Genomic DNA, 133,532 nt, shown 5'->3' with positions numbered 1-133,532 from the left:
TACGATTGAAACAAACCAATTTTTTTATGAAACCTTTGCATTTGTTGCGACCTTGTCGTTTGTAATGCTAGTACAATACGTTTAAACGGTGTACTGAATAAAACGTCGATAATGACGTTGAAAAGAATAACATTGATCCGTGAACTTAGCCCTCTCAAACCACTCGAATGGTCAACATTACAACTTGGATGCGTTTTACGTATGAAGGGCACAGGTGAAAAACGGTTGTAGTCACCTTATGAAAATTTTAGAGTATAGCAAAAACAAAGCTCGTGAATTTCACTCTCTCTTACATATGTACAAATAAAATCACATTAAATACTTTTTTAATAAAAAAATGTATTTATTTAAACAATCTTTTGACATAAATAATAAAAAATTAATGGCATAAATTGAAAAAAACTATTTGAAAAAAAAATTTCATAATGTCACTACTACCGTTCTTCCCCTGTGCCCTTCATATATTAATAGTATAAAAATAGAATTATAAAAAATGTGCAATATTTTACTTGAAAGAGTGAAATCAACTTATAATTACCATAGATTTACCTTCTTTTATTTTGCTGCCCATATCATCTTAATAACAGTCCACTGTCTAAGCAAACAAATAACAAACGTTTTGAAAAAAAAATTATGCGTTTGGATAATAGACCTATCTAAATTTAGGGTTTTCAAAGTGTGTGTGTGTAATATAATTTTCTTAGCTGACAAATGTTGGTATTAATTTTGCAAAAATTACAACTTGTCTTTGCGACACCTACTTGCTTGTAAAAATTACCAAGAATATAGAAAATCGAAATTTAACTGTTCTTGAAATACACAACTTAAAACTCTAGCCTTGATTCTTATTAGTTTTATTGTAACATATAATTATAAACTTGATAATCAAAGGGAGACTTGTGTTATGACTCACTTTTAACATTTAATTACCAACTCACTGTCATTAATTAAATAATTAACTTGCAGAGGATGGTAGGGAAATGTTAATACATTTCCTATTTTCATGATATAATACATACCCATTTAAATAGTAAGTAAAACATAGCTGGGGTTGTTAAAAAATATCCACGGTGATAAGCTATAACGTATGTAAATTAATTGCATCGGATAATTAGTGAATTTGATATTGATGATGTAATGCAATTTCCCAGAGATAATTTTTACACTATACTGCAAAGTAGTAATTACAATGATCAAAATATAGCATTATTCTTACACAGAAAATATACTAATTAAAGGGCGAGTACCTACTTAATAGTGGTTATCTGAGTAAACTACAATAATAGTGTGTTTGAAAACTAAGTTGCATACGGTATACCGTGTAATGTAATAAACCGGTATAATGAAAAATTGTAATTAAAAATGTATGGTCGATTAAAATTCAACTATAATAAAGTGCTGTTAAAGTAAAAATTAAAAGAAAAACAAATTATTCCTATAATTCAATGATAATCACCGATGGTCGCCTTCAACTGTTGGTCTCTATTACTCGGGTAACTGAACTTTATATATTTTATATAAAAACAATATTTAAAGTAAACTTAAAAGATAATTAGTAAGCTTTTGTTGCTCTCCGTAATAAGAGACAAGTAAATAATGTGTTTATCATAATTATTGTTGTTAATACCTTGCGGGTATTTCAAATATTAAAACCAGACAAAGAAACTATTTAATTATTTTTCTTTGTTTCTTAAAATACATTCACAAGCATGTTTTTAACAATATAATTCCGTCATTATTAGTGCAGTCCAAGAACTGTATGGAGAATTGTACGCCAAGTTATGAGCTAAGCTTATGGATTATATAATGCAAGTTGAATGAAGCAAATCCTAAATAACGCAAACAAATTTTAACTAAGTAGAAACTACACGTATTTTTTGAGTACCCATTAATTTAAATATTAACCATAAGTCAATCGAATCATGGTTGAAAAATCATGATTACAATAATCATTCAAGTTATTCCTTAACCAGTTTTTAATGACGTCTGTTATTTTGCTCTGACAAACAAAAACAAACATTTAATTGTGATTAAACGAATAATCGAATAATTGAATAATAATTATTATTAGCTTCGCGCACTCAGGAGTGTACACAGTTTTACACTGAGTTTTTTTTTAGTTTTTAGATATTTTGACCCAAGATATCTCGCAAACCGCTAAGCCGATTATAATACATATATAGCTAGTCTATACATCAAAAATTATTGGCCATCAGGCCTTTGGTGGGATTTTTTTTTTTAAATATTGGTACTTAATTTTGAATAATGTTAAATCAAATACAAATGCAAATCGTAGGTTGGAGCTTTTTATAAAAAAAATAAGGTGATTTTATTATTTAAAACGCCTATAACGCAATAAAAATATTGTTTTTTAACGCTTTAAAGTATTATTTATGTTGTTTGCTAAAAAACAATTTTGCTTACTCTCAAATAATAGCTATGTGTTGTTTCACATTTGGTATTGGTATTATACAGTATGACTCAGTAAAACATAGTCTTAAAATGTTTAAGACGTAAATGAATCTAAATTAATATGTATTATTTCATCGATATTAGCAGAAAATTTATTCTCTCCGCTTTGTTCTCTAAACAGACATTTAGAATTCAATCTAAAGTTTTTCTGGTATATAGTCTTGTGTTTTATTGGGTCATTTAACGCGTTTTGCACATATTTACCACAAACAATTTTATTATTTGTATTAGACATGTTTTCTTCCATATAAAACAAATACCTTCCACTACTATACATTTATGCAGACTTTAAGTATTGCAATGTAGTAACTTAAAACAATAAAACTCCTTTATATATGATAATATTTATTATTTTGTTTACGGATTTTTTTTTTAAACAAATTTTACCACAACGAGTTGTTTGAAATCTCGACGTTTTTTTTAAAGGATTTTAACATAACACGTGTACTATTAATTCCTCGACTGGTTTCCAACAGTAAAAAACCACAGATTGAGATGAACAGCTATTATCTATACCACAGTCCGTCGCGGTCGTTGTTGCAATGTTGAAAGTATGGTTGCTTCTTTTGTTTGTGCTCGGGACTTGCAATGGCGAGCACGAGGTCAGTTCTGAGGACAAGACAACGTTGATAAACAAGATCCATTCAATTTACGCGATCGAAAACGGGTATGAAAAATCCGGCGTCGAGTTTGTCGACTTCGAAGTGAAACACCGGAAACGCAAACTGTTGCGAATGATCTCGGAACTAAAGACCAATGTCGTCTGTGGCCTAACGTACATAGCCCTGTCTTACATGCGCATTTCCAAGCATCTACTCCTGTGGTACGGCGAAGATCTACTGGACAGTGCGGTGGGTCAAATCGAATCGTTCAACGAGCACGCGTTAAACATGATCACTGTGCTGTACAACCTTGGCTACGAGAATCCCATGATAGGCATGTGGTATTTCTATATATATTCCAGTAAGATCGGTTCGTTCCGAGCTCGCATTGACAAAGACAAACAAAACGACGCTAAACTGACGACGTTTGAATTGGCCAGCATCCACGACAATGTAATCGTAAAACTGTCGATGAACGTGCAAACGTGCGACCGCAACAAACACAACATCGCCTCGATGGACCATACGCTGCACGGACACTACAAGTATTTGAGTACCAGCAATGCCGGCCATAAGGAGATCATCGCGGTGATCGAGGCCTACAAGAGAACCGTCAGCGGGTTGATCAACGACAACAAGACGTTGCAGTACGGCTGTAAGAACGCGAGTAAACTTACAGTGGACCGTCTATACTTGAACGGTGTGGTTTCAAACGAGGACATCATGAACGAATTGCAAAGTCATTACGATTCGAAAATTGTTTGGGGCGACGCGGCCGATGTACTTAAGAACACCTACAGCCACCTGATCGATAATCCCAGCGTCATGTTCGACAACCTCAGAGGAATTCAACGTTTCCAAATGTTGTTTAAAAACCTTCTGTTAACGATAGTTTTACGTTTCGTGTGGTCACACTTGATCATAACGGGCCATCCCAACAGGGACGACAAGTTGCCGGAATTTTGCTTTCTAATAAGAGTCCATCACCAAAACAACGAGTTCACAAAATTATTAGAACCATTTCTACGATTTTTACAACTACACAACCATCCAGGTTTAAAAGAACTGTTGTTCTGTTTACAAGGAAGAACGTTGTCATGCGTGAAAAGTGGCGAAGGGGTCGAAATAGTAGAGAGGGAACTTACAACGATAGGAATAGGTTTTAATAATTTCAACCCGATGGACGGTTCTTTATACGATGACACAGATTTGGCTGTCAGTTATGATAAACTGGTATCGTTTGCCAAAAAGAATAGTTTGCCTACTAAATATCGCCGTAGATCTATCAGAAAATATGCAGCGTTTAAACAAAATCACACACGGCTTTCTGTATTCATCAACCGCGTACAATATCAGATTTTACAAAATGTCGACTTTGAGTTGATGCATATGCTCTTCAGCAACACAAGCTTTACAACACTAGATAAATTCAAAACTAACAAAGCTAATAAAATGAAATTCTCGGAAGGTTCAATTAAAAAATATGAAGTGGCAAACACCGAAAGCATTTTATATGTAGAAAAAATCGACGAGATAATAGAAACAGCTTCCGATATCGACGAAGAAAACAGTTGTCATATCCTATACGAAACATGTGAAACTAAAAATACACCAGAAGATCAATCACAGAGTAAACCAGACGACGATAAAACGGATGACGCTGAAGATAAAAAAAAACCTGAATATGATTCGTCATCAGGAATAGTAAGAGATGTGCCAATCGAAGATGGTGATACTAATACACAGAGCTCTGTGTGGTATAAAGGTGAAAAAATTGGGTAAGGAATTTTTGAGCCAAAAAAAATGTATCTATTTCTAAAAAAATGAGCTATGCAAAATAGATTATAATAAAAATTTGTATTCTAGGGAGGAAACCCCAGAAGATAAAAAAGAAGGTAAGTCCGATCGATCAAACATTTCTTGTTCGATTTTTACATGTCACTAAACTATTAAACGACAATGCATTTTTTTTTTGGGGGGGGGATAAAAATGTAATTTATATATATTTGCAATGTATTAAACGTTTTATGAACTAACTTAAGGCCTGCGGTCACAACGACGTTTGTGACATGTTTTGGAGGATGTCGAGCGTCGCTGTGAAATTACTGAGTAAGATTCCTTCCAGGCTGTGGATTTATATAGGATAAGGCAAAGAAGAATCTTTTTCGCACTATCTCACTTCGGGCCTAAAATGCCCAATGCCAAGTTTTACAAAAACTTTGTCGCAAATTTAGGACTTAACATATTAAGAGACAAATAATTGTGCTTACACATTTTTTTAAATACCAAAACATTATATTTTTTGCAGAATTTGTAAGTTTTAACATAAACACGCTATCATTTCGCAAAATTTAACAGATCTTGTCAATATTTTTAAGAACATAAATGTATAGTGCCCTTATTAAAATTTAAGAGTTTTTTTAAAAAAAATTGTCGTTTACATAAGTTCTTTTTGGCTTGGTAAATTAAAAACTGATATCAAATTTAAAATCAGCAAACCCAAAAACATAATATGACTTATTTCGACATTTTTTTCGCTAAAACCCAGGCTATTGTTTTAACTTCGTCGCGGGGTATTGTTTTCACAATTAATTGATTTTATAAGAACTTTCTTTACATCTACTTATTACCATTTATTTATAGTGTGCTGGCTTCTTACTTTGTTAGACATAATATATATAAACAATATACGACACAAACCACTTTCGGATAAGTAATGGTTTATATATATATATATTTATCATGTAAATTAATAAGATAATATTTTTATTGAAATATAATTACCTTATAAAAAACTTCCCTATCATAGCGGAAACTAAACAAGCTCCAGAAGAAGTCAAAGCACCAATATCAGAACAGCCACCGTTAGAAATTGAGAACCATCTAAATGCACGAGATTCGGAAGGCTGGTCAGCTCAGTTTTGGGAATCTCTGGTTAAAAAGCCGGAGTATTTATATTCTGTAAATGCCTATAATGCAAAAGTAGAAGAATCGCAAAGTGATACCGAATAAAAACTTCAACTATAATATTCCGTGTTTTAACTTTTTGTATAATATTACAATAATAAAATTACATTTATACTATTCTAGCATAAGTGACTATTGTCGAAAATCCTCATTGCTGTATTAATAATATTATAATATTGATAATTGCGAAAAATGATCTTTACTTTATTCCTCAATGGCGTTCTCTCAAGTTTTTGTTTACATTAAATACTTACCAAATATTCTAAGTCGTTTATTAAAATTTTACCAAACAAATTTACCATAAGACTATGCATAAAACTATTAGGTGTCCATTATAGAATTTAGGTAGGGAATAATAACTGTTGTTAACGTCCATTAAATGTACATACAACCATGAAATTGTTGTACAGCTTTAAAACATGTAGGTATTGCTACCTATACAAAAAAAAAAATACATGACTCGATTGGTAAGTATGCCGAAACGTTTGTAGCAGTCATTATGTTAAACAAGAACAGCTAAACACGTCATACGAGCTGCTGTTGGTTAGGTAAAACACATTTAACATAAAACAAACACAGTACACGCAAAACAACAAGATTTTGGAAAAATGACATCATTTGTATTTTTAAAAAAAATAATCACAACGCTTCAGCATTCATTTCTAGCACTTAATTTATATTAAATTATAATACACCAAGTGTTTTTAATTTATTTTGTTTTCACACATTTATATAATCGTTTTTATTTCGTTAAAAACTCAATAATCATCAAACATAATATTATTAGTAGTTACAGCGCTTAAGTATAATAATCTTGTTACAAAAAAAAAAATCGTATTAAGCGGAACACAATTCCAACGAAAAGTCTTCGAAAACAAAAAAATTTGAACGTAGTAAAATAATAAATTTGCGGAAGAAAATATTTAATATAAAAATAGTTTGTATATTATATTATATGGCACAAGAAGACGAGAAAAAAAAATTTATAAAAATAGGGAAAAGTATATAGTACAAAGGGTAACAAATACGGATGTGGTTCACTGGCGAGTAATATTAGTAACTTTATCGGCTTGTTTTTAAAATAAACTTAAAAACATCGCAGAACATAATATGGAAGTATTTCTTTAAAGATGTATATATATATATAATATAAATGTATAAATAAAGTGTTCAATCATTATAAAATTCGTAAAAAATAAAAACACAAAAATATTTTTTTTTTAAAACCTTGAATTAAAGTCAATTTCAACAGTAATCCAAAAAAAAAATATCGAAGCTAAAAAAAAAATTAGTAAGAATATATTATAATAGATATTTAATGAAAAAAATAATGTATAAAAAAAATAAAAATAATAATAATAAAATAACTACAATAATTTACTTAACCCTACAGAAGTGAACAGACTCTCTTTTGAAATAGATTTTGATTTGGACGAAATTTAAAGTCTCAGATTTTTTGTTTGTTTTGTTTTAATACTAAACGCACACACATTTGGAACACACTCGGTGCGATAATTATTAATATATTAATAATTATCATACTTATAATATGTTTACCGGGCGATATTTTTTTTTTGCCTAAATGTGTTTTTCGTCTGCACACTTGACGCTTTTCAAATGGAACGACCCTCTCCTAATGTCTTGCAACACCAAGTCCACTATGCACACGTCCTCCTCTCTGGGTTTCATGGCCGGAGCTCGGACTCGTTTCTTGCCGTTCAGGTCGTCCTTTTGCATCTGCAAAGCGAGTTTTTGATTTTTCTCCTCTTGCTTTCGCCTGTTTTCGTTTTCCTGCACAAAACAAAACCGTATAGAATATTGCGCTCAATATAAAATAAGACGGTTTTTTATTTACAAAAATTCAATCTATGATTTTCACTAATCGACAGAGAGAAATCTATGTAAAGTTGCATTTTTTATTTAAAAATTACTTTCAAATGTATGTATGTATGATTTAATGCTAATAATATTATACTTAAAAACTTGCAATTTCGTAGTTATTTCTATTTGCAGTACCATATTGTATTACTCTGAATTTATATAAATATATTAAGTTATTATTATTTATTGAAAGCGTAATACTTGTACTTGGTAAAAATAATGTTTGATTAATGTAATTATTAAACTACACAAGTCCAATCTATAACCTAAACGTGTTGTTTTTTTTAATGAGCTTTGTTCGATAAAACCAAAAGCTTAGCTAAAATAACTATCTTCACGTAGAAACTAAAAAAAAAATCTAATACTTAAGAAATTATGTATACCACCAATAATTTTTTACCTGAACGACTACTTGAATTCGGTCAAAAAAGTTGCACAGCAAAGAAAAACACTCTTCGATTTTAAACGTGGACACGTCCTCGCCAAAGTGTACTGCCACTTCTCTGACGACGTCCATCGTGCTTCGATAAAGCTCGTTCAATTTTTCCACATCTTTTACCGATTGTTTTATGAAATCTAAGCAAATTACAACATTATCAAGATAAACAAACAGGTCAACTAAAAACAAAGACAGTCAAATACATACAGGTGGATCTGAACGGTAAAATTATTTTTATAAAAAAAAGACGTTTTTCCCCATTTCTTTTATCTCTTAAAATTAGGCGTTACTCGTTAGATAACTAAAAAAATAAATCTAAGTAAAAGCTTTGAGTTATCTAAGTGACCGGACAAATTCATTTTTCGTTTTTCTATTGATGGAAAATGTTTTTCTTTTTTTGTCAATCGTGTCTTGCAGATAAGTATAGATACAATTCAGATAGATCGAAATACTTTCAAAACAAAACACATTATAAAACTATTTTGTAAAATAAATAGAACGTTTGTTATAATATTTGACGATTTGAACATTGATTGCTGTACTAAGGAAATGTACTCGGCGGTTAATTTCGACGACTATGTCGTTGAAAACGTTTTTATGAACAGCGTTAAATTTGATTCCACTACCTTTCCTGTTACATATTAAGGGGCTGGGTGTAGGCAATTTTTGTTCGCATAATCTTAGTGTATTGTTTATCAATGAACAGACTTCAATGATAGCTTATCAGACTATATCACAAGGAAAAGCGTCCATACCTGTGAATTGCGCAGATATATGTTTTTTGGCTTGTTTCGAAAGTTCCGAGTGCAGACTTTTGAATTGTTTGGTAAGTGTGTTAATCTCCTCTTCTACCGTGCAAACGGATATCCTAAGTAAACATTAAAAAGCACATTTTCAAATCCATCGACTTTCCTACAGTATGAATTCGATTTTACCTTGATAAATTTCGTAATGCCGGAGTGTATTTGGTGAAACTCAATAAGTCATTTTTGTTTGTCTGAGCCACTTCGACAACAAAGTGGAGGAAAGTCACTCGTGGTTTGTTCGCTCGGGTATCGAGCAATTTCGGCAGAGTATCCAAAGTGAAACCACATGCATTGCCAGCATAACTTCCCTAAAAGTAAAAAATAAATAAAACATTTTTTTTTTTGTATATTAATAAATAATGTTATATATAACTGTCAAATTCCATAAACCGTCTGAGCCCCAATCGGTAGGAAATAAACGGATTATAAAAAGTACAAAAAATATACGTTTATATTTTAAAAAATCTTATAAATCTGCAACTTACAGCATTTAGATAGTTGCCAATAAATAAGACCAGCGATAGAAATTGTTTGAAAGGCTGGTCTTCGATTATATTATGGCACATTTCTTCTATACTACTTAACTGAGTACAGATTTCTTTTGATAAAATAGGTAATTCTTCTTTCTAAATAAAAACGACATTTTAGATAATTGTTATTTTACGGGTGTATCGCCGACCAATAATATTTACTTGTATCATTAGTTTGATTTTTAACTGATAAAACGGAATATTGTTAAGATTTAAACAAAAAGATTCAGCTGTCCCGTACGTCGCCGGATCGCCATTATGTTTCTTCAACATTTTTATCTAAAAAACAAAACAAATGGAGTATTATTATTTATTAATTGATAATCGATATTAAATTAAACGTATACGATCTCCTGTTCTTCAACTATATACTAACTTCATCGTCTGTGGGCAAAACTCGTTGAAGACCTTTGAGTTTTTCAATAGGAATTGAAGCTCCGTCGTCGAGAGCTTTGATGATTTCACTGGGGCCCGATTTGAATTGCTTCAACATTATATTGATCGCTAAGCTCCTTTTGCTATCCAATATATTTGTAACGGTAGCTTTGGGCGTTCCGTTGTTGGACAAGACCGCAGGCGATGACTTGGCTCGAGGTTTTTGACAGAAGAGTTCCTCGATTCTTTTGAAGTTTATAGATAGATCAGGAGGATCCGCAGATGACCAAATGGATTTATCTAATATTAAAAAAAATGTATATTGTTTTAACAAATTCATTGTTTATAATTAGAAATAAGCATTTTTCTATTAATTTGTACTCGAATAATAATTTATAATAAAAAATTATTCATGATTTCTTTTTTGGCAGGGTTTTTATGAACAATTTGCATCTACATTTTTTTTGTGACGTTTTGTTGTGAAACAATTTTCCGAAAAAAACGTGTTCATGGGCCAATGACTATCCCAGTAGGAAGAGATTGTTTTATTGAACTTGACCTTTTTTATTATTAATTATTCGGGTCTTATGAACAATCGAGTGATAAATAAAATTTAAGAATTATAATGAATTTGAGCCATTTTTTAATCGAACACGAAGTTGTTGAACAATTGCCAACTCTGTTACACTTTATGCAATGTTATTTATTTTACCCAAGTTGCGGTTGTTGACTTTTGTCCAATTGATAGTCTTCATTTTCGTTTTGGGTAATGAATAGTACTTGATGTTGTTGTTGGCCCTTCTCGTGGGCATTGTTCGGTGACCGTTTGTTATATTTGGAACTGAATATGTCATTTGACTGAATTCGGTCAATCCCATCGAAGGTACGGGGGGCGGAAGAGGGGGTGATGTTACTCCTGTTGTTAAGGGAGGTGGAGGTGGAACCGATCCCGACGATGGAAATGGTGGTGGCGGTGGAGGACAGACCATTCCTGGCATAGGTGGTGGCGGCGGCGGACAGACCATTCCTGGCATAGGTGGTGGCGGCGGCGGACAGACCATTCCTGGCAAAGGAGGTGGTGGCGGCGGCGCAGGAATCATTCCGGACGGCGGTGGCGATGAAACCGTTCCGGGTAGAGGTGGTGGAGGTGGTGGTGGTGGAGGCACTCCTCCCGAACAAAAAGACGATGTTGTTGTACTAGGAATGGTATTCGTTAAAGATGGAAGTGGAGGTGGAATTGGTATAGAAGATATGGGAGTGTTTGACGAAGTGACCGGCAACGGCGGTGCAGGCGGTATTGCTGGTCTTTCAGATAACTCTAAGCTGTTTACTTGATTTGTACCGAGTCATCGTGCGAATTGGTGGATTTCGAATCGGCTTTGCAATCTACTTCGGTAAAACCGATCTCACGGCAACATAGCCGATCCGTTTGAACGGATATTGAACATTGAGTCAGTTTTTTCACCTCTTGGCCAGTGGCAGTTGTAGTTTCGATAACTTCGCTGACGCTTTTCAACGAGGGCAAAGACGGCCGTTTAGCTTTAACACGAGTCTGTTTTTCCTTGGCGCTATCCAAACTATGCCGTCTGTTGACAGGCGAAAATGGCTTTTTATACCTTCTATCTTCGGTTTGACAACTTGTAGAACGGGTTAACGATGACTTCTTGAACGCGTCCAACACCGATTGTGGATCATCGCAAAGAACTTTGTTTATTAAATCCCAAATTTCAATTCTAAAAAAAATGTATACTTTATTAAAAAAAATACACGGTAATTATCAGTTACAAGGCATTTACAGTTAAATAATAATTACAAATTATCAGGTCGAATATCAGAAATTAACATTTAGAGCGCATTATGGACATCAAACGGATGGAAAAAAAATCTAGGTCCAATTGGCATGTCTAGTCAGTAGCTGTACGGTTTACTGGGACATTCCTGTCCAAACGCACAATACAAAAATAAAGCGACGTGGTAGACAAATCATTTTCTGAATACATTCAATCGTTTTCAAGTCGAACAAGCATCTACTGATACGGTGAGAACATTTTGAACATCACACATCTTTGTGGACGATTCTCACTTACGCCAAAAATCTAAATTTTCGAGTAAAAAGATGAAATACGGGAATTCATTTTTTATGGCCTCAATATTGGACAACCTCGAGAGATAATATTCAATTGTTAAACTCCAGTTTTTAAACTCGGTCGTTGCTCTATAAATGTTGATGCATTACAATTCATTGTTCCGAGATAATAAAAATCTAAAGACTTATTTCAAATTGTTCGTGGTAACAATTTCGAATAAACATGCTGTTCTAACGGTATTGAAGACACCTGATGGTACTATGTGATGTCAAAAGCCCACTGGCAAAAATAATTTGGAATGCCGACGTGTAGTTCAAATTGTCTACCTCCCGCTAAGTAAATACAAGATCAAACAGAGTGCGGTTGACGAAAATATGACATATTTATGTCCGACGAAAACATTTAATGTAATAATATTATGACGAGTATTCAGAGAGGCGAAAATTGTCTGCAAAGTATTTCAAGAAGACTCACTGAGCCATTGCAGTTTGACAACGTTCAGGAGTTTCAATGAGAAAAAGTAAGAGTAATAGATATGATTTTTCGATAAACTTACGTGGCCATGGTGTCGGTGTAATCCATTTCTGTCATTTGCATTAGCATGTTTAGTAAATACGATCCGTAAATAGTGTTCGATATCTGTAATGCGATTATACGCTTTTATAATTTATCTAATAATGTCAAACTATAAGGAACAAGCTGCAAGCTAAACATAATATTATCGAGATAGGCGAACGTTCACTGACCTTGGACAGCAGAGCATCGAGGAGTTGATGGTGAGACTGCGGAGGCGCCATTTCTTCGTCGATCAGCCGATGTTCTTCAAAAGCTGCAATTTGTATTTGCAGGGCTTCGTCTTCGTAGCCAGACATGCTATCTATTGCCGACCTCAATCCCAGAGCTGAAAGACAACGAAACAATGGTTGAACTCCAATAAATCCTTTTTAAAAACCACCTTATCTCTCTGTTAAAACATTTTTAACCCACGACGTGATGTGCTTATAGCTGAATCACTTACCCATGAGTTCGTTTCTGACGCGCATCCTTCGCCTCAACGACTTCTCGACAAGTATCAAACAGTTGGCCAAAGCCAACAGGGTCGTCTGATAGGCAAATGTGTCAGCTTGTTGCAGCTCCAACACCACGATTTCGTAGTCGTGCCGCAAGTTTTGCTTTACCTGCGAGTCATTCGCGTAATTACCGTTTTTAAACCGTGATAATATTAGTGTTCACTCTATACCTTAATGTGCGAAAGGGTAGTTTTAACGAAATCGATGCCTTCGGTGGAGAACATGGATAAAGCGCACAACAGTTCATACACCTGTAGTTTCACCGTAGTATTACTGCACGCCAACACTGCTGAAATCACATTATCAATTTGTTATTACCATTGCCACTCATACCACTGGTTTTGTTTAGTATTTAGAAAATGTTTCTGTGGCGATACTAGCTTAATCTATTTAGTTCAGATAAACCAAATGCAATTTTTCGACGCTACAGATTAAATGAGTTTTTAATCGTCGACGGTGCTCTTCCTCGTTGAATTCAATACCGTCGGAACGTGTATAATATAATTTTTGTTTTTTGACCAAGGAGCGTGACCGAGATTTAGTTCTAAGATATGAAGAGGACATTGTAGGATTGTATTGTAGGGAAAATTACATCGTTTTACAGTAAATACAAAAAAAAAACAATTGTACTTAAGACTATTTTGGGAGGGTTGCAAGTGTTAAGCTACAATAAGGCAAATTAGAAGAGAATTTGCTCAGATTTGGTCGACAGTATTAGAATAACAAGTAACGTGTAATATTGGCTGAATGGACAAGGCTCGAAAATAAGTTCCTCCGGTCAATAGTTATTCCAAAATCAATTGCAACGTCATACACGAGTAATAATAATAGTAATTGGGTTATTTGTGACGATTCATAAGATTTAGGCCGCGAATAACAAACCTGTTGCCAAGTACGAACAGTATTCCAGATGTTCGGAAATGTGATGCAATCCGGTTTGGGACCTCACGACAGCCCTGACACAGCCGACACATTGCAGCTGAGATATGGTATCCATCAACGTTTTCCCGCTCATATTGCCCAAGTTGCTCAGCAACGTGACCAGTCCGTCTCTTTCGAGGAACTCCAGAATCCATGATCTTTAAAAGAAAAAAAACAACAACATAAATAGATTGTTTTAAATTAAGAACATGCATTGTATGTCTTAGTATGATGGGTTTATTTTGTAGTCTGCCATTTGGAAAACAAAAATATTTTACAATGTACAACACATAAGGAAACAAACGCGGTGTGTGCTGCTTTAAGTTTTTCAAATCGACAACGGCTATTCAACTCGGGGAGTAAACAATCCTAGATGGTATGTCACCGGCATACTCGCCGTAAGAACATAATATTTTGTTTAGGACTACATAATAAATTCTTATACACCGTCCACATTAGCAGAGTGGCGGCGGGAAACGTACCATCTTTATCTCTGTTATTTCCTTATTTACACAATGTAACATGCTACGTTTTGACAAAATACATATTTTGTTTATAATATAACATTATAAATAATCCGAAACGAGAAGAAGCTGCTACAAGAAGATACTAACTATAAAACACTCACGCTGTGTTTACGATATTTCATCATTTTTAGGAACTGCGCCAGTACGAACAGAAGTTTTAAAACCTTAAAAGAGCTACCATTTTAATGACGCCCATGTATAATGTTGGCCGGTCGATTACTGTACTAATAAAAAATGCACTCCGACGATGTTGTGAAACGTTTTCCTCTCGTTTGAGGCTAATAAAAAAAAAACAAACGCGTCCCATGCGACTGTCTTACTTGCAACGGTGTTTTTTTTTTGTTGACCTTGCGCATTCAAATGAACTACATAAGTACCTACCACCGGCCCACTGCTAAAACACAGTATTATAATATTCTCTTCTAGATTTCTATCTAAAATCGACCATTCATGGCATTATAATGCACGGTGTTATTTCATAATAATAATAACAATATAATATTTTAACGCCGATGATTATCTCGCAACAAAAGGTGTATTAAACGAATGAGCGGTTACCAAATAATAATAATAATATATAAACATTTTATCTCGGTATTATTTAATTTTTTTTTATGAATAATACAAGAATTGTTGTAACGACTACATGAAAACATGAAAAATCGAAGCCCGTCAGCGAATTCGGTAAAAACCGAGTAGACAAAATAATGTCCTGGAAAAAAAAATCGCAGCACATAAAACGCGTTTCTCGGGAAGACCTAATGGGCGTTGGCGGGTACAATTACTGGTTTACCGCATTTACCAAATGACCAAACGACACAATATGAACTATTTTGTTTTTTTGCAACACAACAATTATTATTATTATACTGTTGGCGATTACGTCCAACTTCCAAGGACGGTCGAGCTCGCGAATAATATTATGTCAGTCTGATTGTCATATAGCGCCGAAGAAGAGCAGCGACAGCTTTATTCTGTGCACGCAATCATAATATTGTATACATTATTATAATCGCTGACCACTCCAACACACCCCGTCGCCCTACCTAGTCGTAATAGTGTTACTATTATTGTACAAAATAATTACGGTTGCACAATGTTTATCCAGCGTGCACCAAGTGACATCGTTAACATACAGTATTCTCGGTGGCCGACCGTGAGGAATGTCTCCCGGGGGAGAGACGAGGGCTAGGGGGGAAATGGTTTTTGGAATGGACTCAAAAATCATAACACAGGAAGGCGCGAAACCGTTTAGCCCCTCAAAAACTATATTATGATAATATTTATGATTGTTGTCAACGAAGCGGAATGGTCGTCGAGGTGTAAATTCCGTCGGCCCAACTACCGGGCCAGGTCTTAAAAATGTAGAAACTAATTATTAAAGTCTCTTGTGAATTAACTGCTGCCGTCGGAGATACACACGCCCGGACGGACAAGATGATAGCATTGCCGGCCGGGCGAAGTAATGATAATAAATTTCGTCAAGTGCACGCACATATTATTATTATAATAGTTTTGTTTATTTCGGACGAGCCTCTCAAGTCGTAAACCCTATGGGTGTACACACGTGGCTAATAGGCATAGTTCCAATTACACAATAATGCACGTATAAGAAATAATAATTATTATACACGCGTGCGATTCCAAAATCTCCAGAGTGGCACTTCTCGTTTAGTCGAATCTATACGACGCCGTATAACGTCGTACACATGACATTAATTTATATAATATGTAGGAGCCGAGGAGCAGTTTGTGCGGTTCACAAAAACTACTATGCACATACCGACCGACTGCGGGGTATGGACCGATAACAGATTTACACATTCCGAGCTGGGTCTAACGTTCACGTGCGTATTACCACACCACAGGTCTTCCAACCGGCGAAAAAGTCCACACGAGTCAGTGTTATGAAAATATGATTTGTGTACAATGGTCCAAGACCCTTTTGATTGTGTTTCAATTAATTATTGTTAATTGAATTTTATCTATTTTATTGTATTGCCAACGAAAACGCGTTACGGCTGTCACTCGTCATTTACGGTCCCGCACTTTATCAATTATTTAATATTACTGTTGTTGTTAATTTGTACTTAAAACTCGAATTCCGACAGCACGACGGTCGAGATCAGCCGACCGTTTAATAGATCCGAAAAATAATGTCTTTCGTTGTCAAGACCGCAAGACGATCCCCATCGGTCTTTCTACCGCATTAATATGTGATAGGACCGATTAGGAAACTTCTAATTAACAATTGAATAATATATCAAAATTTGTTTTTTGCGACAAGAGGTCGCTTTTCCTTTTTCGCCTCACATGTATAGAAGGCTATAATATTGCTGTACTTGGTTAACTCAATTTTCTAAAAAAAAATGCACTTATCACGTCAGTGTGAGTTATATCATTGAAAAAAGTTTAAAAACGTATAGTCAATTTTTTTTATATTATACAATACTTAACCAGGTCGTGCTAGTTGTATAAGCCTTATTGATTATACTCTATGGCATAGGTCAAGCATTTCCTCTTATTCAAACACGTCATATATGCAAATTAAATTAGGTAACTTTTTCTACATTTAAGAAGCATATTATAAAATTTAATTTAATTTTCACCTGGTTAAGAAAACTTTTAAAAGATATCTTTAACACAAAGTAGTTTACCTCGATACTGGTACCGATTTTAGAGACAATTAAGTTTATCTTTTTTTAATTTTTTTTTTCAGAGCTATATATCAACTTTCAAAACTTAACATATACAAAAATTAAATTTTAAATTAAGAATGATTTGTTGAAAATTAGGACTGGTCGATTGGAGAGTTAACTATTTAGGACGGAATGAAGGCTAAAATGTAGTATTACTAGTATTTGTACCCATTACTCTACAGCACCCCACTCAATAAAAGTCAAATAACTTAAACTTGATCCCTTACTTTAAATTAAACTACATTCTTAACGAAAATAATTCGACAAATATTTAGGTATGCCTTTAAATTAAAAATGGACAAAACATTTTGGTATAATACTGTCATGCCCGCCCCTCTTTGGCAACGTGCGAATATGTGTACCCGCGTGTAGTCGTCACCCTCGTCTCGATTACCTATATACCAAAATATCATTATAACTACATATGCGAGGAGACGGGAATGGTCAAAGTGAAAATGTGAGTATAATAGAAACGTACCGAATTCCTATGTCTCGAGCCAAACGTTAAATCAAACTCGGACATGACGTTGGAGAACTTAGTAGGTGTAAAATATGTGCGCATACATATCATTACAATAATACAGTATGTACAATATGTCCTCCGGGAAACGGTCGACCCGGTGATCGGACGGTACTTAATCACATCGGACCATCGCATCGGTCATTCGAGACCAGTTTTTATTTTGTCTTTCTTTTCTCATAATAATTTATTATCATTATTGCCGACACGCGAATACGTGTGAAATGCAATGTGCAAACTACAATATCGTATGTATGTACATACAGTTATTATGGTGTGCAATGCACATAACACTGTGCATGTTATGTGCTAGTAAAAGGTGTATGTGTGTGCATGTGCGTTTATAAATATTCGCGGCGGTTCACGTGTAATGGGGGGGTTGGTTATAAATGCGCCAACAGCACTTATACTTAATAACGTCGTACGACGGCCTGCAATGAGGGACCCGGCGCGTACTCTGGCGCTGGCCGTACAGGAATTCCGGGACAAGTAGTCTTGAATGTAAAAATTATGGAACAAAATTAGAAACGTCGCCAGCAGCACGTTACCATACTATAACTGACCGAATATTTTGGCTTGTTAGGACTTATTTAAAAATAGTGCGCGCGCTCCAGTCTCCACAGGCCGCCGCCACAGCCGCCGCCGACAACACCCCATTCTTCACCTGGTAGTTGTTATTGCAGTACACCCGTAAACGCATAAATCAGAAATAACCGCGTTCGTCAACGCCTCGTGTAAAGCCAATTAATATAACACTCGGAGTAAGGGGCATGTCCTGTATAAGTATATATTTATTATATATGGTTTGCTTGAAAAGGGGTGTATCGCCCGTGAAAACAGTTATTCTTGGAATTCGTTTAGAAATTTAAACGGGGTTGGCAGCAGGCGCGGATCTATGACTTTTTTATGGTGGGTGCTAATAATTTTCCATTAAGTACTTGTAATGCAGAGCAAGAAAACATTTAATATTTTTTAATTGATAGTAGTCTTATTAAGAGTTCCTATTTAATGCTAAATGTTTTTTTCTACTTATTAAAAGTAAAAAAAACATATCTCTTTCAATCCCCTAAACGTATCTCACTACATTAAATAAAACACAATCATTTTTGTTTTTTTTTTCTATAATATCAATTGAATTTTTACCATCTACCCACTTGGTCTTAATAATACAAATATTATCATCGACTTGCCCGACCTCCCTAAGGAGAACTCGTTTCGTAACTCTACAGATACATAAAAACAATCGAACGACTAACTAAATAATAAAATAACAATTATTAATTAATAACGATAAAAAAGCGCACATATTCATAAATATTATATTGTCTATAATCTATACTATCTACTGGATCTGGTTAAATAAAAGAAAACCCATTCAATTGTTTGGCGAGTGTGATCGCGCGTTTTTCTGCCCCACAAAAGGGGTAGGCCATTGATTTTCGTTGTTTTACTTTTCACTAAGACTACTGTATTATACCTACGATTGTTATAAACTCGGGTTTCCGATTGTATACACCCATTGTATGTAAATGAAAATACATAATCTCGGTACCTATATGTATAAAATTATTATTATTATCACGCTTTTGATTTTAAAATAATATAATATACGGATAGATGTATATTTTTTTCGTCCAGGTCGTAATAGGAAATTCCAAGGCTGATAACAACAATATCATTTCAGATTCGCACAGACCTATAACCCAAGGGTATCATCGGTAGTAAATTTTATTGTTCTTGCGGGACCTGGGCCAAACGACACCTGCGTCTATCTCTATAGGGACCGCTATAGGTTCTCTGCGCCCCGCACGGAATCGTGTGTGTACCGTTATTACCTTGTCGAAGTCCTATCTGCTTTGCTCTGCTATACATAATATTGTATAATATTCTGGTACACACCGTAACGTGCAAGAGCTGGAGTATGGGAAAGAACACTTGCTGCAGACGGTATTCGCATACAACCTCCTCGGGAGACGGATCCGTTGTTTGCCCATGACTAGCAACAATAACGATTGTAATTAGTGGACCTACCGCAGAAAAAAAAGTTTTGCTCTGCTCCGGGGTGTCTGTCGGTGGTGCCAAACGCAATAATGCCGGCTTTGTTGTTGTTGTAATAATAATAAAATGTTATTTCCTCGATACACTTATTCGCGCTATTCATTTTGTACTGCAGACGAGACGGTATCCGGAGACTCGTCGTGCGCTCATTGGACCGTCTAAGGCTTGGGGTAAACAAAAATGGCAATGCCTAATATCGTTATGTAGAAAACAATAATAAAATATTACCACGGACCAAGTTATAATATTTCTAAAAACACTGTTTTATCAAACGGTTTATGTCTGAAAATCATAGAAAAAACTACCAATTTATTGAACACCTTGTTCGGATGCTGACAAAAATTATTAACTTCTTGAAAATGTTTACTGACTTTTTATCAGAGAAAAATCTCGTTCGATAAATGTATTTTTACTAATTATTTTGTGTTTATTAATATTTGATTTATTTATTTTATCTTTTACAACATTAATTTATTTAAGTATTGCGTGTAATTATTATACAAATTACTATGTATATGAATATAAATTATTATGCTGTGTAACTGGGCATTCCACAAGGTTAGGTTAGGTTAGGTGAAATCACGAGAGACAATATTGCTTCGGGGTTCGGGCAGTAATTTTTAAGAGCAACAAGTGGAATTTGACATTTTAATGTTTAGAATAAATAAAAGAGAACAAAAATGTGTGCTTTGTGAAAATACTCTAGTATGAAGGTGAAGGTCATGGTTCTTCTCACTTTTGGCGACAGCAATTTCTATCAACAATTAGTTAACTAGCTTATATCAGTAAAATGTTTAAGTGCCCCATGGTTACTTTCTTTCACCAGGCAACGCTTTACAAACCATAGTGTTGACATGTAAAAGTAAAAACAGTTTTAGCTTTATTGTACATCTATACAAAATTAAAGATCATTAAGACGTTATCTAAATTTTGACATTTTTTTTTATAGAACAATTTTAAGCAGCCATCGACTTATATTCTAAGTCAAAATTTAAATAAGGTTTCTCCGTAAATGCGTTGTAAGAGTTGGAAACAAAAATAATCTTGTATCCTATTGTCTTTGATATCCATATTATGTTCTACACGCCCTTCGAGTAGAATTTTCTAAGATCCTAACCGTTGAAATAAATTTAACGATTTTGTTTTTTTTTTCAATTCTAATAGTTTACTGTCTATTTTATTAGAAAAAGTATTGTATTTCTGTCGTTTTGTTTTCGTTATACATACTTTGATCTTTACAAACGTATTCTGGTCATACCGTTACTGTACCATACCTACATCTTTCAGACATGCATACTAATAATTCAGATAAGAGTAACATCGTTTTACCGCCTACGTTCGCTTCAGAGTTGAATAATAATAATAAACGAGAACCAAAAGGGTTCCTACAAAGACCTTTTTACAGCAGAGCAAAATAAATAATTATATTTTTCAACGTACTCTTATATACGTGGGTGATGTTCATTCGTTTACTCAACAAGTCTTTCAAAAGAAGTGTTTGTAGTGGTCGGGGGGAGGGAAAGGATTCCCGTAAAAACGCATAAGTGTGTAATATTGTTGGGAATCGAACGCAATCGCATATTATTGCGTACCTACTATGCTCTTGGCGAGGAAACAATATTTATTCTACGTTTGTCGCCGTAGCCGGTGGGATTTTAATGATGTTCCACAGGTTTTATGCACCGAATCCTTTTGGTTTATGGGTCACGGTTGGCTAATAACATAATAAATACAGTACATACAGCCCGGTATTGCCCTTGCCACTTCCGGACACTCCCGCGCAGGCATTTATTTAGTTTTTCGTCATCCGATCGGTCGGAGGCTCCTTCTAAGCTGAAACGTTTGATATTTTTACCGGCAATGCAACCGGCGTGTAGTGCACACGAGTCATAAAAAAATAATAAAGGGTCTGAACGGGTAAAACGAACCAACGTCGTGCGGGACAGGCTACAGCGTGTAGGTACATTATAATATTATAATGTTATTATTATGATGGCCGGTCGGAAGCGGCACATATAATCGCGCTTTCAGTCGTGAAATTAAAAGAAACCGCACAGGACGAAACCGATTCGGCGCGATTTGTCGAAATATAATAATTATTTATGATGATTATTATTATTATTATTCAAATTTGAATTTATTTGGATTTGTCCGAACCGTTCTAAGGCACGTGATTTTGCCGGTGGCCATTCCTTGAAAACTGGATTTCCCGAGAAATATTTCTGGAGTTCATCGACCACTTTCTATAGTATAGCCACCGTACGGTATTACTCACTGGACGATGCGACTAAACAAATATAATACTAATAATAATAACATATACATAGATGCCCGTGTGTGCATCAAGGTAACTTTGACTGATGTTTATTGATAGCTTCTTATTCTCCTACTGACCGCGGTGTCCACGACCTATTACTCATTACAATGAATAAATAAAAGTAAAACGCCGACACTACCGTCGGGCTTTTTTTTTTGCATATTTTTACTGTAATCAGGACGAAATTTAAATATTGTTCCGGAACGCGCAATTAGTATATATTGAATTTATTATAGAATAATCATCGTTAACCGAGTTTATCGCAGCAACAGATCCGCTTTTATTATAAGTCAATACAAAAGTCTACGTTCGGGTTTGTAACAATTTTCTAGTTCTTTGGCCACTGGTCAAATAGAGAAGTAACTTTAAAATTCGGTAATTTTCGTCATTGTTTTTTGTCTTTACAAAATATTTTACCCAAACTTCTAACCCGAGCACACACTTGTAAATGTACGTCTAATATTATATTATGTTAAGTAAAACATTATTGTATTATAATTATAATTAGCACCTATTTAATAAAATAAATAATAAGTTAAACCTAATAATTGATGAGTATAATAAATCAAACAAATATTTTACACATGCCAGTTGCTGAGTCACTTATTTTCTGCGGAGTAGGTACTGACTGTGAACAAAAACCAATCAAGTACTTTTTAAGACAAATAATACTTATACAATGATACATTTGTATACAATATTGAGAATCTGATAAAGCCATACTCTTGGACAAAAAGGTTCCAATCCTTCTAGGGGGTAAATAATTAGCAATATTATTATTAATTTTCAAGCATGTTATTAAGAGCAGCGACCAGTGGATAAACGTAAATGCGTGTACAATGTCAGATAATATTATGTTGGTCATTGAATATTGTTTTTGATGACTAACAAACATCAATAAGGAGATTTTAGATTTTAAACAAGGAGTAAACATTTGAAAAGAACTAACGTCTTCCTCAGCTAGGTTTTTTTTAGAAATTACACCCCCATTACAATTTTTAATAATTTCTACATATTCTTCTTTACAAAAAAAATTGTATATTGTTGCTTAAAAAATACTATACACTAATTATAATTAATCTTGGAAAGTGGAGAATTCAAACTACTCAGTCCTTAACTATAGTTTAGCCTATAGTTTTAGGATTTTTTAACTAAATCTAAACTTAAATGTTAAGCGAAACTGGCGAGAGCGCCCAATTCTTACTTACTTAACGACATATTATCGTTAAGTAATCTAATATAATATTATCATATTATATCAGATAATTAATTATAGATAGAGTAACAGTAAATTAAGGTATCGTTGATTCTTGGAATGTACTGTTTTCTTACCAACACAAAATTATATCATATCAATTATAATGATTTATATATTAGTTTTTTTTAGTTTAGTTGTTTTGTATTGAATAATAATTGTAATTTTATTAAATTCCAAAAGTAACTTGTTCAAGACTAATGATAGTTGTAATTATTACCGTTATATACATTTATGTTTAAAATTAGCCGACAAGTCTTTCTGATACATACTCGTTACGCTTATGATATTATTAGTGTGGTTTATTTTTGTATTAGGTACTGTTGTTATTGTACTATTCTGTGCCACGTACACGGCAATTTATCAATTTATTTAACTCAATTTCTACCGTCTTAAATACTCATTCGTAGGCGCGAGTGTTAATTAAAACTGATACAACATGTGGTACACGGTAATACGGAGGAGCGGCCGGTCAGGTTAATTACCCAAACGGTTTTTTTTCTCATTTGTACCGGAAAGACGAATATAATTTGCCGGTTATGATATTAATATTTAGTTCCGATGTGCCGCGCGTTTACTCATTAGTCGTCCGTACTTGTGTGTGTGTGTATATAAGTAATCTGTTTTATCTGAGACGGGCGACTCCCTCCGGTTAGGAAGTGGATACTAGTACATGGCGTGTGTTTTTCTATTAATTATAATTTGATAGCGACCACGGACCTCGACGGCAATGATAATACCAAAATCCGTTACCGCGTCGGCCTGACCGTTTGAAATCACTCGGAGACGATTAAACAGTAAAATGTTACAACCGGTAAACCCGTTAAGAATCTCACGGGATAAATAACATTAAATGAAACGCGACCGCGGATTTTAAGTAATACAAATCTATTAAAACAACGATAATTATTATTGTTATCGATACGCGACACCATTTCGAAAATAATCGATAATAATACAAATAAATCCATACCCCGGTCGGTCCGATGATTTCCCGTTGTCCATGGTGTACGTCTTCCGTTATGTTTTATAATAAAATAGAAACATTATAAACGAGAACGAAAAAACGAAAGAAAAAAAAAGCTCGAACAAGATTTTTATAAAATTTCACTGGTTTTATGTAAGTGTAAAAAAAAAAGGACAACAATAATTACAATTGGGTACAACTCATAAAAAATTTGATTTTTAAAAACACAAACACTACAAACAACAATAATAATAAAAAAAAATAATAATAATGGCGATGATCGATAGTAATATTGTAATGAACTTAACGTATGTCGAAAGCAATAAGAGACTTGTCTACGCGACGGGCACGGCGATTTTAAAACTCGTTCACACATGGTTCACGTTTTGTGTACATCAGCCAATATTGCCTTCACGCACCCCACCCTGTTCGATGGCGTGTACCTCATATTCTACTGTTCAGTATATATATATATATATATATATGTATAATACACTGCACACTTTTTTCCTTTATTATTTATATAGCTTTAGTCAACGCTACTTTATCTTGGAACGAAATATATCCAATAGTTGGTGATTACAGCGGTTTAGACTTATACTATACAGTTGTTAAAGTAAGAACAATTATTGTTGCTATTTTTTTCAACTTCCAGAAATAAATGAAATGAACGCAAAAAATTATAATTACATTTTTTTTACACCGTTCCGACCAATATCATTGTTTCGTGCTTATCATATGTTTTAACGACACCTCGCGCTATAACCGCAGACTATAATATTATTATAAAAACAGTATTTCCATATTATAGTCTGTGCTATATTAGAACTTTCCGTTTATAAATACTTTTAGTACATTACAAAATATACCTAATAACGTTGTGTGCTATTTGGTTTCTACCGATATTATAACGTCTAAACAAATATCGATAACATATTAAATTAATATCCTCGAAATCTCGAGTAGTATAATATTATAGAATAATTGTTGTTGTTAGCAGAGGAAAGTATAATATTAATGGTTTATTGAAGCTATTTATTTGTCTTTGGAAGACTTCAAATAGATGTGATAAGAATACTAAACGTTCAAGCCAAGGTAAGAATTCATACATTTCTGTTATTTATGCTCTACGAATAATCAACAAAAATGAATAATTTTGTAACTTGTTTTGTTACCATTGTCAACATAAAATAAATACCTATAATAATAATAATTCGTTAGTGCAAGTTGATCAATTTATAAGTTATAATCTGCATTTATCTCTTAACGTGTCCTTTCGTAAAATAAAAACGATCGAGTTCACAACATATACATTTTCAACGAAGCGTTCTTCTTTGATTAATATCTATATAGCCAGTAGCGTGTATTAGGGGAAAGAGAGAGAGCATTTCGAATACATTCCTCTCATGAACAAAAGAAAAATAGATTAAGTTTATCTATTATTGCAAACAATTTAATTAAACTTTTCTTTTTGTGTTGATAATTATAATATTATTTTAGCAAACCTTATATGAGAGTGGCGTAAATATAAAAATTAGACTCAGATGCGAAAAATCAAAATGGCTTCTTTCTTATTCAGTTTTAATGTAGAAGAACAAAGTATTATATTATAGAATAGTATGATATTAAATACATCTATAATATCAAAAATCATAGTATAATATATCACACAATACAGTTAAAGTTTAGAATAGAAAATAACTCGACCACGACAGCCATTTGAGCAAGATGGACAGAATAATTTGTGGAATCGGCGATCTTCAAATGTCTGTAATTATGTGCAATTAACCAGGCAAATAAAGTATTCAACTAACAAAATGTATGTTATAAAATAAAACTTGACTAGTGTAATGTGTTTACATTACACTAGTTGTGTACCTAGTTGTAACACCTTATGTGTCCGGGTGTAGGAGCTTGCAGGCGGTATCGTCAATGGCGGATTTGGTACTCCTTCACACGTGTCGAAGGGGTTGCGATACCCTCGGTGTATTCTTTCGGTTATTTCTGAGAAACCCAAAAAAACATCCTCAAGATGCCAGAAGTGGCGGTGGGGTGAGGCGTTTCTCATGTGGACCGCACGTGTGACGTCGATGAGCCCCTGTCACGCTCGTCCTACAGCGAAGATGCGCATCGATAGAAAAACAGAAAGAAGAAGATCAACGGGTAAGCCAAAGGTTATATTATCGACATGGACGGAAGTAGCGGCTGGTCCTTGCACAGACAACAGAGCTCAATTGCAGACCCACGGCTTTACTCGTGCATGGCCGTTTTCTCCCCCGCCAGTACGAAGTACATATTATTATTATCATTAATCATCAGGGACCGCGTGGGATGAAAATAATAAACATCTCATAATAATCTGCACCAAATGTAGACAGAGCGAAAGGGTAGGTCACGCCGGTGACTGCGCTCATCCCTTTTCCTCCTAGACCGCGTTTCTGTAATACTATGTTGTACCCCATAATAGTGTTTAACTATCCCGCTCTATTCTGTTCAGCCGTTCTATCCCGTTGACAACATCATGTGGGTGCGGACAAAGTAAACGACATTATATTATTATAACGTGTGTTATTTTTCATGTGGGTATGACACCGATACTCGTGTAAATCGGTCACACCGGTTGCTTTGCCAGTCGAACGGGCGGAAATGAGATTTTTACGATACTTCAAACTTGGAAACAATGCAAAACAAACACCTCTCCCGTCCCTCTTCCGCGCTTGACGTTCTACTCGTTGGCCCGTAAAAGTTAATTGTTATTATCGACACGGAAATGATTACCTATAATAGTCATTAATATCCTAATGGCAATATGTATATACCTACATACCAACGAACGCGTTGACGGCAGACAATAGCCTTTTTCAACAATTGTTGTTTTGAACAAAAAAAAAAAACAAAAATGTATAAGATATTTTAAACTTTCCACGCCAACTTAACGCGTCCAACCGTTTTGCACAGCGCATAAAATAAACAAAAAAAGAAGATAATAAAAACACATCATTGTGCAAAACCAATACCCACTCAGCTTCTCGTCGAATCTAAAACACCGCGTATGTACGCCGTGAATCATTTTCCAATAAGTTTGAATGGCTGGGCATGATAATGATGTGCGCCGACTTGGATAAATAAAATTTAATGTTACTAATTTAATTACAAATTAGAAACTAACTAAGTCGAGTAGATAAAACAGTATTAACCTACTTAACAATTTAATTCAAGCAAATTTTAAAAACAACAACTGATTTTAGACAAAGTAGGTGTCCTTTGTTTTGTTAATGCAACTTAAGTAAATTTAATGTTTTGCTAACCTAGTTTATTTGAAGGTTAATAGTTTAGGGGTTTTCAGTAAAACAAATTAAGACCACTACTTTATCTATTGTTGTAAATGTAGTTTTTTAAAAACAAAACAATCGACAACAATAGACCTTTTTTATGAAAAAGGCAATAAAATATTGCACAATTATATAAATCATACTAATTGTTAGTTTCTTTTAAAACGAAATTTCTACATATACATTTTTTTACAATTATCCCACGATCAATCTGACTCAGAATCACGTTTACGCTTTGATTTAGAGCTAAAAAAATGCATCTAAATTAGTCTTGTTTCACGATTGGTACTCTGGTCATGTGTGGGTTAACTTACTTTAAAAAAAAATCCGATCAACACCAAAAAAAAGTCCAAGTTCAACTGGTCGATAAATGAAATCGAATAAAAGCTAGTAGCTACACGAAAATACATTTTTAAGACGACATATACACTTCATCTTTCAGTAACAAAAATCTGTTATTTTATATTGTTGTTTAGTACCCAAGCAAATATTGTAACTACTAACCGTGACCTGTGGGTGGACAATACGTCGTAAGTCAAGTAATGCTTTTTTTTTAGTATCATTCGAAAGCACTAATTATGATCTAATGACTAATTATTGACATTATAGCGGTGTTTTTCGTGGGCCCGCTGGGTGCAACAAATAAAATATTGTAATATAATATTGTTATATAGAGCACATTATATTTTGCACAATAGCACAAGAGCACAATATTTCATATTAAAATGTCACTACATTTTAATATGAAAGTGACAATTAATATTTTTCGTGTTCCCCATATATTAACTAAATGTAAACTACATTTACACGATTTCGTAAATTCGCATTAACGTTTGTAACAATCTTGATCGTACAGTCTTTTAACACCTAAATTACCCACCGATCTTAAGACATGATGATTATCCAAAGTTTAAAAATGAGACTGCAGTTTAGCTAAATAATAACTTTGGTATAAAGTATATTATGCACTTAATAATTTACATTTTTAATTTTGTTTACACTTAACTTTGTATTTTAAAATCATAAATTTTGGTATGAAGTTTTTATCATTATGTCTTAATTACTTAATTACACACACCTGTTTTATAGAATCTATTCTAAATATTTGGCACATGGTCATTGTGGTCAATGACCACAATGACCATAGTTTGTACTTATACCGTGTCCATTAATTTTTATAATAAAAAATATTTAGCAAAAAACCATAATATAATCAGTTTAAGCTCATTAATTTTTTCAAATAGACATAATTATGTCAAATGTTGTTATGTCATAATTATGTCGTATATGTAGTCTACCCAATAACTTCAAACAAACTGAATTAAACTTGCTTATCATGTCCATTTCAATTTTTTTTTAATCTAAATTATCTTAATTTTATTGCATTGGAATATACTTTAAATAATTTACCGTTACCTATCGCGTTTTCTTGTCTAATTACTATTTCGTTATACCTAGCGTTGTTCACATTCATTAAGGCTAATGCAATACGAATGTCGACAAAATAAATATTATTTAACTTGGCCAAAAAATGTTAGTATAAGTCTACTAACTTGTCTAGCCTTGTTTATCGAACATAATAAACATTATGTAAGTTGAAACATTTAGGTAAACGTTAAACACATTGGTATCATAATAATTATGTTCAACAAACTCTAAGCGGTTTTGGCTCTGATATGCTAGGAATAATAATAATAATATTAAGTGTGTAGTTTATCGTTATTTAAATTTTTTTTATACGCAAAGCTTAGCAAAGATATATATATATATATATTTTTTTTTAAATTAACGACAACGGGCAAGCTGTTAGGCTGTTCGGGGTAAAAATAATAATAATAAAAATAAATAAAACATATTATTATTTAGTTGTACACGGTATATAATATGTCCATGTATATTATGTTGTGCGGTGGGCCATGGGTATTCTTTTAAATAGACGGTGAAACGGTCACAGGAATTTATTTCGGAGAAATGCATGTTCCAACGTAATCCCAAGTTTAAAAAGACATATTTCATACTTGGGCGCGAAACCCGTAAACTAGTGCGCATAACAAGGAATTACATAGCGGGCGGCAGGCCGAAATAATATAATTATATTATGGTATTTATTATAACACTAGAGGCTCTTTGACAAGACGGCGGGACTTGGGCGCCAAAAAAATCCACTTGTGTACGGCCGGCTTAAAAATAGGCCTCGAAACGTCTCTTTATTAATGGATTTTTATCTCCAATTATGAGGCTCGGCCGTATGTACTCTGCATGAAACAGAAACAGAAACGCCACGCGGTCAATTGAGTCGCTGAAGAAACGTTCGGCCGCCGCCGCCGCCGCCGAGTTGAACGCTTTTCGAGTCTTCTGGTAAACAGACCATAATTAAACATTCCACATTATTTCCTACACCGAAAAAACACGATCTCGCGTGTTATGTTGTCGTTTATTATCTAAACATCGCGGCCACAACAACAATAACATTGTGTGTTATTTAATTAACATAATAATACTGTGCATTAGAAATGCGTATTATATGCGGTATGGTTGTGGCCGTTGGAAGGCGGTAGACAAACGAAAATCGCTTTACTTTTACGGGGGTATGTTTTTTTTTATGTATGCCGAATTTGCACATTGTTTATGCACCAACAAATATGTTTAAAAGGTACTTGAAGTTGACGCGAGCGTAAAAAACACTAGGTACTCCTCGACACATTGCAATAATAAAAATTAGTGTTTTTCCACAGTGTCAATAATTGTCACTTTTGCATGCAGTAGTTAATGCGCATTAGCGTTTCAGCGTACATGTAATGCTCAATATCGGTGTAGGATTTAATTCAATTCAATGAATATAATTCAATTCATACTCCGCATTAAACTAATACACATTAAAAAAACGGATTTACGTGCATCTTAATACCGGAGTAATTAATTCTCATTAAGCCGGAGCGTATTAATGACTGCATATAAACGCGGTATACGTTTACATTAGAATAAAGCGGATAATTATAATTTTTTATTTCATCAACAATGGAATAGTATTTAAATGTTGCTTTGAAATTTAATTGTAAAATACTCAAAGTATATATTTTTTTTTAAGTTTTGATAATAAACTTTCAAAAGTAGTTTTTTAAATTATTTTTTCGGTATGAAATTTTAATCTTCTCTAGTCAATTAATAGGTAGTTTTATTGAAATTAAGAAATTTTATGACTTTCATATAATGTAATTAACAGTTTATTAAAAACTCTATAGTTTCTTGTATAGACCACAGATTACTTAAATAAAGCTAATACAATTTTACGATTTTGATGTACTCTAGAGCATTGAAAATGAGAAAATACATTTTTTTTTAAACTTTACCATTTTGTAAATATTGTGAAAAAAAAAACTGTGTGGACACCTCTTAATATAATGTTTTAACAGTAATATAATAACACGTACACCTGATGTCATACTTAATTATAAATCAATGTACCTGATAGTATATAATATAAATATAATATTTCTCATATTTATGACATTTGGAGGTCAAACTTTATGTGTAGCTCATGTTGAAAAAAAATATATTGTGTAGGGACAGGGGTGCTAATTGCTTGGTCGTTTATACCAGTGTTTACTTTAAGCGTTTTAGATAAAACAGTACTAAAGTTAGAGGCTAAACTATATACTCCATTGCCACACTGGTGAGAACGGTCATTATCAGGATCGTGAATGCAGCCGCCCCCCTCCGCCCGTGTTGGGGGCCCCAGACATATAATTTTAGACAATATGTTGAGGTTTGTTAGGGGAAAACAACTGTAAAATTGTCTAAAATATAAAAAATGTACAAATCAATTTTTTTTTTAAGGCCTTTTTGGAGATTTCAAATCTGTGGCCTACTAAATGACAGACCGACCAAGGTTTTAACACATTTCACATAGAATTTCGAATGTTAATATGTACAGCTCTAAAGCTGAGAAACCAAGTTTAAAAGATTTAACGTTTTATCAATTATATTTTTAATTTTACAATGCATTTGTATTATTTAAAATCAACGGTTTACGATAAATATTAGTTTTGTTTTCTACGGTGCACGAAGATGCTCGTAGAGAATGATTTTTGTTTTTTAATTTGATTAGTACGTGTAGACAGTAGAACTGATGGAAAACTCCCAAAACTCGGTCCGCGTGGTAAATCGTGGCAATCAGTAATAGCGTTTTACAAATGAAACGTCTAACTTTGGCCGATGATTCGATATTAATTCGTTTTTTTCCCCGTTTGTGGTGTAGAACAATGCAAAAGAATGATGTTTTCAATCATTGGCGGGCAAGTACATGACAGCTCCGTGTGAACCGCGTTCCCCAGCGGGACTTGGACGTGTACTCCGCCTCCATAAAGACCGTCGTTTGTCTTGGACGGTATTAATGACACGGACTATTTGTAGCTAACAAATGTATTATCAACACACAACATGGACGTTGCGTAAGCTGCTCTTGGCGTCGTCGGTTTGTTTCTTTTCTTGCTCAATATAGTAGATAGCTTTTATCTAGGATAAATCACCGCTAATTTGGATTCCAGAGTTGCAGCAACGCCACATGACGTTATCGGATGCGTTTACAAAGACAAACGGCTATTAGTGTACTTATTATAAGGTTTAAAACGTATAAATATGTATGAGCCGCCGACCGACCTACTGTAGACCAATTTAGCAGAGCGATCAACTATGAAGAAACGTGTAGCTTATGGTCGTTTCGACGGTTCTGTGAGAGTTCTATAAGAGGTTCTATAAGACGATTGTCATAATTATATTGTGAGGATTGCAAACGAGAGACTGTGCCGCTATACCGGACATAACGACACGGTTAATTCCATTAGCACAAACGACTAATAATTAACCAATAACTACAAAAATGACGACTGAGAGGACAAAGCCAGTACCCCATTAATGAGATCTCCAGACACCCTCACATTAATATGCTAATCCGGTGCCGGTGACTTTATTAAGCTGTTGTCTGTTTCCATTTGGCCAATCCCCAAAGACATCTTACAATTCTTCAGTATACGGCTGAACAGGGTGAACGCACTACTTTAAAATTAGACTGAACCGGTTTGTGCTAGGATACAGATCAATCTTATACGCAATGGTTTTCCGGTGTTTTCCACTTATTATTATTTGTACTTGTATATTAATACAATATAATATTATGTATGTCGTATGACAGTTTTGCTGGACGAGTGCGGCATATCGTGTGATAAGTCACATTTGACTTTCTTCGTACATAGTTTAACACTAAAAATCACTGGGCCGTTGGTAGATATGCTATAAATAATAATACAATATTATCATGTCGAATGCAGAGCAATGCTATTGGAGCTAGATACGATAATCGATTGGCGTATACAAATATAATTATTCTATTAAAATAAACTTGTTTTAACACACACACAATAATTGAAGCCCAATAACGACGTAGGTACACTAATAACACGTTGCTGACATGCGTTGAAGGTAATTTATTTTGACATAACATCTCAATTATCAGACTAAGTAAGTGCTGCAAACGGACAACGAGTTGATTCAATTTTTTACCGAAATCCACTCACGATTAGTGCAAATAACGTTTACCGAATTTTTTTTTTTTGCATGTAAGGTTTAAGTACATATTATTATATTCTACATGGAAACGCCGCATGGTTTTTATATCCTTTCTGTTATTAACTATGTTGTTAAAGGTTATTATGAGAGTAACGCCAATATCTGTAATATCTTTTTCGAAAAAAAAAAACAATTACCATAAACCGTGGGAAACGACGCTTTACGTTTATATTACTCTTGGGTAATGCAATTTTTTTTTTCTTATTATTTAATATTTTCCTTATTATTTTTTTTTAAGTAATTTTTGTTATTTGCTCGGTGACCTCGTCCACGACGACTGCACGACGTTAGAAATATATTTTAAATATAACTATATTTTATATAGTACTCATCGCGGTATACAATATTGGCAGAACGACAAGGCGGCCTATTGTTACGAGCAATATTACATGTTATGTTTCTTCGACTAGGTTCATAATATTAACATCGACGAGCACGATTTCAATAATTGGCCACCCAGACACGTACACGCGAGTATATCATCTCGGGCAACAGTTACTTTATGTTTTTATCCAACGGGTAGGTAACATAGGTTTTTTTCTATACTTTCTTGTAACAATATACTTTTTATGTGTATGCTAAACGGTATTTTACTATTCAGACAATAAATAAAGAGAAAAACAGAGTTTAGGATACTAATAGATATATAGGTGACTCTGACATACTAAAAGCTCCAATTCATCATCGGAACGAAGCCGGTATTGGTACTGTTTAAATTCTCACACTAAGTCCATGACGTTCGGTTATCCCAGCGCGTTTTATTAAAAAAACTGTCTAGTGATTTGGGAACATCCTAGAATTCGACCAAGAAAGACTGCACAATAGCCTCTGTCGAGTACGTGTGAAAATTTTGGATACCATATTTATACTTGGGTGGACAGTAGGGCAAATATGAGGGAGCAAGGCGGCTTAGCTCCTCCAAAACGGATAATTTCTATGATTTTTATGAATGAATAATTATTTTGATGATGTTGAAAATACTAGATAAAATTATTTAATCATACGATTTGTCTAATCATTATTTTAATAATATATTTTATAATAGTTTTAAAAACAATAGTCTATTCTTAAAATACGCCAAATCAGTAATAACTAATAAACCTAATAATTTTTGGAAAAAAATCAATTAATACTTTTTTTTTATATATGTAGCATTGATTTCGATAAAATATTTAGCTCGACAATTATGTATACAAAATTAACAATACAATTAAACTAGGCAGTACAATGTGGAAATAGAACACCAACATAACAATAAAACACATTAGGTAAAAATGTTAAATAGAAAGTCTGGCACTCAGCAGAAAGGATAAAAGAGAACGGATAGTACTTACAACGCAAGAACAACAAATATTCAAATCCAAAAAACTAGGTGAAATATTAAAAAAAAAAAAATTTTCCTAATTAACAAGTTAAATATTTAGACTTCCATTTTTTTGTTTCTTAATTTTTCAGTAAGTTGAAAAAACGTTACCTAATTTTTAAAAAATTCACACCTTCAAAACGTCTTTATACAAAAATTGAAAAATTACCCGTTTTTTATGGGTAATATAATATATGAACAATAATATGTATCACATATTGTGTATTTTTTTGTACCTAATACAAAATCCTCAGGGTGTTAACTTAAACAAATTTGCTTAATTTTAATATTTATTGACTACCCGGCATAACCGGACAATAACAAAAAAAAAACGGATGAGATCACGATACGACCGGCGGTATTGTCAAGTGTAATAAGTTATTAAGTACTTGTACGCGCGTGCTTTATATCCACCCCGTTACATCTACACAATGATATAATAAACCGTTTGATAGTATTATATATAATAATATTATAATATGTAATTCTCTACAGATTATAATATATAATTATAAAAATTGTTATTCACGAGTGTTAACCGGAAATTAATAAAAATACGGACAATGTGTTGCAGTTCCGAGCACGGAGCGTTTATATTACCCAAAAATTGTATACAAAAAAAAAAATATAATAAAAATGATGTCACACGACAAACAGTATAGTAATAATTGTGTGGTGTGTGCATTGCAACGCATCCGGTAGTTGTCAACTCGTGATAATGAAAAGGTAGACAGGATATTTTTTTAACGCTTTTTTCTAGGATAAACTAAACTAATATGGTCTGCGTGTGTAAAATCCGTTTTACACAGACGACCAATACAACCAAATACAAAAAGTCGTTGTACAAATATATTAGAAAAAAAATTATAATTTTCTGTTGTAAATATAATTTAAATTTAATAATTTTAACATGAATATGTTATTGGGCTAGATACAAGATATTTCATGACACCATTTTCGCGTTACACTTTCAGTTATCAAGAGATAAAAGAGTAGAGATTAGAGGTAAATGATAAGAGATAACATATTCATGGTTAAATGTTTTTCCACGGAGCAAAGAAAATAACTAGGTTTTTTGATTTTATTTTTAATCTATATTTATACAAGTTGTACAATATGTATGATAATTAGTTATGAATAATAATTTAATATGTTATAAATATATATTCCAGAAACTGAACGACACGCGCTAAAAGTAGGTATTACAGAAATTCAATGTTAACTACCGGTTCAGCTTAGGAAATTGACAGGTTACATAATTCAAATTTTTGAATAATGTGTTTATAACTATTTATAAAAATAAATATTATTTTTAACTTTACAGTGGTACAATATTTATGTAATAATAATTTGAATAATACGCCCGTCCCGGATATATAAATTCGTTAAGGAGCCCTCTTCTTGTGTGATGACCCTAAATGGACCATTACAACTAAAAAAGAATAATTTGAATAATCGACCCGTCTTGTATGATTGGCGATTGTTTAATATTGTCAATGGGACTCTGGTAGTGATTTGCCCAGTTCTGAGCTGTACTCTCGTGCTCTCTATAGCTGTTAACCTATTTATCTAGTTACATAAGTTATTTAAATAACCGGACTCGTTAAAGTTCTGGTTTCAAAATAGTGAACATTTATGTAAATCTCACGGGACGTTTCCAAACCAAACCGGTGTATTAGATCAGTCTTCAAAAATAAAATTTTGTTTCAACCGAAAGCAGATAGGTTGGTATAATAACATATAAATTGGTCATGGCGCACACAACGTTTGCTGTTAATGAAGTCATTTGTCCATTTACGATACAAAATCTACCAAGTCCATGACTATATAGCACCGATTGTTGCGGATTTACATTATTTAGGTACACGCTTTACGACTTGGGTGTATGGAAGGTTGTTTAAGTGCGACCGACATTCTTATACAGTATCATATTATGAAGTGACGATATTATTGCAAACGCGTGAATGCCGAAACGTGACTTGATATGAACACCCAACACAATATAATATTAGGTATATGATGTTAGAGTGTGTATGCTTTTCTTATATACTTTCTGCGGTAAATTTATCGGTTTTATTGAAATTACACACATAAACTTTGAAAATCAATTAGTAACATAACACGCTTGACGAACATCGTAATTGGTGTGCACTGTGTAATCGAATAAAATTAAAATTCGACCCAATAAACAGAGTTTTGAAAAATCTAGTTCCTCTCTGGGTCTTATATCAAAAAAATTGGAGCAAATGTATAAATGTTCTTCTATAATTCTGTAATTCTAATTTAAATTTTACCCCACTAATACAGGGTCAATTTCCCATAAAATAATCAAGAAAAGAAAAAAATAATATTAGATGACCCATTGAGCTAAATTGTTGTCTGGCTTTGCCACACTAATGGGTGGCATTTGGATCTAAGGGTAAATCAATTTTTTGTAAATAAGCTTTAAAGTTTTTATGTTCTATTAGGCTCCGAATTTACAAATCTCTCATAAGTTAATAAATTTTTCTCCTGGTAGAGCCATTTTTCTACACAATATAAAAGCTGTTTAAATTTACACCTTTATTGGCCTAACTTTTTATTGTTAAGCACAGTCAGAGTCAATACATACGAGAACGTTGATCAGCGATAGGCCTACGAAAGTACAGTATAACGAATGAAGGCCATTGCAAACCGCCGTACAACTTGTTGGCTAGTAAGTAAGACAAACTATATTATTATATTTAAGAAGATAATCCAAAGTTGGGCATAATTCATTTTCCTCAATGACGTCACTCGTGACATATTATTTTCTTTTTTTGTTCGACACACATTATTTTCTATGCACACGGCCATGAGTTGCATATCTATACACTGGCCACGGGACAGACCCAAGGGTGTTAAGTTGTTTTTTCGTTTTTCTAGTCTGTTCGGTCCAATTATCGAAGGAATACAAATGGTAGTTATTTAACAAGTACAGAGAGGACGACGTATGACCGTCGTCGGACCTATTTAAAAATATGTTCAGTATTATTCGTGACTACGCTGTATTTTTTTTTTTTTCATTTGTTATAACTCATAATGGAGCGCTTTATTTTGTATATTATTTCAAATTGAACAATGTCCGGGGCACGTGCTTCGTCATTATTTTCCCGCTGGTGTCCCGTGCCCGTTAAAATATACCTACGCTATGGGTAACACTATACATACATTATTAGGTATTATGTTCGTCCAATTGCGCTTTAAATTTGTAAATACGGAAACCCTATCGATACAAAAACGCTTTCGAAGAGTCCCGTTTCGACTATTACAATATTATGCATTGTGCGCAAATCCCATTCCAAATCCGATTTATACGATACCATGTTTTGACTTTACACCGGCCAAGTGCGAAACAATAACGTCGAAGCTCTGTTTTACAATGTAGGTAATCAATTTCGGACAAACTATACATGGGTGTATAATAGCATTCGAACACGTTAGTAGCGATATTTGACCTTCTTTTTTAAACAAAACACAAAATATATTATTATTATATCATATTAAAAGAATTTGTTCGCTGTATCAATAGGTTGTATTATGTTAATTGATAATATAATATGTTCATAATAATAATAACATAAAACTATATTATATTAGTTTTAAATAAAACTAAAAAAGAAACGTGGAAAATGTAAACAGTAACAAACTGACTAAATTAAAACAAAATATATAAATTAGAATACTGTCTAGAGTCTACCTATATTTTAAGAATCGATATTTCGTTATTATATTTTTCAATGATAAAGTGAAATTTAAATCTTTAAACTATAAATCGGATATTCGTTTAACGCTTATATTAATTATGAATTACATTTTCTTTTTCATAAATCCTTGAGTTTGTTTAATTTAAAAATGACGTAGGTTAATTAAATATTCGCTCTACGATTTTCCATTGCGTTTTTTTAATACATAATTCATTATATGTTTGTATTGTTATAGTTAAGCAAAAAAAAAGTAATTTAACGCTCACGATAATCCTTAGGTAATTTTTTTAAATATATTTGTTTCGCAAACAGCAGAGAATACAATCAATGATAATATTTTATTATTCATAAAATGTGAATTGCAATTGTTATGCACGTTTTACGTGTGAAATCTGTAAACAATGATTCCAAGTCAATTTTTAACAATATAAACTGTATATATTTCCCAAACACCGAAGAATTTTCGTACATGTTATTTCAATCACTTGATTGATTCATAAATCCTTTAACTATTTACCCTTTTAACCATGAATTTAAAAATGTGATTAAACAATTAACGTCAGTTTAAAAAGAACAGGTAAAAACGCCTAACGGTCTTGTGGGTATGCAACACAATATGCAATGCACAATCGCTATAAATATAATGTCGAGCTTTCATTTCACTCCTTGTCATCACAAACGATCCCTCTCATTGTCTTCATTGTTTAATTAAAGGTTTTGATATATTTAACGTTGGGGTAAATACTTTCCACTATAGGAAAAAGGCAAAAGCGACAATACGTATAATTTACAAATTTGATTAAAGTATTTCAACCATTTTCTCCATTATACATTATTATAGTTCAGTGTTTTAACTGAAACCGGTGGTTTTTAACACCTGGTGAGATTCCCGATTCCCCTGAGTTTATTTCATTCCACCTTAGGTTATTCCTACCAGAATATTTTTATTTCGATGCCATTCATTTTAAATTAAATTAAAAATCACATTTTCAGTGTTATTCATTTCAATGATTTCGTCGTATATATTAATATTAATTAATTACATTTTAATAATATGCAAGAACAATAAAATGAAAATTGAAATATTAAAACAAAAGCTACAATATATAATTTTATCACATGTCTATGTAGCAAAAACATAACATAATAATCATGAAAGGGTTTCAAAAAGTATCAGCTACAAAGGTCAAAGAGTTTTATCTCCTGTTGTCTTTGTTGGGAACGAAAATTATATTTTTTGAAAATTAGCAAACTTAATAATTAAAGGTCAGTCTGGAATCACATTTTAAACTATAACAATCATATTTCAACGATCGCGAAAAGAATGTTTTCATAAAGTTAAATGTTATTTAAAATTGGATAATTATTATTTCAAACTTTTTTAACGAATTCGAATATGTAAATTTATTTGCTGGTCAATTTTTAATTTATATTAGTTTTAGATCATTCTTTTAAACGCATAAAATGTTTTATATAAGTTAAAGCTATTTAGGTGGTAAAAATATGACTTGTTAGAAAAAACGATAATGCCTCGAAAAATAATCAGATTTTGATCATTTTTTGATAGTAAGACTTTTGCGGATTTCTCATTTTCTATAATTATTACTAAAAAATAGAAAATAAAGAGAAAAAAAAATTGTAAAACATTTAAACTTATAACGACGCAGGGAAATTTTAATTTTTTTAAATCCGAAATGTTAAGCGTCTTGGAGGAAATCTTCCTCTTTCAGTACAAAAGCTAAAATAAAAAATATCACAATCGCAAGGCGCCATTCTTTGGCTTCAGCGCTTTCAATAAATTAAAATAACATGTAACACATCTGCGCCCTGAAATTATGTGTGTATGCAACATAACGTTGGCCGAATACCACCGTAACGACGCAATTGCACTTGAACCGTTGTTTCCCGACTATTTCTTTATAACACGTTCAATGCAAGCGAGTCAAGGTCGAGGTGTACATTAGTTTTAATTGATATTTTTTAATTAATATCGCATTTTTAGACTTTTTGTTAAAAAAAATAAATACTAATGGTAATTTCGTGTAGTACACTATTGAACGTCTAATACAAGCGTGGTATTAGAGTACGTGTCATTTACTAGTAGTAGAGTAGTTTCTATTTTACGTTTTCTAATTGCAAATTTATTGAGTACAATTGTAAAAGTATGCTAATACTATATTAAAATGTCCTCTATGTACTTGAAACTAATCGTTTTTTTTTAAACCGTGAAACCGTGTTTATTGGATCCCATTAAACAATTGCTTAAAACGTATGAAAAACAAACAAGTGACTCGATGGTGTAAATGAGGGTCGGTTAGGTCAAACTTCAACTTGTTTCTTTAGTATTATGGTTTTATTTTGTGTTTATTTGTTCATAGGCTCGTCAACCAGATCAGAAATTATTCCAAAAAAAACTTAGACAAATATCTATAATGTGCTGACTTCATACTTCTTTTAAGTATTTAACGAGAAGAATGATATGGACGTTTGGAGTGAAGTGTAGTTCCTCATAGTTGGAATGAGTGTATATGTATGATGGAAATTTGGGAGTGGGACCATTAAAACAAAATAAAGGTCGAGATGGTATGGGCAGGCATGTTGGGGGCAGAAAATTGAATTAGTAAATAGGGTAAGAAAAAAATATAGATGTAGAGGTGATATAAGAGGATAAAGTGGGTAGATGTTACAAATAAAGGTGTAAAGATGTAGAATAAAACGTGGTGGATTGAGATTTGGCTGATCTGTTTCATTTTTATGGCGTATAGAAAACAAGATTTTTTAATGTCTGACATGTTTGTATTAAGATGAAGTATCCACTTTCAGGTATTTTAGCGTTTAGGTTTAAAATCTTGCGACAAATGTTGAAGAATGTATACTAAAATCATTTAAAAATAAAATCAGAAAATGATCAAATAAAAAATTACTTATACACAATATTACTATATTTTCGATTACGTTATTCGATTTGTTTCGATTGTTATTCGTTATTTAACTAAAATTTTCGTAACTCTTACAACAAGTTTCCTTTTGATCGCATTTTTCCTTGGCGTTTCTTTTAACTTTATGAGCGCAATGAACTCGTTGAATACTGTCGGACTCGAGTCATAACGTTTATGAACTTGTCGTAAAGGTAACTAAGGTTTCTTAAAATGGATATTAAAGCTGATGAATAATGTAGAATGTTTCGATGTGAACGCTAAACCATAATATACAAAGCCGGGTTTCCGCTTTTAGAGAATACCAGTTATGTAGCATCCTTTTTCCACAGTACAATTGTATCATCAGCTATCCAAACCCATTTGTTAGCATTCCATCGTATAATATCAACAAATGTCACAATTGCTATTGCATTTCGTTTTCAATAATACACATAGTATTTATAATTATAAATACTATGTGTGACTTATTAACCATAATAATTATAATCAATTAATACCAAACGTATGTTCATTTCTTACTTGTTGGCTTTTCCCAGTAGTTTCTTGATAGCTGCATAATTGTCGACACCCGGTAACCTCAGCATTTTGATACACAGCTCTGGTTCCCACTTAGTCAAGTAGTCACCGTCTTTTTTCATATCAGCCAGCAGTTTCGATCCACTCAGCTGTCTGTCTACTTTCGTGGCTTTGGTCTTGACGTGACCGGCCACTTTGGACCAGTTGTTCTTCGTGGTCATCTTGTGTTTCTATAACAACGTTAACGCAATCAGCATACACGGAAATAAGTATCAGCTTATGTATGTATTATTATATGTTAACATATAGGCCAAAAGGTTTTGAATAATAGTAATAATAATTTATAAACCTAACAGTTCACTCTCCATTTATTTTTTATACAGTTTAAACTCTAAAATCTAAAAAATATGACTTTTTTAGACTAAAGGCTGTGATTTCGGATTTATTGTTAATTTACTATCGAAATTATGATTATAATGTGCCAATATAATAATATATGATGTATGATAACTACAATAAAAATATAAAAATATAATTATCATAAAAATTCGTAAAAAAGTACCTTTAAACTGAACAACCGCTATATAGACTTCAGTATATATTGTGTTAGTAATATATTTAAAAAAATTAATATAACTATATTTTATATACAGCTAGGTGCACGCACAAATAGGACTATTTTAAACAATTCTTAGTATAATTCGATTCATCACAGTGACAAACGTTTATATAAGATATTAAAGATACATTTAACTTTTCTCTATTATCTTTATAATTATATATAATTATTTATTATTGATAAACTAATATATCCTATTATTGCTATTACTATTCTTATTGGTTATTTAAAACGTCATAATTCAATAGTAGAATAGCATAAGTTGATAGGTCAGTTTTTTACAAAAATTCTACAATTGTTTTGTTATTTCTTTAAATATTGTAAATGTTAAAATGTTTTCCTCATGATATCAGTAATTTAAACCCTAACCAAAACCGTTGAGAGAAATAAATACATATTATTGTTAAACATCAAACCAAACTATTTATTTTAATACATCAGCAAAGTGTATTTCAAAATATTAGGTTTCATATTAACTAATTAATTAATAAAGTAATCAGGACACAATAATACTTGGTCGTTTGGCAAATAACAATAGATAAATAAAACGGGCCAAGAAAATTAATTGTGTTACAATATACAATATTAAGTCTTGGTTAAGTTGAATGAATTACCTTGAAATTTGAAATATAGTTAGTTTTAACTTCAAATGATCATAAATTTAATACATTTTATAAACATTTATTTTATAGCTAATTAATGTAATTATAGTTTTTTGTTTTTTATTATTCAAATTTTAATAACTTTACTATTCCTATATTCTAATTTACTGTATTTGATCTACACAACATGTTTTACAAAATAAAATATAAAACTCATTTTCAATATTATTATTATTTTTTGTGGTAATTTGTGATGAATCATATTATCCGTTTCCTTCTTCTGAAATTGCATGTTAACTATTCTGAGTAGCAAATAGTAGCGTGACGACTGTATTTTTCTAGATTCATGGCCGTAGGGCGCAACGTATAATATTGGGATTTGGTTTAATTAGTATGCAAATAGATGGATGGATATTAAAATATTGTAGGTAAACACAACGGTAGGCGGGACTGTGAAAATACATTAATTCCAACCTCATAGTGTTGTGCAGTTCCTATAATGTATTAAAATCGGATACTGAGAGTTAATCTATACAGCCTGTAGTAGAAATATAATATCATGAAATTCGATCCATTTGTAACACTACAAAGAATACATTAACGAGCTCTGTTGGACGACAATTTTATCATTCTAATAAGCTCAACGTTTTTTCATTGCCCACAGTTGTAGTTAGCAACAGGAATAGATCAACTATATTTACACGTTAGTGTTATAACATAAATAATTGTACATTTTGCGGTTTTTATGTGGTTAATTATTGTGCCTATTTATGCATAAAGAGTAACAAAATATAATATGCAATGTCGCCGTTTAGTGCACGACATTGGTTCACAAACATTAATATTTGCACTAGTAATTATTACTATACTGTAAAAATACGTAGTTTTTTTTATTATTTATAACCTCGTCGAAGGTTACCTAAGTAGATGTCTTAAATTATGTTAATTATTCAATTAATACCGTAAAGTACATACCCAGGAATTCGTTGTATTAATAGCCGTTTGTTTATTATTGTAACAAACAAATAATGCTAATATTATATTATATACTCGTTTGCACGTTAAACTGGGCGATTTGAGTAAAAAGTAAGTTCACAATTATTAGTTGTATGGAGTGGGCGGCGCAATAAAATACCATAAATATGTCGATAGTTTCGTTTATTAGATCATTAATTAATTTTCGAATAATATTTTTGTACTTATCTACAGAAGTTAGCCTAAAATTAAACAACGAACACAGCGGTACGGAATTTATATTATGAATATGCCATTTAAAATCAACTCGAAGATTACGATTGCAAGCAGAGCAGTTTACGATAAAAAAAAAAAAAATTCAAGTGTAATTTTTTTGCAATACAAAAAATGGCATTGAATAAACACTTTAATGTCACAAACCTCTTATGATAATACAACTATGCATTTTTTTGTTCTCTTTTGTATTTGGCAATTAATTATATCGATGCACAGATTAATTATTGCGTTATCCAAAAGAACACCAGACATAGCTTAACCGACATTTGCAACCGAAAGACTCACAGCATTTTTTAAAAAGTACAAAACAGAACACAAAAATATAGATATTGATTTTTTTAATTTATGAAACAAATTTTATAGAATTAGAATTAGATAAATATTAAGCGTTCAAGGACTTAAATTTAATATTGTAAATTTTAAATACCGTATAATGGTCACGTTTGTGGTACCTACGTTTGTGTTTGAAAATAATATTTTTTTTTTACGCTTTAAAAGTCTAATTGCTTAGTTTGTTAAAAACTATAGATTTATTGCTTGTGACAATATATAAACGTTTTTTTGTAATATGTGCAATTATTTAGACATTAATAAACGATAAAAACAGGAGACGAAAGTCTAGATTCTCGAATGTTTTTTCTAGCGTTGTATGATAATAATAATTAACGACAATAAATATTAACGGTCGGTAAGTCGCCCGTGCAAGCATATGTGTAGATAATAACATAGATAGCCCGTCTACGGTAATAACAGTAATTACAACTCACCAATGATCCGACAGTAAAACAATAACAGTGGCAGATTTCGACAATCGACAATGGCGGATGTTGTAGAAATTAGACATTTACAATTTGAGATGAATAGTATAACACGGGCTGATGCTTCAGCAATATCGACTTGGAAAGTGAAGACAATGCTGACGACAATGTCGCATGGCGCGTTTGCGCTACTGTCGCGCGTTCGTCAATTAAAAAACTACTAACCGCAACGGAGTTGGCAATAAAAAACAATTTAGGAATAAAAAAAACCGACCGGTCGTTTATATGACCATAATAATATAATATATAATGATATTATATGTGCGTATTTAAGTCTGACGTGTGTGTGTGTGTGTGTGTGCTATACTAGGTGTTTATTATTCTGCGATTAGAGCTGTTAAAAGTTTCTATGGTCGCAGTAATACCGATTCGCTCACCACCACCCGACCGAGGCCGACGGTTTTACACGCGATGATGTGTATAATATAAATCTTTTCTACACAATATGCATCATAACACGGGTCGTACACATCAGATGCTGTTGGTACATTACTTTGCAGAGCCTCGTCAAGAGTGGGTAATAATACAATTGACTTACTGGAGAACGAGGCAAGACACATAATAGGGAGTGCGACGGATATAATAGACATCGATATCGATCGCGGTTTCACAACAAACTAACGCTTCCACCTTGTATACAGAGTAATTATTATTGTTATTTTACTTGAACGAGAAATGTGTACAATGCATAGTTATTTTTTTGGCAAATGTCAAGTCAAGTCAAACGGGCGGATCAAATGGAAACGTGTTTCGCAACTTTGTGAACCCACTTAGAAATAGCGTGTCGTCTATTGTTTCATTTTTCATGTTGTTAACAGATGGCATATCACGTCAAGATCGATAAAGCCGGCCAGAGGCGGACTGAGAACCGTGGTTGGTCCAGGGACATGCAAATGATATCGGCCTCTCACGTCAATCGTTTATTAAATATAGTTGGTGTATTATCAAATTAATATAATTTTAGTTACATTCGAATACAGATGGAATAAGGTGACTGTGAAATTTACTGTTTGAAAAAAATCCCTCCTCTTTATGGCAATTGTCTAGGACTCACCTAGTATAAAATGTAATCTCCCCTTAATCAGCCTTAGTAGATACAGTTTGTTCGGGGTAATTAACCACGAGGCCAGATTTACGCGTTTTAAAAATGGTTTTTCGTTGATTTTTCTAAGACAGTAATATTAACTCAGTATAAATAAGTAATTAAACCAAGACACAGTTTTTATTTTATTTTTATAATAATTTTTCGGAAGAATCTTTTTTCAAAATATCTCAGATAGAACACGTTTTATGTTAGAAGACTTAAAACCATGATTACTATGCAGAAAAATGGATTCAAAATCAAATTTGACTAGCAAATTAATATTTGTTGGTTTCTAGGGAGCTGTTATTGCATAGATATACTGTGTTTTGATTTTTAAAGATTTTTTTTTTTACAAGCTAAAAAGTTTTTAAGAAAATGTGGAGTGTAATCATATTACATCATCTTATTTTATCATGATGAGTATTTACTCACTGTATACTTCTCATGGTCTAAAGTTATTAGGTTCAACTGTATAATGGTTTCAAACAATGACTAATAGTTAATGAATCACCTATGGCTATGATATGGTATAACAGAATACCATTTTTATATAGGTATGTGTAAGAATCAAGCACGGTGACAGCGAAAAATCGCACCCAACCTTACCCAAAAAAACCAGGTAAGCATTTCTCATTTGGGAGATTAACCATCGAACGGGCAAACGACCAAATAAATAAAACGAAAAAAACCATCCAAACTATTATATTATCCAGCGTTTGAAGTGATTTAAAACATTCCACTACACGGTACACATCAAACCGGTTTATCACTGTCATAAATACCCTAAACAACTAGCTGTCACTTGTCAAGTGTATTTTTGGTAAATATAGTTGACAAAAATATGACCACAGAATAGACTATTCTATGATATGACTCTCGACAGCAGAGTGTTCATGATAGGTCCACTGTGTCAGAGTGTTCCTATTTTAGGCTGACCAGATACACTTTTTTCGAAAATATTTTGTTTAAACACAGCATAAGCGTTGAATAGTTTTCAGTGGGAGGAGAAGAATAACACTGTTTAATAACCAACGATTTTAACTAGAATTTATATCAATATAATTAATACAAAATGGAGTTGAAAAAAAGTTTTATTTTAGTCAAACTCTCTATTGAAAGTATAATAAAATAATCCAACGACCAGACCACCTCGGAGGTTTTTTTTGTAACGCCTCATCATATATAGAAATAGATGATTATTAAATAATAACGCGAGTGAACCCTTTATTATATGTTTTAGCTGACTCCCACTTTTTGCGCCCCACAATGCATAGTCTATTGAATATAACAACAATAATGACAAGATATCAACTAACTGTGCACACCATATTATAATATACGATTGCAGCTCATCTCGATTTCCAGCTGATATTATAATATAATAAAACATTTGTACTACGTTAAGAGGATGTAAGAGATCAAAAAAATACCCAAGTCATGTTGTTATGCTGACATTTTATTTAATTTATTGTTTGAAAACAGATTTAACTTTTATAAGTGAAAAATCAAGAGTCTATAGTTATTGGAAGAGTTATACCAATAACCATAAACTTGGATAAACTATTGAATCGTTACACTACAATTAGGCGCAAAATCATATTTCATATACAAATAATCTCCAGCAGTACAACTGTTATCTTTGGAAATCGCTAAGCGTTTAATTAAACATTAGCTAATAAACCGAACAATAACAGTACCTTTACAATGTAATATAAGCTGTATAGCAGAAGATGGAGTATGTAAAAATAAATAAGTTTACATTGTGTACTAAAGACCTTGAAACTCGATATATATTTTATAAATCCATCGATGATTATTGATTGCCGGTAAGTCCATACTTACATTTGTCGGGTAAAAATTAATATTATATTCTACAAACTTGAATATGTTATGAATAATAAAACGATTATAAGATATTAAACTGACATCTAAGGACTAAGGTTTCCGATTTATCATTAACCATGCGGTCACTGGAAGTTGACAGATGCATTTTGTAAATAAATCTTTAAAATCCTCGAGACCCACACTATACCTGAGCTAAACCTCATCTGTATAGAATGACTATAAAACTTATACCAAAATGGAATCCGACTGACCGCTGACACATAATTTTTGGTTAAGTCCTTGCCCCGGTTTGACGTTAAGTATTATACTAACCTTCCTTGTCAAGAAATTATCGATAATTTTTTTTGTTTTGGCGTGGGGCGAGAAATGACAATAGATGATTAATTTACATTTAGTCGTAATATTTTAATTTATTATTAGATACCTATTGTTTTCTTTTCAGTAGTTTGCAGTGTTCGGTATACCCAAATACAGTTAAGATATCAATACAAGTACATGTGCCGAAAAAATGGGGTGCAAGGGGTAATATACGCGAGAGTCTAGAGCTCTTCAATAATGTATGTATATACAATACAACACTTTATTGCTCTTAGTTTCAGCCCTAGCCCTTAGCTGAGAACAAGGGCACGTCATCAAGTAAAATATATTTAAATGTTTAAATATTTTTAATTCTATTCATTATTACTTATTAGTATCGAACATATTAACTGGAGAAACTGATTATAAAATATAATTGAACCTTATAAGAAAAGGTTGTTTTCTTGTAGTAAAACAAAATCATTTGCTCTGAAATTGTTTTCAACTTATGTCATACATACGTTCTAGATACACATAGTATTCTGGAAACTTAAGGCTTTTGTCATTTTCAATAATAGTACAGCAATAACAAACCAAATATAAATGTTAACATTTTACCATGGTCTATCGGTTATCCACAAAATCAGATTTTCAGGTACCTATCTAGTACAGTAATTAACAATAGTTGTGATCTGGCACACTGCCAAAAATATTCTTGTTTTGGATGCATACCAAGGACTTGAATAAGGAAAAAATAATTTTTAGTCTGAAAATTCTAGTATTTCAGCTAAAGGTAAAAATTGTTAAACGTGTTAATAAAATTAGTCTTATGTAAAAAGAACAGTAGGTATTGTTTAATAAATAATTACCTATTAAGTATGGTAAAAAGCGACGTTAACCGAAAGTTACAGCGACGTTTTATGGAATGAAAGCTTGAATTAAAATAATAATTTTCTTATAAAATAATTTTATTTACAACGAAGATATATTATGGAACTTGGTAACGAAAACCGGAATGCAAAATAGAAACATAATTACAACAATAATAATTACTTAACTCTTATGCTTAGTATAAATCGACAAGTATATTTAGTATAGTGTCCTAGGTCTTTTGGCATAATGAAAGTTTGAATAGAGTGCCTGTTCTTATCCCGGCATGACGGTGTCTTGGTTATCTATTTTTTTTTATAAAATGGTAACAATTAATTATTAAACTGTATTCACAATACACCATTTACTTGGCGGGAAGGAGACCTTGAGTGTTTTCGCGGCCTCTATTGCGAATATTTTTTTATGCTATGGGTAAACGTAAACCTATTTTCAATTGCCTAAACAAACATCCGCGTTCGCTTTCCGGCACTGTCAAACAAAAACCTTTTTATTCGCGATGTAATCAGTACATGATAGAGCAGAGGGCAAATAAAAAACCTGTCAATTAGCATAATAAAATTATACTGTACATTATCATTGAAACGGGCGTGGGCCTTCGCATGGAACTTTTTAGTATTTAATCTTGCGGAGACGGCAAAACTATTGTTGGACGTTATCGCGTGACGCACCGAGTCGATAGATACACAAGAATATTATATCAACCTATATAGTCGGTCTATTTTTTATTTTTTCTTACAAACCGAAAGCAAGACAATTAATAACATTGTTGTAGGCCGATTCGGATTTATCCGTGTGCGCCGTACCGTCTCGTCGAGTCATCCCCTTAGAGTCATTGCCTCCGTTTTGGCAAGATATGTAGGTATATACTGTATAATAAGCATAGAGTTGGTTTCTTATTCTACTCGACAATGACCTATAAGGTTTTGCGTGCGAAACGCGACAGGAAATCGACAGAACTGAGAACACAGAGGAGTTTCGAAAAATCACATGGCATGACCTACAGAAATCAGTTAAAAAAACCCATTTGGTCGTTGGACGGTGAAATAAAATTATACTGTAACAGGTAACTATATTATTGCGAATTGTAAAATATTATAGTATTATGTATATTAATTAGATTTCAGATGCAGTTAAAAACATGGATGTACATACATAACGAGTTGCCAATGAAAATATGTTTAACAAAATAACGGTAATCGAGGTATATATATATATATATATATATATATATACAATTGCATAAAATAGTGGCGCATTAACGAGTGCATTTAGAAATAAACATAATCTGTATTTATAAACATGAATATCTTCAAAAGGAGTTTTACAAAACTAGTACCCCACCAAAAAAAATATTTTTCAAATTTGTTTAATAGCGTATGTGGGTAAATATAAATATATACTATCCCTTAGGTCTTCAATAGTTTCACTCGCTAATTTTATTGCCTTAAAAAAATCTGTAACAGTACAGGTTTTCTTTATTTAATAATTTAATAAACTATATTGGCTACCTACCATTTTAGTTCCAAAGTTGATTATTGCTTTTGAAAATAACAATTTCTTTACTGTAGATGTACAATGTAATGCTATAATAGGTTCAATTTACTCAATACATTTTTACGGAGTGGGGTCTTAGAAATAAAAATACAAAATATGTGGTTGAGTTACTTGGTTAGGATATAAGATAATGTACTTCTTTTTTTAATTTTACTTGTTTAAAGCTCATGTTAATATATTTTTTTCATTCGCTATGTGCTCTAACTTGTAGGGTTGGCTAGAAAACATGTGTAAATCAATAGTAGACCTCATAGATAAGGTGCTTTCGAGTTTCGGGTGGTCTAAACAGAATTTTAATAAAATTTTTACGACTGTATTTATCAAAGAAAAACAACTGTCAATCCAGCTCAAAATCAGGCATCCAAGTTATAAAATGGTTTTTCATAAATATCATGACCATAATTCATAGTAAAGTTATACAATATATTGTGACACTAGTGACATTTTGAAGATTTCAAAGTATTTTTAAATAGGTAGAGGAAGTTTTAAAAATTAATCATTAGAAACTAATTGTCGATTCACGATTGTTAGAATTTAGAATTGGTTACAGTTCATAGCATTTAGGAAGGAACCAACGTAAAAATATGTAATTAATTTTTAATATTCCAAATAAAAATCTACTTTTAAGTTATAGGATTAGAGTAAGATAAATATTATAGGTACATACCAAACCCGGGAAGTGTATATATAGAAAATATTTCAACGGTCCATCCGTTAACGTCCGTCAAACGGTTGAGATTGAACAACGCGTGAATCCGACCTGGCACAACACAAATCACACAACAGTTTTGACACACTATAGTTTATATAATATAAAAACAACTATGTGCACACGACATACCGGTGTTATAACACGATTATTTTGTGGGATTTACCTATACACTGGCAACTAAAGATTTCCTGCGACAAGAAGGCCCGGTCGACTGAGGGCAAGGCATAGGTACCTATCATGTATAGTGTGGACTAGAGTACAGTGTGCGCGGTAACTCCAGGCGCGGTCGGGAAGCACCTGGTCTGCCGGTCCCAATAATGCGCTGTTCTACACAGGCGGCGTCACCGTGCCCGTGCAAATGACTGGCCTGCACCCAAGGCAACGGCGCTATTCACACCGAAATAATAAAAATATCAACAAAATATTATTATTATTACTAACGGTCAACCGACCAGAAAATAATAACATTGCCGGCTGATACTTCGCTTTTCTCGTTCATAAGTATTACCTAAATATTACTAATGTGTTATTCGAAATTCATAGGATTATACCGATCACACGGACAATACCCTGTACTCTGTAGGTACCTATAGGTATCTACCTACCATGTCTAATAGGACCATGTAATTAGAGTCGGCTGTTCAAACTCAAAAATTATAATATAATACAATAATAATTACAATACAAGAATGCGTTTTCCTGAATTATTTTTACAATAATAGACTTGAAGGGATAGGACAACCCACACCCTCTGTATTGATGGCTGATGGGTGCAGCCGAACTGACTAACTAAGGTTCATAGGTACTGAATCACCCAGGAGGCCCTGAACGTCTAGATCTTATTTTAATTGTGTATTTTTCATCTTTTTATATTCCTTAGCTACTTAATTACTACACTCTTAAAGCAGAGGTAGGCAGCGTTTCAAATTGAGTATTAAAATTACATTTTGTAGTTCAAATGAGGGATAGGAAAGTTCTTAAAAAAAGCAATCGGTTCGTCTTCACGTTTATCTTTTAAAAAAGAAAGTAAGTTAAGTTTTTGACTAGGTTTGACAAAATTAACTGGTTACTTTTTTCATTCCTACTAAAGAAGTAAGAACAAATTTCATTCCTCAATTTTATTTAAAAAAAAATTAAACGAAATAATTTGTAATTTAAGACTTAATTCCTAACCTACATCTAAAAATAACAAAATAAAAGTTAAAAAAAAGTTTCAGTTTCTTCTGAGGAAAAGCGTGCATTTTTTTCAACTTTTGACCAACAAATAGGAATTGACACAGTGGTTAAAAATGTATCCTAGGTCCAGACAAAAAAATGAAAAGTTATATAAACGTATCATTGAAAAATTCTCATTCAAAATTTAAAAAATTATTTTATTTTTTGCATTTAATATCTGAAAATATTAATTAATCTAACTTGTTGATTGCATAAAGTATAGCTATTACAAAATATAATATGAGTTATTGAAAACTCAAGATGCAAATATTAGGTCTTATTCTTTTATAAGTCATTTAAGGAACCAGAAATATTCACATTTCTCAGAGTTGTTGTAACTGCGGTTACTTAAACAAAATTAAATAGCTGTTGGTTTGAGAAAATAATTTTTTTTTATTAATCATCACATCATAAAAATTAATTAAGCTGACGCTAAACAAATATAAACATGTTAACTAATATTTACAAGGCCGAAAATAATGAATTCCACAGAATATTAGTGACTAAATACGACAAAAGAGTGACTTGAAACTTTTATAAAATAAGCATTAACGGCGTAAATAGAGAAGGTTTTGGCTTAGAACAGCTCCTAACCAAAAGTTTTACATAATATAATATTTTATAATAAGATATTTGTTTAAGAGCTCTTTCAATACAATGTTAATATTGCTAAACTTTTCAAAAAAAAAAAAAATATAATTTAATAAATACATTTTATTTATTAATATTACATTTTTTTTTACATTGCTTAAAACATTAGTATGAATACCTATTCATAATCTGTACATGACAAGTATGTACCTAAGTACCATTTAACAATTTTTAAAAATTAAGTAAAAAAATTATTTTTATAAAAAAAACAGGTATCTTACTAGATTTTACTTCATAGTAAGAACTAAGATGTTAATTTATGCATAAGTTCATACATCGATTTAAGGCTATATTTTAGGATTTTACAATAGTTAGATTTAATGGTTATATCTTTATAAAATGTAATTTCTTATACAAATAATTACCAATTAAACAATTATTTGTAGAACCATAATAAAACAAAAAAATAATTTCTCTTGACGATGTTCAATTTTATATAAGGAAATATTTTTACTACAAAATTTAACAAACATTACTGATATTGTACAATATATGTATTATTTACTTATTGAAATTTAAGTTTGAACTAGTAAAGTATAATTATATGTTTTAAAAATTTAACACATATTTTTCAGAATAATAATAAAAACATTTTACAGCCAATTTTACTATACAGAGTTTTACATAATTATATTTTGTCTTTTTTTAGTATTCATTAATAAGTAAAAAAAAACAATTTAGCGGTTAAAAATAGTCTACAATAAGACTTATACCATAATTAATGGCAATTTTTATATTTTAAAAACTATTACAACCGGGAGTAGATAAAATTGAAATTTGTGGTTTTCTGGTTTATTCAATTGACTTGTTTCCCTCTGTTAACAAATTTAAATTTTGTTAATTTTAAATTTCATATGAAGAAGGATGGTGTTAATTTTTAAAATACAAAATATCTTAACAAGCTATTACACGCTATACGAGAATGATTCCGACTACAAAGAATAATTATTACACATTACATTTTAATATTATAATTAATACTACTAAAATGACTGATCAGTATATAATAGTTAAACTAGTTAAACACATATTGCCTACTCATAGTAAACATTGACTAGATTTGATCAATCGCCTTTAAGCTCGTTTTGTTTTTCTTCCATAATCCTCTGTGATTCTATCACATACATGTCAGCCAACATAGTAATCTAGTTAAACAAAATATGCTATTATTAGTTTTAAATGACTTTATAAAAATAATACTAAGCTTTGGCACTTACCTGATCTTTTAGATTATGTACCAAATCCTCAGATAACGAATCATTATCTTTTAATAATTTTATATTTTTATTTTGAATTTCTTTAATGGAATCTTTACATTTGACGAAAAGAGCTTTTGCGCCTTTGCTCAAGTTTTCTCGGTGCTCTTTGGTAACTCTAATAAAATTATTATTCAAAATTAGTTTACTTTAATAATATTTCAACAAGACTGGAATTATACACACTATTAAGTTTACACTATTCACACTATTAAGCTCATATTTTTTTGTTAAATCATATAATAAATAATATGTATTTGATTAATAATAAAAAAATCACTTTTCTTAATACCAAAAATAATAATAATAACTCAAACTATACACATAACTCCAGTCTTTATAAATAATTGTTTCAAAATTACTTTGGTATGGGTATAAATATAGAAGTTTTTTCCTGTTGAGGATTCAAATTCATACCAGAATTTTTTAATGATTCCAGAACAGCTGGAATAGCTAATGGAAATGATGACATATTTAAAATAATAGTTTTGGGGTTTTTTCTTACAATTTGGGCCAAGTCTTGAACAACATATTCATCGCCTTCAAATATAACTGGCAAAGATTCTAAGGCACCTATTAACAGTAGAAATAAATTTTGATTAGAGCTATGTATTTCATAATACAAGGATATAATAAAATCTAGTATGATTACATATTATATGTATTATTGTACTATCATAGTTTAACGAGTTAAATTTATTCATTAAAAATATGTCCCAATTTAGTGTCATTAATAACAAATGTATTAGATGATCATATTATGATTATATTTTTAAGACTGGTAAAATACTAAAAAAAATAGTAGATTGCTAAACTACTATTGCTCTAACACTGAGCTAATCGGTATATTTCCTTTCAGTGTCAGAGCACCTTTTAAGCTAAAGTTGATAAAAAATATTACCAAAATAGTTAATAATAATTCAATATAATGAATACCTGTTGATGATCTTAAGGATAGATTTTTAATGTAGTTGTTTTTTAAATTTACAACAGCCTTTTCCATTTCGGACTTCATGTTGTTGAATTTCAAATACTGAGACAGAAGATTTTCATCAATAGAAACTTTTTTTTGACCTAAAATTACAATAATAAAAATAAAAATAATACACATTAATTACATATTTTTTAACTAAAATGAAAACATGAAATAAAAATCATCATGATAGTTCCTATCGTTAATCGTTATTATGAACCATTTCAATATTCAAAAATGAAATAGACATTATTATTACATGTTTAATTTTAAGTATGAACTATAAATTACGTTACATCCAACATTTCTTAAAACAGTTAGCTATTAAAATTAAAGGAATTCGCTAATAAACATATAGCTTATTACATTTTTAGTAATATTATTACACTTTTCTATAATTTGTATACACAGTTATAGAAGTGTACTGTAAAACAACATAACTTTTACAAATTAAAAAATTATGGATGATTCAACATCAGAAACTATTGTTCTATTCAATTTTCACCAATTTTAATAAATCTGTTCTGTTTATATATAAGTAACATCATAGTTCTATTGGGTATTTGGTGTTTATGGAACTACTAACTGACTTGAACGTATTGCATCAAAATGTTGCACGCTTTTCTACCTAATGCCTTTAAAGTCTCAAGGTACATAAAATGAGTTTTTGTAAACCAATTTGGTAGTTAACCTATTATATTGTAAAAACAACAACAGATATCTTTAATTTTAATGGGACTCGTAACACAATGAAGTGTACTCTTAACGGATACAATCATCAACCTAGAGTAAAAAGGTTAGTTTCTCTAACAGACTCATATGTACCTTTATCTTTTTTCTTGTCTTTGCCTTTGGCATAATTTCGAACAGACCCAAGTGCACAACAGTTGTGCGACACAAATTTGGCGGACAGCAAAGACGGTGAAGGACACAGTCGTCTCCCATTTAGGTTATTGTATTGACGAACAGCACAATACGTGTACCGTCGGCATGGCGGTAGTGCACAGTTCAGGTTACGACCTAATGCACTTGTAATTTTGTACATTTTCAGCTGCTGCCGTTGCAGGTGCACTTGACACTTGATACAATGACAAACGCTGTTTAGGCGTTTACGGTAGACGGTGGTGTAAGCGGCAATAATAATATTTTATTTGAATAGTGAACAAATATCGTTATCTGATAACAGCCTGGAGGTGAACCGCCGAGCAACCGCAGCGGCCGCTGATGGGTCCGGTATAAACCGCGGTGATAGCGCGCCCGTGATAAAACTGATATTAAAATTAAAAAAATCGATTTATAAAAAATGTACAAAACTGATCACGCCGTCGTTGAAACCGAACGGCGACGGTGAGTATGATTTTAAATGACAACTTTTATTCCATTTGGCACGTTTGACGAATTCTATAGCATTCGGTCCGATTGCCAATACCGCCGTCTTACCGCTTCACCGGTCAACAATCGATGTCCGCTCAAGCTCGCGTTTCGCTATTTGGCAACGTCGCGGCAGTGTTGCCAGGCTGTCGAGTTAAACAAAAAAAGTCAATGCTCTCGTCTGACGTATAGTCTCCGGTCTCTCTCCTGTTGTATGCGTGAATTTTACAAGTCCAAATCGTCATCGTTCATTACTGCTGGGCTGCTACAGCGGCTCCGACTGTGTTTTCCACGTCGTTAGACCAGTTATGTGTGACCGTCTTCGTAAAATATTGTAGTTAATATCAATTTTCTTCGTGATCATAGTTGTACAGGTTCGATTAACGTGCTGTCGGTATTCTATTCCATTATTATTGACAAATATTTTCGTGCAAACTTCATCTCGTCACACAGTACACAATCGTCTGGTTCGACTGCAGTAAACGTTGGAAGTGTCCACAGCCCATCGCAAACACGGCTAACAGCTTTGCGTCCACGTGAAATAAAACATGGCCGGTAACGTTATACATAGTTCATTTATTAAACATTATTTTTAGTGGGTCCCTATCGCCCTAAAAAGTGCATTGCCCATTTCGGTTTTTGTATATTATCTTTTATTGCAAGAAGTTTGACGTGTCGGCTTCCGTTAATCGCCAAAAATCGTTGGAATAGGCATACTTCGGTGTGTTAAATCGCCACATCTTCATAAATAAATTGTTTATTTTGTGTGTTGGTCAAATGACAAAGCATTCCAAATAGTTAGCGATTTTTTTATTATCTACAAACTTTTAGGGAGATCGGCAAAACACGATTTTTAGGTTAAGTTTCTGAGTAGGTTATAGATTGTGATTTGTGTAAAAACCAGCAGGTTGCCTAGTAGAGAAAGTAACTGAATCAAATTAGGTAATTATGTTCTACGATAGTGGAATCGTAGCATACATAAGTAATTTAAAGAGTCTTGTTTATTTTTACTTTTGTGATATTCGACACAGATAGGTAAATAATTGTAGATTTTCCTACCTATAGTATGTCAAATCATAAATTTTCCACTTGGTATGGTCATGTCGCTTCCAGGTGGAGGACATATTAATTTGGTTACTTTATTCACTGAGACAGTTTTATCTAAAGTAGAAATGAAATCATCCATGTTTTTGTCATTTTCATCCACGATTTATCACTACGGAAAAGTCTAATTAAAAATATACGTCTAATGCGTGACGCTGTAGTCATCGAGTATGCTATTCTACATTAGTATTGGTCCTCTTGATCCTCTATCTAGTCCTGACATGAATACTTCGTAGTTTTTTTTTTTTTAATTGTACATTAAGATAGAGTAGTTAATGTAGGTAGGTACTATGTTATTAAAATATAATTGTTAAAATTAAAAAATAATTCTGCTTAGAATACGGGGTTTTATCTCCTTTAAATGTTCCTTTATCGTCAAAGTCATTTGTTTTCTATAATAAAATATTATGTTGATGTAAACGGCAAAATAGGGTTTTTTTTTCCTTTCGATTAATCGGGCAAAGTTTTATCGACTATGGTATAACCTATTTATGATATGTTCCCCCTTAATTTTGTTTATAAAAAAAATGACATATGAGATAAGCACTAAAACTTGTCACTCCTGGCTGTGCATTTGTATACGAGAGTAAATGCCTTTTGGTTTCTGCCCACTACCTTATATCGATGCCCCGTACAAAAAGTAGCATGGTTCACAGATTCTTACGAAAAGTAGCACCATTCAAGTTCTTACAAAGACTAGCACTGAAAACTATTGGTGCCAACGGTGCTAGTTTTCGTAAGAAATTAGCGAATGGTGCTACTTTTTGTTAGGTCATCGCCAACGGTGCTAGTTTTCGCTAGAACTTGAACGGTGCTACTTTTCGTACGTGTCGATAAGGAGTATAGTAGATCGTTTGTAAAATTAGTAATCTTCAAATTCATTATAAATATATTACTTTAATAATAAGCATATTTACTATTATATTATTTTAATGCTATGTTAATCGTGTCATCGCTTATGACTGTATGTATATTTCCTTCTTATTGTACATAAATTGCTGTGTTAAGCACTAAGTAAATATTACTTATTTCATCATGTAGCTTAACGGGCCATGAAAGCCCAACGCTGCCATCATGAGATGGTTTCTTGACGAATTCGCTTCCAGGACGGGTCGTCAATCTGTCATCGGAGAGGGGGATGGCGGTTCCTTTTCACCGGACGATTGCCCGCCCAGCAAACGGATCACCTGTGACCGAGTGTTGAACCGGCCGCCACACTGCCGCCTTACCTACTCCTTAAATGTTACTTATTTAATATTATCAATATAATTGGTGACCCAATTATTGGAAAGTTCATCTTTTTAAATAGACAGCTATTTATATAACATATTTATTTATTTATAAATTAGGTATTTGTTAAAATTTGGTCTTGAATATTATGTTATATTACACATTTTGTTAGGTATAACAAACTACATTATAAAGTAAATTTGTTTGTAAATAAGTATATACATTGTTAGAAATATTTATTGTTCATTTGTTATTATTATTTTTGATTTGATTGATTAATTTTTTTTTCTTTCTACAGAAGATCGAGAGTCCGGTGATCGAAAACATGAGAAGTCAAAGAAGCGTGATAGGGTTAGTTATTAAAATTATTTTATAACTGTTAGTCTTTTAATTTCTTATACGATTGCATTTTTTTTTGTAATCACTAATCATGTCAGTACTAACATTATGTTTTGGGAATTGTGGAATACAACTTGCCTACTCTTTTTATTCTAATATTTTTAACGACAATAACATATCCGATCCTTTATTATCAAGTGAATTTAATGAAGAGTATAAAAATGCCAGTGAATCAATGTTTTTTGAAAAAAAACCCAATCAGTATTTTGAGCCTAGATCAATTTTAGTTGACATGACTGAGAGTAATGTTGGAGACGTGTTTAGTCGACCTAAAAATCATCATTGGGGATTTAACCCAAATTCTTTTGTGTTTAATACTGTTGAAGGACCAACTAACAACTGGTCTTATTATTATTATATAAAAGGTCCAGAAATGTACGAAGATGTTTCAAATAGGCTAAGATTAGAAATAGATAAAATAGATGTAATTATTAATTCTCTTTTGATCATATTATCTCCATCTGGTGGTTGTGCTGGCACTGCATGTTATATTATTGAAAAATTAAGAGCAGATTATCCTAAAATTTCTTTCATTATTGTTTTTGTTCGTCTGTATGAGACTAAAGACGCCATTCAAAATTATAACACTTTATTTTCAATGAGTAAACTGCACAATTTATCAGAATGTATTTTTTTATTAGAAAATTCACTTTTGTACAAAGTTTCACAAGCGGGACCTTTTGAAATCAATATCTCTGTGGACGATTTAAATCAATTAGGTAGTAAACAACTTGCTTCTATTTTTCAACCAGTAGAAAATCAACATTTTTCCTATTTCTTGTCACTTGTACTGGATGACAAATATAAATTATTGAAAATGATATCATCTCCTAATAACAGAAAAGAATTTTCTTTGTATGAATCGGCACCCAGATGGGAAGCAATTATAAATCAAACCATACGTTCCATGAGTGTCACATCGTGTATGTCTCTTGGAAATTATATTGTGTATCGTGGTAGTGCTAATGAAAATGTAACAAAATTATTTAATTTTGAAAAATTAAAAACTATATCATTTCCTAAAACAACATTGGAAGAGTCCAAATATTCTCAGTTATATCAAAATAGACATTTTTTGGGTTCTAAATATTTAAGTGTTTTATCCAACAGTTCAGCTAGTGTTAATTCGTTAAATAACGTTTTGAAATTAGCTAACCGGGCATTTCTACATAAAGCATTCATTCATCATTACAGTCAATATAATACGAGTAGTAGTGCTTTCCAAAATGCATTTTCAATTACTGACAAAATAGTTAAAGACTATTATAAGTTAGAGTAAAGATATAATTAACAGTAGAGCTGTGCGATTTTTTAAATTTAATTATATTAATTACTCGAGTTGAAAATTTTTTTTTGTTTTTAAAGTTTGATTAATCAAAAACTAATCTACTTATCATAGTATAATAAATACATTACATTACAATTATTGATTACCCTAGTTTTTACACCTGATATCAACTGATTTGTTAATAATCAATAAATCAACTTTTACAATAATATTGACTAAATAAATAATCAAAAAATCAATAAATTTACTGTTGATTTATTTATCTAATATGTAAAAATGTATTAACTAATTATTTAATGATAAATTAATCGTCTGATTATCTGATTTTCCAATTGAAAACTTGCCTAATTCACAATCTATCAGATAAAAAATAATCGCACAGTCTTAATTAATTATATATTTTGTACTTGGATTTTTTTTATTACATAACTATTCTAAAAGTTAATAAATAATATATTTTTCTAGTCAAACAAATATTAGTATAGTTCCTACAAGCATTTCCTATTTTTAATAATTTTTTGTTTAGTTTTTTTCAATAGTATTAAGTATATTTTTCAATTTATAACATGTCCAACTATTTATTTATTTTAACAATATAATTTAAAATTAGTTATAAGAATGTGTGTGTTCTTGTTGGAATTTTCAATTGTCATAAACTGAGTGCCATATTAACAAATAAATTATGTTTTGAATTTTAAACATAACAAACTCTATTGTTTGGTTTGTTTTTTTTTCAACCTTGCTTATATTTTAAACGTTGCGTGGTATTTTTTATATTTTTTTTATTCAATTTTGCTTGAAGAATGATATTGGTTATTATGAGTTTTCTGTTTTATATACTAATGTACAACTGCTTAACTGTTATTACTAAATATCTATTAAGTTCATCAGTAATAAATTAGACTCAGTATTGATTCTAATACTAAATATTTAATATATAATGTACTAAACTATGTAGCATAATATCGGAAATAAAACGACTTCACTGAGTTCTAAAATAATTCACCAAGGATCAATATTTTAATTTGAAACTTACCATTAAGATTTAATACTATTAGTATATATAGAATAAAACTTACGCCTATTCAACTAAATTAATGTTACTTCATTTTACTGCACACATTCATTTTGGTTAAATGTAATTGTTTTCATGTATACATTAATAAACAATTTTTGTGTCATTGTAAGTGCTTTTACTTAATGTTTTTTTCTTTATTCATTGTCGTAAAATCATTTCAGTTATTTTATTTTGAGTGATTCATGACAATCCAGTTGTACACCGATCAAGTTGAATAGGTGTACATAAAGTTTTAAAAAAAAAACCAAAAGGTAAACTGATTTCAATAACGTTTACACAAGGCCTTGTTTTGTCTATCACTATTAGCTATTCTTAGATTTAATTTTAATAATATTTATTTTAAATATTTCTTAAATAAACGATTTATTGCTGATAAATTTAAAATTAAGTTTGATATTATCATGAAATTAAATGATTGATAAAATGGGCCTAATCAATTTCAGAATATTACTCTCTAATCACTTTGCTTTGGTTTTTCTACAGGAACATGAAAAAAATGGTGTTGGGAAGAAAGAAGTCAAACGCGAATTCAAAGATAAACATTTTGATTCTGGCTATCATTCCCAAATCAAGAGAGAATACGAGTTAGAAAACAGCATCAAAGAGGAAAATTATTCCGATGATGGAGAAGAATCTTTGTCTAATAGTATCAGAAAATCAAGTGATGACTATTATCCTGTCAAGAGGGAACCAGAATCTGAAGACGACGTACCATTATCCAGTCGGAAAAGGAAGCGTTCTGCTAGCAGTGAGGATGACGTTCCACTGAGTGATCGATCAAAGCATATTAAAAGAGAACACAGTAGTCATAAAAAGCATAAAAAAGATAAGGAACACAAAAGCAAACATAAAGAAAAGGATAGGAATCATTCTTCCTCCAAAGAGTCTAAACATAAGGTGAAAAAGGAAAATAATACATCACAAAAAGAAACACCTGTCAAAAGTTCGTCAAAAAAAAAGAAAGAAGAAGAACAGGAAGTTTGGAAATGGTGGGAAGAAGAAAAAAAAAATGATGGTGTAAAATGGAGATTCTTGGAGCACAAAGGACCCGTGTTTGCTCCCGATTACGAGCCTTTACCGAGCAACGTAAAATTTTACTATGACGGTAAACACGTTGTCCTGTCTGAATCTGCAGAAGAAGTAGCAACATTCTATGCAAAAATGATTGAACACGACTATACGACAAAAGACATTTTTAATAAGAACTTTCTTAAAGATTGGCGTAAATCAATGACACCCAAAGAGAAAGAATTAATCAATGATTTATCCAAGTGCAATTTCAAAGAAATGTACAAGTATTTCACCCAAAAATCGGAAGAAAGAAAAGCCATGAGCAAAGAAGAAAAAAAGAAAATTAAAGAAGAGAACGAAGCTCTTCAAAAAGAATATGGATTTTGTACTATCGATGGACACAAAGAAAAAATTGGTAATTTTAAAATTGAACCACCGGGTTTGTTCAGAGGACGAGGTGAACATCCTAAAATGGGAATGTTGAAAAAAAGGGTTGTACCCGAAGACGTTCTAATCAATTGTAGTCAAGACTCTAATATTCCTAAACCTCCTCCTGGTCACAGATGGAAGGAAGTTAAACACGACCCAAGCGTCACATGGCTTGCCAGTTGGATAGAAAATGTTCAAGGGCAAGTTAAATATGTCATGTTGAATCCTTCATCAAAACTGAAGGGAGAAAAAGATTGGCAGAAATACGAAACTGCCAGGAAACTAGCAAAATCAATAGACAAAATAAGAGAAAACTATATTAAAGATTGGAAATCTAGGGAAATGCACGTCAGGCAACGATCGGTTGCTTTGTATTTCATTGATAAATTGGCGTTGAGAGCCGGAAACGAAAAAGACGAAGATCAAGCAGATACCGTTGGCTGTTGTTCTTTACGTGTTGAGCATATCCAGCTACACGAAGAGCATAATGGAAAGGAATACGTGGTTGTGTTTGATTTCCTCGGAAAGGATTCAATAAGATATTACAATGAAGTGCCTGTTGAAAAACGGGTATTTAAAAATTTAAAGATTTTCATGGAAAACAAAAAAGGCAATGATGATCTTTTTGATCGTTTGAATACGTCAATATTGAACCAACACTTACACGAACTGATGGACGGACTTACAGCCAAAGTGTTCCGTACTTTCAATGCTTCTTGGACACTTCAACAGCAATTGGACAAACTAACAGATCCAAATGTGTCTGTGGCTGAGAAAATATTGCAATACAACCGTGCCAATCGAGCTGTGGCTATACTGTGTAACCATCAACGTGCAGTGCCGAAAACTCATGAAAAATCGATGGGCAATCTTAAAGAAAAAATTCAAACTAAAAGAACTCAAGTGAAGGATGCTAAAGATGCGTATAAGCAAGCCAAACGAGACGCTAAAGACGGTAGCGTGCATTCAAAAACTCAACTAGAAAAAAAGAAAAAGGCATTAGAACGATTGAAAGAACAGTTGGTAAAGCTGGAGGTTCAAGAGACTGACAAGGAAGAAAACAAGACGATTGCTTTGGGCACGTCCAAATTGAATTATTTGGATCCGCGTATTTCGGTCGCCTGGTGTAAGAAATATGATGTTCCTATTGAGAAAATTTACAATAAAACGCAGCGAGACAAATTCAGATGGGCCATTGATATGGCGGGACCAGATTATGTGTTTTAATATTGAATGAAAATTGAGAATTGTCTATAGTAACAATTAAACTGTAATTTTTTTTTACTTTAAGTATCTTTTTTTCCTAATTTTTTTTTTTTTTTTTACTATATTTCGCGTGATAAAAATGAGCATACATATAACTATTGGGACGACCAATTTTTATTTTGCGCCGCTTTTATCATTGCAAATGTGTTTTAGAAAACCAGCAGTGACTTAATTGAAACCTTTATATTATTATATATATATTCAAATATTTTTTTTTTACAATTATTCTTTCAATTCATTTTTTTTATTTCCTGTAGTGTCCGTTATAAACAAATATACATTTGTAAGCATGTTTGTTATGTGCTAGGCCTTTTTTTCTACCAGCTTTTTCTGATTGTAAATGTTGTGATAATGTTTTTTTAAAATACGTTAATAGTATTTTGTACAGAAAAAAAAAATTAAGAAAACCATCATTATCATTTTAAGTATGATCCGACTTAAAAAATTTGTTAGCTAATAATACATAATTAAAATTCAATGTTTTTTACCAATCAGACATTTGTGAAAACAGTTGTAGTTCCATACATATATAGAATTCTTTGTTAGTCGAAATTTTGTGATTGCTATAATTATCATCATTGAAGCAATTTTTAAAACAATTCAGAACTTATATAGTTAATAAATTTTAAACTTGATTTTATGAAGTATTTTTTTGTAAACAATGTTTAGTAAAAAAAAAATCTGTAATTATTTACATATACATATATATATATATATACACACATATATATATATATATATAGATATATACATATATAAACTAATTGTATTAAAAAAAAATGATACTACATTTTATTTATTATTTTTAAGGTTAATACTGTAATAATTAATTTAAAAAAAAAAATAATGTCAATAACAAGTTATTGTATATTTACATTAAAATTATGGACGTTTAGTCATCGAGTGTGCAGTATAATGTTAAGTAAAAAAATTGATTCTTTGTATAAAATTTATATTGATTAAATTCGCTAGTTTGTACTAATGGATTAATTTTTAATTCTAGACGAAGTTCAAATGTAATGTATTTATTTAGACACATTGTTTATTATCAGCATACCTACCTAATGTCTATCCAATATCCATACTTCCTTACATTAAGCTTCTTAATTAGTGTCGGTGGATTAGCAATATTGATGCTAGCTTAAGGTCATACTATTATATGTATATGTACATGTTATCTATACTGAGCTCCTTAATAAACGATCAATAACTTAGAAACTATTATAATATATTAGAATAAATATTTGACTGTTTACAGGAATAAGAAAAACTATGTAAATGATTTTTAAACAAAATAAATACTATTGATGTACATGTCACGATGTACCTATTATAGTTTGGTATTTTTTAAAGCTGTCATTGATTTACACTTGTAAGGCACTAATTATGGTTACAGTACATTCAAGTATTATTGCAATGACAAAATGAGTGTGAATACTTGGTGCATGGTTTTTACCACTTCAATTATGTAAAAAAAAAATATATGTTTGTTAAATTACTACATAGTGAAGTTTGTGTCCATTACAATTGTTTTATATAATTAAAATTTCAAATGTCAAGAATTTTATGCGTTGTAATGTATGTATTATTATTATTATTAAGCTATTATAACCCCTGGATGAGCTGAACCGTAAATTGGGTACTTGGGTACCTACCTAAAATTCAAATACCGCAATAGCGCATATTTGTATACACACAATTATGTTTATGCCCAATTTTATTATTGTTGTACCTATTCATTTCTGTGCTCAAGTACACTGATTACTGATGAGTAATGATAATATTATAATACAACAATTTGAATGTTCGATAAATAATTATAAGTGTAATAATTTACAGACGAATGTGTCATGTTTGCTGAGTAAATTATATACAATAACGCACTGAACAATTTCAAATAGAAAGCTTATCCTATTATTTCAAAATCCTGATGCCAGATAGATCCACAGCTTATATAATATATTAACTACATAGGTACTATATGTGCGTTTTGTCAAAATTTCATTTGAATAATAACAATGTACGACAAAATTTTATCTTTTTTTTGGGAGTAAAAGAACTAAAAAACCTAATATATTATTTATTAGGATATTTTCCACTATATCCGAATATAGTCTCATAATTTTTCTACCGCGTTCAATTTGTTATTTAAATCGCTTCTAAAGTTAATGGAAAAATGATGCGAATTCATAATTAATTTTTAAACTAGTACTATACCAAAACAAAAAATATGATAAAAGAACTAGGTATTTGATGTACATTTTAGAGAATTATTCGAGTATTCAAAACACGCTGTGTACCTCAAAACTGTATTTTTTACGATTTCAAAAATTACGTTCTATAGAAATATTGTCAAGCCAGATTCGGACTCATAAAAAAAACAAAACTATTTGGGTTTTTGTTCTTAGGTCATGTTGTAAAATTGTATTACAAAATATAATAATAATAAAAAAACAAATATCTAGATGTCAATAAGTGACTCCCGGATAATATTTGTATAATCCAAAAATCCGGGTTTTATCCGTTTCTACTATACAGTTAATTAAATCCGAATTTTAGTCTCGTCCCTAATTTCTAGTAGGTTTTTGTTCCCTGTGATTTTATTGAAATTTTATGTTGCAAGTAGAATTCAATAATTAAATAAATCAAAAGTAATAAAGGTTTTTCTTGTTTGATGTTTTTGTTTTAGTAGGTATTAATAGTTTAAATTTTCAGTCTCTCCTAAATATTTTCCTACGAGCCGCCACTGGATTGTCAACAACATCTTTTTCCAGTCTAATAATTAGATTCCACTATGTCTCGATATGGCCTACTCATAATGATAGACCCTGCGTTATATTTGCGCTGTTTTATGTTTATATATTTTAAATTACCATTTACCAATTATTGTATAGCATTTATATATTTTGTACTACTAGGACGCGAAACCAAAGTTAGGAGGAACCGAAATCTAAGTGTTGGAGAATCCAATATTACTTTGCTTTAACCCGTTGCGCATTAAGTCCACCTGCACGGACACAGTGATGGATCGGACGGGGTTTAATTAACGACTCGTTCCCTCACAACCGCAATGTTACTATTTTATATTGTTATAGGCGTCAACGTATAATTTTTTATTTTATGTAATTGTTTCTCTTCGACTTGAAACTTACTAATTTGTTTTACCTATATTATAGGTGTATAATGCTAATAATAAGTAATAACCTTCATGTGGTGTTAATATATAAACATTTAAGCCTTCGCTTCGGTTTATTGTCGAAGTAGGTGTGTTCACTGTTTATTGTAAACACATTTGTTGCGGTCATAAGTTACTGCGATGGCGCCACACACAGTAACTTTAACTGAGTTCAATGTGTGTTAAATAATAAACGCAATGTTACTTGCCGTTCTGACTTCTGGTAGAGCTTGATAATGATTTCGTTTATTAAAAAAAAAAAATAGTACTTTGTTGTCAATATCTAAATAGCCGAGCTCACGACAGAAATTCGTGCTTCAACCCTGCTCTTATCGAGCACAACCGACCGACCGAAGCACTAAACTATTTTACTTTTTAAACATTTTTTGTTATTATTTTTGTGATTTTTCTTTTTTAAGAGCTATTTTATTGATAATAATTTATTATTATAATAAATAATAATTATTTGCTGAGGATTTTGACTGGTCGACAACTAGTTTTAGATAATTACTTTTAAACTTATTTAAGTTGAAGTGTTGAAGAGTGAGTAGCGAAGTGCGGTAGAGACAGTCCGTAGAGTAATGCGTGCAGTTAAAAATAAATATATACTGCACAGTCTGCACTCCACCTCCCACCCTACCATTTAATCTTTAATAACTTAAAAAGTAATAATCCAAAACTGGTTGTCGATCAGTCAACATTTTCAGCAAATTATTCTCAATAGAATTACTATCTTGAATTTCAAAAAAAATAAAAAAAGAATTTAAAATTAATTATTAAGTTGAATATTTTATTAGATAATATAATGAAGTTAACTCACTTACTTTTTTATATGTTTAAATAAATAAAAATTTTAGTATAATTTCAAATTACTATTTATAAATTATTATAAAACTGCATTTTTTAAATTGAAGGATTCCCCTTCCCTTCAATTTATCAAATGCACATTTATAATACCATAATTTAAATTGTTGCATTCTATACTATTACCTACACTAAAATATTATAAATACATTTTTTATTAAAAAATAACTATATAGTTTTACAGAAAATCCATAAATTGTATAATTACATGAATATACCTACTAGGTAATTATAAAAATTAATTGCGTTTGTAAAGTTTTTTAATCTTTGAAAATTGTATTATTATAATTATTATTATTTGTACTAGTAAAATATAAAATTAAATTTACTTAAGTATAGGTACTATTTTAATTCTTTATTTATTTTTAAAACTAATATTTACTAAATTAAGAAAAATCATTACTTGCGAGGCAATCCTGTGTTTGAAGTGCAGATATTTAGTTTTTAAAACAAGTAATTAACAAATCAAATTATGAAATAAATTACTTTGGTTAATTCAAAAACTCGCGTTAGGACTGGATAAAAAATGAAATAATTGTATTTGTTATTATAATATGATCAAAAACTTTTTTCATTTTATGTTATTCAACATACTATTATAAAAAAAAAATGATAATTTACTTCAATATTAAGTTTGAGGTAAAATAAAGGATGAAACAAATATTTGGACTGTTTTCGTTGCCTGTTAATTTTTTCGATAGGTTTCTACTTTCTACAAACTTTCCTGTTCTCCGTTTAACGATAAACTGTATTTTATGAACAATTTATAAACCCATAGTTAGTGTAGTATTGTTTTAACATTTTGATCTAAAGTAGTTACCACCAGACTAATGTAAACAACAATTATGCCACAACTTTTATTAATTAACTACCCAACCCATAGGTTTAAGTTTCCTATTTTTATTTATACATTTATTTAGTATATCAACACCGTGTACAGTATATTGTGTGACACAACGATTTCTTATCACTTGGTAAGAAACACGTCCAGCACGGCCAGTAGTATTATTATAATAATACTGATTGTCTGCAATGACGGGATTGCGTCGTCGGTCATTATTACCTGTACAAAACTGCTGTAGAAAAAGTCTGGACCCACTCCTTACCATACATAATGGGCGTGTGTTGTAAATGGTCATTATTATTGATTGCATGTATAAAAATCCTATAGGAAGTTTCGAACCGTTGATCTTTGGTTGTGATACTAAAGCATAGTAACGCGCAATTAGCTTCCCAAAAAGAGTGTTTTTAAAAACAAATTTTCAAATGACAATCAAAGCTATTGATTTAATATAATTGTGATTTTTTTTTTAAATCCTAGTTCAGTTATTAATTTACATATTTATTAAAAGCCGAACAAAATTATCTGTTTTGAATATATCTAAAAATGCTTCTGAATGGAACACTAACATTGATTGCGTCAATGTAAAAATATAATATTGTTTTGCAATTTTAGAGTATGGAAAAAATATACACTTTATTGGTATGTAGATTAAACGGGTATCAATGTGTAACTGATTAAATTGTATAAGCAAACACATTTTAATTACATGATTGGTTTATTCGTAGTAATTCGTCCATTTGCCATCGATCCAAAAGCTTTTGTTGTTGAACGATTTTATAAAGAATCGTATGAAAAATATTATATGGTTTGGCGGAAAAGAAGCTTTCATATTTTTTATGTACGTTTTGAGTTCCTCGATATTATTTTTATTCGTGTCCAAATCTGTCTCGTCTAATATTTCAATATTTGTGTATTTTTTAGTTAATGTTCGGCTAACGCCGTCTGTTTTCATCAATCTGAGTGACTTCTCGAGAACTCCTCTGACCACGTACAGTGCTGTTTCCAGCTGTTCAGGATCGATAATTTCGTCGTTTCTGCGCAATAACCGGTAGACGGGCCAAATGGCGTTGTCGACTATGTCAAAAATGCGTATGGCTTCCTTCAAGGGCTCCACAAGCAAGTTCAAGTACTCTCTTAACGTTCGCTGTCTATCCTCCGAAATGTGTTCCTCGGAAGTCATGTTGGACCGATACACCGATAACTGTATCCAAGTGTGGTACAAAACTTTCGAGTAAACCATAGTCATCACCACGTTGTAGGCTGGCCAAGTGTCGTACGGTTGCAATGACCACCGGCCTTGATTCCTCAGACTAATTATAGATACTATCCCTTTATAGTAAGTATCCATAGTCCGCCTCCATTTGAATCTGTAACTCTCCGACTCTCCGAGAATAACGGAGTACCGTTGATGTAAACTTTCTAGCCTGAAGTTTTGCACGGTCATCAGGTCAGCAGCAACGTAACCGCAGTATAACTTGTCGTTCTGGTAGAACTTGATCATGATTTCGTCCATGTTTAGATTTTTTATGCTGTCAATATCCAAATAGCCGTGCTCACGACAGAAATTCGTGTGCAGAGTAACGCTGTCGACGGCCGTAATGATGGGCACAATGTATTGTGTTATGTGATTGTGGTTGTGTTGGAGTGCGGTCAAAATGTTGATGTAGACCATCATTTGCCAATCGTACACCATAAGCTTAAACGAATAGATGATCGACAGCATGCGAGCCAATATAATTCGGTATAGTTTCATCAGTTCGATTAAAACGGGATACGGGGGCCCTTCCTTCTTCGCTACGTCACTGATCTGGTCGATCATGTGGCCGACGATCAAGCCGTTAACACATTGAATCATTTGAACTTTAACCCTGCTCTTGTCGAGCACAACCGACCGGTTTCGGATACAATTTTCGTCGGTCTTGCAGTCGGTCATCAGTAGATGTACCTCATGTGGTTCGATGACCACCGATGTCGTTTCTAATGTTTTGAACTCGTTCATCTGATTGAGTAAATCGCCGTTTAATTCCTCGTGGTCGCATTGAACTTGAAACTTGTATTCAAACTTTGTATAGTCAAATCTGTTGTATCCATTGGTTCGTATCTGTCAGAAAATATTAATGACGACTTATATTAGTTGGGACTTAAATGGCTAAAAGAGGTGTTGACTTTACTTACTAGACTATTGAATAGTCGGCCTAACATCCCCATACCTTCGGTCAATATAATACTATGTATTACCGAAAGAAACAAAAATTTCACGTACATTTTAATGGAAAATTATATTTTCGAAGTTTTTAAAAACTATTATGAAGCTTGAACTACGTATGAAGCTACATATGGATTATTTTATTTTCGATGTTAACAGCATTATGTTAATGATCGCTGTTCTATTTACTCTTGTAAAATGTGTTGCATGAGTAATAAGCATACGTTTTATTTCAGCAATAAATACACTTTACACATACCATTGCTTGTTAGATTAGGTGTTTTTCCCGTAGTGTTTTTATACAATGTGATCTCAATATTTTAAAACTTGTATGTTTTTAACCCCCTCCTAAATTAGTTAATTTTATTTATTTTATATTAACTATTGAAACTTAAACGGTAACGTACATATTTTATTAACTTTTTAAATTTAGAATAATTATTTTTGAAGTTATTCAAGTTTAAAGTTTAGGATGGGAGGAAGGTTGGCGAGTAGCATTATTTTTATCTGCAAGAATTACTCAAACGCACTTCCCCTGCCGTCTTAACTTTTAAACTTTAAAACCTTTTCGCACCAGAAATATTGTTTCAATAGGGCGACTCGTCATTATGAACAGCCAACCCGGTTCTACCGATAAACCGTGTAATTATTTAACAAACACTTCCTCTTGGAGCTGTTGTCTGAAAATTTGTTTACGACGTAGGTTCCATGGCGATGAAATACTTTGGTATATATATATTATATTATGTACTTCATACTCGTACGTGCATAACACTGGTCCGCATTATTACACCACGGCCAATTAAATCGTGCTCAAAGCGACCTTGGACCCGTGCGATGTGTTTTGCCGCATTGTATATTATGTCTGTACACAACAGTAGAACTTGCAGCCCGTGTGTCTATATAATATTATTATCTATGCATATTGTGTACTGTATACGGTCGCACCCACACAATGTCATGCCCATCTCGAAGTCGCCGGATTACAGTGTGGCTAGGAAGTTCAAATGGTCGGATCTGCTATAGGTATTAAAATAGTAGATCACGAGCCTATACATAACACATTTATTATACACTGTAGATATTTTGTTCGTTTGACCTTTGAGCGCAATGATGATGATAATAATATCTAATACGATTTCGGTATTTACAATGACTACTGCGCACCGATGTTGTTTTTTTGTGTACCTATCAAAATATAATAAAATAACACAATTGTCGGGTCCGTTTAATTAATTATTTTATCGTCCGAATTGGCATAAAGCTTCTGCGGCAACCTTGAAAGATGAAAGATGTTTTGGTTAAAATAAGATTTAGTGTTTTTTTTCTCTTTATTTTATAGACGCGGGTGGACGTGAGCGGGTTAGTGCACAAGCGCTTAAGCGCTTTTATACGAACAATAATATTTACTTATTGTTTTGGTGGTTGCTTTCATGAATACAAATTGTAAGGTATTGGGTTTGAATCGTTTCGCTTGATAATATTTTTAAATAATTTATTATCAAACGTCTACGCCAAAAATACATCACATAATGTTGTGTACGTTTTATTAGTAATAAAGGCTATTAGAAATAAATAACAAAATGTGGGTATAGATAAAATTTTGATTTGGTTGATTTACAGATGGAGTTGGAAATGATGGGCGAATACTATATTATATAAAATCCCATCATTATATTTTATAATAATTCAGTCGATAACATTCGGGTACAACTGCAGTCAACACTATTAGGTTTAACCGTTCACAGCTATTAGGTCTGACACAATTTGTTCGTAATTAAAGGAAATGGATTCTGAATTGAAAACGGAAATTCGCTTGTCGCCGTTAGTAAAGCAATTAATGTACAACTCGTGTAACACCGTACGGATGTAATTCACCTACATATTATACTCGTATTGACTAATCGATACATTTCCCAGGCAACACGACGATTCTTGTTAATATACTATAATTTATTATTATGTTAATATTATACCGTAGTCAGTGAGTAAGTCTGTTACTAATTGAATGGTTAATTTAATTTACAATCCGACCATTATGTAACTATTTTACTATATAACGTGGTTGATATTGAATTCATCGTCGTTCGAATTATAATAATTACAAAAACCGGTACATACATTGTTAACATATTCAACAGACATATTATAGTTTAATGGTGGTAGAAATATTATAAAAAATGTCTATGCTACCACTAAAACGATAAGTTTTGAAAAAAAAATATTAAGGAAATAAAAATAAAAATTTCCCTCGAAAAATAATTGGTCATTTTTAGTTTTGTGTAAATGTATTTATGATTTCTCTGTCTCCCTATGTGCGTGCGTCTCTCTCTCTCTCTCTCTCTATACATTTAATAGACCCCTAGACGAGTTTCAAACTAGTTATTAACAGATATGAGTAACATTATAGTCGTACTTAAGGGAGTAGGTACGAGCAAACGGCAATTCGTTAGGTACCAGTTAAAGTAGGTAAGTAAATAATATACTGATGACGTCCATATTATGCAGAAAATGCATCCGGTAAGGTTGAAATCGCAATCATAAATCTAAGTAGGTACACAAAGACGTTTGGACCCTGGCAGTGATATCACGGAATTGGGCGTACGTTTTTACAGTCGGCATCTACCGTTAAATCAATGACAAAACACGGAACTAGTGTACAGTATTAGATATATTGTGTTATTATTGATATGCTTACAGTACATCTACAGTGTAAACCAATTCATCAGCTATACAGATCCTTATAATCGCTCATGTATTAATAATAATAACAGCGCCCAAGGAATAATCGTTTTGGCCTAGAGAGCAGTGCAAGTACAATAAATGACTGAACAATGATTCTTCCACTGTAACCAGTGATTTAATAGGCAATGCAGACACGAACGAGAACCGTATCATTACAACGAAACGCACCCGAGGGACGTTTTCCCTAACATCATCTCGAGAAAACTAGATTTAATAATAATATAGGAAATTATTTGGATCTTTAAAGACTTAGTACTGAGGTCTGATTGCGTACACCTTGGCCTCCATAAGATATTGATAGGTATATTTTATTTAGAATTAAGGCCATGAAGGCTCAAGTATAATACTAATAAAATACAGTTACATTAAATAAATACACTTATAATACAGTTAATTACAATTAAATTGCAGCTTAACTTCATTAATAATAAACAATGAAAAAGACATAGGTAAAAAATAATTCATGTATTGTATAAAATCACCCGAAAGAAAGTTTTCAAGGTATTTTTCTTCCATTGAATTTGAATTAAAAAAGTAACAAAAATAAACAAAATATAATTTTTGTTAAACTATTAATGACTCTACTCACCAGCTTACATTATAATTCAAGTTTAATTTGACAACACTAAAACTTTAGTCTATGCTATACTTAAGTGTTAAGTCAAATACTGCTGGAGAGAATAGCCATAAGCATTAATTAATTATTACTTACACCTACAAATACCTACTGTGTTTTAATTATTCATTCACTAGATTTATTTACTCGTGTACTGCTATCCTCTCCTAATAAAACCTAAAAAAATTGCATGTTTATTGCTTCTACATTTCTAGCTTTAGCTCAAAATCTCACGAACCTAATTTTTCATAGCTCTGCTTATTTAGTAACTATTTTGTCTAATCAGGCATCGACCATCGTGCGCTACCAAAAAAATGAGTATCAAGTATATACAAACAATAACCAAACTAATTTATATTGTTTTTCTCAGTTGGACGGCAAAAAAGGAACAACATAAGGAACGAATAAAGGAGAACCGCTTTCTGGCAGCGACTAGTAGTGGTGTTAACAATCGTCAACCACTGGTAATGAGTAATTAAACATAAGACAATATATGTTTTGATAAAAAAGATTTTAAATGGTACTGAAGATTGCTTGAGCTAGACTAGTAAATGACTCGCCCAGTTACAATCTCAATTTTGATAAACAAAAAGTGGGGTGCTTATTAAACTTCAAATCACGTGTGCTTATGAAAACCGAAAACTTAGTTGCATCCAAGGTCTGTAACACGCAGATCGGAAATTCAACTGCTCTTGACAAATGTTGGACCTTTTTAAGTCACTCCGACCTTGGATATATTATACATAAAAATTATATTTTATAATTATTTTTAATGCATTTCATTTTATTTTTCACGGACAATATCGTTAAAACTTCCTTTTGTAGATTTCCACGCAGATTTTGAGGACATAACGTGCATATATCACATTGTATCATAATAATAATAATAAACTATAAGCGTGTTAAGCGGAATGATAACAACAATATTATTATTATTATTATTATTATTATTATTTAGCTGATTAAATTGCGCATAAGCCGAATCAGCAATGTCGTCAACAGAATACAAGTATATATAATATATTATTATATACTAGGTACTTTAATAATATACCTACTTATATAATTATAAACAAGAAACGAGAAACAATATGTCGGTTGAAGGCACGCGGTTTATCTTTGAACGTATCGAAAAAACCATTAGTCGACTCGTTAAAATGTTTACTTGTGGTGTGCGAGTTACCATAACTGAACGGGCTGGAAGCGGGTCACAGGCAGGGGTCTAGCCTCCAAGTTTCTATAATATCTGTGCACAATATTTAACATAACATGCACACTTATCGCGAGTGACAGTAGAATACGGTACCCAGATGTATACTGTCATCACGTCCAATAATAATACATAAATAGTGTACATTCTTAGACATTATAGTAATATGTGTTTAGGAAAACGCTGTAACTGCGTTCGTCGCGAAGAGACTAACAAAATATTGTACTTGTCTCTTTGCCGAACGCGCATGTACATCAGATGGCTTTTTATAATATGACATTTAAGGAGTATAATATAATATCATCAGCTATCGCATACACCCTTGACCTATATCGCACCGTCCCGATTGTCGACTGATTGTTGGTTGCATATGATTATAAGATAATCGAAAGACTTCTCAATCTTTTTTAGTAATCTAGTGTAGGTATATTATGTGCTCAGAAATTATATTTAAAATCCTATAACCCCTCCGCCCGCCTCCCGAACTCAAAGGAAAATTTAGAAAATATCCTCCTATCGCTTAATCTTTACTGTACTAACCAAGTAAAGAAATAAAGGATTTCAAAAACCTTGAACCACAAAAAAGATTACACTTTAGCGTAAACATGAATTTCGGTAGCAATGGTAATATCAGCTTCAGCGCTCACAACAGACTGCGACTTATTTTCCGGGTATCTCAAAGGTTTGAACAATTTTATAATTACGGTATACCTCTAGTTGCAACCAAAAATTACTAAATACTAAATTGATGTCTGACATACGACCTAAATATTTCTTCGCCTTACCCATAAACAAAAGCGTCGGCTTCTCTAATTTTTTGGTAAGTTCACTAAATAGTTAACATATATTACTAGTTTAAATTCACTATTAGGAATCTAAGACATTTGCTAAGTTAATATGCTTCATTTAGCCTAAGAAGAAAATAACCCCCGCGTCAGTAACTGAGTACTGTCGTTACTTATATATAATATAATAATAATATGGCTACTGTAATAATATACAACAAAATTTTGCATAGAAATCAACGGTCATGACGACGGCCATTATTTTATTGTCATTATCAACTTATCTTAACCTTACTGTTTATTTATTTTGTCTTGTAATTATTTTTGTTTTTAATTTGCCTTGTTAGTTAATATTATCAAAAATCATATGAAACAAATGCCCTTTATACACGAAGTACTCAAAGAACTTTTGACTGGAATATACAAAGGCCTAGGCTGCGGAACCAGCAGCGAATACGGCCAACGTCAACGCTACCTAACCTAACCTGGAAACTAACATTAAAATATTATAGACTGTTTGAACGTAACTCCATGTACCTAAAAAGTAGCTATTAATATATAAGACAATACGTTCACTTATTTTACCTATGGGATATTTTGTCATCATTAAAATAACAGTTGTTCTTGTTCTTTTACTGAACTCTATGAACATTTTTCGTAATCTACTTAAACATAATAAGTGTACTTTACAATATTATTACACACGACCGCATGGAAACCGTTAATTATTATATTCGTATCATGTGCGATGAGTAAAATATATGATTTGATTAAAAAATATGAAACAACGACGATCGCGTCGTCGAGCGGATGCTTGGCATTAAATAATAATTATTATTGTCCAATTATTTTATCTATTTCAATGTCGGCTGTGTTGCGCAGTTGAAGATGTTTCGTCGTCATGTGTGTAATTTTATGATAGTATGTGACAGACATATACGGCCTTCGAGGAAAACATCATATTATTGTATTCTTGCCATGCCAGTGATTCATATAGTGTGCAAGAGGTGTAACTGCTTTTGGTTTTGGGACGCGACAATCGTACTTGTGCCGTAGGGTCTTGTTTGTCCTTATACTCGATTGTCGCCACTACTGCGCACCTCTGAAGGATTATCCGCGTCGTTAACGCCAAAGACTTTAACGCTAGTCGTCGACCATAAAGATGCTGGCTAATTTGCGACCATAATAATATAATGTTGGGTATTATCGTTTTAGCTACACCGGAGGCGCGTCGACCATGGCGGATTCGGACTTACCGTGTACATAAATATAATATTTAATATTATGTATTAAAAATCTTGGAAACCGCGACTACTGCAAATACGGCTGTACTTTATTCGAAAAGAAATAACAGTGTCCGATAAGTTTTCAGTGTACCTACTTATCGCACTTAACCATTTGTTTTCTTCAAGTGGAACTTTTCCAAGGCCATCAGGACGCGAGGGGAAACAATGTAGCGCGGTGAATATTAATCGAATTAGTCTGTTTAAAAGTTAACACAAACTTGATAAACACAACACATTGATGACGCCACAAAAAATAGACGAATATGACTGTTCATTTATTTACTTTGTTAAATTATTAATCGGTTGTCTAATCGTGATATAATAATTATAACTACTGAACTATTAAGGTGTAATTATGTTACTGGATTTTCCTTATTAGTTTCGGGAAGATCGGTACATAACAGTAGATATAATTGGACTTGACTGCTTTAATTTGACACTGTATCCATTGCTAATAAAATATAGGCTTCTCTTGGGCGTTAAGTGTAAACAAAAGAATAATAAACAGTGTACTCAAACTATTAACGTTTATTTACTATCTTCACACAGACGGTACTCGGAACTCTGGACTAAACCGCGCTGGCCCATGACCTATTATTAAAAATGTATGCCTTTGCCTAAACTCGACATGGACATTTAATAAGTACGTAGGTGGTATTAGCGTTGTTGTAATAATTGCTTATTGTCCACGCAGAAACCGCGAAGATACCTGGAGAAACCCACAAGCGATTTTTTGTATTGTTTTGTAATCGTTCGACAATAGGTGCGTTAAAACTGACATCGAAAACAAAAATAAATTTCCATAGTTTTTACGACATTCTATATAAATAGAAAGGAATATGGCTATTTATTAAGGGGCAAAAGATAGGCAATATTTGACAAAAATTGATCCAATAGTCATTTGAAATTCACTAAATTATTTGAAGGTAAAAAATATTAAGTTTTTCTACTTCCAAACCCTTGTAAGTTATATTTCTATAATATCGCAAAATTGTAATAAAATACTACTTGCGTCGAAGTCACTTTCTAGCGTATCTATTTTTTTCTAAGGAAAGCTTAATATATTTTCTATGAGGGTTAAGAGGCTGATTCTTGATTTAGTTATTAAGAATATAGGCTAAGTATAGTATAAGCAATTTTTCGCAAAATTTAAATTTAGATTTAAAAATATAGTGAATAATTATATACATACAGTTATGAGGATTCTATTGTATTGATTGCCATTTTTTTGTCAGACTATCACAATGATTTCTATAGGATGAATATATGTTTTCCCCATCAATACTGCTTTGTGAGGAACAAACTTATGAGTACAAAAATTAATAGACTCAACTACGTCAATAACACGATGTTCAAAGTAAAGTTAACAGTGATGTAATAAGTTTAAACACACAGTAAAACGAAAATTGTTGACAGTATCATCACATAACGACATCAACCCGGCGATCGGGCTGTCCTCTAGATTTTTAAATAGAAATTTTATTTTTAATATAAAACGTAAAATAATCCCATCTCTTTGTGTTCTCTCTTGTTTGAAAATTAAGTTAAAAAGTAAAAAAGTCTGTTTTTTTTTTTAATTTTCATTTTCTGGCAGTAATTTTGACAGGTTTGAACTTGGGTATGGTGTACGTGTCCAGCAGACTCTAAGCTTTAAAACCATTAAAACTTCAGCTTAAACTAAGGAGTAGGAAATAAGTTATGCATACAGTTTTTTTCAAATATGTTATTTAGTTTTAATTTGTGTTGTGGCCTTTTCAGTTCCTTGTCAATTTCCGGAATGTATTTAAAAAAAAAAAACTATTTATGAGTCATACTTGTTAACAAACCATTGGTCAATAGTTAATATAATATAACGATTGTTTGTATTGTGTAATAATTGTTGTGTATCCTTTCAATATTTTACACTGGTACAACTATAAACAATTAATTATCTATTACTACTGTATCCGGTAATGATTGTATAGAAAATAATTTTTAAAATAGTGTGTACAAAAAATTGTGTATATTGTTGTTGTACATTATAAAGACACTATTAGTTTTTTACTTCTCTAGATCCTAATGGTTATGTTTAAAATCTACTGATTGTGAGTTGTATGACTGGCCAATATTGAGTTTAAGTACTCATTACACTTTTTTTTTGGTCTAGACATGCATTATGTGCCTACTGATGGTTTTCCGTTTTACTTTAAAATTTATTATAATAATTAAAGAATTTTTTACGCTTAACTATAAATTAAAAGACAAAAGTAATAAATCGGTGAATTTATGATTTATTTTGGATAATAATCATTGTATTTGTATTATGTGTATTAACCATTAATTATAGCCTGTCATATTATGTAAACTACTAACAACAATCATTTTTTTTTAATTTTATTGATATACCTAATCGGTTTGACAACTTGTAATCATTAGCATAAAAAACATGTATGCGTTAGATACAAGTACAATTATTTAACCTATTCCTTGTGGTCTTGATCCTTCCGTGTTCCGACTTCCCTCGTTGCGGCAAAGGGTTATTGATCTGTTTTGTTAGTAATGATATATAATGGAAATCGTTCATCGAAAGCACTGTTTTTTTCGTTATGTTACAAGCTTAAATAAAAACTCTTTAGGTCCCTCTGTATTAAAAATGGTAAATATCTACGAAATTGGAGCAATTTCAAGAACAAAAGCAATCAAGATGCCTACTTTCTTGTATTGTATACGAGGGTTTTGTTGGTGATAATAACTTTGTTTTACTATCAATGGCGCGATGACGGTGTGATCGACGAGCGAACAACTTTTGGGTAGCCGAAGGACATCTTATAACGTGTTATCAGCTTATCGCCTATGACCCCTTTTCGCGTCGCCCCATTTTGTAACCTCGCCGTATCTTTGTACATGCCCGGCGTACGTCAACTTCGAACAATAGGTAGATGTGTTATTTTTTCATTATTACTATCCTTAATGCTATTAACAAACATCGTTAATAACGGTGAAATGCTGCTATTGCACCGATGAATCTGCATTCCTACGCCTAACACACACTCACACAATACAGATATCATCTTAATCCCTTAACGGCTTCTAAAGAGTTGATTGTTTCTGTGAGCATGTGGACAAACAAACAATTATTGTATTGTAACAGGTATGTATTATTATTTGGTAATGTGTCTCTCCTTTTTTTTTTTTTGATATCACACAAACCCTCATTTCAAGATTATACATGTCGTAATGACACATTTACAGTATGACACTCGGATTAAAAAAATAATAAAACAATCGTTATTGCATCTAAGCGAGTTCACTAAACTTGACCTTATCGAATGACCGCATTGGTCGAATAATAGATTCTATGTGAGATTATAATAGTATTTTTAATCGTTATTTTCTTCGTTTTTAATTTGATAATATTCAAAAGTATTGTATGTTTTTTTAGTGTATTAATTTATAAATTATAACGCAAGTCTATTGTTTTTGGCCACTTGTTGTTAAAATTCTGACATGTTTATCTTTTGTTTTATGTATACAAATAACGTTTCATGTATCATGTACCTGTATAATAATTTGACTAAAACGATTCCCTCGTTTGTTTGTTTTTAACGTTAAAGAGTGTATAATATTGGAACTTAAAGGTTTTGAATTCGACATAGTCTATTAACAATTATATAGTACATCAACAATTAGTATGGCTCTTTTTCCAAAATAACATTATTTGAAAATTACATCGTTAGTATGTCCCATTCAACTAAAATTAATGGTAATTAGAAAGTCGTAGTTCAGACTTCAAGTTAGTAAACGGCTATTTAGTGATTACAGACTGTTTAAAAAGAGGAAAACCTGGTGCCATCATTGAATAAAGCTGGCAGAGTAGACATGAATATTAGTTATTATAACTCAGATCGAAATAAAAATAACCCAAATTTAATAAAAAAATACATCACAACACACTAGACAAGTGTCTAGTTAACCGTGGGGTAGGATAATGACCTAAGAGCTATTGGAGACGCAGTTCCTGTGTTAGTAATGTTAAATAGTAGACATACCAGCTAATTGCGACTGTTGTTAAAACTGTGCAGTTACGTTCTATTGTGTATAGAATATCTAAATAAATATGCTTACGTATGAAAAAAATCATAAATTAACTGGTGGAATTGGCACATTTTATAATGGAATAATTTTTTTTCACATTGTGGACGTATTTCTTTTTGTAGAAAAAAATCGTCTTGACAACAAAAACCCTCCGTGGCCGTTATCGCCTTGACCGTATTGTGGTAATAATGTTTGTCGTTTTCCAATAACAGTATAAAACAATCGTAGTCCGACGCGCATAACAGGTACATTATAATGAAATAATTACGACCGTTTTAAGTGTAGAAAAAAAAGTGCTTATATTTTCACGCTTCAAACCCACGACGGTACTTGACGGTTTTTAGAGAAACTGAATGTCTACAAAAAAACGATAAATATTTTTTGAGTAAATTATAGCTCTGATACTTACACGATATTATGTCGCAGACAGGACGATATGTTGACGTCCAAAATAAATGCAATGCGTATGAATATACATTAATGATTATTGTTATCTCCAAAGGAAACGGTCGTATCTCGTATCTTTTTGGTTAAACTTTCTAATAATACAAGATGCGTACGGGTAATATAAGATGCTAAAATTTCAAAATACAATATGTTGAATTTTTACCAAAAAAAGAAAGAAGAAAAATTGGAACATGTTAAATTCACAAACCAAATGTCTTAAGTCACAATTAAAAATACACACTTTTTTACATGTTGTAACCTTATTAGTCATTGTACTCATTGTATGACTATATACTAAATTTAAAGTTGTACCGATTAGGTTAGGTTAGGTAGGGTTTTTAAGTAAAATTGTGCACTTTTTATGGGGGTATTTTCCCATATTGTGTTAAAGGCGAAAGTGTGAATTCTTACAACCTTTACCACCCTCTTCAAAAATACTGATTAGATAATATTTGTGATGTATAGAGTTGTTGCTGATTGAGTAATTTGGATCAGTAGAATAAAATGATCATCATTGATAACTATAATAGCTTCGTATCGAATAGCTAAAATATAAAAAAAATATCGCAATTAAATATAATTGTTATGCGTGCATCGATCCGGTGATATTGACAGTTTAAAAAACGTGAAATACTTAATTCTTCAGATCAGATGAAATATAGAAAAAAATATTTTTAAGCAGTAAACTAACTTAATTATGTTGTTAAGTTATATAAGTTAAAATTTACAACACATTGTAAAATTAATAGGTACCATTAGTAGGTATTAGGTACGTACATCATTCCAACTTGATGCCTAATTTTAAATACTTGATTTTTAGATACCATGGTGCATTTTTTTATTAATCATAACTTTTATTTAGTACCTATGTATATATTGTATGCAATGTGTTTTCCGTGTGTACAGTATCGCGTACTTACGCACTCGATGAAGCGTGAAAACTAGTTTTGTAGGAAATGGAAGGCGAATTTTTTTTTATAACTTATATTAGTACAACAGTATAATAAATGTATTACTATGGATGTTTGCGAAAATTCTAACAATATAAAACCAGCGAATTCGCTTATATACAGGTGATATATGTATATATATATTATAATATGTACGTGATGATCAATTTTTATTATTATTGTGTATTCATTTTTTTTTTACGGCTTTTTTGTAGCAACATAATAGTAATAGGCACCCGAATTTACACACGGAGAACGAACGTTGTACGGCGAAAGAATAACGAATTAAATAAGAAAAAAACGGATTTCACAATACTATAGTGTAACAATATACCTTATATATATATATATAATAAATTATAAATTATGATACAAGCCTGTGTGAGTGTGTGTTTTTTTTAAAGCCGCGCTTGTTGGGAAAAAAGAGGAGACGACCTCAACTTTTGATTAGCGTTGTTATATCATACTATACTTGTGTGTACTGTGTGTATAGTACACACTAGCGTATAGGGCATAATTACTTATGTATACATATATACATATATTTTCAGCAGTTAGCTTGCTGCTGTGCCGTTTTTGTCTTGTGGGAATTACCTAAAAAAAGGTCATTACTGTGTGTATATTGTAACGTAGACGATTTATATGCAAGCGTACACGTAGGTATGAGGACTAAGAATTATCGAAAAACTTCTACAGTTGTCACAAATATAAGTATAGTATGTACGTGTACACAGGAAATTATCATTTTCGTTTACCTATAAAATAATCTATATAGATATTATACCAATTACAGGCGTATTGGGCGCGTCACGCGTTAAAACTATACCGTGTATATGCATACATTTCTTAATAATTGTCCTGGTTTTTTTCCCTTGCTTGTTTTGTACACTAATTATAACGTTCTGACGCGCATAATAAGGCGGTTAAAACCGCGTGCGTTTTTGAGTTACGGCCGAGCGGTCGCCAGACAAAAAAAAATATATACTCATACTACCTATTTGATTATATAAAATATGTTTGAAGTTCATTTCTCTCTGGTTTGCCTGCAAAATTTACCGAAAACACTTATTTTACACAAACAAACGGAGGAAGTACGTCATTTAATAAATGTGTCATTGTAAATATGGCGGCCGTCGTTTTTATTTTTGACTTACTATCAATTTTCAAATTCATTCAAAATATTCAAAATATTTTTTTTATAGAAATATAGAAAAAATATAAAGGACCGGTGTGGCCAACTAAAATTATATTCGCAAAAAATCTTATTTGTAATTCTGTGGATTTGCGGTGGGCCATCGTAGTCCCATTTTTGTTTTATAACAAATGACCTTACAAAGAAACATATACTCGATCGAGAAACCTTGGCGGAATAAGGAACAGGAACAAAGGAATTAGAAAGAAACGCCCGAAGTAATTTAGGTCTAAAATGAAATACCTTGAGGTAAAAGTTCACTGTTTTGAAGTATGAAATATGTTATGATGGAAGACTGAAGAGATATTTGGTTTAGTCTTACGAAATAAAAGAGAGAAATAAAATAATAAAACGGATAAGAGACATTGGAGTGGAGTGATGTAGAAGTAAAGAAATAGCGAAGATAATGAGGGCGAACATAGTTAGAGAAAAGGTATAGAACTTATGAGGATACTTTAAGAGGGGACAAAAGACATACGTTGACTATTCTACTTGTAAGCAAATTTGCTTTTTTTATAGTGTATGTTTATTTTGTTGTTATGAAAATTAAATGGAGGAGAATGATTTTTTTTACAAAAACAATTAAAAGTAATCAAATAGAATACACTTTACTTATAAGTAAAACATTTCAAATAGTGTTATTGTTTGTTCGTGTATAAAAACCACAAAAATAAAAAAACCGCATTCGTGCGAAATTTCTTAGGCAGTGTAAGACACAAATTACAATGATACTGTTTTTACCGTGTAAAGAAAAAAAATCTTAAATTCAAATCCACGTCGCTTATCTTAAGATATTTGGAACTCATAACTTTTTCAGACTTTAATTTTCCAAAATGTAATACTTGCGATGCGAATTTCTAATAAAATATTATCTACATTACCTTAGGAACATAATTTGTAAAATCTAATAAATTGTTGTTATTGTCAAACAGATTACATTTTTCCGTTTTCTGGAACAACAAAATCAATGTTAATATTAATAAACAATAACAAAATTAGTGACAAATTCGAGTGCTATAATTACAGCACAAGAATAGGTATTCTATAGTTATGTACAGTTTATGGATAATTTACCTATGTTTAACTTCTGTTAACCGTTATTTTATTACTGATAATACTACGATTCTAATGATTTCATCGACATTAGTACTAGGGTTGTCGTAATTGTTTTTATATAACTAAAATTCAAATCGAAATCCGTCGTCTTACCACTCCACTGTCTTACTAAGAGCTAATTGCTTAAAATTACAGCTGTGTAGTTTTACAAAATAGAATACTTGGTTTTGTATTTTATGAATAATCGCGAATCTGAAATTCGGAGTGAAAAAATTGACAACTTAGAATGTAAACAGCTATTTTGGTTTTAATGTTTATAACATTACAACCCTTTAACATCAGATGCTTTAACTAATTTAATTAAAATTTAGCATTTTTAGTAATATGAACTAAAGAGTATAAAAGTAACTTATACAAAATTCTACACCAAAGCAAAACGACAAATTTTGTTTGCTTTGTATGTGTTCTTACGGGTGACGTTCATTAGTATTTTCTGCGTTATTTCTTTTAAGAATTAATGAAAATTAAAAAGCATACGCAGGTACAAAAAGGTCTCTTTGATAAAATAAATGTATGATCCAAAACTTGTTTTTGAAAACAATTTCACTTGTACCCTTTTCGTTCTCATCACTTAGATTATTATTTTGAACAATCCAGTGGAATTGTCCCATTAAGTTGCAGTTATATCACTTCACCCTATTTCAATTCTGTATTTAGTGGAATCAAATATTAAAAAGAAAAACGAATTTACTTTGTTTTTAATTTTTACTTTTAATGTACTCTGTGTCCAACAGTCGAGTTAGTAGGTATAGTGCCGTTTTTTCTACAGAGAAATTTCTCGCTATCGTCAAAGTGATTATTGTCTCACGGAAACCCCGCGTTTATAATATTTTCCTTTTCACCAAAACTTTTTTTCCCAAAGCCTATACGGTGGCGGTAGAGCACGGCCCCAATAACACAACTGCTATATCGTATAGAGAAGGCTCCGCGACTTTCACCGTTTCCGCGTTGGCCGGAAACGCGTTCCCATCGGGTTTCCATATTTACTATAACGCACAATAATATTATCTATCTGTCTGTGGAAACGAATTGAAGATTCGACTGACAAACTCGACGATAACCACCGGCGCACTATATGGCGTCACCACAAGACAGCCGACAGATTTCCATTTACAGACCTTCGCACACAAACAGCCACGTCCTCAGGGCCGGGAACAATAGTCAGGAATATTCCCACAGAAATACACATACAGACTAAAAATGCACGTCTTGTGCTTATGTGTGTTATGCGACCTTCTCCACCGCCCCAGAACGACACACAAACACACACACACACATGATTCCGTCGTGTATTTTTTTCTTACATATTATTATTATATTTTTGTTTTTAGCATTGCGATTTTTAATACTTTTTTATTATTATTATTATGTTGCCACAACTTGCATCGTTTTGTACACACACACAACCATTCAACTAAACATAGCCTTGTGACGTAAATCAACTGCAAAGAGTGCTTCTGAACGGCATCTCATCGCGTTTTGGAGCCTATACCGCCCGACCAACTGCCACACTCACAATAATATCATTAACAAACCGATAAAAAAATATATTATTTGTCATTTATAGTAGTTAATAATCATTATTTGGAATAGTTCCAGCCACCGCTAAAAACACTCATAGTGCGTACGTTTGTTGTGATGACCGAACAGGTTGTATTTACACGTGCACGAGTGACACGACCTTAAGATAAAAAAATAAACAAAACCGTAATCGCTTTTGATTTCCAACCATTCCACCCCTCTAGGGTCGGCGTGGCCTCTTGATAATACCCCGGGTGTGTATTTAAGTATCCCTTGTGTTATTTTTACGACCTCTTAAGAGTGCATTTTTGAGCCAGACGATATGATGGCCAAGGTCCAACCGGTTTAGGGTATTTGTCCACGGGTCCTGTCAGGGAAACCGTAAAGAAGAGTGAAAACATGAAAGGGAAACGTGTTATCTTCGGACGGAGTTTTAATGGACTTGAAGGGGTTAAACATATTATGTTTGGACAGTAAAGTATATCAAGATCTGCGGTTGAGACAGTGTGTATAGTGGCCTTCTTGGACTTGTACTAAATGTAATGGAATATTATCTTTAATCATAAAAACACACACGAGGAAGTCTATGAAGCCACGAGGCGTTTTAGGTAGAGTTTATTTGTGTCGTAAACGCGGTTTATGGTGCATTATTATTATTCAATGTTTAATTTGTTATTACAACGACACGCTAAATTAATAAATAAACGTAAAATATGGTTTTTTATAAGAAAAAAAAAAATTACTTCGCTTACATTATATTAAAACTGACGTTTTTGTAATGACCACACTCACGTGCAATTTAAGAGAAAAATTATAAATATTTTATTTATTACATAATTTTACTCATTATGGAGTAATGGTATTTTCGCGATAGGTATTAATTTAGTCAAAGCACGTTGGTATGTACAGCGAATAAATAAATAAATCAATACTATTATTCATTTTGGAATACCTGTTAAACTACTTTAAAAACACTAACATTTATAAATTATTTATTTTGATCAACCGGGACAAGTAGGTACAGATATACATCATAAATCATTTCAGTACCGAATTATACATATCTACATTTATTGGTTACATATAAGGCGTAGGCAAAAAGAGTTTTTGAAAATTAGATAAGCTGCAATAAATAATAATTATTTACATCATATTACAAATATATACTAAAATTGGACAAATATTCTAATCTTGGGATATGAAAATTATAACCATCAAGTATTATGATATTTTTTTAGGGTTTTCTTATTGAGATTTAAACAAATGTAGGTTTTTTTTTGACAAAAAAATATCGAATTAAATAATGAATTTATTATTGTATAGGTATGTCAAGTTATGTATAATGTGTGAAGGGAATAATAAGATCCCTTTGTGTCGAAGTCGGCATTGGTCGTGGTCGTTGAGTTGTCCGTGGTTAATCGGTATGAACTTGGGTAGTGAAGACAAATAAAAAAACTTACCATAATATATATAATATTATATAATCTGAATATCGTTATCAATAACAATCGAGTGCATAATGATATTATTAAAACGATGCGCTATTGTGCTATATTTTGCTATTATTATTATAAAGCGGTCTCGCCATATTGTAATGACAACAATAGGTCGGCGGAATCGGCAAGTACTCGACGTTAAAATAAAAAAAAATTCAACAATAATACTAATTTAAATAATATACCAGGAAATTCGACGGCTCGATCGATGATTGACAGGCTAATTGGGCGAAAATTTGTTTTTTCGAAAAAAATATATATTCTACAAGCTATCTCGGGTAAGTAGAATTTTTTTTTTGTTTTTTGTCCGAACGGCTCGCCAAAATATAATAGAAAACGGTAGAAAAAAAAAATAATACCGTGTCCACCGTATACCGGCACGTGAGGAGGACCGATCGGTTCAAGGCAAACTTTCCGCGGTGCGCATCGTCGCCGATCCCCACCCGGCCACGCCGTTTCTGTATTGTATACTTGGCATGGCAATATCGTTAACAAAATATAGGAGGAAGCCCTGCGGCGGCGTTTAAGTCTCCAAAGCGTTGTTATCAGCACAACGCCGATACCGTCCAAACTCATTAGGCCGTTGCGGCATATTATATGCAACGTGCGCGATTAGTCTGCCCGCAGTCCGACGGTCACCGCACAGTGTGGCGTTCACGGTTAGGTGTGTGCAGTGTACAGTTAAATACTAACGTGTGTGTGTAAAAGCGACGCAACGGTTACTGTAATAATTATTGTTTTTTTTTTTTCGAATGTGATTTTATTTTTTAACTGAATTTTTTTACCCCGTGGTATTTCTAAACGATTAAAAGTTTTTTTTTTAAAAAAAAAAACTATGAATTTCGCTATAGCGATTAATGTCGTTTCGGCGGCATTGCTGGCGGTAGCCGCGCTGACGGCCGGCCAGTCGGATAGGGTCGACAACAAGTACTTGGACCCCAACGACTACTTCCTGGCCGGTACCGACGACCCGCGCAACAGGCAGGTACAGGACTCGTTCAACAGGTACTCGGTGCTCCAGGAGCAACAGCAGCGGTCCCAGGGCGACGGCCGGTCCGCGCTGGACGGGTTCCTGCAACAGCAACAACGGCAGCAGACGCAGCTACAGCAACAGAGGCGACAAGGGTTCCAGCCGCAGACGACCAGGTCGGGGCGGGTGTTCCCCACGGAGTCGGCGCCGGGCCAGAGCTTCGACACTTCGGCCGGCGGCGGCAGGTTCTCGGGTAGGTCGGATTCGCCGCCCACGCAGTTCCAACAGGGACCTATGACCCTGTCCAACGGTCAGCTCAGGCAACTGCTCCAGCAGCTCGACGTGGCCGGCTCGCAGCAGTGCAATCTGAACGTGCAGGCCCAGTGGGACTTCGAGACCAATGTCAACGAGGGCACGCAAATAAGAGCAGTGAGTAAAAAAAAAAAAATGTACATATAAACGTTAAAAAATATCTAATATATTTTTACGATGCAATTACTATTGTTTAACCGGTTGGGTTTGACACACCGCTAAAATGGGCTATGCCAGAATAATAGTAAAATAATAAATCTAATTAGCTTTTATTTTGTACGTCGTACCAACGCCACGGTAAAAAAAAAAATAAAATCATTACCTTAATCATCAAATGGCGCCAAAGATAGAGCAATAGACTTAGAAAGATCGACTAATATTTTTATAAATATTTTATACGAAGTACAAACTTTTTAAGATAGTTTTATTAAAAAAGTATAAACATTTACTATAAATAACCTATGTTTGTATTTTAATACTCAAGTAAATCGTCCCGCAGTATTGAGTAAAACCTTTTTTCATATAAAAGTGACCATAGAAATGTTATCTGTAAAATATTACATTTATTATTTGTTGAAAACTTTTATAAAAAAAAAACACTTTTAAGGACTTTTTTAAAATAACTTTTATCGCTGGAACTTATTCGATAAATTCTATGGGTAATTGAAACTTGATTCTTATATTATTGAAATTCTCAAAAAATGATAACTTAAACATCAAAATTATTTAAAATATAAAAATATGAATTTTACAGATGATACTAATTTAGTTTTTAGTCACTATAAGTAACGTCAACTTATAATACTGGATTCACACAAATTAAAATGTATTTATTAAATTATAATAATCTTTAATTAGACCTATACTTAATAAAGATATCTGTATATTAAACGAGTTTAATTAGAAACATTAAAATAACTAGATTAGCAAAATAATACTGTCGAGATTTAAAAGCGTAGTTCTTAAGTAATAGTTTAATAGCGTAAGTTGCATACATTGTTTGATACAGGTTTCTATAAGATCTTTTTAACTAGTTTGCCAATTTGTTTTTATTAACGTTCCCAGACGAGACATTTATCTAAAATTGACCTAATGTCTTCCTGAACTACAACTAATTTTCTTTCAAAATAAAAATCGTTGTTTTTTATCCGACGCAGTAAACTTAATGCCGCGTTTTCAAATAAAAAGAAAACACTCGAGAGCTGGATAAATAATTTAGTTTCGTCATTTCATTTAATTAAGTAATACAAAAAAAGTTCTCACAATATACAATATAACATCTCACGAATTATATTATACAAGTACATTTTTTACTTTAGCGCGTTATTGTACAATTGTCATTAAATTGTGACGTAGTATAAATATAAAGTCAAAACGTTACCTACGTTTTTTGTTTTTATTATGTGGTTAAACATATTTTATAATATTTTGAGAATACTTAATGGCCACATGGTTACGCATATTATATACATAAACTTAACCCTCGCGGTGTTTGGGCAAACGGTTTGACGATCGTTTTAATGGGTCACGATATCAAATAAGAGGAAAGCCCACGGAAAGATTATTAGGACAAGGTTTGGAGACGGACGGGAGATGTTTATCGTGTCACTTAAATGACTTTTAGGTTGCATGAAGATCTTCTTCCGCGACCTTGGCTAAATGCATAAGAACAACAATCATGTATTATGATTGTTTTAATTATTCCGCAACAAGACAGGAAATATATGTCAGACGTTGAATTTCAAGTCTGTGAAATCGTAGCAAGAGCTTTCCCGACATCGTCGGCCAGTGGTTTCGAGTATTTTACTTTATTTTTTATGTTTTTGTAATCAAATATTCTAACATATAATATGATAGGTGCCGGCAACGTCGAAACTTGAAGACAAATAATTAAATACACTACCGCACAATAATATTATTGTTAGCAAACGATGCAAAATTACATATGAAATTCAGCAAATTTGAATTTATTCAACTCGACCAGAGTGTATAGCTAGACGATATTAGACCGACAAAATATATACGTTTTATATTCAACAAAATTATAAAAAATAAAAAACTGTAAAATAAACTACAACATATATTTTGACGGCATAATGCCAACTGGCAATAGTCTGTTTTGTTTTAGTTAAAAAATTGTTTTTATTATAACTATATTGGATGGTGACGATTCAGTTATTTGTTAAACGTTATTTTAAACGATTTATATGTTTTGAATCGGTTATAATTTAAAATTGTAATTTATGTGGGATTAGTCGAGCCAATAAATATGTGATCATGTTAGTTAATCGGAAAACCTAGTGAAGTTATACAATTCAATATTAATTTTTAAACAACACCAACGTTACAAAAGTCACTTTTTGGCATTGATCTTATTTTTTTGGAGTTTGACAAATGAAATGGTGCGAACCAAAAGCGTATAAGATATATATATATAAAGTAATATCTAGTTATATTTTAAATGTTGGAGGAATTCGACCAATAACTTAAATCAATTAACGCGTTTGTGTTCAACCTTGCAAAAAAAAAAATAATAAAATAAACCCAGCTCAAAAAACGTTGTTCATGGTAGGTTAGATTGGAACGTCAACTAGCTACGAATTGCAATTATATTAATATATTTATAAATTATGTGAATTTTGAATTTATTACGAGGAAAAATACCAAAAGTTGGTACCCCTCGCTGTGGGTTATACAAATGGCTTGTCATACGCACCACGTGAAAATAAAAATATAGAGTTGCTATTCGAAGGAATTGGTCCAGTATTAAAAAAGTTACAGTGTATACAGATAAAAAAAAAACACACATCAGAGTAAAACCAATACCTTCTCGCATTGCATCGAAGCTAAAATATGCTAAATACACAAACACGGACATTTAGTTATAACAGAACATATCTGAATCCAATTAGTGGAAAAATAAATTATACTGCGTACGAATCAATCGTTATTTTTCATGTATAATGAGATTAAATGATTATAACGATCGCATTAAAATACATAATTTTAATGCAGGTGACTGGTTTATACAGTTGCTGACGAATTGCTTACATCTTTTTAGCATATTCAAAGAATTGTCGTGGTAAGCGCGTCAATGGAAATACCGACATTTTTAACGATTGTCTATTACAGAGGTCTCATGGATTACCGTGGGAACATTGTATTTTATGATAATATAATTTGTATGTAAATTAAAAAAACTAGTTTTACAGACATCATTTTAAATCTCTTCTGCAGTATGATCTCCAAGTCTTATAGCACTCAAGCGGAGGTTGCATCATATAGATTCAGAGTTTTCCTCCTTCTCATTAGGCTTAAAGGAGTGGAATATTTATATTTGTTTGTATATAATATTTGTTTATGTGTATGTATATAGGTGTATTAAATAAAAAAATTAGCATATAAAATATAATATAATTTTCATATCAGTAATAAATAATCTATAATAAAATTAATTAAATCATACCATTTAATTATAATCATAATGCATAAATGTAATAATTTGTTGTTATCCATAATTTACCATCTAGTAAGTACGATGAATCATTTGTTGGTATTACATTATTATAGATTGTTTTTTAGTTATTTCTTGATCCTATTTTTGATAACTAAAAAAAAACTAAGTAGACAACTGCAAAATGTATAAAGCAAACTTACTAAGGTGAATTTGGTTACTACAATTTAAGTATTATACTTAAAAAAGAGTATTAATTTTACACCGATACGCTTAGAATAAAAATAGTTGAAAATACCATTTCAACTTTGCATCGACATTCGACATGAAATATGTAAATAACTAACATATAAAAAAAAAATATTCGATAAAAACCCACAGTAAGCAAATCAATACATTTAAAATGTCTCAACGCAATGACCTATTATTTTAAATAACAAGTAAATATTTTAATCAAGTCTATAATTTTCAATTTATACATTTATAAATAGCTACCATATAATTTTTTAATTACGTTTTTATAAAAAATAAAATTTTTTTTTACATATTATTCCGTTATTTAAACAATATAATTATAAAATATCTAAAATATGTATTAAGGTGTTTAAATCTTTTATGGAATATATATTATTAAGATTCAAGTAATTTGTTGGTTGAATAATAACAATAATTCTTCAAAAACTTGCCCATACAAATTATGTAAATAAAGAACCTGACTTAAACTTCTTGAAATATGACATAATAATTATAATGATTAATGAATCGTTTTTTTTATATAAAACATTTAACGAGCTGGAATGTTATCCATTTTCCACTCACTGTAATTTACAGATATAATTGAGCTTTAAAAATAGTTTTAACACTCAATTTTACTAAGAATTATGCTTTATTTAGTATAAAGTGATGTTGTTTTAGTTAGCTACAGAATGGCTATCTCAGTTCAGTATTCGAATTCTTGAAATATTATCATTTTTTCACTCGGTTGTTTATTTATTTAATAAAAATCATTATGGTTTTTAGTCGAGTATATTGCTTGTATGCAATTTCAAATTTATTTTAACCGCTTATAACAAATCGGCCTCCTAGACATATTTATCGTTTCAATAAGGGTTCGGTGCTCGTTAAGGGCCCAAGTACGGTCGGATTTGTTCATATTGTGTATGTGTTGTACTTATACCAGACTTACGCCCAAATAATATGCCACACAACACTCAGTGTGGAATTCTATTGACAATAACACTTGCTCGTGCATTTTACCTGACGGCGATCGTCGTCAAATGACGGATGGCACGTCCGCGATAAATGAAACGCGCGCACGCTTTTTAAGATACACCTATTTGTTGTTTTTTATTTTTAGGCGATTTGTGGTGGACAGAAGTCGCACAGCTAATGTGCAAAATGCCGTAAACACTATAATATTATAGTATTATGTACGCGAGGAGCAGAAGGTCGGTGCGTTTTCATTAAACAACTCACGTATATACACTACAAGTTATCTTACATAGTTTTATTATTGTTAGTCTATATACCTATATATGTATATGGTTATGACGTGTGACCAATGGTGGTTTACATCTGCTCTTGGGCTATTAGTGCTTGTCGTGTTTAGCGGTTGCCATAAAACCGATTTTGTTTTTATGCTCCTCAAACCGTATTGATACAGACAAAAAAAAAATATGTATATTATAATTCTGTGGCTTAATGCCAATGTCGTACGTTTTCGATTTTACTTTTTATAAATTAATCAATTTTTTTCTGTGTAAGAAGCAAAGTCAACAATCGTAAACTATTTTTAAATTAGATACAGCCCATTTTATACAATTTGAATTTAAAACAATAATTAACACAAATCACGTTATATTTATTAATAACTAAAATTTTTAATTGCAAAATAAACCAAGCAAATCCGAAAATAAGTACTGAAAATAAAAGAAAACATTTTCCCATTAAAAAGTATAATAAGTTATAAAAAAAATTAAAAAAATATAAAATAATAAATTGATTATGTTTAAAACTGCATTGATACAAAAATACGTTTTGAGATTTATCAAATTCGACTTTGATGGTTTGTTTGAATTGAACTTTAAAGTTAAATCTTATTTTAAATTAATAGTAGGTATGCATTTTGTAATAATAAACAGTTCCTTTGTAATAGTTTTAGTATTTAACTTGGTTTGAACAATTTATAATTTTTGGATAATCTGTCAAATCTAGAATTGAATTGCAATTGAAAAGCGTTCAAATTTAGTTACTTATGTCATTCTCATTCTTACCGAAGATATAGTGACACATTTTTATTAAAGGCTTTTAGTTTTAATTTTAAGCATTGAGATAATTTTATAAACAACAGTGTTTTGCAGTATTTGATACCCATCTGGCTTGTAGTACCCTTGACTTTTTGTAGTAAAATAGTGTGGCCGTTCTCACATTAAGTTGAATTTTTCGCCCAAATAGTTATAGACAAAGATGCTTAAAGATATTAGATAAATAACTAAATGATTTCGTGGTAACAAAAATTAAAAAAAAAATCCAAAGTTCTGTTTTTGCAATCCTCAAAACGAATTTTGCTCCTTATTAACTAATTTTTACTCTGATTTAAAAAAAAATACATTATACATCAACTTTCAAACCTAAGTTCTATCGTCGACTATTACAAAATATATGCAGCTAAAGTTAGTAAGTAGTTGTTAGTAGTTAGGTAGTTGTTGTTATTATATTATGTATAATATTAAAATATTGTTTGCTGTTGCCGGACGGATAAGCATGACTAACGCGTGAACAGCGACCTTGACATTGTCGTTTTGGAATAAATAAAAAATACGCGTAAGACGTTGACGGTACCTATATTATTATTATGTTTTTTTTTTATCCGCTATCAAATCTGTTTACATCCTCTATATACATATTATATTATGTACTACACACGGGAGCCGGTCGATGAAGTTTCCTCAGTATAATTTTTTTTTTGACTTAGAGGGCGACAGCGTTTTCTAACAATCGTCGCCACCGCACCGAGTCCTTCGGGCCATTACTTTATTATTATTATTACACGACCTGTACAGTGTATCTGATAACAATAATATGGACATTGTTACAATAATATATATATAATAATAGCCATCCCATTCCAGGTCAGACCGACTGCCCCCCCAAGTCCTTATCGTCATCCCCCGGCTGGCGTTATGCGAGAACCCTATTTGACCGATTACTCTGCCTACTACGACTTGTGTGATTATTAACAAATTCCATTAGCCCAGTACTAGGTTCCTACATGTCGTGGTCGTTACACGGGTTGCACAACACAGACCAGCACTCTGTCGGAATGACGTTATCTTCTTGGCCGTGTGTTTATCCCGAGTGCGAGCGTGAGACCAAAGGCAATATAACAATAATATTGCACTAACGTTGTTATACACTATTGCCGTGTATTGTTATTTAGGCGCATGTGAATCTCGGTTTCAAAATCACAAGGGAACCCAGCGTGGACTGTCTTAGCCTTGGAGTAGCATTGTCTACATGCGAAATCCACGCTTAGACCGTCGAATGACGTTGTCCGAGCACATCCACCGAGTTCACCTATATACTTAAGCAAAAATTGGTGTAGGCGCTAACAACGACTTGTTGGAAAAAAATTACTTGTTTGTTACTGGCCGTTGTTAAGATCAACGCGGAAATCTCTCGAACCATTGGGCGGGCACGGTTGAATCAGACTATAAGACGTATAGGTGATGATAAAATGTGCAAGTAATCGCTCGCGTCGATAATTCGGTACGGCCGTCAATGCCTAAACACATCGTTCAGAATGTCTAATCGTACATCTATTAAAACTACACAATACAGTATACATTACCTGTTAGCACACCAATTAAAATACTTAGGAATAATAAACCATTTTGTTATGTCCCCTGGAGGAACGCGCTAACACTATGATGTATAATTTCGATACAGATAATTAAAAAATCGTTGTTCAAGTAATCACTTTTTCGATATGGTAAGTCCGATACGCCTTAGCCGAAAAATGTATCCCCAGTAGAGAGAGGGGGGGGGACATGACTGCTTTATCTTTGGAATTCAACACTAACTTATTTGTACCTTGACCGTGCTTGTCATTCAAATCATTCGCAAAACGAATTATTATACTGCAATTTGTAGATATTATATTAAGGGCAACGGAAAAGAATATTTATTAAGGGGCTAAAGATAGGCAATATTTGACAAAAATTTATGTAGGAGCCGTTATAAATACGCCAAATAATTTGAAGGTAAATAAATAGTAAGTTTTTTTTAGTTCGAAACTTTTAAAGTTATATATTTTTTAAGTTATTGAGAAAGTTCGATTAAATGGATTTCAATTTATTTTATAGAAAGCTTAATACATTCTGTATAAGGCTAAAATGCCGAATTTTGATTTAGTTATTTAAATTAGAAAAACTTAAAAAAAAAAGTAAAAATCTAAAGAAATTTAAAAAAAAATTGGCCTTTTTTAACCCTCGTGAGGAAATATTCAATTTAATAACAAAACAAAACTATATGTAACGTATGTATTTATAAAATACGGATTTTAGTTTAATTATTAAACGGGGAAGCTCATGAAAATATACAAATATTAGGGTAAGCCTAGTTAAGTTCGGATGATAATTACTGAGAAGTTTTATAAAAAAAATCAGTTAATTTCAAACCGTTAGTCGATATGTTTAACTAGTTAATATTAAATAAATTAAAATAAATTATTATTTAAATTATAATAAATTATATTATTTAAATTAATATTATTAACTATAAATTGTATTTATTTTTGGTAAATTACAGACTTGATAAATACAAGCATGTAAGGGATTTAATACAAGATTTAACACGTTAACGTAATTTAGTAATAAATAAATACAATGAAATACAAGAAACAGGTAATAATAATACATCGAGTTCAAGGCGTTTCGGGTATGCAATTCTGACACGTTCATGTGTACCGTTGAACTGAATCGCCGACCAGTATACTACACAAACTGAATACATCTATATTGAATTCATCCTATTTGATAATATTCAATATTATTGCACAGTTACACGGTTTAAGTTTTTTTCGTATTTAAGTTACACGTTGTCTATTGTATATTAGTGGCCGACTTTTGGGTTACTTAAGACCTAGTTTACGATTAGTTATAATTTTTTTTATCATTGATCGAATATTGAAAAAAATGTCTGTGTGTTTTACAGCTGGAGCAGCAGTTGTTGTATTCGGAATTTCAGCGGAAAGTTCACTTGATGATAAACAGGTTGAACCTAGACAACGTCATCGATCCCAACGTCAGAAGGCAACTCAAGTATTTGTCCATGCCGGGACCGTCCGCTTTGTCGCCCGAACAACTGAGCCGGGTAAATGATCGTTTAATGTTGTTTTTGTCATATTTTTGGAAATTCGCAGTAACGACTAAATTTTTGTAAATAGCTTAACGTTTATAAGCTCTTTGAATAGAAATTGGTTACTTGTACAAAAACAAAAACCTAGAATTCACAATAATGCAATGTATTTTTTTTTTTGTTATTCGAATCACGTCCAGTTCATTTGCATAGGCCTTACAATTGTTTGTTGTTATTATACTTATAATCTTTGTGGTTTACGTTTTCAAAATTTAAAAAAATCTACAAAAAAAAAAGAAACTGCGCGCAAACGCTATTAATCACTTGTTGTAAAGCATATAATTGTAATAAATTGGTATAATAACTGTTTTGTTTTTTTTTTCCGCAGTACAACCGCCTCATCAATGACATGTTGGCCGTCTACAATAGCGCTTCCGTGTGTGCTTTCGACGAACCGCTTAAGTGCGGACTGAGATTAGAACCAGGCAAGTTACCATCATTATTATTATTAAACACGCACAAGAAAAAAAACATTGAAATTCCCTATTATAGTACATGAATATCGCATACAGCGATTGGAAAACAATAATATTTGTTAAATGATTTTAAGAAAAATTATTAGCAAACTTGACAAACAAATATTTTGAAAAACGATAATATATGTTTGCTGTATAGATAAATTCGTCATTAGGAGAAATTTTGTAAAATTGATATATTTTAATAAATATAGTACAACAATTAGGAAAATTTAAAAAGTGACATATTTTTAGTATTTTTGTGATAAAATGTTCAATATTTGTTAAAGAAGCTAAAAACAAAGGTTTCGAAAGTATTTTTTAATTTGCTAACACGTAATATTCAGCGACCTAAAACGATTTTTAAAAATTATTTATAAATACAACAATTATTTGTTATAAATCCTATGCCATTAACTCCTATACAATTTACAAACAACTTTACACCAAACGATATTGACTAATATTTTAGTCATAAAAAGTTAACACATAATAATTTTAAACTACTAAATAAATTAATCGCATGACTGAAATACACCATGAATAATGTGTCATTTATAAGGCAAATGTACACGCTGTATAGAAATCATTCAGGTGGTTTTTAAATACATTAATAGATGGCGCCATAGTTATTACTTAAAAATTCGTATTTAATATACATGAACATTTTTTGGAGAAGTCTTTAAAATTAGGTGTCCATGAGCCTCCCCTGCTTTTCAATTATGAATCCGAATTTTTTAACTTTTCAAAATATTATTTTCTAGACTAGTTTCTGAAGCCATGACACACGAGTTAACTAATATTTTTCTCAACTCTTTTATTTTAAGACTTGAACCTGATCATGTCCCGGAGCCGAGACTGGAATGAACTGCAACACACGTGGATAGAATGGAGGAGGAGGACCGGGCAAAAAGTCAGGGACATGTTCGATCAACTGGTGGACGTTACCAATCAGGCGGCTCTTGTCAACAGTATGTATAATAGATTTAATATAAATAATCTGCCCTAAATCTAACCTTATCGTGTGCAAACAGATGTGTCCGACGCATCCGAGATGTGGAAGTTCCCGTACGAGTCAGCTTCGCTAAGATTCGAACTGGAAGACGCCTGGGAACAGATTAAACCTTTGTACGAGCAGCTTCACGCCTACGTCAGGAAGAAGTTGCGCGACCTTTACGGGCCCGAAAAGATAAGCCGTGAGGCGCCTTTGCCAGCTCACATTTTGGGTATGACAGTTTTACTATATCGGCTATACGATAATAATATAACGTTTATCGTACACAGGCAACATGTGGGGACAGTCTTGGGAAAATATTTTGGACTTGACCATACCGTATCCGGGTAAAAACTATTTGGACGTAACACCGCAGATGATCAAACAGGTATACAACACTAAACATAATAGATAGACGATTATACCAACAGCATCATATTATTATTGTTTTAATGTTGTTGACAATATTAAATATGTGACCGGATTTCAGGGTTACACGCCGGCGGCCATGTTCAGGGTGGCTGAAGAGTTTTTCATATCGTTGAACATGAGCGGTATGCCACAGTCGTTTTGGGCCAACTCGGTCTTCGAAGAGCTCCCCGGTCAACCCATCATCTGTCAGGCATCGGCCTGGGACTTTTGCAACAGACAGGATTACAGGTAAACCGAAACGGCCACTTGGTGTTCGGCTCGTTTGAGACTGCGAAAGGCAGGTATTAAATGGATATGTTGTACGTTTGCAGAATCAAAATGTGCACTCAAGTGAACATGAAGGACTTCATCACCGTTCACCACGAGATGGCTCACGTGCAATACTTTTTGAATTACAAAAAACAACCGAAAGTCTACCGGGACGGAGCTAATCCGGGTAATGATTGTCGATAATATTTGTTGTAACACTAGATATTGTTACAAATGTTCAATGTGTTTTTTTTGCCCGTTAAAGGTTTCCACGAAGCCGTCAGCGAGGCCATCTCTTTGTCGATATCCACGCCAAAGCACTTGCAGACTTTGGGTTTGATATTGAACTCGGTGGACGACATACCGCACAACATAAACTATTTGTTTGGACTGGCCATGGACAAACTCACGTTTTTGCCGTTTAGCTTGGCGTTGGATTTGTGGCGGTGGGACATATTCAGAGGAACAACGCACAAGGAGAGATACAACTGCCACTGGTGGGATTTACGGTACATGCAAATCATGTTTAAGTCCGACCCCAATCGTTATTCGTTGTTCTTTTCGACATTTGTTCAACCATAGCATAGTATAACTATTATATTAGGAAGTATCTAATATTGAATCCCTATCCGCCTTATGGTCCGGTAAAGCAAACTTACACAGATCGTTCATATAGTAGGGCTTAGTTACATTTCTCAAAAAAAAAATCTTATGCAAATAAGTTCTTGTTGTATAATACCAGACGATAATCAGAAATCCATTCTGTTACTTTATGAGGTAATTGTTAATAATTAAATAATGTGGATCACTTCAAGTTTTGAAAACTTTTTCTCTTTGTTATGTATGACGTATTGTTGCATGATAGTTTCAAGGCAAAAAGTCGTATTATGATTATTACAGATATTAATTTGTATGGTAATTTCGCGCAAATCACACTCAATGGGAAAATGGAAAAATTCCCACACAAAATGATTGCTCGAATAAAAATGTTTTTACAGACAATATGTCAAGGTCGTTGTGTCTCATCAGTGGTCATCCTTATTTTTTTTTTTAATTAGACATTAGAAGTATGTGGAACTTCAATGGGCGTCCATAATAACTATACTCATAATACTCATGAGGTCACTCCACACAGTCCGATTTCTATCATGTTAAACTTTTTTAGGGATCCGGTTTTTGTTGTAATCTAATTTTGGTATAGATTTTATTATTAGTATGTACATTTTCTATATAATAGTTTATACATTGTTTGAAAATATTATCCTGTTTCTATTTTCATTTTTAATTTTTATGCATTTTTCTTCTTTTTTTTTCTCATTAATTGTTGAAACAAATTGTAATTTACAGTTTCAAATAAAAAAACATTATTATATTCAACGACCAAATTACTACTAGACGAGTATTAAGGGTGACATAACGCTGTATAATTAACAAAATGTATTTATGTATTGATTACTGATGACGCTGTGTCGGTTGGCAACTCAGGATTATAGACAGTGTTGCAAATTTGGTTGTAAATAAAAATACTTCCATAATCTCTTTGAATATGAGCTTCCAAATTTAACAATCAACTATTAGTACCTACATCTAATTTCTTAAAATAAATTTGTATAAACTATTTTTTAATTAAAAAAATGTTTTCTTATGTATTATTTCCCCATTTTTATTAGTTTAATTAGCCTTAGCCTCATTTTATAAATGTGTACGAGTTTTCTGTCTGTATTTGTAATGTTTTGCTTTTTCAACCAAATGTACAATAGCTAGACTTGTTTTAGATCTCGGGTTTTGATCTAATGGGGTACTACCTTGTAGTAAATTACTAAAAGCAAAGATACCGTCGCTGCGCTATAACACATACTTAAAGTATATAACTTGAGTGTTTTTATAGAATTTATTTGTCGCTGTATCCTTATTAACGAAAACATGTATTTTTTTTACTATTGATATATTTTTATTTGTGGGATGAGTAATTCTGCAAACTAATGACGTTACAATCAAATACATTGGAAAATACACATTTTAAAAATTTAACAAAGTTAATGGGTGACGTTTAATATATTGTATATTTGTTTGTTATTCAGAGAACGACTCAGTGGAGTGAAACCGCCGGTGCTGAGGTCCGAAACTGATTTCGATCCAGGATCCAAATACCACGTACCCGCCAACATTCCCTACGTCGGGTGAGTACTATAGCCTATAAAAACAATATTAAAATATACCTATACAATGGTATTACACTAACCCACATATGTATATATTAGAATAATATTTAAAAGAATCTATTATTATTATTATCATCATTGTGAGCGACAAATATCGCACGACTGTTGTACGCCGATGTCGTTACAGAAAATATAATACCGACGCCTTTTTTTTTACTATTATTATTATAAACAACAACAGCGGCGACTACGACAATGACGACGACGACGACGGGTAGAGAATAATATAATAATAATAAAGGCGTTATTATAATACACACACACACACACACACACACACACATATTTAATATAATAATAACAATATTGTCACCGTGTGTCCAATGCAATTATTGGCATAACGCTATTTGTCATGAGTGCCACTCGATCCGGTTTCGGTTTCTTCTTCGGACGCGGACAGATTTTCGTCATTTATTTATAAACGAGTAGACACGAGGAAACGAAAGCGGATCTCAGTTTGGTTTTCAAAAAAAAAAAACATAACAATAATATTTTATAACAACCGAAATAATCTGTAATTGCTTTTTGGGCATTTTCCGCGATCTGCCATTGTGGAAAACGCGTTGCCCGCGCCGACTCTTGCAAGGAGGGAGGTTTATTGACAAACAAATAACCGACTTATTTTTTACACGCGCCACCGACGACCGGTCACATCCGCACCGTTTTCGCCGGCCTATCCCAAGTTTAACTGTTCCGTATATCTATACTTTGTTTTTATTTACATTTGTCTTGCGTTTCGGCCGCACTTGTGCAATAGTTCGGTTATACAAAAAAAAAAAAAAAGGTAATAATAATGATCGCCATTACTATTGCAACGAGTACTGTTTTCGTACCGCGACACTTCCGCCATGGCCGCCAGCCGTTCGATCGGATCGAACTGGTCTAAGTATGACTCCTCGTAACGTTTTAATAATATGTAGTACCGTCGGGTTAACAGCAAGTTCAAAAAAGAAAAAAAAAATGGAAAGAAATAATAATAATAATAATGATAAATAAATACACGAGCGTTCTATATTATAATCACAATTATTATAAACAGAAATGAACTGACTATCAACTATAAACGTATTTATATAAAACAATAATAACATTAATGATAAGAATAACAACAATCATAAAATAATAATAATTATGTTTAAAAAAATGGACAAAAATGTGTACAACTAATATTACCTACAGACATCAGTGGTTTATTAATTTTTTTCGTCGTTAAGTCTAACAAAAATGCTTTTCGCGACATACAGCGCGATGAGCTCTCGATTACATAAAAATGGCAGCAGATCACTTACTGTTGGTACGTAGTGGTAGTAATAATTATAGTAGTAATGGTAGTAATGGTAGTAAATTGTAGTAACGTTATCACCCGTGCCTTCTGAAGTCATCGCGACCTCCTGTGCCCCCTTTTCTACCGTGGCCGCCACCGCCTCCGCCTCCATAACCGTCTTGTTCGTGGCCACTGTAATCGCCGCCGCCGCCGCCGCCACCGTTGCCGAACCCAGTAAATCCGTGGTCGAAGTTAGACGAGTGGTAACTTCCTCCATCGCCGCCACCACCGCCTCCGCCTCCGCCTCCATAAACCCATTGATATCCTTCGTGCCGGATGTGCTGGCCTTGCTGTCCATGTTGATTGTGTCCGTGCACGGGAACCCTGACTTCGATGGGATACGGCACCTTGACGGGTACTTTGACGGGATACGGTACCGGTTTCTCGATGTGCACCGGATACGCTTTGTACACGTGTACCGGGTACGGCCGGTCAACGGGCACCTTGATCGGATAGGGCACCTTCCTCTCGACCGGATACGGGAACGGTTTCTCTACGGTTATGTGGATGGGCACCGGTCGGTCTATTGGGATTTTCACTGGGTACGGCACGGGTTTGTCGACGGATACGGGCACTTTTTTCTCGATGTACACCGGATACGGTTTTGGGATGTGAACCGCCACCGGCCTGTCCACGTGCACCCTCACCGGGTACGGTACGTGTTTCTCCACCGTCACCGGGTACGGCTGCGGCACGTTCACCCTCACGGGAATGGGCACTTGTTTCTCGATGTGCACCGGATAGGGCTTATGCACGGGATACGGGACGGGTTTTTCGTAGGGCACTCGCACGGGGTAAAGTACCTTTTTTTCCACGTGTACGGGATAAGGTACTGGCACTTCTTTGGTGATGTACACCGTCTTGACGTGGCCTTCGTGGCCACCGTAACCACCACCGTCGTCTTCAAAGCCGCCGTGTCCACCGCCGTGACCGCCGCCGCCGCCTCCACCACCACCTCCTTCTCCTTCATGGTGTCCGCCTCCTCCACCTCCTCCTTCTTCGTGATGACCACCGGCGCCACCTCCTCCGCCTCCGCCTTCGCCACCACCATACCCTTCGAACCCGTGACTGGTAAAACCGAACCCGCCGTCCCCGCCGCCGGTACCGCCGTCGTCGTGAGCCCCAAAACCACCACCGCCACCGCCGCCGCTATCATGACTTCCATATCCGCCAGAAGCGTCATGCGTTGTCTCGCCGGCGCCGCCTCCTCCGTTGAAATGGCTGGCCATCCAGCCGTTGCTAGTGCCGCTCCCTAAAGGGCTCCCGTGATTCGCGCCGGCGCCTGACGCCCCGTGCCCGGCGTGACCATTACCCCCTACGCCGGCGTGCTGATGATCCCTGTCGCCAAACGCGAAATGAGCAAACGGGTCTGGCGCGTCACTCGCCGATGATGATTGGCTGCTGGTCGCTCCGTCGCGCTCGTGGCCGTTGGCAAACGACGGATACGACGGAAATTTGGTGCCCTCCGGGGGCGAGAACGATTCGCTTCCTCCGCCGGGATGGCCGTAGCCCAGCGAGTTTTCCAGGCCTCGTTTTTCCGTTTTCCGGGACTCGGCGATGACGCCGTCGCGGGCCGTCGTTGTCTGTTCCGTCGATGACTCGTCCGACCGTTTATTACTTGACGTCGTGCTATGTTCGGCTAACGCGTGCGTCAGCAACAACGTGAGGAATAGCCATTTCTGTTTCTGTAACAGAAAATCAATAAACAAAATTTTATTTTTTTAACTATTTAGAACCTTCCAATTCTGGATGCCACAAAGAGTAATAAAGCTAAAATAGTCATTATGAGCTTAAACAATATGCACAATTTAGCTTAACAATAATTATGAACGTTTTTTGTTCTCAAGTCACGTTATGGTTAAGCGTTCTAGGTAGTATGTGAGAAGGAAATTTGGTAGGTAGTGTTTGATTGATGGTTAGGTTAGGTTAACGGTATTAAAACAGTTTCTTCGTCGACGCCGGTGACGTTATGGGGAGGCTAAAGATGCCTACATTATTTTGTTGGTTTTGTTAACCGACTTTACGTGAGACGTCATGCAAACGAATACGTAACAGCTGTAAAAATAACGACTAACCGCAACCGCAACGTCAACAGTGTAATACTTAATACATTGGAAACGGACCATAAGTGTTTATACATTTGTTACAGATATCTTACCGTATATCATCGAATAGCAATCCAAGCACATTTCGGTAAAAAATATTCGCTTATGGCGTTATGTTAACAGTAAAATATCTCACATCATTAATGTTTCCTCAGCAACAACTATTACTCCCGCATAACTATCATAAATTATGGCTAACTGTTCGTTAGTTCTTGACACGCTATTATTTTTAAGTAAACGGTTGAATTTAGTCTGATTCGGTTATTATTATTTTTTTTATACTTGTCAATCGAACACTCAAAGCAATTTTAATTTTGTTTCGATAGAGGCATTACAATTTCCAAAATTTCGTTCTAGGTAGTCCTTAATTAGGTATAAGTATAAATATATACATATAAGCAAAATATATTACACATGTGGAGCGTTTAATTAAAATAAATTTGGTTTAAAATTGTCGGGTTATAAACATTCAAATAATAGTACTAAATGAAAGGACCTTTTCAGTATTTTAGTAATACTGAATTGAATAATAATTCCTACATGGATTGACTTTATCTTATTTTCTGTATCCAAAAACTACATTCACAATTTTTATTCAGCGATGAATAGATGAATGTGATGAGAAAATATTTTGTTAGCCGACCTCGTGTGTATAAAGTAAGGTGTATAGAAGAAAAATTATTATGTATACCTTATTATAATAAGATAAATACGAATGTGCTCAGTTGGTAATTAGTAATTATTTATCAAATTGTCATATTTGTTGTATTTAAATCAGTGTTAATTGGCAACTATATATGTAAAGAATGCAAACATAGAAGGTTATTAAACTTATTTCTCGAATTTGTACTATTTTAGCCAAATTTATTCTATAATGATATGTAATGGAGTGTAATATGATGAACAAAAAATATCTATTACTTATAATATATACTATTTAATATAAGTACATAAAAATAAAAAATCCATTAATTATCGCCGATTTAAATAATTCAATTGCTTTTTTTGTTTTATAATTATAGACAGAATTTTTGTTTTTTTTTAGTTCTTAACAGGTTTGATGAAGATTATAATTTGTATTATAATCTCCGAACGAAAAGTTTGCAAATTAATTTGTCCTTAAATTTGTATTCTGCATAAACAAGCATATTATTATAATGTTCCTTATTTGAATAGCAATATCTCGTATTCCGAAATCTACGTTTTTTTAATTATTTATATGATAAACAATTGTATACACACTTCACACTTGAACAACATTTCATTGAAAATAAAAACTATACAAAATTATGATTACAAAATCAAATTGAGCATTTTTTTTATAAACCAAACAAACAAGAAAAACCGTCTATATTAAAATTTAATTTTTAATAAAAAAAAACTAAAAATAATAATATTTTATCATTTTAAATTAAAAATCAATTATTTTACTGACGAAAACTACTAATAATTTTGATTGATAATATGAATATTTTTTTAATGTGTAATTCAACTACATATACATTTAGTATTCCAATCAATTTTTTCGTTCACTTTATTTTCATAATATACAATACCTTTTCTAAATAATTGGAATAATATTGAATATTTAAAATAAGATTGGGGAGTTGTCCGGTTCATTTATTTACAATGGGGGAGCAAGCAACTTTTTGAGATAATTGTTTTATACTATATAACGTTTCAACGAGGTAAGGATGTGTAGATAAGATTTGAAATAAAAATATTAATTTAGTTTTTTATTTATATGAATATTTCATGTAAATATTATAATTTAAGAAATTATTAATTAAATAGAGTTATAGTTTAAAATCAATATCAGATAAGATAATGGTTCAGATTTATCATACAAAAATGTGAAACTGGCCGCGATTCAAACGTATTAATATTATTTGGGTACAAAGTATTAAAAATCAAATTCAACTGACTTTAAATTGTGCATAGTATGTGCATAATTGTGCATAGTATAATATTCCGTAAAACCTGACTTAGTTGTGGCCAGAAAAAAAAAAAGAAGTTAATAGTGACAAAAATAATGTACTCTTTTTTTATGTATTAATACTTTTAACAAATTTAATTAAAAATCCGCCCGATCGAATTTGAATTTACGTATATAGTTATTAATTATATAAAATAAATAGTTAACACATTAAACACAAAAAAAGTTCACATTTTTTTATCTGGCGAGTATAGTTTAAAAAAACAAACCAAACTACAAACTTACCTCCATCGAGAAACCAAATTTGTCGCCTTTGTGTTTTTTTCCTCGGAGAATTTGTACTTCAAATAATTATTTATAAAAATATATTGTTGTCACTGTTGATTTATGTTTAAACTATGTTTTTATTATACCATATCTCGATATGTGTACGGTGTGCAGACTACGCGAACTAGAACTGTCCATAAAGAATCCACTTTCCACCAACGTCTAATTACGTTTAATGCACATATAGTCTGTGATACACTTCATTCTATTTTACTTAATATATAAAAAAACTATATTGTTTATCTGTACCCCTACTCGGCGAAAACGTCGACTGCTATACCATTCTCTGCAATGGGTATAATAGGTATACTACTATGGCTGCTGCGGGCAATCGAAAAACCGTTTTTCTCTCTCCCCAAAACCTTTTCCAATTCAACCTGGAACACTGTATAGTATAATGTACGTTACTTTTCCCTGTCTGCCCACTAAGACAGCGGAGGTGGTGGCGGTGGACACGTTAAAATATGTACAAAAAAAATTAGAGCTACCCAAATTAAGGTAAATAATGTGTTAAGTAGTTAAGAATGCGTATTACATTATTTGGAAGTTTATTTATATATAATTAAAAATTGTACACAAATAACATAATGGTTTTTCAAATATCGATAAACTTTTTATATTAAAAAAAAATATTTATATGACATATATAATATCTGTTTTGTCGAGTTTATCGATAATTATTACTGACAAAAATAAAGAAGTGTACCTAATTATAATACTGTTATCATCAGTTGATCGGCGAAACAGTCTATTTCTTTTTGACGTATGATTTATGGTCAGCTAAGACTCATATTCCTCTTACTTTGTGCTGTTCGGTTCTTCGGATGCTTGGCTGGACTCGACTTTTGGTTCGACGGATTTTTGGCCACCGATCTGGACGGCTTCTTGTCCAGAAGACACGGAAGCATCGTCGTTAGATTTTAGAGACTTGCCGAAGTCTCCGAATGGGGCCGGGGTGGACGAACCGAAGAAATTCTGCGATCCGAACAAACCGCTCTTCTGGGCTTCGTTGAGTCCGAAGTAGCCGTCCGAGGACACACCGGAACCAAAGATACCGGCAGGGCTGCCGGTGGACCCGTAGAAACTAGCCGGAGCGGAGGAAGAGCTGTAGAAGTTGGCACCGGAAAGTGCGGGGGCGGCGGTGGGGCCGAAGGCCGAGCCGGCGTTGGAGCCGTAGAAACTAGCCGGGGCTGGGGTGGAGCTGTAGAAGTTGGCACCGGAAAGCGCGGGGGCGGCAGTTGAGGTGAAAGATGAGCCGGCGTTGGAGCCGTAGAAACTAGCCGGGGCTGAGGTGGAGCTGTAGAAGTTGGCACCGTTCAGTGCCGGGGCGGCAGTGGAGCTGTAGAAGTTGGCACCGTTAAGTGCCGGGGCGGCAGTGGAGCCAAAGGCCTGGCCGGCGTTAGAGCCGTAGAACTCGCCGCTTCCGGAAGCTGCATTGTATCCGGCTTTACCGAATTGGGCCAATTGAGGGCCTTCGAAACCGCCATGTTGATAGTAGTGTACGGTGGCGAAACGTTGGACTGGAGCTTGGACGGGTACGGGTACCTTGACTTCGACCGGAACTTGGACGGGGTACGGCACTCTCTTCTCTACCGGGTAGGGAACTGGCCTATCTACGTTGACTGGAACTCTGACCTCATAGGGGACAGGTACCTTTACTGGCACTTCGTACTTGACTGGGTACGGAACTCGCTTTTCTACAGGGTACGGCACCAGTTTTTCTACCGGGTATGGCACGGCCTTTTCGACTGGGTAAGGAACGGCTTTCTCCACCGTTACCGGGTACGGCACTGGCTTTTCTACTGGGTACGGTCTGTCGACATTCACACGGACTGGGTACGGCACGGGCTTCTCGACTGGGTAAGGAACTGGTTTCTCGTATGGCACGTGAACCGCGTACGGTCTGTCCACCGGCACTTTGACTTCGTAGGGCACTGGCTTCTCCACGGGGTACGGTACTCTCTTTTCGATTTCCACGGGGTAAGGTTGTGGAACGTGTACGGGTCTGTCCACGTTGACTTTAACGGCGTACGGGACGTGCTTCTCTACCGTGACCGGGTATGGATGTGGCACGCGGACGAGCACGGGGTATGGCACTCGCTTTTCGACTTGCACGTAGTAAGGTACCGGGACTTCCCTGGTGATGTGCACTTCGTGGCTGGGTGCCGGAACTGGGGCGGCGTTCACTTGGACGGCGTCTTCCGACTTGACGAAGGAAGCGGAGGAGGCCGTGGAGCCTTCGAAACCGCTCGGCGCGGCGGTGGAAGAGGCGAAGTAAGAAGACTGGCCGTTAGAGCCATAAGAGTTTCCGTAGTAGCTACCGTAGGCCGTGTCGAAAGCCGGCGATCTGTTGAGGAGGACCGGTTCCGGTGTGGACGAACCGGTGAAGGAGGAGGCCTGGTACTGCTGGCCGGCGAAGGAGGCCGGGTACTGCGATCCGTATGAGGCCGGGTACTGCAAACCGGCGGCATAGGAGGTCGGGTACGAAGAACCAGCAAAAGATGCCGGGTACTGCGGGGCTAAGGTCGAGCTGGCGAATGGGGCCGGAGTCGAGTACGAGTAGCCGGAGGCGGCGGCGTCGGAAAACGCGGGTCCGGCCAAAGGAGGCGCGGCTGTAGAGCCGGCTAAGAAGCCTTCATCGGAGAAGGATTTTACGGCAGGGGCGATGGTGGACGAGAAGTCGTTGTAGGCCAATGGAGCCGCCGTGGAGTAGGAGAACGATTTCAAGGGAGCGGCGGTAGTCGGGTATGAGTTGGCGAACGGAGCCGGTGTGGACGAACCGAAGTACTTGGTTCCGAAAGCGAACGCTGCGCGTTTTCCCTTTTTGTCGGATTTGATTTCCGCCAATGAGGAAGATACGACTAGGAAGCCGAGAAGAGCTAATTTAAACTAGAAACAAAACAAAAAAATCGAAAAAAACCGTCAATACAATATATTATACGTATACATATAATTAAAATAATGATTTCAAATTTCGTAAATAAATTAGAACGATTTAAATAAAAAACAAATAAAACGGTAAATCTACAGGGTGTATACTTCTTAAACCAAAACCTAATATTATTATAATACTATTTATTACTTGAGAAAGAGTAAATTTCTATTTCATCTAAAAATCTAATCATAATTGCGATGTTCTACTAGGACTTAACCCAAGGTTATCAAAAAACGTCACAATTATAAATTATTTACATCCGAAATTATAATAGCATACAAAGAGGCGGTAAAATAGATAAATAGGTTAATAAAAAACCATGCCGCCTTAATATTAAAAAAAACCGTTAATACTGACTATGTAACAATAGACTACGTTATTGTTTCACAATTATAAACCCACCTAAACATATTTAAAAAAACATTATTATTTACGTTTTATAAAATTGCAGAATCGAGTTGTATTAAAATTCCACCCTGCACAATCGTTAAAAATATGTATTATCTAAAAATGTTCCAAACAATATTTACTTGTTAAGGCGACATGGTTTTCAAAAATAAAATATTTAAATCTACCGTAGAAGTTAATAGAATAAGATATTAAACTTTTACTTATTAGCCTACATAGGCTAAGAAACACTTTTACTTAATAAATAACTGGCACCTTTTAATAATTATTGGACGGTTAGAAAATAATTTATACTTAACCACTTATTTGTACATTATTATATAGCAGTACTTGAATTTATTTAACTTTAGTATTCTAAAATATATAATTATATATATATATATATATTAACATTTTTAAAATCCTTCCAGTATATACTGGACTAGGTGTAGGAGTGTTATACACATATCTTTTCTTTGTACCCATTTACACATAAAATGATCAACTAAAAATGTATAGGGTATAAATACAAACAAAAACATTTGTAAATTTTAGAGCAGAACTTGTTATATTATACTAATAATCTGATAGTATATACGTTTAAATAAAATTGGTTATCCCAATCGACAGTTGAAATAATCAGCTATATTAAAATTGCTCATTCATAAACCATTAATAAAAAACGTTGAGTACTTAATTATACATAATTTGTTATACCCTCGAGATATTATATTCTATCCGAGATATCTGGAGGGTATAATTAATAATATATAATTAAGTACTCAAAGTTTTTTATTAATGGTCTATGTAAACAATTTGAATATAACTGATTATTTAAATTATCAATTGGGACAACTAACTGTATAGAAACTTATATACAATCAGATCATTAGTTTAAAATAACAGATTGTGCTCTCGAATATAAAATTGTATCATTTGTATTTATACCCTATGGCGTTAACACATGACCATATATGATTGAGAACCAATATATCGAGATAGAATTAGACTATGTTCTCAATTATTGTGATCAAGTATTAACATTTATTAATTTAATTTTCAATGATAATTGGATTGAAAAAAAATGTCTTTTAATAAAATTGAAGTAAAAATTATAAACTTAAGTCTTAGTTGAGTGACATTAAATTATTAACGGTTACGGATTTATTTTGATTATTTATAATAATAGAAACTTTGCCGAAGTACTTAAGTAATATTACGAAATATATTTGAACTCACCATAGTAGCTGAAGCCATGTTGACTCTGCCTTGTCCAGCGAACAATTGACTGGATATCCAATCGAGTCGCCTTTAATATATATATTCTTTCAGAAAGTTGGACGGTCTCCAGCTAGAATATTGTCGAAAAAACCAGTAATCCCGCGATGATGGGAGTACCTATCTTTTTTTTACACTGTTCGGTCTTAAGCTCCTCCTCCCACTAGTTGAACATCTTTGTTCAAATGTTTTTTTTTCTCGGTATATAATGTTTTTAATTATTTGTTTTTTTTTCTATAAACGTTAAACCGGTTGTTTACGTTAAGTCAAGGGTGCGCGGTGATAATAATTATTTTTGAGTTCCACAAAGGAGGAGAATCCTGTTCGTTGACCTTCGGACACAACCGTCGCTTATCCCCTTTCACACACCGGCCGAAATGCAGAATCCATTATTTGCACGAGATGCTTCTTGTCTGTGTTTTTCCATTTGACACCCACGATGTGCCGGTGTTATATAATCGTAATGTAATGTTATTTGAATTTTATGTATAAAATTAAAAAAACGAAAATTACATTAGTAGTATAAATGAAAAAAAGTATATATGAATACCAAAAAACGTTCCATAGGATTCATTGCAGTGACTTGATCTATAATTTGATTTCTGGGATAACGGTTCTAGGTATGGTGGAATAAAGGTAATTGTTTTCCTGGTATTCATTTTCTGATTAATTCTCTTGTGTTCTCTATAAAATCAAGATAAACTTTTGTGTTTTTTAGAGAAAAAATCTTTTACACAAAAAGTTTTAACTGTATTTTGCCGTTTGACTTTTCCTTTCGGAATGCAATCAAACTAATATACTAAACTTATTGTTTTACCGATTTTGATATTATTAAACACGATCAAAACGATATTTTTAAAAATCACAAAATATGTTCAAACGATACCCAGAATTTATATTATGACTGCGTTACTATTGGAATTTAAACATATCGTTTTATAAAATATTCAAGGACAGTATGTTAATCGGCTGGAACAAAATTTGATTTCTTTGAGTTCCATTTAAAATGTTTGCAATACGGTGTAGAATTTTTTTTTTGTATAACTACTGGTTTATCCTAGAGATACATACTGCACATGTCTTTCAAAAGTGGTACAAGTCAAAAAATAAATATTTAGTTATCATGGTAAACAACTTTGGTAAACAGTCTTCGAAGCATGCAATAATTATACTGAATTATTTTTTCCTAGCTGGGATATATTAATATGTTTTTCGCGTCTGTTCGAAGGGCATATTTTACAGGCCTAGATTTGTATCTTGGGAAATTGTATTTGTGTACGGTGTCAGTATGTATATTAATTATGTGATGACATTATTTTGTATATTTGTTTCTGAAACGGAAATTCATCGTCTGTCTGTTCAGTCTCTAATTAAAAAAAAAATTGAAGTGCGATTACTTTGAAACTGGTGTGTAGTAGGTGTTATATCATCCGTTGGTGAGTTCATTACATATTCGATTGATCCAAAATCAATATCATTGCCCTTTATCGATATCCATTCAAACGTCAAGGCAAAATTCCATAGACACAAGCAATTACTATTAACGGGTAATCGTATTTCCCCTCTTCGCACTAACTACATTTTGTCCCAACTGTATTTAAACCAATCTGTATGACACTGACCTCGAATGATATTTAATTTATCGTATCAATATATTGTATACTGTGTATGTATACTTTAACTGTCAATTGCAAATACTTTTGTACTTAAAGCGTTGTCTTGTGTGGATTTTTTTTATAGGGAATTATGTTGTAATGATTTTGTTATAATCATCGACTCCTATTCTAATATGCTTTTCGTGGTGCCTATATCTATCCGTTTTGCAATAGATATTTTACGTTGTGTGTGTATTTAGATAATCTAAGTAGTATAATATTTATCTAGGCGAACGTTGAACGTTGAAAAATTACAAGTGCTTTGTTGTGAGCGTAACGTAATCACTAATACCAAAGTGTACGGGGAAAATGATTGGTTGTCATTATTATTATTACAGATCATAATTAGTACGGACCGGGCGATTGGTTAAAGCTAAAACGATAATTTTGTGTGAATTTGGTCAAGGTGAAAATGCATGTACACTAATTCACCGGTTTGATGAGTTTTCTTGCGCGGCAGTAATGCATATGTGGAACACAAAATGATGACATAACTAGAAGGAAAAATAAAACATTCACAAAACCGGTGAGAGTGTTGCTCGGTGCTATTCCTAATTAGGTATTTGGCGGTGTTAATCGCCTTCTCGGCCAATACAGTACATGCATCGTTATATTTAGTAGATGTATCGTTGACGTCTAAGTAGACACGAGCCTGGCAATTAAGTCAGTAATAAACCTATAATTATTACGACGGCCAAAATGCATGCAACAAGGAAGCTGTTGTAAAATTAAAAAAGACGATAGAAAAGCAGAAATGTACATGCTCATTGTGGTTCATCGTACCGGAACAATTATTAATTGATTTTACGTTATTGTCACCCAACTTTGTCACATAAAGTCAATAAAGTGAATTGATTTTCAATAAAATCCAAATGTTTTATCATACTTAAAAGTGATCCCTATAGCATTTTTTTGCTGTATAATATACGAAAAATAACATTCACATAAGATTCCTGCGAGTTTTCTCGTAAATTATTGTTTCGTTTAAGTGTTTTTTATTGTTGTATTGTACATAAATACAATTTGTGCCAAAATATAATATTATGATTTATGTGAAATATGTTATGCAAGAAAATCTACTCGATTTTTGACACTGGAATACTAATGTTTCAATAATTATTACTCATGTGTGAAATAATTCATTGGTTTTTTAATTTTTTTGGCTGTATTAAATACTATGCCTCGGCAACTTGACATGTTTTTTTTTTAGCGACGATAGAAGACTTGCATGAATAATTATAAGTATTCTATTAACTGGTTAATACCGACATAAGAGGATTTATATTTCTATATATAACTATCTATAAACGAAAAGAATGGTTTCATAGTAAATATGATTTATTTAATAGATTTTATTTTGTTAATAATATTTGAGCGTCAATTAAAGTCGTTGATATTTAAATCATCTCATGGCCTCAATTCTCAATCTGGTATAATATTATTCTACCTTTTAATCTTATTATAACACCAAATTCAACGATTCGACCAGTGTAAATAAGTAATAATTTATTACACTATATTTTATTTTCAGTCAATTTTTGTTTCTATTTTTCGTTATTTTTTACTAAAAAAGCATAATTCAAAAACAACAACTATTTATTTACCTCTGGTACATAAATCAGTTAAGTACTATTATTATTAGCAAAGCATTGTAAATTCCTTTCTGACTGTTGGTAATTATCCAATAAGTAATTATAGAGGATTGTCGAATCTCAAAAACCTTCTAAGTATTTCAGTGAATGCAGCATTCCATATGATTAATGAATTATGGGTTTATAGTTACATAATACTTTTGTAGGTTGATAACTTTTTTTCGGTCGGCCGATTTTCTCGAGTAGCATCTCTATCGATCCAGAATCGTATGGTAAGGCAAAAATTGAAGAAAAAAAATAACTTTAACTCCTTCAAAATAGAAAAAAACACCCTAAAAATGTGCAGAATTGTCATCTTAAAATTACGGCAAGCAATACATTTGTTAAATACCGTTTATTTACTTCCAAACTTGTATGGGATATTCGTTGGATATAATATACTACCATATTATCATCATTTAATGTAAGTGTTTTTAGGGTTGATAAAAAAAAATTTGGAACTATTCTAACCATTTTCAGCGGGTTAAAGAAAAAATTTCAAATTTTTTTTAAAAAAAAACTGTTTATTAATTTCATAGTAGTTTTGCTCTCAAATGCATAGCTATTATTTTATTTTATTTTAATAATACAATACAGGCCAAGGCCCAGTGACATATTATGTACAGCACCCGACTAACCATCTACTCCCAACTATCCCCATTATGACTCTGGTGCGACTACGAGACAATTTTATTTTAATCTATGTAAAATTATATAATGCCATGGTGTGCTTATGATTAATCTTGGCACACCTTAAAATTTTTTCATATCATTTTCTAGTAATTCGTGTATGGTAATTAGAGTAGGTACTTTGCACTGGCTACAGGACATTTGTAATGGATGTCAATAAACGGAAAAAAAGTATCAAAGAAATCGATTAATAACTATTCTGTTAATATTATTTATTTTCCTCCACGGATTTACTTGTATTAATTTATTAAATAACTTACTCTATGTAAGTGTTGTTAATAAAGACTGATTTTATTATTAAATTTGTATTCCTAAAAAATCAGAACTCAGATGAAGCATAATAAATCAGTGAAACATAAATATATTCGCAGCAACAAACCATTACATAAATGTGTATGCAATTATGAACGACACGAGTTCATTACTTTGTGTTTAGTTAGTTCAACGGTCCTTTTCTGAATATAATTTTAATATAAATCATTTCCTATAATTAGTTACAATGTACAAATGTAGGAGTTAAGTGAAGTTGTATAATAATAACTTATCCACCCACGGAAGACATTATTTTCAGTCCGTACAATCATTAACGTTGATTTTAGTAACGATTCCATGACATTATATAGTATGCCATAATACATTTTTTTTACCACAATTCAAATCCATTAGCTTAAATCGTTTTGCATAAGCAAAATCAATGAGACTTATGACTTAAAAAAAACTAGTTTTGGAGAGTGATCGTTTGTTAATTTGTGTCTAAAGATTAGATTAAGCTATGTTGGATAGTGTCATAATATTTTGTTAATTCCTATCGTTTTTTTTAATAATAAAATATACTAGCATGTTTAAAATAATATAATAGGCCCTAAAATATAATACACAATTATGCACATTATTTAGGAAAAGAGTAATAAATTTATTCAGATATAAGAACTGATAATCGTTACCTTTTATTATTTTATGTTGTTTACTTGTTAAAAAACAGTCTTATAGCAATTTACAAATAATAGCTCACCTTGAATAATAATCGTCAACTCTCATCTGCATAAAATGACAAATAGTATTTAAATATCAAATACAAACTTCCAAATTAGCTTACTCGTCTGTCTGGTACGAAACAAAGCTAACAAATTCGGTCAGGATGGGTTGGGTTTTATGTACTTAGGTAAACTGAATAATGAATATAAATAATGCATCTGAATGGAGTCCAAGTATAAAATTTTGAAATTGCTTCGTGAGAAATATCTCCAATAAGTTTTAGGAGAGGTTTTTTTAAAGCAGGTTTTAATAGGATTTCAAATATATGTACGACCATTAATTGAACGTTGTAGGTTTTTTTTAGTGTAATATGAAATAATAACTGTACTTATGCGAACAATATTCTTCTCGAAAGAAAACGGATGATACATTTTAGTTTCAACAAAGAAAAATATATCGTTTGGAGTATAATACAATTTAGATTTCGTTTTCTATATGAATTTTTACATATCAACCAACATCTCACAGACACTCGCTTGTCTCGTGCATTTAACTTCTAGTCCTCCCGCTTCGAGTGTCTGCAGACGGTGGTAAACGTTTTGGATGAGTGCCATAACAGCTTGTGTATGCATACTATGCGTGTACACTACTGTACTTAATCTACCCGGTAAAAACCTAACGAGTGGTGCAGGGTGTGTAAAAAATAATAATATTATGGTGAAGGTGCAATTCGCTCGTTCTTAGACATTGACCTTTAAGAGAGCAATAATATGTCTACCTTAGTCCAGGCTGATGGCATCAAAAGACAACGAACAGAGCACAGTGTACAACCAAACCGGCTTTATGGGATTTTCACGGGCAGTATTGTTGTTAGCGGAGGAAATCCGGAGGGTATAGGCTAAGCAGCTCCATTTAACGTTAGATTACTCCTCCCAACATCTGTAGTGTTGCACCTATATTATTTTTCTTAGTAAAACTGTATTAACAAATAATTGAGGATAGCATTTTTTCAAATTTTTTTTTATCTTCAGCAAGGCCAATTTTTAGCAAAGTTCAGATTTAGACTAGCTTAGATTTATCTTTTTCTCCGAATGTATAACAATATAAATCTCATTATTGCTAAAATTAAATTCGGTTGCTCATGAACGAAGACATCTTCTATATATTGAGTATTATCAGTTTGCATTTAGTTTTAATAAAATTATAAATAACTATAATATATATATCTATCATATTATTTCCGTGTTTTACCTGAGAAAGTGATACTATTTTATAAAACGAGTATTTGGTATAATATGCGGTAAAATAGTTTCAACGTTTAGTAAATTTGTAAAAATTAGGTATTATTAGCAACAATAATACACAGTTAAAGATTTCGACAAAAAAAAAAGATAAATCACTTTTAAATTGCATCCAATTAAATAACAGCGTGTATGCATATTTAAGGAGTCGATAAATTTGTTTTATTAAATTTGGCTTCTATCGGTTCGGTGTGGTAGTAAAATGTTGCTCAGCCAAATTATATTATACACTACTGTAATGCTAATAATGATAATAATATCATGATGGCGCGTAAACGATCCCGTTTTGGTTGTCAGTGTGGGCGAATAGAACATAATAATATAACACATTACACGTCGTATTATTGTTATAGCTGTTATTATCTAGAAATACTTTTTGGTGACAAAAATCGTGCCAGGAATTACACACACACAGACATTATAATATATCTGCTTAGGGACGGTGTCTGCTCGTGACAGACGCGGTTACGTCTGATTCATGATATTAAAGGTAAATACTATTAAGTTATCAACGGCGAAAAAACAGCACACGGCACAAATTAAATGATAAAACCAATTTTGTGTTATACTAACAGCAGCGACATTGTGTAACTCGGCCGTCGCGGAATAGCACATATTATTATTACGTGTCTCCCAGTTTGTCAGCAGAGTAGATCCTTCGATCAGTATCTAATAACGTTATTAGATCACAGTCGGCTTTCTTCCGAAAAATTTTACACCGTTCTTGCGGCTTCAACGCGGACCTGTAAAGATATTGGTTTTCTTTGATAATATATTATATTATGTGTGTGTTTTGATTTCGTGTCTATCCGAACGATATTTATAGAGTCTAGATCAAAACTATCCATATATTCCTATTATAGTCATATTAGGTATATGACTATAATAGTTGCATGTGAGCTGTTACGTTCCTGTAATAGTCTTTTGACCATACATTGTATGCGGAGGTATAATTTGGGTAATCGAAATTTAATAAAGTCCGTAATCTCTTTCCTTTCAAAATCCACAAGATATCCTATAACTAGATAATAATAACATTTCAAATAACATCAAGTTTTGAGACTTTTTTTTAGCTTTTAATTACTGAATAACGACTGTAACAGCTCGCACATGTAACATTTAAGTTAGACAAGTATATAAAATATATTGGGGTTAAAAAGTATACAAATTGACAAATTACAACTAAATTATTGCAATTATTCGGGGAAGTAATTTAGCAGTGAGTTACCTTTAAAAAATGCAACTGGGTTTGATCTACCTTCAAGGTTTTACTCGCAAAATGTTCATTTTAAATATAATTGTTGAAAAACTTGTTTTGCAAGAAACTTGATACATATTTTATTTTAATGATATTATAATATTACTGTTTTTCTCTCAGACAAAATATGTTCAGTACAACAAAAACTAAATATTATAACTTATAATTAACATTTCAGAGGTTAACTTCAATGAACCAATTAATTTACATACTACAACTAAATAAAACTTAAAGTTTTTGTAATTTACATGTTTACCTGATGACAATTTGGATAATAGATCAAATTCATAATATTATGATCGAGAGAAACTAATACTTATATCGTTGTTGAGTTTAATTGTATATTTGAAATAACGTTATCATCGTTTTTTTGAAAATGAAAATTGTTTACCGTTTTCAAATTGACTCGAAGTCAAGTTTATTGAGCGTCCGACTTTTCTGATTATTTAATTGGTTTTTACATTAATTGAATCGTTTCAAAAATGATGGTCAAGCTACTTGTCTTTTTGACGAAATCTAGTATCTCTTTAAAAATCTCGCCCGATCACAACTCTCGAAAGCGTATGCGAAATAACACTATAAACATACACCCAAACGGAATTGGATGGTGATAATAATAATAATAATATGTACATAAAACATTGTATTCGTATTATACCTACCGCGTTAACTCCTTCGTTGTAAGAAACGCGTCCCGGAACAAACGTTTCGGTACGGCGCTATATTGAATCAATATCACAGCATCTCCCCCTTTGGGTGCAATATATTAATTACAATTATTAGTATATCCGGTTTTGTGTTACACACCGTCACCGTGATGTGCAATACAAATTAAGAACCGCATTGCTATTCAGTATTCATACCGCGTTTGTGTGTGTAGTGTTATTATCATTATGATTGTTATTATTATTATTACTATTATTATATTCTGGAGCGGTTTCGATTTGCTTGTTTATAAATTTCCAAACCATTGACAAACACGCCGTACAAATAATAATATGCGGTTTCCCTGAGAGTTTTCGGCGAGATTTCCATATATTACACTCTATCATAATAAATAATATTATAATATAACAGCAATATATATATATTTATGTAATTTTTTTGTTATTTTACGTGTAAAAGAATTAAATTCCTGTGGAATTAATGTGATTTCGACGAAGAAATAATAATAACATATTATAATATTGCCAAAGATTTTTAGACGTAGGTAAAAAAAATTGTAAATAATATTTTTCATTGGTCGTTTTTTTTTTTTGTCGCGTATTAGGAATTTAGTAATTGCTCGGAAATGTCGCGACCAGACAGACGGTGAACGAAACACGTCTCCGCACTGTAATCACTTGGTGGAGGGTTCGGTTGTCTGGCGTTTAACATACCTAAAAATAAACAGTAAATATATAATGCATTGGCAATGAAAAAACGTCGAAGCTAAGAAAAAATCACAATTTTTTTATCGAAATAAACGTAACCTTGAATTTAAATCCTTACACTTCACAAAACCGACGAGGTAGGTCAACGACATTTGCACTTTCCAGATGTATGTAATATGTATAATAATATTATCAACCGCTGGCCGTGTCCTTCTTTACGTAACGTATCAACACAAACGAGTATATTTTGTAATGTATTTTATTACATTTTGCCGGATCTAACCGGCGTTGGCGTAGAACTGGTTTTTTTTTAAATATTCAAACAATAACAAAAACAAACTGTACGAGACGATAGGTGGCGCCGACCAAATGTAGTTATTATAATGATATTGTGTATGGTTTTTAACGTTTTATCAGTTTAATTAAACGTGCAATTTAACGGATATGATTGGTAATACAAACAATTATTTTACTTATAGTTAAAAAGTATAAGGCTTTAACTGGCGTTTAACTTGCACCACGGGCGTATGTATAATAACGGCCATAAGGAATTCAACGCATTACTTTTCTGCTCCTCTCATCGGAGTACAAATCGCGTAGCCGGTGTACATTGTGTATACACACAATTGTATATAGTTGAAAGGAGAGTGAAAAGAGCTAATAAGGGGCAACATATAGGCAATATAACATAATATAGGCAATATTTAACATAAATTGATCGAATGGTGATCAAATTATGTCAATTGGAGAACCACATCAAAACTTTCTGATTTTTTTTTATACATGTTATAGAATATAGATAATATCTTCAATCTAATTTTCGGCTCTCAAGTCTTAAAAATGCACCTAAATATTTTTAAAAAAATGTCAACCCCTGTGGGAGGTGCGGGATTATTAAAATTTAGATTTCAGGCATTTTGTGGATAGGGGCATGCATAGTAAATATTCATTAAAAAAATTTCACTAGATCTGACCGTTTTTTTGCTAATTTATAGCAAGTTGAAAGCTGAAATCCCGGCAAACTTGTTTTTTCCTGTCTCGGGGGTAAGTTGACTTTTTGAACTTTTGAGCCACCAAAGTACCAATCTCATACAATTCCGGATCTATAAGCTAAAAATTTGAATTCACAAATTATTATTATTTTGAAGAGAAGATGCTCAACGTGTATGTTGTGTGGTTTTTATTTAAATAAATAATTGATTGAAATTAATTTTGTTTTAGATACTATTTTGGCACGATACTTCAGTTCCAAATCCACAAGGCCATGTGTTTGGCTTCCGGACAGTACAGGCCTAACGATCCCAACAAACTACTACACAAATGCGACATCTACAGAAGTAAAGAAGCAGGAGATATCCTGAAGTAAGTACTTTTTATGTAACACATTTATAAAGTCATAAATAACTGTATGGCATTTATCAGAAGGAAACCTGTCCCCATGCTACTTGATCCCAGTAAACTGAGTTTACATAATTAAAACATTACTGTAAATCTAAATGCCTTCAAATGAGTTTCGTTTCTTTTTTTCTACTTAGTTAGTTTTACATCCCATATATTCCTAAAATATATTCTGGCTATCATCCTATTCAAAACTGCTCTAAACTCATTTTCTTTATAATTTTTTAGACCGATAGATGTCGTCTTATTTATAGTTTAGTTCAGTGTTTCTCTATATTTTTTGATTCACCTAACCCACGAACTAAGATAAACTGGATAGCCAACGACGTATAATAAAGTATAAACCACTACCAAATTGAAACCTAAGTGGACACACCAAGTGTAAAAATTATCTAGCGCCACCTATCATACTAAGCAATTTACTATACTATCCTACTAGTATAGTAATGAAATATAACCAATAAATTACCCATGGATAAATGTAGCATGGTATTTGGAATTGTAATCATATTTACTACTTAATATTTTCAATGCCGCTTAGAGCGCTAGATCAATTTTGCACTTGGTGTGTCCACTTTGGTTTCAGCTTATTATAAGCCGTTGGCTATCCAGTTTATCTTAATTCGTGACCTAACCTAACTGAAGTTTTCTCAAAGCGCCCATAGCATGAATAATTACCAAACATATAGGTATAAAGAATAGGTCCCAATGCAAGCTTTTCGGTTGGAATTTTGGTTTCTTAATGAAATTCCATTTGTACTCGGAATGAGAAATAGGCGTGAATAATTAAATTATATTATGGTAACATAAACAAATTAGTCTTAATGCATCATCTTCTTCAAGGTGATGTATTTAATTTATTTTTACTTATAATGTATTTTTACCGTGCAGTTTATAATAAACAAGCGGACATTATAAAAAATAAAACCTACTTAGTTGTATGTCGACATATAATCGAATACTAAAGACATTAAAAACGCCACAGAAATTTAAACTAATTATTAATGAGACCTCCACAGACTCTGATATTCCCTTGATTTTCAGCCTTACGATAATTTTGCTGCGTGTCAGGCATAGTCGAATTATGACTACAACTATAATGTAATATTCAAATGGGTACATTGCCGAAAACAGAGTCATATTTTATTAGACTAATGGTTATACAATAACGCACGATAGTTGTTAGCACGGTCTACATCATATTAAATAACATACATATTAATGGAATATATTATAATTTATTACACACAGACCGAATGGATGCTTTTTGGAGTTTCTGCTGGCACGCGTTCGTCCTTGGTCCGTTTTCAATGCATTTTTTTTCTTATACACTTTGTATACAAATAATAATTATGCTAAGATCGAATAGGTCATCGTGAAATAGAATCAATTAGATTCGCTGTTATTTTGTTGTTTTTTTTTTTTTTTGTCTTTATTCTAAACATATGCAAACACCGAGCTCGTTATAATGAACGTTCATTATTCTAACCAAAAATATCATCATATTTTCGCCTTGAGGGGGGGGGGCGTTTTAATTAGCGACAATAATATTCGTCCGCGGCCGACTGACGATTATCTAACACGTCCGGCGTTGTCTTTAATTGAATGTGACGACGATGCGCCGTATCAATGGAAGGAACGTCATATATTATTGTTGTATTATTACATTTGCCGCAAAAACCTTTTGTCCAAAAGTGAAACGCCGCATTCCTTGGACCGTTTCCGACGGACAGTCTCTTGTAATTGCAGTGAAATGCGGTGTTTTTAATAACGGGAAAACACACTTAACGCAGGTGACTATACTGTGTGTGTGTGTGTTATGCAAGGCGAGGTGGTTTTTTTTTCCACCACCAGAAGAGCTCCGAGCACTGCCGCATACGTTTTTCTCGTTTTTGACTCCAAAGAAAACCAACATCTCGGACCACGCGATGGCCGGGGGAGACCTGACAAGACTAAATGCACACCGGCCGCCTTCGTTTAAATTCGCATAACCGGCCGATAATTTTACTCGGCGACAATGTCCACGTCTTGCACTGTGCTATTCGAAACGTGCCAAGATTAACATTTCTAAAATATTAAATTCACGCGTGGGCATGAACATTCCATTTATAATACCCGTGTCATGTTTATTACAAAATATTCTAATAAGTAAACGAGTAAAAAAAAAAATTACCATTTTCCTTGAGCTCAAACAAAGATTATGATGAACAACTGACCATCTGACTCAAATTCTTCTTTTCCAAATGATGGCGGCTCTTATTTTATAAGACTGTAGTGTGACCGACGACGGTGTATGGCAACGAGTGTCGAAATAAGATGAGAAATGAAAGGAAAATGAAAGTAGCTCATATGAAAATGTTAATCGTACGGAGTGGATATAGTCGCGCCAATAAGCCTAATATCAGATTTAAGAATTGACCATGTTGAAAGTAGGCAATTTATATTGACAATAAATTAACTGTCATCCGACTAAAGTATTAGCAATATTTTAATTAAACGTGACTTGAAGGCTGAAACTTAAATTTATACGGATGATCCATCTGATGTAAGACACTAATTTTCTCAGAGAATATGAATATTTTTTGAGAAAATAATGGTTTTCTTACACTTTTAGGTACATATTTTGTAGGTACGTATTTTTAATACGTTGAAAATTGTTATAATGAATAACATTGTAATTTGTTCGTTTACTATGACTTTGCAAAGATATTACATTTCGCCTTATAACAATTATCATAATATGTCTTCGGTTTTCCAAATTCCAGTAGCCCATAACAATCATATTTATGTTCGCATTGTCCGATAGGCGAGAACACCAATAACCAGACACGATAAAATTTTTTGAGATAATGATAGACAAGTGGGGCCTTATGTACCTATTCAAACACACTGACGGTGACAATGTTATCGATGGGGTCAATATTATTATTTAATGGAAAACTGTTGTGCTATTGTTGAAAACCCCGAACGAATATTGATCTTAAATTCAAATCTTTACAATGGCATAGCAAACGAATAATAAATATATAGGAAAAAAATAATTTTCAAAATTGAAAATTTTCTGTGAAACTGAGTGTCTTACTTCAGAAGGATCCCCTGTATACTTTTATTAACATCGCAAAGATAAGTCAACAATATTACTAGAGACTAAGTTAAGGCTTTACATGTTTCATTTTTCTACTGTTAATATTTTTCTATGTACGCAAATTCTATACTTAGTTCCTCAGAAATTTGCTTCATTCTATTTCCCACGTTTCCCATGTGTTAAGTCTAACGGAAACGTTTTGTTATTTTCCAGGAGGATAATGGAACCCGGATCTTCGGAAAACTGGAGGGACACGTTGTCGTTGGCCATAGGCGAAAACCGATTAGACGGATCTGCCTTGAGGGAGTTTTTCCAGCCACTCGAAGAATGGCTTCGAAACGAAAATCTCAGAACCGAGCAATTTGTTGGATGGACTTACGGTAAGCCGCGTTAGGTTTAATATTTGTTTTTACTTTACAGTCCCCAAAAAGAAGTACATCAGACCAAGTAGGATTTATTCTTTACCCTAAAGGGTTATAAAATTTGCATTTGACAATAAAAGTCAAATTTATGGGAGTAGAAGCACGTCCATTAAGTTAGTCAGAAATACTTATAGATAGATGTGATAGATGTGTGTATTTTTACGAACTGTGTTTCTATCTTCGATACAAGTGAACAGATCAACATATAGAATAAGACACACAGATGATTTCATCAGTTTCAAAATAAAATTAACATGAAATACAATTTAGCCGAAAGGTCAGTTACTTCTTTTCTAAAATGGCATGTTACAAGAAGCCCCTTATTATACGAATCCAATATAATAACAATAACATTTACGGGTAATGTATTCACACTGCTCTGTGGTATGGACATGTTAACCAGTCGTCCTTGTATGACTGGCTTAAGTGGTAAGCCGGCGGCGAAAGAAGACAATATCTTTACTTGAAGCTACTAAGATGAAATTGCATATTTCTTTGGCCCGTTTTTTTTTCTTCAATTTTGTATAAGTTACATTATTGTTTTGCGAAATTTGTATTGGTCATCATCTATATTATTACAGACGGAGATTACTGCAAGCACAGCATCGAAACGGCCAACCTGCAAGTGTATGGAGGATTTTACAACGGAGCCGCTTCATCGACCATGTCGGCCATAGTTTTGCTGTCATTGCTATCTGTTTTGTTTATGTTCACAAACGCTTTTTGATAATATAATTCAACGGCTATTGTACATAAGAAGCAAGTCACGCTGTCTGCCTAAATTATTAGTGTGTATAATTCACCGCAGTTACAAAAATATTACCATTGATCACTTTTTTTTACATTCCAAATTAATTGTTTTTACAATTAATAATTATAACTATTGAGCTAATATCAGTGTGGACCTAGCGTTTAAACAGTTCCGTTAAATATTTTACAAGAGCCCTGCTTAAGCGCTTTCTTAACAAAAAAACAAGCTACAAAATTTATATTTAAACAATTTTTTATTCATTCGTTCTATAAATCAATTCCTAGTTAAATGCATGGAGTGATAACTATAATAAAACGACATTTTTCTCTCCCCCACTTCCACAGTAACTTAAAACTATCTATGCCATAAACGAGCCATGATCAACTTAAAAAAAAAACTGGAGCTATGGTGTCGTCAGTCGTGTACTGTCCCCTAGCATATTATGGATTGGCGGATAAGCCCATACTGATATTATAATGCCAACAAATATAATTTTGTTTCCATCACGTGGTACTTTCAATTATTTTTATAGCTAAATCGCATCATTTTACAGTAACGATTTACTTGTGTAGTCAAAATTATTGTCGATACAATTTTATGTAAAAATAACTGTTTTACTTCTGTCACTGTAACGCTATGTTAGTAATATATGTGTAATTTTTAGGCGGTAAGACTGGAACTAAGTTTAAAAAAACATTTATTTTATTAAGATAAACACTACTTATATTGAATTTAATTGTTGATATTAAGTTTAGCCAATTAAAAACATATTATTTGTTAAATATACTAAAAATGTTTACGAAATTAAAAAAAAAGTATGTTTAAACTTATTATAATAGATTTTACTTCAGATATTTTTTCGTAGTTAATTCGACTTAAGTTTCTAACTCACTTAATATTTTTTAACAAAAACTAACTTCAACATTTTTCATACTTTTAATATAATTTTTTGTACCATATTTTTTATTTGATAAAGGTTCTCTAAATATGATAGCCGGTGGTATATTACTACTATTGTACTTTATAATGTTCTATAATCTAATTTAGTTTTTAATTGTAAAATCTGAAAACAATATTGTACGCTCTAAATGCTAAATTTCAATAGTTGTTATTAATATACGCATTTATTAACACCATCAATGTCATTTTTTTTTACATTTATTATTTATTGTATTATTATGCTGCAATTTAAAATTTGAAAATTCACAACATTAAACGTGAACAACGAAAACATTAAAGACTCACGTTTTTTATGTAGAATTTAGACAAATGGAAACTATTAAAAAAGTGCTTGCGGATACCTATATAATTATCTCTATTTTGTAGAATTATATAATTGCTCATAAAACTTGTTATAGACAGTTCATTTTTTTTCGCTACGTCACTTTGTTTTCACATAAACGGCTGATATGAGTTATGCCATTGATGATAACAATACTGAATTCAATGTATAATATTGTTAATTATTAATACATTGAAATAGCAATGGGTATTTGAATCGTCGAGAGGTAATAATAATTTGCAGTTTTACCAACACTAATTTCGGTCAAATATTCAGATGACCCTACCCATGGTACAACTGTGTAATATTGAGACAACTGATAAATCACAAATGCATTTATTTAATAATATGCTTAACGAGGACCGCGCCGTAACCGTTTATAATGATTTCAGATTTGCTGTTGGCGATACCGCATAAGGAACATATTACATTCATTACATTATTATTATACAAAGTAAGTATCCGTGCTAGACGTTTTTTTTTTTTTGCTGTGGCTATGTAAACCGCAAATATAAAAAAAAACGCAACACATTATTACTGCCATTTGCGGTTTGTGTATGGTCCAGCCTCCCCCCACCCTTGTTCCTACTCGGGTAATTACAAATATATTATAGCTCACTTAATAACCCTCGTTATATTGTTATATACACATATATATATATATATATGTAGACGTTAAGGACTTAAACACTCATCGTCGGCGATGCACAATAGAATGTGTACACTTATGTGTAATAGGTATATGATATTATATTGTATATACAGTATTGTAGGTACACTATGTCGAGGGGTTGTAAATCTGTTGCGTGTCGTCCGATCATAATCGCCCTTGGACGGTCGTCACGTATAACTCAAAGCCGCTCGTTTAGGGGGCATTTTATTTATTAAAAAAAAAATCCCAATCTCACCCCTTACTTCGTCGTTATATTATTAGCGTCATCATCATCATCATAATCATGTTTATCGTCAATGACCATGTTTAACGAGCCAAACAACTGCGATCGACCGACCGATATAATTTAATACAATATTTAATGTCCCGGCTAAACGTAAACGGCACGGACACGCCACGGAACTATAATCCCACGCTTTTTAAAAAAAAAAGTTTTTTTTTTTTTGATCAAGTGTCATCCAAGACGTTGAGCACGCACTCCGGCGGACCGCTATGCAACACCATACACACACACTTCTTAATCTTATAATGTGCAAACAGGTGCAGCGCCATCCGATTACATAATTGATCCACCGTTTGGACGCGGAGTCAAAATCGTTAAAACATAATATATGTGTTTGTTTTCGATTTCTCGAAGGTTGGCCACTATTTTGACTACATATTTTGATGTTTTCTAAATATTTGTTTGCCTAATTCTAATTCTGAATAAGTATGTCCATAGCCGATAGAGTACATTTAAATAGTTTTTACTCTTCTTAGGGTAAACGGTTAATAATATTTGTTTGGTTTGTCAACGTTTATCGGTAGTACCATATGTTTAAAAAAAATATTGGCAACTAATTACACTATTTGTTAAATGGTCATAGAGTGTCGTAACTTTAAGTTGAAAAATAATATGTAAATTTGTTGGGTGTTTTTTACGATTTTGAAGTGGAAGGGCTGAATTTTTTTAATGTTTGGCCCAATGAAGTACTTTTTGGATACGATTTCTGATCTATAACTATAAAACTATATAGATCAGAAATCGTACCCAAAAGGTACTTTATTGGGCCAACAATTTGTAAATGCTAAATGAAGAAATCGGTTCCCAGGTATAAAACATATCGTGGGCCCAGACACAAAAAAAAATTAATAAATAAAAACACACGATGGGATAAAAAATAATACCTCCTTTCTACTCCTCATTAAAGTTAAAATTTAAATTCAAAATTCTTATTTTTTTAAAATTATTTTCTTAGTTTATGGTAATTTTAATTATTTTATTTGTATCTATGATATTCATATTATAAGTGTGATTGTATATAGGATGTAGTTAAATACATATTGGTTATTATTATAATTAATATCAATAAACTATTATGTCAACAGTGAACACAACCATATTATATAATATAACTTTTTTAATAACGCTCCCCTTTACTAACTTAGTTTGACATTTTATCTAAGCGGCTCCGTACAAGTCGACCAAATTGTTTAAACCGTGTACTCGATAAATTAATTAATGGTTGTCCTCATAACAATCTGCTTTGTTGTTTCTTCCCAATGTTGTTGGGATTGTCCAGTATGTTGTATATTATCTGAATTGTATTGATCTCTGCAGTAGATACTAGATAATATATTGTGTGCACAGTGTGTTACTCATAGTGGTATAAATTACAATAATGAATTCGGATAAAAATCGGCTTTTAAATACAGTAGCATTCTTCTTGGTTAGGCTTAACATTAAGGTGACTTTTCTTTTGTACAACTACCATGGAGGGGCGGTGGTTGATTACAGATACTGTTTGTGGATTGTCAAGGGCAACCGGTGGGACTATGAGCCGTTTTATCTGTACAGTCGGTCTCTGGCAAGAAAAAGATACACATAATATAATGACTATGGCGTGGTGTTGTATAATATATTAGTAGTCTTTTAATATGCTTGCAAAGCCGAACAGAGCTGTAGGTAGGTACATACATAACAGGCAACGTCCAGATCACAGCTTGAACCACAGCAATATCATACAATTTTAAATAATACCTAAAACTATAATGGCTATATATACCAGCGGCCACATCCCCAACACGAAGGCCAACAAGCAAAAAAATAAAACTGTCTACATTTTTTTTTAAATACAATAACAATTTTTTTAAAATTATTTATATTCTTTTTTAAAAATATTTTTAAAACTTGTTTACAAGGATTTAATCATTGTGTAAAATTGAGTTCATCATAATTTTAAGCCATAATAATTGTTGTTGTTACTATGTAAACTAAATTGGTAACAACACTTTTACACAAGGAAAATTACAATAAACAAATTCTCATGCGTTAATTTGTGTAATAATAAAAAAAACATAATACATGGTTAGATAACTTTAACACAATTTGGTATTTATTAAAAACAACAGAGACTAGAAATAAAAGAACATAATGTCTTACAAAATCAAATAATTACATCATTTTTATGATTTATGATAATTATACACGTTGCTATTAGAGCTAGATACTAGTTAGAAGTACTACTATAGTTTGTCTAAAAATAATTCCAATACAGCAATTATATAATTCCAGATCAATTAAGGGGCCTGCTCGTACCTTTTTATTAAAGAATATTTGAGAATAAAAGTGGTTTTAATTAATTTCGACTATGATAATTTATTTTTTATGTTAATTCGTGTAAGCTTCTGGCATTATATAATTTGCCATTATGTTTCTTAAATAATGTAAATTAACTATATTAGTTAATACAAATTGCATTTTGTCAAGGATAAAGGAGATAGCTAAAAAGGTGAT

General features: G+C 32.5%; 10 protein-coding genes across 11 annotated transcripts in view; 4 read left to right on the top strand and 6 right to left on the bottom strand.

Annotated features, from left to right (window-relative positions):
• Positions 1-2,844: 2,844 nt before the first annotated feature.
• On the top strand, positions 2,845-6,181 carry LOC126834517 (uncharacterized). Its single transcript, XM_050566491.1, has 3 exons — positions 2,845-4,852; positions 4,941-4,969; positions 5,884-6,181. The coding sequence occupies exons 1-3, from the start codon at positions 3,015-3,017 to the stop codon at positions 6,084-6,086; spliced, it is 2,070 nt and encodes a 689-aa protein (XP_050422448.1). The 5' UTR covers positions 2,845-3,014; the 3' UTR covers positions 6,087-6,181.
• Positions 6,182-7,552: 1,371 nt separating this feature from the next.
• LOC126834702 (inverted formin-2-like) lies at positions 7,553-45,457 on the bottom strand. The gene is given in 16 exon segments (XM_050566811.1): positions 7,553-7,832; positions 8,323-8,498; positions 9,117-9,229; positions 9,297-9,475; positions 9,653-9,793; positions 9,860-9,976; positions 10,074-10,372; positions 10,785-11,402; positions 11,405-11,805; positions 12,716-12,798; positions 12,906-13,060; positions 13,178-13,337; positions 13,400-13,518; positions 14,112-14,308; positions 41,997-42,223; positions 45,233-45,457. Coding segments are annotated over 15 exon segments (3,189 nt in total). The 5' UTR covers positions 42,215-42,223; positions 45,233-45,457; the 3' UTR covers positions 7,553-7,619.
• An 8,747-nt stretch (positions 45,458-54,204) lies between these two features.
• On the bottom strand, positions 54,205-57,105 carry LOC126834137 (ribosome-recycling factor, mitochondrial). 2 transcript variants are annotated; one of them, XM_050565847.1, is made up of 6 exons: positions 56,587-57,105; positions 55,725-55,862; positions 55,151-55,361; positions 54,750-54,906; positions 54,571-54,677; positions 54,205-54,347 (listed from the first exon to the last, which is right to left on the bottom strand). In XM_050565847.1, the coding sequence occupies exons 1-5, from the start codon at positions 56,804-56,806 to the stop codon at positions 54,597-54,599; spliced, it is 807 nt and encodes a 268-aa protein (XP_050421804.1). In that variant the 5' UTR covers positions 56,807-57,105; the 3' UTR covers positions 54,205-54,347; positions 54,571-54,596. The 2 variants fall into 2 exon arrangements, with proteins under 2 accessions (XP_050421804.1, XP_050421803.1); XM_050565846.1 differs by lacking the exon at positions 54,205-54,347 and having other exon boundaries at positions 54,370-54,677; positions 56,587-57,103.
• Positions 57,106-57,317: 212 nt separating this feature from the next.
• On the top strand, positions 57,318-65,475 carry LOC126834135 (DNA topoisomerase I, mitochondrial). Its single transcript, XM_050565844.1, has 3 exons — positions 57,318-57,687; positions 59,765-59,817; positions 62,715-65,475. The coding sequence occupies exons 1-3, from the start codon at positions 57,681-57,683 to the stop codon at positions 64,896-64,898; spliced, it is 2,244 nt and encodes a 747-aa protein (XP_050421801.1). The 5' UTR covers positions 57,318-57,680; the 3' UTR covers positions 64,899-65,475.
• Positions 59,824-61,329, top strand: LOC126834136 (tubulin delta chain-like). Its single transcript, XM_050565845.1, has one exon. The coding sequence runs from the start codon at positions 59,897-59,899 to the stop codon at positions 61,142-61,144; it is 1,248 nt and encodes a 415-aa protein (XP_050421802.1). The 5' UTR covers positions 59,824-59,896; the 3' UTR covers positions 61,145-61,329.
• A 4,989-nt stretch (positions 65,476-70,464) lies between the features above and the next one.
• On the bottom strand, positions 70,465-72,148 carry LOC126834599 (uncharacterized). The gene is made up of 2 exons (XM_050566645.1): positions 71,996-72,148; positions 70,465-71,921 (listed from the first exon to the last, which is right to left on the bottom strand). Exons 1-2 carry the CDS (start codon positions 72,083-72,085, stop codon positions 70,536-70,538), a joined length of 1,476 nt encoding a protein of 491 aa, XP_050422602.1. The 5' UTR covers positions 72,086-72,148; the 3' UTR covers positions 70,465-70,535.
• A 17,881-nt stretch (positions 72,149-90,029) lies between these two features.
• On the top strand, positions 90,030-129,712 carry LOC126834798 (angiotensin-converting enzyme-like). Its single transcript, XM_050566975.1, has 13 exons — positions 90,030-90,863; positions 99,415-99,573; positions 99,947-100,043; positions 100,901-101,044; positions 101,108-101,299; positions 101,358-101,455; positions 101,558-101,727; positions 101,811-101,935; positions 102,014-102,257; positions 103,830-103,928; positions 124,367-124,507; positions 127,842-128,008; positions 128,632-129,712. The coding sequence occupies exons 1-13, from the start codon at positions 90,300-90,302 to the stop codon at positions 128,775-128,777; spliced, it is 2,346 nt and encodes a 781-aa protein (XP_050422932.1). The 5' UTR covers positions 90,030-90,299; the 3' UTR covers positions 128,778-129,712.
• Positions 105,053-109,862, bottom strand: LOC126834800 (uncharacterized). Its single transcript, XM_050566977.1, has 2 exons — positions 109,621-109,862; positions 105,053-106,979 (listed from the first exon to the last, which is right to left on the bottom strand). Exons 1-2 carry the CDS (start codon positions 109,624-109,626, stop codon positions 105,330-105,332), a joined length of 1,656 nt encoding a protein of 551 aa, XP_050422934.1. The 5' UTR covers positions 109,627-109,862; the 3' UTR covers positions 105,053-105,329.
• LOC126834799 (adhesive plaque matrix protein-like) lies at positions 110,194-114,357 on the bottom strand. Its single transcript, XM_050566976.1, has 2 exons — positions 114,224-114,357; positions 110,194-112,551 (listed from the first exon to the last, which is right to left on the bottom strand). Exons 1-2 carry the CDS (start codon positions 114,239-114,241, stop codon positions 110,461-110,463), a joined length of 2,109 nt encoding a protein of 702 aa, XP_050422933.1. The 5' UTR covers positions 114,242-114,357; the 3' UTR covers positions 110,194-110,460.
• Positions 129,713-133,137: 3,425 nt separating the features above from the next.
• The window catches only part of LOC126834804 (homeobox protein rough-like), a 6,771-nt gene continuing 6,376 nt past the window's right edge, over positions 133,138-133,532 (bottom strand). Inside the window, exon 3 of the mRNA XM_050566981.1 lies at positions 133,138-133,532. This exon is cut by the window's right edge and continues 1,132 nt beyond it. The gene's annotated coding sequence lies outside the window, so the exon portion shown is untranslated.

This window comes from Adelges cooleyi, unplaced genomic scaffold (genome assembly GCF_023614345.1).
Source record: "Adelges cooleyi isolate 19-005CV unplaced genomic scaffold, UGA_ACOO_1.1 ACOO_flye_CR_arks_rails_tigmint_CR_PRNA_21, whole genome shotgun sequence".
NCBI classification, from domain to species: Eukaryota; Metazoa; Arthropoda; class Insecta; order Hemiptera; family Adelgidae; genus Adelges; species Adelges cooleyi.
The sequence above is the reverse complement of the archived record's forward strand: the minus strand, read 5'-3'. Positions and strand labels throughout refer to the sequence as shown.

What these genes read in the sequence shown, in the direction of transcription:
- LOC126834798 (XM_050566975.1), top strand. Translation starts at nt 90,300, where the DNA reads ATGAATTTCGCTATAGCGATTAATGTCGTTTCGGCGGCATTGCTGGCG. An exon ending in TGCCACTGGTGGGATTTACG is followed by an intron (nt 102,258 to 103,829) that starts GTACATGCAAAT and finishes TTTGTTATTCAG; the next exon opens with AGAACGACTCAGTGGAGTGA. An exon ending in GCCAACATTCCCTACGTCGG is followed by an intron (nt 103,929 to 124,366) that starts GTGAGTACTATA and finishes ATTTTGTTTTAG; the next exon opens with ATACTATTTTGGCACGATAC.
- LOC126834136 (XM_050565845.1), top strand. Translation starts at nt 59,897, where the DNA reads ATGTCAGTACTAACATTATGTTTTGGGAATTGTGGAATACAACTTGCC.
- LOC126834517 (XM_050566491.1), top strand. Translation starts at nt 3,015, where the DNA reads ATGTTGAAAGTATGGTTGCTTCTTTTGTTTGTGCTCGGGACTTGCAAT. An exon ending in TATAAAGGTGAAAAAATTGG is followed by an intron (nt 4,853 to 4,940) that starts GTAAGGAATTTT and finishes TTTGTATTCTAG; the next exon opens with GGAGGAAACCCCAGAAGATA. An exon ending in CCCAGAAGATAAAAAAGAAG is followed by an intron (nt 4,970 to 5,883) that starts GTAAGTCCGATC and finishes TCCCTATCATAG; the next exon opens with CGGAAACTAAACAAGCTCCA.
- LOC126834599 (XM_050566645.1), bottom strand. Translation starts at nt 72,085, where the DNA reads ATGTACGTGAAATTTTTGTTTCTTTCGGTAATACATAGTATTATATTG. An exon ending in GCCGACTATTCAATAGTCTA is followed by an intron (nt 71,922 to 71,995) that starts GTAAGTAAAGTC and finishes ATTTTCTGACAG; the next exon opens with ATACGAACCAATGGATACAA.
- LOC126834135 (XM_050565844.1), top strand. An exon ending in AGTCAAAGAAGCGTGATAGG is followed by an intron (nt 59,818 to 62,714) that starts GTTAGTTATTAA and finishes GTTTTTCTACAG; the next exon opens with GAACATGAAAAAAATGGTGT.
- LOC126834137 (XM_050565847.1), bottom strand. Translation starts at nt 56,806, where the DNA reads ATGTACAAAATTACAAGTGCATTAGGTCGTAACCTGAACTGTGCACTA. An exon ending in AGACAAGAAAAAAGATAAAG is followed by an intron (nt 55,863 to 56,586) that starts GTACATATGAGT and finishes TTGTAATTTTAG; the next exon opens with GTCAAAAAAAAGTTTCTATT. An exon ending in TACATAATCTAAAAGATCAG is followed by an intron (nt 54,678 to 54,749) that starts GTAAGTGCCAAA and finishes TTGTTTAACTAG; the next exon opens with ATTACTATGTTGGCTGACAT.